The sequence below is a fragment of the Fringilla coelebs genome (genome assembly GCF_963513975.1).
Source record: "Fringilla coelebs genome assembly, chromosome: 3".
Classification (NCBI taxonomy): domain Eukaryota; kingdom Metazoa; phylum Chordata; class Aves; order Passeriformes; family Fringillidae; genus Fringilla; species Fringilla coelebs.
Window position 1 is genome coordinate 74460563 of NC_140030.1, and position 123091 is coordinate 74583653.

Here is a 123091-nt window from a genome sequence, read left to right on the forward strand (position 1 = left end):
TCAAAATATGTGTTCATGCAGTTCATTAAATTCTGGACACACTATATTTGATAGGGAGAATTTCCACACGGATCATCAAGTCACAGAATTGCCTGGGTTGGAAGGGACCTTGACATCTAGTTCCCAATTTACCTGCTCTGGGCAAGGACAACTTTCATTAGACCAGGCTGCTCAGAGCTCCATCCAATTTGGCCCTGAACAATTCCAGGGATAGGGCATGCACAACTTTTCTGGGCAACCTGTTCCAGTCCCTCACCAACCTCACAGCAAATAATTTTTTCTGTATAAATAATCTAAACCTGCTCAATAGAGCCATTCTTCAGATTACTGGGAATGCCTACACTCTGTGAGGGGAGGAGATCTGGAAAAGTTGCCCTCAAGTTGCCCACATTGTGCCAATGCCTCCTCCAGAGCCCCAAATATTTTTTTAGTATATTTTGAGAAGGAAAGTCTTTTGAAACATTCAGAAGTCACACCTCTTGAGTCTTACTCTTATTTCAGAGAACGCCTACGGTAAAAAATGCATTACCTGTAGTGGGAATTACAGCTCAGATTTGCAGTCATTGTCAGATAAAGTTTCTATAGATCAAGAATGTAACCACCTGTACTTGTTTCCCTGCCCCACTGCTGTGATCAAACATAAAGCTTGACCTCTGCTTCAGGAAGCTGTGATTGGATATGATGCTACAAACTCCTGGAGCTTGTCCCAGCCTCTTGGCAATCAGTGTTCCCACAGAAGGAGAGCTGGCAGAACAGGTAGCCTGTCCTTGCTGAAGTGCCCCATTCACACTCACAGTTCAGTCAATCATTATGGACAGAGACTGAGCATGGCTAGCTGAGCCTTGCACATCATCTGTCCTGCCACTGCCCTGGAGGGAGGGATGCTCAGCAGGGAAGGTGAGAGCAGGCAGCTGAAGCCAAGGCCAGCCTCAACAGGGGACATTGAGCACTGCCTTGTGCTCCAGGGAGTGATGAAGTTGGGCTCCCAAGGTCAGACCCAGCCCTGATATCACAGAGGGGACTGCTGGCTCTGTGATTGCAGCAGATTGTTTCTCCTGGCACAGCAGCGGGCTGGCCCTCCTGTCTAATATTTTCTGTTGTTTTTCTTAAGGTTTGCTACTGGAATAGGAAAGGTCACAATGTATTATCAGACACAGACAGGACATTATGAGTGTTTATATGTAAGCTAGAGAATGTATTCTGTGTTCATCTTGGGGAAATCCAAGACTGTGTCTATTCAATGTCTCCTTTTTGTACTTTTTTTTAATCTTGAAGTACATATACACATGGTTTGCTCCCAAAGGCTGACAAGCATTGGTCTCAGACTGCTTATAACTCTATCCTTTGTCAGCATTCCAACACCATCAGAGAATCCTTCATCCTAACCTCCTGCTGCTTATAATATTGTTGGAAATATATGGCTAGAAAGTCACCCTAGAGACATATATCATTGCCTAGCCAGGTTCAGTTTGTGTTTTAATACAGACAGGGCTTTAGATCTGCTTTTAAGGGTTGATTTCAAATTAGGACTTTAGTTCCCTAACTAACTATTTCAGTTTAAGTCTCTCCAAGGGATCCATCATTGTGAGAAAGCTGCTTAAAGTATTTAAAGATAAGATTTATTGTACCCAGGGCAGCTATGCTTTCCTTGTTCTCTGTCTGTACCGTGCCTGCCTGGCATTTTATTACACTTCTTTATTCCTTTTTATCTTCTTCCTTTACTCCATCTCCAGTAACTGAAATGGATATCAGGTACAAACAGCACAAACAGCAAAGGCAATGCAGAGTGGTTGGGATTTCTGGGATTTCTATCTCCTCTTGCCTGTCCACCAGCTCTTTCAACATGGAACGGTGTTCAGAGTGCTACTGAGAGGCGTGTTTGCTCCAGTGCTCCAGTGCTCCAGTGCTCCAGGACCCCAGCTGTGCTATGGTCATTGCCTAGGCTGGAGCACAGCTTCAGGAGACTCTCCCAGCTCCAGCCCTGCAGCATGGCCCATCTGCCCAAGGCTCATTCAAAGCTGGGAAGTTTGTTGTGAACAGGGCTGCTGGAGCCAGAGCTGGGCTGTCAGTCCCATGGATGAATGGGTTAAGTGACTCCAAATCTTCCTTTTCTTCATATTTGCTTCTTCTCTTTTTTCCTGAGATATTGCAGGTAGTACAGATACATTTGAGAGGTGATGTGATAAAAATACTAATAAGATAAACCCACTGAACAGTACTGTCCTGAGTGGAAAACAACTGGCCATTGTTTCAGCCTCCTCCTCTGCTTTCTTATCTTGTGTGAAAAATACCTGTGGTTCTCAGAGCACAAACATGAAGGATAGGTGAGGCCAGGTCTACAGCACAGACTTCTGCTTGGCTTGGATACATCTGCCAAAGGTGTGAAGAGCAGTGTTCCCTGACAGACACAACCGTGCTGGTCAAGAGCTCCTCCAGAGGTATGGCTATACCAACAAATCTGCACTCTCTCTGATTTTAACCACAGAGTTTCTGGCCAAATTTGGTGTGTATTAGTGATTTAAAGTACTGGTATTATGACTGGATTTACCAGGACTGCGTGGGTGACAGCCTCCCATGCAGTGCCACTCCCAGTGTAGTGCCACCAGACCATGAGGCTGTTGACTCCCGCACCAGGCCTGGGAATGGATTTGGGGGTGTAACCTGGAGCCCCTGCCATGACCATTGCCATGGCTTTTCAGTGTTTTCTTCACCATCTCTCAGGAGGGGCTGAGGGGGTGCTGCTTTCAGGGATGCTGAGCTGTAGCACTGCCAGTTTTACCTGTCCCAGCCAGATCTCATTTCAGCCTCCACAGCGCTCCCCACCCTGCCCCTGGCACAGCACCCTGTCTGTCAGTCAGTCCCTGAGAGTCCCTGCAGCAGCACTGGTCTCCAGCTCCCCTCAGTCCTGCCTGCCTGGCCATGGACCTCAGACATCCCTAGATGTAACAGCAGGGTTAAAGCTCAAAGCCAAGTTTCACACCTCATTTCACTCCTGTTGACAAGCACATTCAGATTCTGCTCTCATCTTCCTCTTACTCCCAACTGAGCATCTGCACCACCTCGAGTGCTGGATTCACAGCATGTGGTGCACCAGCCCTGGAACTTAACTGGCTCAGAAACTGTTCTGACTACAGCCTTATTATTTTTATGCTGTTTGGTGTCTGAAAAGTTATCACAATGTGGCTAACAGGAGCTTTCACATCTCTCAGATAGCAAGGAGCTGAGATAACCCCAACCCAAATAATTGTCCTTTTAACAAATATGTAAATTCATTGAGGCTCAGGATTTAGATTTAAATAGCCAGAGGATTGAAAATTGTGTGCTTCAATACACTGTGTAGGTCTGGGAAGGCTCCTCAGAAGCATCACAGATAATAAGTTCAATTCTAGGCAAAGGGAACCAAAGTTTCAGTATCACAAATCAGTCATCTTGTCTATTATTTGATCATCTCCACAGAAAATTGGAAAGTTCTTGGGATCTTTTTATTACATGTCGTTTTGTCTGCTTTGTTATGAAATTTCAGCTTCAGTTGTGCTACATCAACACTGGTGCAGAGCTTCAGCTGAGCTGCCCGCACAGAGAGCCTATGAGCACTGTCCCAGGCAAATTCTGAACCCAGCATGTATGGATTTGAACAGTTGGGTATCTCCAGACTGTGCCAGCCAGTTCCAGGGCAGAAAACAGCACTGAGCACCCCTAATTTGCAAGAAAAACTATAGCCCTTGAGTCTTCATTAGCCTGTCTGCCATCTGCCAGATTTTCCAGAGGCTGAGCAAGGCAGGATTTCACCCAGGGGGTATCCCACAGTTGTGCCAAAGGCTCTCACATTCACTTGGGATGCATCTGTTCTCTGCTGGCAGGATATCAGTGCCGAGAGCGCTGCTCCCGACCGCACGTAGCCCTGACCTCACCAAACAGGTACCAGGGCTGTGCACAGCAGGCAGCCTGCACTGGAGGCTTTTGTCTTGGGCTTTGAAGAACAAACAAAAGAAGGGGAACAGAAAACTGTGAAACTTCTCTGTTAAATAGCATCCATAGCTTAAGACTTATCTTTTGTTGCGAGGCAAGAAGGGGTTGACTTCTGTGTTGGATGCAAAGAGGGTTTGGGACAGGAGTGATGTTTACAGATATTTGCCATGTTCCCAGTGGTCAAACCACAGGTATTTCTTTAATTCTATAGAGCTTGCTTACAACTCCACTTAAGTATGTGAATACATAAATAATATGCAGACTGTGGCCCGGGCTCAGCCGAAGAGATATTCTCTCCAGCACAGCTAAAACCAGTCGTGACTCTCTTCAGCTCCACCGATAAAGTATGAATCACAGTGAAGCAGCACAAAATACCTACCTTGCTGGTTTTGAGGTTTGTGACTATAAAAAGAAAAGTTTTATTCCACCTCTGCAGAACCTAAACTTTATACAAAAATCTTTAAAAATCAACTGAGGGACACCAGCTTTTAAAACTCCATAATAATTTTAAAACATGACTTAATAAAGTTTTCAAGAATACTAAACACAAGGCGCAAAATAAATGTTTCATCTAAGGTGAAATCCTTGGTTTAAAGTGCTTCCATGTCTCCAGGCATCCTTCACCTCCAGGCCAGTAACAATTGCTCCACAAATCTTATCCTCCACGCATTTCCTTCCTGGACTACAGCAGAGCAGTATCCCTGGTTTGATTGTGTGGAGCAGGGCCAGCTGCAAGCTGACTGTCATCCTCTTGCACCTCACTTTTTGTATTCATTCAGCCCTCCAGTGTGGGATGTGGTGGAACACTCATTCTGTAGTACCATCCCTCTGTCATGAGAGACCCAGCCCCTGACTGAGCTTGAAAATGCCCAACACAGGACTGTGGTACTGGTCAGGCTCCTGGAAAGCCTTCCACCTTCCCTGTAACTTTCCTTCCATCCTCACAAAAGCCCAGGAAAGTGTCATGTACAAAACATCTGAAGGGCAGTCCTGTTGCTTTCTCAAGCAGTAGAAAGGAAAGCAGCTTTATCCATCCTCTAGGCATCAGCAGTTCTTTAGCCATCTAAAATAGTGGTGTTAATCTAGTTAGTTACCTGTGTTTCACCTACAGTCAGTGGAGACAACATTAAAAGCACCTCAAAAGGACAGTTCTTCCCATATTTGCTAGACATCTGTTTTAACAGGATCAGTTGCCCTCTGGAGAAGGTTTTTGTCTTCATTGGTTAAAAAGACAGACAAGTACTCAGACCAAGTGCTTAACTTTTCGAGGACAAAAGCCAAGCAGATCTTATCCCTGATCACATATTTTCCTACCTGAAGGGAGACACAAAGACTCCCTATAAAGAGGGATAGATTAAAACTCTGAGGTATAAAAAAAGCAAAAATCCAAAGATAAATCTGTTTGATGCCAGTGGTGGACCAATCAAATCACTAGCAGGCATAGCTAGGTTGTACCAGGTGGGAACTGAGCAAATCCAGGCCCTGTGATTGTATCACAAACCCTGGAAGGGAAGTCTGAGAGGTAGGTGATTACATCAGGATGGCTGGGATGATTTACAGCCAAGGTAACAAGAGCTTTTTCTCAATGTGTCATTTTTTATGGCAATCATAGACAAGTTCTTATATTAATAATTAAAATAAAATGGAAAAGAAATTCTGTGATGTAGGAAAGGCTTTTAAGCTGGCACAGAAAATTCATCACAAGCTGGTATGACAGCAATGAAATGGGAGAAGCAGCACAGAGATCACTGTAAGTCTTATTGCAAGAGCCCTCTGCTACATCAGCTGGGATTGCTGCAGCCACTACATTGTCAATATTCTGGCTTTGGTGATGATGGCCTCTCATGCACGGATGAGGATGTGTAAGAACAAATTTTGCTTTCTAGAGCTATGTTGAGGACAGGTCTGGTCAGATGTTCTTCCTGCAGGAGGGCAATCATCCTGTGCCAACAAACCCTACAGGTCTTGCACTCCTAGAGAGAAATTCTAGACTGCAGAATAAGGGCTTTGGCAATAGTCACCAAATCTACCTGGACATTTGCTAAGAGGACAGGTCAAGCTTGTTCCCTCAGGTGAGGAACTAACAGTCTGACAGAAGCCTGTGATGGATCCCCACTCTCCTTCTCCTCAGGGCCATGAGAACCCCTGGCAATCTCTTCACAAAAGCTGGTTACTGGAGAAGGGATGCCTGGAATTCCTGCAGCAGGGCCAAGGTGTTCTTTGCCTTTTCATCCCTTGCAGGAGATAAACATAAATGGGATATGACAGTAGAATAATTATGACAGTAGAATAATTTGCAGCCTTTGGTGTTTGAACCAATACAGCAAATTCACTGAAAATAAAAATTGGCAAGAGAAAGAGGGTCCATCTCTGGCAGGAGGAGATCTCTTTCCTGCTCTTTACTGTTTCCAAATACCACATAAGGTTTTTACTCTACAGTAGAAATTCTGGGGTAACTGTTTCAAAGTGCTACTTGGCCATTTTCCTGAGTATTCTCATATCATACAAGCAGGAGTAAATGCTTGTCTGTGCAAGGAGAGATGAATTTCAGCTACACCTTTGGTCTTCCCATGCCTTCCTTGCATGCTGCATTTCTTTTCCACTGTCTGGCCATTCCCTGGAAAAAATTCATTTCTTTATCTCTCAGTCTCACTTAAGGTGTGTTTCCCCATGCATGGTTGGATTTCAGCAGCGGGGGCTGTGGTGGGGACCCGTGTGCCAGTCCCAGCCATTTCTGAAACCAGTCTGTGCGACCACCACCCACCAGAGCTGCAGCCAGGCAGGCAGAGCATCCCCCAGCATCCCAGCTCAGACATATCTCAGGAAGATTAGCAGCCATTGCAAGCAGGAGATACACAGATAACGCTTTCAGGGAGACAAATGAAATCAGAGATAATTGTGGAGACATGGAGCTGGGGACACACTCTTGGAAGGAAGAGCTCTACGTTAAAGGGAGGCAACCCAGAGTGGGCAGGGACAACCCTTGGGACTGTGACAATGGGTGATCAACACTAGGGAAAGGACAGCTCTGAGGGACTGTGGCCAACAAGCAAAACTGTAAGAGGCAAGAAGGACAGAAAAAACAGTAAGAGTGACAGATGGCCAAAGGAATACCAGTAAGGAGTGTGGAAAGGCAGCAGACTAAACCTGCTGTGTATATAGCCCAGCCTCTGGGATTATTCAGTGTAACCCACATCAAAAACAGGGGCAGGTGAGACTAGGAAGTAGGAAAGGTGTTTTGCTGAATAGTGCCTGGGGAAGAAGAGTCAAGAAAGCTGCTTACCCAAATGTTTGCTTAATTGTTCGTGGTTTCTTTTTCTCAATACCCAAATCAGTGATTAGAAGCTTCTGTCCATTGGCAAAAAACTGAAGCAAGTAAAAATTCCCTGAGTTGAGCCTGTTTTGCCAGTAACATCACACACACAGCATTTTCTTCCTTTACCTCTTTCACCTTTAGCAAATAATCTTGCACACACTGCCCTGGTGACACCAGAGGACCAGTTTTTCCACAGATCCACCTTTTTTCTACCCTCTCTTGCATCTTACCACTTCATCCATATTTAGTCTTTGTTCCACCTGGCCTGATCAGCTCAGCCTTTTGAGAGCCTTCCAGCTAACAAAAGACAAAGTCACAGCGGGAGTCTGGTGAGCAAAGAGCACCTGGACATGCTCAACAAAAGAGGGCAGCTTCATCTCTGTGCCCATGTTGTGAACCCAGTCAGCTCCAACAAAGGACAGTTTGGGACTGAGGGCACTTTGTGGCTTCCTGTGTGATGAGTGACAAGCTGTTGGAGCCCATGATGCTTTCTCCTGAACTGAAGCGTTACATTCAAGTAATACAAACAGCATTAAATACAAATAGAAGGGAAATGGTTTGCAATACTCTGTTTGCCTGTGGCATCTCTTACATTTTTCACCAACAATTTCAGTATATTAGACTCCCGCTGACCTGAAGAGACTCCTGAACAATTTTGGTCCTTCTGCTCCAGAAATATTTGGTGGCTTTACCTGAAGGTGCTTGAACGTTCAAACATGCTCTTTATTTCCCATTTGAATTTACCTGCCTGCCTTTTCCTTGCTGCTCACCTACCACTCTGTTCAGAAACTGGAGAAAAAATTTCACGTGGCGTAAAATGCAGCATTGTCTCCTTTCTGTTTAGCCAGAGAAAAGCCCTACCCTGCACTGCTGTTATTCAGACAAGAAACAGAACAAGCAAGAAGCAGTGGATTGGAATAAAAGGCAAGCAATGGATTTCACTAATATGCAGAAGGCCAGCACAGGTATATATTAATTACATGCTGGTTGAGAAAGAGTCAGAAATCTGTTTGGGGTCCAGGCAGCATACAGCTTCGTATGTAGACCGTGAGTTTCACCCTTACAGCCCCTGCCCTTGGAAAGAGTGGCCTCTTCCTTGTGAAAGGCCACGGGTTCCCCCTGTCTGGTGAGGGTGGTGGGTGCCCAGCCCTGCTGGGATCTGCATGGAAAGGCAGGGAATGAGGAGCTGCTGAGTCCACTAGTGAGATCTGTTGAAAGATATGAGCAGCCCGAGGGTAAGGAGACGCTGGGAGAGACAAGAAAACTCCTAGGGAGTGGTCGAGCTAAACCAACAAAATTCTTTCCCATGCACATGCCTAATACTTAAAATAATAAAAACACCTTTTGGGGACTACTGAGCCATGGGAAAGCCAAACAAAATCTGTTTTGGATTTACTTTAGTCAGCAGCTCAGGAATATCAGAGACCCTGTTGCAGGAACTGGATATTTAAATACTACAAAATTCCAGAGAGTGCGATAAAGATGGACTTTTATTTGGCAAGAGGGGATGTGCTTGTGCAGTGTTCTCAGCAACAGTGCTTTTACCCTCACCAATGGAGCAGTGCTTATCCCAGAACTGGTGGGATTGCCTCCTTTACTCAGCCCTTCAGCCCAGTGCCGAATCCCTTAGCAATAACTTGGCCATAAAGCAAACAGCTCAGCTATGGCCCAGCCCAATCTCTCCATGCAGAGAAATGCTGTCACATTTACACACACAGCACAGCAGCTTCTAAATTTTGCATTAAATTTTATATTTTAAATTTTGATGGGCTTTCTCCAGGCTGTCCCTACTCCCTGCTGCCCTGCAGTCAAAGCTGGACACCAGAAATGCAACAGCTGCAGCAGCCAGCAGCTCCCACTCTAGGGTGGGCTGCATAGTTGGATCAGCTCTGAACAGCGGTAGCTGTTTTTGCAGCAGTGCATAGGCAAAAAGGCCATGGTGAGCAAAAGGGCTTTGAGCTGAAAACCCCAGTGTGGTCCCCCAGTCACTGGGGAAGATTGCTCATCAGAAGGGTACTCTGTGTAGAAAAGGTGCTCTTCAGTACATTTGCCTCTCCTTTGGCCTAGGATTAGATTTTGCCTGATGGTAACACCTGGGCAGATGTCTTCAGGCATTCCTTTTTCTCAATGCAAATATATGCTGGCTCTTTGAAAGACTCCACATTTTTGCTGATTGTGGCTTAGGTGGTGGTGTGGAGACATCCCTGTGGAGACATGGTGTGTGACTGGCAGATGGAGACTTAGGTCTCTGCCTGCACTTTGAGCAGGATAAATTCTTGAGGGTGAAGGTGATTGGGGGCAGACAATCTGGAGGACTGGCTCCCCTTCTGTGCTTTCCCCTTCCCTGCTCCTCTTTTTGCTACGGGGAGTGCTGTGAGCACTGCAAGTTGTGTCTGCCTTCACCCATGGGAACAGAATCAGACGCAGTGGGGAACACGATACGGGGACATCTGAAGCTGTTAACTCAAATTCAGTGCAGTGTGAATATTCCTGGGCTGCTTCCAGACTCCTTGCAGGACATCTGTGTACGGCTGCACACAGCCAGGCTTGGCCTCTCACTGCTCACAGATCTTTCTGTCACAGGGAAGGCAGCCTGCAAAGATGCGCAACCACTCAGCTGAGGATCAACTGGATGAAGAGATGTGTCAGAAGGCAGGGAACAATAGCAGTATTCAGTCATGACCAATGTGGCTTGAAAGCACTGCACTAGAGATTTAAGGGATTTGCTACAGATGTGTCCCCAGATTCTTTGGGGCCACAGGAAGGATCCAGGCCATAGCTTGATGGTGTTGTAAATACAGCTTTAGCACTTCGATTAGGTCAAAAATGCTGCATCCTCATGCCAAAAAAGTTCTTTTAAAAAAAGGGTGAAGTAGAAGTAAGCCTTGTATCTAGTATCCAGCCTACTTATTAAGTGTAACAGTTTTACAGACATGGCACAGCAATTTCTCTCCTCAGATGCTGTGTGAAAGCAAGATATAAAGAATCTCAGAAGAAGACTGCAGGGGGAGGAAATAGCTAAACTGACAGTGCATAACATCATGTTTACAAAGTAAACAAACTGGTAAGACAAAAGCAAGCCTTCTCTCAAATCTTTAGTTGAAAGAGCCTTGTGTACAGCATGCAGCTATTAGCACCAGCACAGCACAGATGAGACAGAGAGATTTGAAACTGATGTTCCTTTAAAGAGCTTGCCATGTGGTGCTGCAGCATTAGCTGTCTCTTAAAATCCTGGTTTAGGAACAGACACTATTTACTGGATTACCACCAAGCAAAGGCCTGTCACCAAATTTATTTCCAGTAGTCACATCAATGGGCACTGAGTTGCAGGATCTGAGAAACCACTGTCAGTAGTAGACTGAACCTGCATCTCCAACAGCCATCAACTGCAAACCAGCTACACAAACCCTGCCCATCACTTCTCCTGAAGGTGCTTTTTGAACCAGCCATGGAGGGGATTTGGAGTATTTCAGTGCAAAAGGATGAGAGCTACCTTGTACAACTACAGCTTGCCTTACACAAGGTATATTGCAAGTTTTTCTGTGTGTAGAAGAAAAAAACCCACAAGTAACTGCTGCACGTGGATGCCTTGAATAATTAGGGGTCCATGAACAGTGTAAAAAACTGGGCTTACTGATGCATGCTGCTAAGAGGACCTCTGCATCACTGTTCCTTCTGTTACCCCAATGTGCTACAGAGACAGAGGCTGGGCCTTGAATTACTTACTCAATGAAGTTACTGTTTGCCTTCTTAAACAAAGGTGAGTCAGGTCTGCCTTTGCTGAAGCCAGCTCTGCCCATAACTGGGGGCTAAGGTGAGAACTCCATGCAGTCCCATACTGATGCACTCTCACTTAGTGAATCTTGAAGTAGGAAATGGCCCTCAGTGCCACTTTGCCTTCCTTGGTCTCACTCTGTTTTATCCCCACAAAAGCCTTGTGGTGATATCCAGAGCTACTGCCTTGTGGTAAATATCCACTGCTTTGCTGCGGGTAGGGGCTCACAAGCCAAGCCTTGTGCTCTTATTGCAGGCGGTAATCTGCAGGAAAAATAAAAAGGAGGCTTGAGGAAGGCTGACCATGGTCAGTCAGTGTCCCAGCTGTCCCAGGTGTTAGCCTTCCATGGGAGGGCCTGGCCAAGCATGCCTGGGTGCCCTGGTCTAAAAGACTGTAGGAAATTACACCATAGGCATTCAACACTAAGGCCATTCTTCTCCCAAGACGTGGAAAATTCACTCCTGGATCAGAACCTATCCTTGGTTCATTTTATTGGCAAAACACCCTGGAAATGAACCTCCTAGCTCTCACACAAAGGTTCAGAGAGCTTTGGTTTCAGGCTGGGGGTGGGGGGGGGAGCGAAGGCGCTGGGGCGAGAGGTGGGGGGGATTATGCCTGGCTGTTGTTCTGTTGAAAGTCGGTTTGTTTCTGTCTCATAAAGTATGCAAGAATGTTCCCATGCTCTGCCCGGGCCAGCCCCCAGCAGCATGCTTTGCACATTAGCAGCTGATGCTGGAATGCGGCGTTCCCAGGGCAACTGGGAGCCCCCCATGGGGCACAGCCAGCCCCCACCATTGTGCAGCCCTGGCTGACGCGGCTTTGTTGGGTGAGGTAATGCCGTGTGTATGCAAACCGAGCCAGGGGCACAAATGGCACTTGGAAACTGTTCCATGACTTCAAAGGGCGGGCTGCCTGGCCCCCAGGAAGGCTGCCTCGCTCCAGCCTGCGCCTCCGCTGGTGAATTTCGCCTCCTCTCCCGCCCTGCTGGTGCTGTCAGTGACAGCGTCCTGGGCTGCATCACTTGCACAACCCTTCGTGGTATGGTTTAGTGGGCACAGCAGAATTTGGGCAAAGGCTGGCCTTGATGATCTTGGATGTCTTTTCTGCCTTTGATGATCCTATGATCCTATGAAAAGGAGGGTAACCAACAATTTGAGGGAGTGGTGTCTACTCCGCTCTGGTGAGAGCCTACCTGGAGTGCTGCATCCCCCTCTGAGGCTCCCAAACATAAGAAGGACATGGACCTGTTGGAGAGAGCCCAGAGAAGGACTGTCGTGGTTTAACCCCTCTCAGCAACCCAGCTGTACTAACCACTCTGAGGAAAATTAACTCTACCCCAGCTGAAACCAGCACATTGGGCCACTGAGTGGATGACAGGGCTGGAGCATCTCTCCTATGAAGACAGGATCAGAGAGCTGGAGTTGTTCAGCATGGAGAAGGGAAGGCTCTGGAGACACCTGATAGCAGCCTTCCAATACCAAAAGGGTACATGAATTCTGGAGAGGGACTTTTTACAAGGGCATATAGTGATAGGCCAAGGGGGAATGGCTTTAAACTGAAAGAAGATAGATAAGATCTAAGAAAGACCTTTTCTTTACAAAGCAGATGGTAAAACACTGGGACAGGTTGTCCAGAGAGGCGGCAGATGCCCCATCCCTGGAAACGTCCAAAGGCAGACTGGATGCAGTTCTGTGCAACCTGGTGTAGTTGAAGATGTCCTTGCTCATTGCAGGGTTGTTGGACTAAATGTGCTATAAACCTTTCCAGCCTGAAATACTTTCCAACCTCTACTCTATGACAGCCCTATGGGAAGTGTGGCAGGAGCTCTGCAGTGGACAGGACTCAGGTGTTGCTATCAGTTTGTCAGCCCCAACTTGCTCAGCCATGTCTCCCCACATGGACCTCTAGCGTGCAGTCAGAAGGCTTTTTTCAGAATAGTTTCATTTCTAGATGCTGGAGTCCCCTTCAGTAAGGGTGCTGCACAGTAAGAAAGAAGATCTGTCCTCTCAGATCCATATTCCAGCCATGGACACAGCTGAATTCTTACCCACTGCCTTCAATAATTCAACTAATTCCACTACTTGGTATCCTCAAGGGATACAGCTTCATATTGATTAGAGGCTTAGGCTCCAGCAAGCAGTGACTTGATTATATCTAATGCTGTGTAAATGTTAAGACATTATTCTTGTCCCCAAAACTTTGCTGTATTCTACAGGTAATGAATATTGAGAGAGGAATTGGAGGTTTGCCACCAGATACAAAAAGAGAGAGCAATGTTATTGTTACACTTAAAACTCTTTTATTAGACAGCTGTCTAAATGACATGCAGAAACAGAACACATCAGGCCATTAAAGGGACAAATCAATTCCTTTACACCACCTTGAGCTTAACAAAAATGTCAGCATTAGACCATGCACTTGCCAGATTGATTGAGAAACAACAGAATTCTGCCTGTTCCCTGAGCCTAGTTTCTGTTCTCAACAAGAAAGTGGAGGAGATATTTCAAAGGATATTTAAAAAAACTGCAAGTGGAAAATATGCAGCGATCAAAACAATCTTTATGGTATTCTTTGGTTGTGCAACAGCAAACCAATATGTAACTACAACTAGGACTGAGAAAACTACTGCCTGGGAACCAAAGGCATCCCAGTTCCACACCTATTTGCAGACTGCAGAGTGCTTTAACACTGACATCGTGTCCTAGTACATTTTGGCCCAGTTCAAATATGCACAGGGTGTCAGAACATGCACATATGCATCAGTGAATTAAGTGTCTAACGTTTTGGACCATGTGTCTTCCTATTTGTGTCTTTCACTACTTTGACTTTGTCAAATTCTAAGACATTTCTGTAGCACTTCTGAGAGGCAGGCAAGTCAAGTGCACCCATGACGTTTTTTACCCAGTGCAAAATCAGTAAGCAAAATGGCTAGCACTTTGGTCACTGACAAAACAGAGACAAGAAATCCTCTTGATTCCAGGAGGGTGAGGGCCAACATTGCTCCCTCAGCTTTCCAGCTCACCTGGCATGCATTGAGGTGATTTCATGATCACACCGTGCTTCTGATGGGAGTGAAAACTGAATTACAATGTTCTCTGTAATAAAGATAAAGCAAAATCAAATAAAACTACATTCCTGAAAGCCAAGAAATTAAAAATATACTCTTAGAGCAAACTTATAATGTGGAAATAAAGATTTCTATAAGGCATATAACTTTCCAATGTGTTCTTACCAAAACTGCAGCAGGAGGGCTTCTGCATCAGTTATCTGGCTCCCTAAAAATAAAGCTGAGTAGAGAAACTTCCTGACCTGCTCTAGTGGGACTCAATTCTGCTTCTCTTCAGCTTATACAAAGCTTCCATTACTTTCAGTGGGAACAGCTTAGCAGTTCTAGTAGAGTGAATGGATGCATTATAATGTCAGTAATAACAAATGTCATGCACATTCCATGATTAGCTAGAAAAATGATTCCAGGGTTAAATAGGCATGTCTTATTCAGATGCATGTCACTGAGCTGGGCCCATCACCTAGGTACTGGATGCCATCTCTATTTCTCCTTCTCCTATTGCTAAACATGCTAATCCTGGGCAGCAACCAAACATCACTATTGCAGGCTTGTCCAAAAACTATGCAGGGACAATTAGCCCCATTGAAAAAAGGTATCAAAGACCTCACAGTATCAATTATCTGTTTCTCAGTGCACATGCACACACAGAGGCATCCAAGGGATTTTAAACATAGCAAAAGACAGTTCAGTTCGCTGTGAATGGCAGTGACTTCCTGCATTAAAAACTCTGCATCTCCCCCTGTGATGCAATGCCTGTACCCTGAGATGAATGGCTTTGCTGCAGCTTTTTGTCCTGGATGGCTAGGAGAGAGAAACTCCCGGTCCCAAGGGATGCTGCAGCCGACCACCGTGCCCTGTTACAATCGCACTGGCAGCATCTGTGGATTGCAAAAAGCAGGTGGCAGCATCCTCATCAAAATGAACACAGGGATGAATCAAACACCTCAAAGTGGACAGCATGGAAACTGGGAAAGGAGAACTTAGAGGAATACCACTGTTTTAGCATCTTCTAGGGTGTAAGTAGTCTGCAGCAGTACGAGTTTGTACTTGCAGACTGCTTTAGTAGTATGAGCATCCACAGTGCTCCTGAAAAGAAGAAGAGACAGCCTATGTCTATCTCCTTTATGTTGTAAAGGTATGAAGCAGGAGGTGTGTTCAGTTGAGATGTTCCCAAATGTAACTCTGAGCATCCACAGAGCCTGAGGGGTCAGAAAGATGAAGTCAGGCAAGGGGGTGCAATAAGGATCCAGATGTTTGCAGAAAACTCTAAGTGTCTGATGTGGCTATAAGGTTGTGCAGCAGTTTCCATATAAAATGATATTATTAAAGGAGTATTTCTTCCTTAAAAAATGCTTTTAATGTATTTTGAAACTGTTTTTTATGACCACAATGAATATATTCTGTGGCCCGAGTTAGTTATTTTCTTGTTCAGTGTATATTTATTACAAGCACATGCTGTAATACAGTTCTGACAAAATGCCTGAACCACTAGAGTAAAACTGAGTGAATCAGCCTACTGAACAAAGTACTAAATCACTTCACGCTTTTCCTTTAAAAGAACTTGACAACAGAGAATGTGAAAAAATCTCACAACTGTGGGGAACTATTACAACTGTAATTTTTATTGAGGACTTGGAAGAGCAGCCACAGGTCCACCAAAGTCATGGAAGCTGAGCACTTGGGAGCAGCTTACTCTCTGCAAACCTGCTGAAGAGCCTCTGGGCCTAAAAGCTCACTCACTTTTTACAACTGTGTGAGCTCTTAATGCCACATAATAGCCTTTCTCTGGACCACCGAGGCTGCAATAGTCTCAACGCTGCAGCTCTTCAAACAGGTGCCTTTCACAGGATGATCCGAAATTGATGGCCATAAATAGGCACAGCCATTCTAAAAACTTAACTCTTAAGTCTGCTTGAAAATAACAAAACCAAATTTTCCTAATTTGCTTTAATAAAAATATTTACGTGCTCTGAAATCATTTACAGTCTACTACCAGCCCCGTAACAGCCCTGTGGAAAACCACTGTTATACCAGATAAGTACATTTTTACACTGAGTTACTTTTTAAGGGCAAATTAAATCACCCTGAAGAGGCTGTCCACAGCCTTTAGGAATCTGCAGTTGTTAATAATTAAACGACACACCATTTCCTAAAGGTGGTGCTGCAGCCAAAATGCAATTCATAGGTGGGCAGTAGAAACCAGGCAAAGTAACTGTTCTTCTAATAAAGAACGATTACTGCCTTCGGGCATAATGCTTTTGACAGGCTGGTCTAAACTCTTGTCGGGGTCACAAGGTTAATCTCACAGCAGCCACAGGCCCCCTCACTGCTGAGCGTGAACAATATGGTTAACATTTTTGGAATGGAGTTAAATTTCTTTGTCATTCCTAGCCCACACCTGACAGACACAGCCCTCTTCTCTGCTTTCATAACCTGCCATCTGGAAGATAACAAATTCTTATCTAGCCGGTTGATCTCTCTTTCAAACGCTATGAATGTTTCCCACCGCCGACCAAAAGGCCAGAAAACAGGGTTTACCCACCTGAAATAAACTCTGAGCTTTCCTGAGGCTAATTCCTTCAGATCCTGTGAAATACAGGAATGTGTGACACAGCAAAGAGCTCTTAATACCAGCAGCATTCCTCCAGCCCATCACCACAACCACCACAGCTCTCATTCCTGGGCTACTGACTAAACACAAATAAATTTTGACATTGTTTTTTGTCCACTATCTCATTGCATTTGGCTTCATTCACCAGTTTATCCCATGTAAGGCTAAGGGCAAGCTAATACAGGATGGATGATGTAACTTAGTTTACGTCCTAACAAAGAAGAGGTTGCACTTTGCTTGAGCTCCTGCAGTGACCGTACAATATTTGCCTTTAGTGAACAGCAAGTTAACAACCAGTTACTGACAATTTCAGTAAGGGAATATACCTGTCCTCATAAAGACTTGTGTCCCAGTCAGGGGGAATTCTGTGGATCAAGTCCTTGCAAACATCTGCAAGTGTTATTTACAGACACAAGTCTTACCCAAATATATACATGGCTCATCATATCTCCTTGCACTTGGGCAAGCTTCTAGTCCCCAGAATTAAGGTGTCACAGACAGTGTTTCATATCCCAACCTCTCTCATGCCACCTACAATTAACTAAGAAGATCCAAATTTTCCTTGCCGGCAGTGCAACCAAGTACTCAAGGTCCAGATAACTGTGGTCTTATTTACATGTCCAAATATATTCAGGTGATTGACATCAGGTGTCCATGCAGACCTGGAGAGCTGTTTATGCTACCCAAATTTAGGTGAGATGATCTGTACAGTACTAGAAGAGAAAGGGGCCCCCCACAGGCAGTCAGAGATAGGGATTTTTGTTTCTTTATCAGACTGGCTGATGTGCCCCATCCAGGGAAGAGGGGAAAAGAATGCACACTGGGAAAGGCAGGTACATACGAAGTCCCACAGCTCTTCCAGAGTTGAGAAGAGGCATGGTATGAAAAGTTGGAGAATGCCCTCTGCTAAGGATCTTCGCTGTTAGAAACATGGATAGACTATCTCCCAGCTGCAGCTACCCCAGCAATCCACTGCCATTCTTCTGATGCTTCACAGCAGATCTAGAAAGCAGGAAATTTTAATATTTAGTCCTTTTCTTTCTGTGAGTTAGGTGCTACTTGACATTTCAGTAAACCCTATTAAGTAGTGGGTTTCTGCTGGAAAGGTTGTTTGCCACTGCAGCAACTTCAGCTGCAGTTCCTGCCATCCCTCCTTGTGTCTTATTGGAGCAAGGCTTTCCAATTCAACACAGATGTAGAAAAATATTCTATCAATTTTTCTAGGGTAGGCCAAATGGCCTTCCCTCTGCAGCTGTACCATCACTAGAATGCACTCCAAAGAAGCAGCAGAAGAAGACAGAGAGAGGGAGAGGGAGAGGAGCAGAACATTGTTTTTGGCTGGACCAGTTTAGCTATAACCTGAAACCATAACATAAATTAGGTGCCTTAAAAACAGAGAGCAGAAATTTGCCCCTTCCCACCCAGGAGCTCAGACCACAAGGCAGGGAGGCAGTCAGCCATGAGCCTGCTCTGTTTGCTTCCTCAGCAGGTCACGACATCCCTGCTTTCAGGTTCTCTGTGGGCACACAGAAGAGCAATCCTTACCATGGGCATCCACCATGCATCAGTGCCAATGATGCTCCCTCCTTTGAAATGGAGGATAGGCCTGGATGCACACATATGGATATTTAGGGATGAAGTAAACCGATCGAGTTCAAATCCTTTTGGGAATGCTATTTTCTGTTTCAGAGAAGTGAGCTTGCAGGGGAGAGAGCAGCTAGAGAGCAAAAATGCTGTAGATATTGAAATGACCTTATGCCTGTCAGTCCAGGGACACTGGACTGGCTTTCTACACCTGACATGTGACTGAAAGCATGACAAAGGTATCTCTATTTATTTAAAAGTACTTACCCTACTTATTTTTACCCCTGCAGAGTCACAGTAAAGTAAAAGCCAAAAAAACCCTGATGAACGTAGATGGCCGTGTAACTGGCACGTGCATGGCGATTGGAAATTACCATCTTTTTCTAATTTCCTTATAATTCTTTTCAACACAAAAACTGAAGGAAAAAAAATGTATTTGTCACCTGAAAGAAAGAAAAAACCCTGAAAGAAATATGGGATAAGCATTATAAAGTGCTACATACCTTAACATGAAATTTCTCAGTGGCCTGAAAAGGAAGACACCACAGTGTAGGATGCCTGGTTGAAGTGCTTTGGCCTCTTCAGAAAAGGCCTCTTGCAGCAGCTTGCTCATGTCTACATGACCAAGAGCTGTGTGTGGGGCAGTGTCCAGAGCCCATTGCACCCCCTGAGAATGAGACCCACCCCAAAGGAGCTTCAGTGCCAGCAGGACTTCCCTCTGCTCGAGCTCAGCTTTACCACTGGAGATGGCAAGGGGTAACTCTAAAAGCTGCTTTTAACATTACTGAGATGAGTATTCCTTCTGTCATTTTAATGGAAGGAAGAGAAACAGCTATTTTTAAAAACCAGGACTCCTCTGTGGGATCATTTCCAAGAGGCTATGGACATCATCCCCATGGAAAAAAACAGTCATACAAACCCCCAAAACTCAGTCTTCAACCTTGAATTAAAAGATTTCAAGAATCATTAACAGTAACAGTATTTATGGGACATACAAAGAGAGTACTTCCTACCTTTTACAGATTTTGAACAATTTTACATTTTGGAAGTAACTTTAAGTGCACCAGGCTGACCTGTGTTTCTCATCTTTACTTGATGTATGATGACAAAAGGAGATAACCTTGGTATAGATAGCATGATTTATTCAGAACTGAAGTCAGTGAGACATGCTTACCGTCACTGCAGATTAGCAACCCCTGTGTGTACATTTTTTATTAGTTTTGCCTTTTCTCCACTTACCAGCTATCATCTCCAGCTTTTACTTTGTCTTTGCCTGCCTCAAAGTAATGTCCTTTCTAAAGGACAGAAACCAATCCCACCAGGAATTATATTTCACAGCCACATTCTTTATTTACAAGGGGGTTTCAGTGCTCCAGAGTTTTTATACTTATAAGATACCTAAGTTGTTTTTAAAACTTGATGAAATGTTTATAATGTGATGAAATAGCTTTCAATACAGAAATAATTAAATGAGATGAGTTCCAGCAGACATTTTAACACTTCCAGGCAGCCTCTAGAACTACTGAAGTTTGGTGAAATGCGATGATCATTTTTTGATATAAGTTTTCATATCAGCTCTGTTTATTTTCAGGAGAAGACATTTTTTTCTTCCTGAAGAATGACAGGTTGAAACACTCAATTCCAGGTAAATTTTGTTCTGGCAGTAGGAGAACCACCACCCCCTGCAGAGACAAGAAAAATACTGAAATAGGCAAGAGCTCTTATGAGAGGTAAGCAAGCCTCTGACCAGAGTGGTGCTGCTGTGAAGGGAAGAGGCAGAGCCCTATCTGTCAGAAAAAGGAGGGCTGTGTGGAGGCTGTGGAGCACCTTGAACCTGAGCCCCATTTTCAGAGGCAAGAGCAAATCCCAATTAACTCCACCCTTGAGCACCCACCCAACCACGCAGCAGGAATTTCTCAGGAATAAGGGGAGATCTAGATGCCTCTTTTTCTGCTATACTTAAAATATACTTATACTTTTTCTGCTATACACTCTCTGGGTGGAATAAATCCCATACCTGAGGCACTCTTCCTAACCTCACCTCCTGGATGGACAGTTATCACTCTTCCCAGTCATCTCTTGGCTTTGCACAGGAGCTGGGAATTCATTCAAACCCCTTACTCAGTGCCAGGTAATGTGATGAGGAAGAAAGCTGACAGGACCTACACATCAGTAATTTTATCCAGAACATGGTGGAGAGAAGAGTATTTATGGAATGTGTCTGCGCAGGAGAGTCACACTGTACAGCAGAAGATAACGCTTCATGAATTTCAACAGCATTTAAAGTCAAATACAGGCAATGACTTTTCTTTGTGTTTGGTTCTGTTTTGTCCCAAGTAACGCAAAAATTGGATTTTTTTGGCATTTTAGCTAAACTTACCATATTTGACTTCCATTTGCATTGAAAGTGTTGTAAATTCATTCCAAGATCTTAATTTGCTAGAACATAACTGACTTCTAATGACCATTTTTACAAGCCTTTGTTTACAGATTTCACTGGTTCTTTTCTGTCACATTATATCCTGCTCCTGCTGCCTAATTTCAAAGCTCTTGCTGCTTTGACACAGCATACCAGTGTTAATACATAACTGATGCATTTACTAAATGGGCAGGAGGGAAAAACAGATGAGCAAGAGCACGGTAAGCACTTGACTGTAATTATCTGTGAATAGGCTTAGGTTAGCAGTGATAATGGCAGAAATAGATTTTACACGTCAGGCTAAATTCATCCTGTGGGTAATTCAAATCATCTTAGTGCCATTACTTCATGGAAATTTTCAGCCTAAATGTGCCCCTTTTCTTTTCTCCTTTCATCCCCCATTTCTCATTAAAGAAGCAGGATGACACAGCACACAAGGGTATCCCTTCGCTTCCCTTAAACTTGCAGGACTGTGAGCTTATTTTTGGCTTTCTCTCCATTTTCCCCCCAGTATTTTCTTATCTAGGCACAAGATTTCCCAAGGTAGGGAAATCTGCAGCACTGCCTGGTAGCAGAAGGTAGAGGAAGGGCCGCCGGGGCATTTGCAAGCGGTGGCCTCTGTTCAGCCAATTGTTCCCTGCACGTAGGATTTCGGAGCTGGTGGAGCTGCTCCCAGGCACGTTTCCCTTCCCTTGTGCTCCAGCCCCCTCCCCATTCCCCCTCCAGAAACACCAGCTCTCCTTTGTGTGGCAGTGCAAGGTGCTCCCCAGGCAGGGGGCTGCAGGCAGGACCCCAGCAGCCAAGATTACATTTCTTCCACATCTCAGTTTGCTGGGGGGTGGGGATCAGAGGGAACATGCAGGATTTTCAAAAAAGAGGAAAGGCCGATGCTTTGGGCATGAAAAAATCTGTGGTTTTGTAGGAAACTTTCCTGGCCTTACTGCCTTTGCAGATGGATCTTTCCTGACTCTACTGCTTTTTTATTAATACTCTAACACTTTAAAATTGCAGACATTTCTATTATTAGATCTAGGGAAGAACAGATAACAACAGATCAAACAAAAAGAAAAATAAAACCTCCATTTAGTATTAGAAAAAAGCTTAACTGGAATATTCTTCCAATTACATCCAAAGTTAATTAGTTTATGTAAAAAAATCCACCCTTCCCTATCATCTACTAGTGTTATTCTCCCTTTTGGACCAAGAATATATAAGTCAGCTAGAAAGAAAAAGTTAAAAATAGGAAAGCAGTATTACAGACAGTAATTCTAATCAAAACAAAAAGCTAAACACGTAGCTGAAAGGAAGTAACATGAAATGAAAAGCCTTTGTGAAACTCATGTTCAGGGATGGCAGAAGTCAATTTACTCCTTTCCAAGGTATGCTTTGGCAGGATTGTTGTCTTTAGGGGTCGAGAGAGGAAAACTTGCAGAGGACAGACAGCCAGAAAGAATTCTTTATGAAGCAGTGAATGACACTGTGTGTGTATATGTTTGCCATGTCAAGGACATGAAATTATTTTAGCATTGTGATGGAGGCCTAGCAGAGACATGATAAGCACTGTGAAACCCTGAGCAGGGATTTAACAGCTCTGGCATGGTTTCAAAGTCGTCAGAAAGTAACCAAAACTTCACAGTTTGAGTTTCAGTGTATGGTGAAATCAGCAGACAACTCCTGTCCCCAAAAAGGAATTTGTACCAGCAGCTTATGCACTTTGTGTGTATTTAGCTGCAGACACGAACTTGCCAGAGCACCTGTACAGGCAAAGATACATCAAATGGGCTCTGTCAGAGAGAACGTGACAAACTCACATGGTGGCTGCGCCACCACCAGCGGGGATCTCAGGAGGCTGTGTAATGAACACAGGTTTGGGCTTGATTAGAGCTTGGGTTAGGAAATCTTGAAACCAAGGGCCCTGGGAATTTGGTCAGAGTCAGAATAAAACCATAAGCCTATAATGATGTTAAATGATTTTGTGTTACTGAAAGATTCTGTTTCTCTTTAGAATAAAATGCAGCTTGTGACCATTTGAGTAAATACAGTCCCACAGAGACTCTGCCAAGGGTAAGAGTTACAACCTCTGTGCTCTAGGGCCAAATTTGATTTATGAACCCCCTCTCCCTACCCAGATTACCCACCCGGTTTTCAAAGGTTGCTGACGGAGCAACATTATGCAGCTGTTCTCTTACTACCTGAACGTGTCTCTGTTGAAATGTCAAATGAAAAACTTATTGAAGAAGAACATCAGAATCCTCTGGGATGAAAGATGCAATACACAGTGACATATATGGCACCAGAGACAACAGGATATAAAGTAAAATCTCCCATGTCCTCCCCAGTCACATGGCACAGGAGCCAACCTTCAAGTGCCCACAAGCAGTTTATGGCTCCAGACCTGTACCTTGGCCTCACTTGCAGAGTAATGTGGTCAGTGATCAGCACAACAGCATTTGACTTTTATTTAATATAAACTGGTGTCTTATACCTCATCAATTATACCTATACCTTGTATACGGTGTTTGATATAATGACTAATTATTATCAATATATAACCAATACTGTACCAGCAGATATGCCACACTGCAACTTTATTTTTACTGTTTACATGCTATTTGAGATAAATTTGACACTTCATATGTTAAAAAAAAAAAAAAATCCCAACCCCAGAGCTCAGAATTACATCTGATTTTGCAACATGTTAATCATGAAAGCCATAGCATGATGAATAGTCCCACTGAAGCTATTGATCATTTTCTAGGAATAAGGCTAGAGCCAGCAAAATCAAGCTGTAACATGCACTGAGAACATCACCAAATAAGATTTTGCTTCAGCATGTATGCTAACAGAAAGCAGACTGTTAGAATTTCATGTGTAATACTATGATGACTGTATATGCAATGAAAAATACACAATTATTATTCCTGCAAGAGCTGCATTATGGCTGGAAAGTGTCTGTATGCAGCTGATTAAATCTGACTCTGAGAATGCAGTTCTGCAAATAGCCTTTCATGCAAGACATTCAAGTAATTTTTTTAGGGCTCCCTGACTGCCAGCTCGCTGCAGACACAGTTAGTTCAAACTTTTCTTTAGGATTCATTTCATGCCCTCCTTTCCGCTAATATCCCTGAGATCAGTCCTTTCTCTAATGAATAGCTGACCTATTCTTCTTTGATTTGCCATTGATTTCCTCCGCTTACCTCCCAATGCTTTGCCTGTTGATTAAACGCTAGACATAGGAATGCCTCAAATTTCTGACTTCTGAGTCATCCTCTCATGACTTGAACAGCTTGAAGCCAGCTTCAGCTCCCCGACATCATTAGTGAAAACTCCTTTTGTTTTTAAACTCTACAAGCAACCCATTTCTCTCCAAGCTGAGGTGCTGCTTGTGAACTAGACAATAAATAGTAGCAACAAAATTATCTCCTACGCGCACTGTGATAATTATCATAAGAAAAGGGATACTTTTTCTGAGACACAGAAGGCAAGCCACAGCTTTCCCTTTTGCACTAGAAGATCTCTTTGCCTACCTGCAATGCAGACAAGTCCCACGAGTAAAGACACCTGCTCATGTAAACTTTTATTTTTGCACAGGGTCTCTCTAACTCCAGCATGACTCTGCATGAAACATCAGCTTACAAAAACCACTCTTTTTTCTGAAAACACCAACTTCTAAGAACCAATCCACAAATCCCCCTCTCCAGCTTCCACTTTACAGAGCAAGCTGGATGAAACTGCTTATCAGCGCTGCAAGAAGGAGACCAGGAGTTGATGCTTTGAAAACTTGCAGTGGTATTTCCTTGGAACACAGATATCTTCAGACTCCAACACTTTGATGTCTCCTTCAAAAACAAACAGGCTGACACTATCTCAGTTTTCCTGCAGTCCTGATGTTTCTCAAAATGCAGCTTGTTTTCTCTAGGGTGCCACACAATCCTAGAAGACCAGCTATGTGCAATAATTACTATACTTCCAATTAAGGTAATGGTACCTGACATTCTGTACTAAATTCCATTTCGATCACAGCTACATCGGGAACACCACCTGCACACGACCCATGTGTGTGTTTTCTTACTCCCCTCCTCAGGTTCTGTGGGAAGGAAATAGCCCCTAAGGATTCTAGTGCAAATGATGAGGAGAGCAGTTTAAGGTGGTGTGCCACAGAGCACAGACAGCCCTGTCTCCCAGCCTAGACAGTGCTGGCCTCCTGTGATAGTTTTCACAGAAACTGGGGCCATGAGTTTGTAAGCTACTGTAACATTTTCTTTTTCAAATGATCAAAACACAGAAGAATGCAGCAACTGTTCAGAGCTGTTTGCTAGTATTTCAAGTTCTCCACAAGTTCTCTAGCTGTCAAAGCATAATAGAAAGTCCTACTGTGACTGGATGACTGTGCTGGCTCCACTGCAGGCTTCATGCATGGTACAGGGTAGGTTAAATAAGAACAGGTTCAACAACAGAGCCTACACTTGAGCACTAGATTCTATGCCCTTGCATTCAATCCTGCAAAATCATACTGAAAAATAAGTGAGGAAGAGTAGGTGATTTTACAAGATGCTGACTCCAGCACTGGTTGGACCACTCCATGAAACAATCTAATCCACCAACACAGCAGACTATCTTCCAGCAAAATGAAAAAAAAAAAAAAAAAAGCTGGGATTGTCTGTCCATTTAGTGAAATTGATCAGTTTAGCAATCTGAAGTGCTCCAGTGCTGGCTTAAGGAAAGTGCTACAACCATGAGCAAAGGGAGACAGAAAATGGCAAAGAATGGATAGTGTGACATGTTTCTATGGACAGAAGGAAGATGTCATGCCAAGTCAGCTGCCCATGAAAACATGCATTAGGCACCTCAGAATAGCATTAGAAACAGCTGGCATGCTGAGAGGGCAACTACATAGATCAGCCTTGGCTTAACAAAAGGACAAGCCATGAAAGATTTCACCTCAACCACTGGGAGTTGCCTCTATTCCGTTAGGACCCACAGCCCTGGAACCACTCCTGAAATGAGGTGCCTGTTCATTTGCACAGATAATGATTATGACACCAGTATTTTCTCTCAGAAGATTGTTGTGGGATGAGATGGTCCCTCTGCTCACAGAGCAGCCTCACTGTTACAGTCCAGCTGGAAAGAGGCAAAAGGAAGCTGTCCTCTTTATTATCTGGGCCAGCAAGACTGAGATTTTAGCCAGTCTCATGTCCAACCTCAAATGCAAGATTAAAACCTGGGGGTCAATACAGGTGACCTGGTGCCCTGTTCACATCACCCTGTCAGGTGGCCATGTCAAACCAGCAAGTCAGGCTCACTGTGAGGGTTCCTCCTGGGCAAATCTCTTTTTTTTTTTTTTTTTTTTTTTTTTTTTTTGCTATGAAGTTGTGCAACACTGTGCAAAAGCCAAAAGCCTTTCCACCTGCTCCCCTTACAGCCTGCTGCCAGCCCAGCTCCCATGCTGGCTGTATCCTCACGTGCAACTGGATATGTGGGGAAATTGAGCAACAACCTACTCGTAAGGGAGCAGCTCAACAGAACTTGAGATGATGTCGGCCTTCTTTCAGAAAATTACTATATTAAAAAGCAGATTATAACACAGAAGGGGCAGGGAAACAAGAAGGTTTATGCCATGCGTGCAGCATAGCACCTCCCTCTCGAGCACTGTTGCTCCCGGTGCCCGAAACTCCAGGCGCGGAGTTCCCAGATGCGATCCCGACTCTTACGCTGCACCTCTTTACTCTTTGAGCCATCTCCCCCTGCCAGCATCGCCCACTTAACCTGGCTGCGACACAGCCACCCGGACCGAGTTCCAGTGACTTGCTGTGGTCACCCTTAACTGCAATTTCCACTACGTAAACATCATTGCTGCCAGGACGGTGGACTGAGAACCCACCAAAACCAAAACTGCCTCGCAGCCCCGCCAACAACCCCTCATCACCGCACGGAGGGCGCCTGCCGCCGCAGCTTCCCCGGCACACACCGCCCGGCCCAGCCCGTCCCGTCCCGCCCCCGCGGCTTCCCCTCCCCGTGTGCCGCCCCGCCTGGCCCCGCCCCACCGCCGGTCCTCCCCGGGGCTCCGCCGCCTGCCCCGCTGTCTCGGTGGGCGCTGGATGCTGTACCGGAGAGACCGGAGGAGCTCCGCGGCGGGGGCTATCCCGCGGTGAGTCCGCGGGCTCCGCAGTCGGGACAGCGGCGAGGGGTGTCCCAGGACTCCCCCGGCAGCGGGGCGGAGGGGGGCGCGGTCCCGGTGACCTGCCGGGGGACAAAGGCGAGCGGGACGGGTCCCGGGTGGGAGCGGCGCCCGCGGGGAGCGGTGCCGGCGGAGGCGCCGGGCGCGGTGCGGCTGCGGGCGGCGCTGCGGGCGGGGAGACCGCGGGGCGCCCGGCTGCGCCCGCCGCCCAGGGCAGGGAATGGTGGGGGCCGGGGCGCCGGGACGGCGGTGCGCTGCCCGCCGAGCCGGGAGGGGCTCCGTGCTGCGGCCGTCGGTCCCACCGCGCGGCAGCGGCTGCGAAAGTCTATTTACAACTTTGTGTCTGGATGGGCGGTGCGAGCATCGGCCCGAGCGATCTCCGGCTGTGTCACGTTGTCAGGGGGTTTTCCCGTCGGAGCCGCCGCCGTGGGTGTCCCTGCGCGTTCTCGGGCGGAGGCAGCGGGAGCGAGCAGGCACGAGGTGGGGACAGGAGGGAGTGGGGCTCTGGAGGAGCCTGGTAATTTATCCGTCCCTCGGTGTCGTGGACCGGGCCCCTCCGGTGGGTCTCGCTGGCGCTGGATGATGGGGTGATGCTGGGGCGGGATCAGCCATACACCGGCTGCGCGACAGGAGACACCCGAGGCGGCTGGCCGTGTCCCAGAGAGATCCCGTGGGGCCGTACGATGGCACGAGTGTGGGACACGTCCCAGCCGGTGCTCGGCTGGCTGCCACCTGCCTCGCAGGTGCCGAGGGACACTGACAGGGACACGGCCCCGCGGGTTCCAGCCTGTGGGGCAGCACCTGGGCCGCCTCCTTCCGTGGGGCAGCCTCGGGGGCGAGGGGCTGGAGGCGTCTCGTGGGGCTGGTCTGGGTGATCCGACAGCCGTGAGGGACTTTGATGCACCCGTACGGGGCGCGACGGGACAGGAGGAGAGTGTCCCCGCAGGTGTGTGCTTGTGGGAGAAGGGGTGGGCGCCAGCAAGGCAAAAGTCTCCCTCCATACCTCGTTGTTTCTCCACCTCTTGGAATTGTTTTTTGATAACGATTTACAGGGAAAGGCTTTGGGTTTCCTGTGCTGAGAAGTCGTCGTTGTCTGCATTGAGGGATGTTTCTCCTGCTGTTCGGCAGTGACAGGCTCTCAGGGTAACTCCCCTGTGGCATTTAAAATGCACATCTGTGTTTTTCCATCACACCAGAAAACTAGCACACTGTCTGAACCTTGTCCCTTCTTCAGACTACTGCTGTGATGCCCGGGCCCTGACAGTAAATACTTCAAAAATGTTTTTAAAAACCCAAACCAACAAACCACAACTGTTTGAACATTGGTGACCCATTAATTTGTTTAGCGTTTTTAATTTTTATTTTATTCCTGGAAAATTTGGAATGACAACAGAATGCCTTGGCCTCACTGTTGTTTATTCCTCCTGTTTAATTGTACAATTAAACACTCTTAATCAAAGTGTTCTGGTTTCAGTACTGGTGGTGGTAGGAGACTGTGTAGTAGCATGTGTTTTGGCTTCAGATAAGGGTGTCAAATCAGAAAAAAATGGAATCTAAGAGGTGAGTGGGGGTTGTGTTTCTTGCAGAGATCACCTTGAGGAAGAAAAGAGGGGAGGACACAAAAAAGAGTAAGACAAAAATAAGTCTACACAATGCTGTTGAAGAACATGAGTTGTAGTAACTCCTTGCAGTGGTCTGCCAAAAAATCGAAAAATCTGTCTGTGCTTTTGGGGCAGTTTTTTTTTTTTTCCCCTTAGAATTTTTGTTGTTGTTAACTGGATTTTTTAATACGAACTTGATGAAATGGGATAAATACCAGTAACACCAAAACTGTTTGGAGTCTTTTTCTGATAGAAGGTTTAAGACCCAGGTGAGGGCCATACCATTTAGATTTTCTTAATGGGTGAATTTTTATGGGTTTTGGGGTTTTTTTTGTTTGTTATATTTTAGTTTGTTTTTTTAAAAAAATCAAAGCTGATAGTACTTTAAAGCTACAGCACTTTTCCCAACACTGCAGGTAAAAAACATATGAATCCAGTGATTAGCTCTCTATCAGTTGGCTTTTGTAGTAAAGTCGTTTCCCTACTGTTCCTCCAAAGTGAGACAATGTAAATGACTTGCATGCTTACTGTGCTCCAGGGTTACACTTCTTTTCTTGCAGAAGGTTCCCTGTTACTGCACTGCTGCTTGATTATCTTGCTGGTGTTAAGCAGTGGTACCTTAATTCGTGGTGTGTGGTTAGTAACTCTGCACAGACAAACGGTGGGCTTGGCCCAAACAAGATCCTCTGGCAAGGAAGAGCTGCTCCCTGGAGAATCACAGGAGAAGATAATTTGCTTCTTGTTTAACCATTCCTTATTTTTGCCTTTTCTTTTTTCCCCTTTATTTCCTCTTTTTGCACAATTCAGCATCACCTCAAAAATGCAGCACTCTGTAAGGGTGGGGTTTTGTTTTTGTTCTGTTTCTCTTTTTGTCTGTGTCTTCCCCATTGCTTTGCTAAAGCTGATGTCTGACAGTGCTGTGTGCAAGTCTCTTAAACTGCATCTAATCATAAAGTCCCTGCTGTTTGTGTTAATTTTATCAAGGTATTGGCAGATTGGCATTTTCACACTAGTAACAGATGCAAGCTGTGTTCCAGGTGGAGTTTTATGTATTCTTTTTGTCCACTTCATCCTCTCTGCTTTGAATATTTTCAAGACTAGCTGTACTGTTGAGGGGGGAAAAGTTAGAAGCAAACCGATGCAGAAACTGCCTGGTTGGTCTGGATATTTAGATAGTGATTCAAATGGAATGAGATCAGCAGTGGACTTTCCCCTTCCTCAGGGGAAGCAAGCCAATTTATTTTTTTACATGGTTATTACTAGTAGCGAAGCAATTCCTACTCAGAAGAATTTGTTACATTGTTAAAAAAAACCAAAAATGTGTCTCTCCTTATTTGTCCTGCAGCTTAAACTATTGCTTGTGAAAGTTTAATTTTGCTTTGCTCTTTATTTATTTATTTATTTATTTAATAAAGACTTTGTAGTCTGCTGCTTCTATAACTGTTACAAGATCTTGGTGAGAATAGCAATGAAGAAATTTTTGGACTGTTCTGCAAAAGACTTCTGGAGTCTTAGGGATATATTCCAAATCAGTCCAGCCTAGCTCAAGTGAAAAAATACTATCCCTGTAAAATAACTTGTGCAAAGACAGGCTTGTAGAAGAGTATCTCTCATCTGTTGTGCTTGAGGCAAGAGTATAATGGATCCCCTTGGGAGAAATCCTGTTTATAGCCTTGGTAGACTAAAAATGGAATATGTTTCCAGCTGGAGAATTAATTGATAGGCTTTTGGGTCAGGACGTGTCATGCATTTGCAATTTGCACAGTATAGGAAGGTTCTCTTCTGAGTTGCCAGTAGAGAATCCAGGTCTTGCTGCTGCTCTCCTGCTCTTCCTGACAGTTGCTGTGCCTGTGAAGGAAGCCTGGCTTTCCTTTATTGCAAAGAACTTGCTGCCTGCACTTTGCCTCTCCTGTTTCCCCTAGATAGAAAAGATGAATGGTCTTTACTAAAGAACTGCAATTTACAAGGCAGAATTGCCAAGCACTGGAGTGCTAAATTGAAGTATCTCTGTTCTTGTTCTTACACCGAGATTCTGGACCGGCATTGTCCTTACTGCACTCCCGGCTGTGCACTTGTATGCCCATAAATGAGATTTCCCTAAGGGTCCATCTCAAAAGGGACATGTTGGTGTGTTTGAGGGGTGACAAGGTTGCTGTTACTGAATGGCTATTCCAGCAATTCTCTTCTCTTAACTTTTGCAAGATCTCATGTGATGTGTGTTGGGAATCCCACTGAGAAAATGGAGCTTGGCATTTCTGACCAGGCTTCCTTTGCAGCTGCTCTGTGTGAGGTGTAATGGATACTGAGGCTGGCTCATGCCCAATGCCATATTTTGCTGGTTCTTTCTCATGCTTCTGCAGTTGTATGGGCCAACTGATACGTTAAATTGGCACTCACTCTTAAACTTTAATGTGTTTGATTTATGAAGTATGAGAAAGACTTATAAGTGATTGGTATTCAATAAACAACTCCATTAGTAGATTATGCAGCAGTAATGAAATTCATTGCAATAGAAACGGCGTGTCAGTAGTCAGATGCTATAGGCTACCAAAAAAAGCACTGTAGTACTACAGTACAAAAAAGGTACTGTATGTACTACAAAAGTAGTAGTACATACTACTAGTTTTACCAGTCAGTGAAAAGGAAGGATCAGTTGATTAGTTTATCTTCCCACAGGAAGATTGTTTTCCCAGGTAAAAAAGCGTGCTGGAAAGGAATTGCATGCTCTAGATGCAGACTTTACTGTTTGGGTTTTCTTTGAAATGTATACATTGCTAAGTTTTGCATGTAGTACTGATAAAATAATGTATTTTAAAAGGCTGCCTGTTTTTGTGTACAAAAATTCAAAGCCACTTTCCATCACTTAAAAGTGATGGAAAAACAGTCCCTGTGAGATCCTAATTTGTCCCTTTTTGCCTGAAGCCTTTAATACTCATTGTCTATATCTTTCAAAGAGCTCCTGAACTCAGTTTTGTTTCAGCTAAATATTAAGCTCACAAAGTGATTCCTGTTGTGCTGTCCTCAAAGGAAGCAAACTGCTGAGGAGCTTTCTTCTTCCCATGGGAGAGGTGGATGGAAGCGTGGCAGCTCCCCTGCGTGGTCCTGCCACTGCTGCCCTGCCCATGCGCTTCCATGCACTGCAGGAGCACCTCCTTTGGTGCTCTGTCCTTTGTTAAGCACTTTTTCCTCTCCTTCAGGACTAGTCAGTGCACCCAAAACCATGAGTCACTTTTATTTGGCTGCAAGAGAATGCCAGCATCCCTGGGCTAGGAGAGTTGTCCCTGTCTTTGAGTTTAAGGACTAGCGCAGCTTACAGAGGGTCACAGCAGCATGGTCCCAGGTTAGGAATGGGTGTCCACAGAATTTTGGGAGATCCCTTCTTCCTAAACACATTGTGTGGGGCTGCAGAGCAAAAGAGTTACAAGCACTAGAGCACGTTTCCTCTTCTGGGATTCACTTGTACTGCTTAATGTAGGGCAGGAAGACTTTATAGCAGAAAGGTGGGGAGCCTGAGCAGTCATGCCTAACTAAGAGCTGCATCTAATCCTGCAATGAAGACTAGTGAGAAAGCATTCTCCTTGCTATTGTTAAAGCTCAGTGTCACCAAGGAGTGCTGATTGTACAGGAAGAAAGCAAAAAGGATGTTGGCTGGTATCTAAGATTTCCCTGTCACATCTGCTTGGGTTCACAGCCCTGGAGCTTTTAGGGCATCTTGCATTGCACCTCTTGAAGAATCCTAAAGGAAAGGTGGGGGCCAGGCCCACACTTCTGACCTGTGAGCAGACTGTGGTCACACCTGGCAAGGTGCAGAAAGCCTGCTGAAGTCGATCTCCCAGTTCCATGGGCTGAAGCCAGTTGTCTCTGCTGTCAGTGTTGGACCTGTCTATCAGCCAAGCTGCACCAGTTCTGGAATCCAGTTCTTCAGAGCACCCAGGTGACTGGGATGTGTCTCGGTGTTCCTTGTTCAATGGCTTCAAATAGGGTTTTCCTACAAAGTAGTGTGCGGTGTTTGAAGACAGGTGTGTATTTTACCCAAAAAGCAATGTGTGAATACCAAATTTGGTACCTTACCTCCCTGTGGCATCTTTGTCCTTGGATGCGTTGTGCTAGTCCTGGAATGATGCTGAAGTAGACACATTTGAAAAGTCAATGTGCTTCTGGGAGTTTGCTGCAGGGTGTGACCTAGTTGTCCTGACTGCTGGTCACAGGTGGCACTTTTCACATCCATGACATAAAGCTATTTAACTTCAATCTTGTTTTCTGCCCTGACAAGCAACTTTGTTTCCGCTCCTTCCTGGTTGATGCTTTTTCTCAGAGAAATTTTCATCATTGCAGGGGTTAGTCAAAGGAGGTGGGTGGAGTTCTTAAAAATTGCTGAGAAAGGCTTATACATGCCATCATGGCATCTCTTACTTGCTCAGGCTCTTTGTTACTCTTTTGCAGATAGTACTGGTGCCCTACAGTGTGCATCTGAAGGGACAAAATACCTGGAAGGTGAGGGGGGTTTTCAGTTCTACGACTGTGTTTCATCATGAGTAGGAGGCAGCCCAAGTGTGGGTTGCTGCCAAAGGCAGATTTGTTTCCAGGCAGTTGTCTGTCTGTCTTGCTGCAGGACTGCCTTGATTAAAGCTGCTTAAGCTGTTTGTGAAACTGCAGCCTAAGAGTCTAGTGTTCTTAGAAGCCTAAGAGATCCCTGGATGGTGTCTGGAAAATATTAAGAATAGTCTTAATGTTTCTGAGCAATTTTTGAAGGGAGGCTGTAGGGCCACTGTGGTAAGGTTTCATCAGGAAGATGCTCGGTGCTCATTCTCTATCAGCTCTAGCAAAAGCAGATTATTTACTGTAATAAACCTTAAAAGCATGTTTCCAGGTGTTTGTGAGAGCAGCACAGAATTACCTGTGTTTTTTTCCTTGATAGATAAGAACGCTGTTCTGCTTTGCTGCTGAGTTGGTAAGTTATGGCTCATTCTTCTGTCCCCTTCATCCCCCTTGAGATGTGGTTGTAGCTGTACCTAGAGGCTGAAATGAGACTTAGCACCCAATTTTCTGTGGTGTTATGAACTAGTGTGTAAAATAAATGGTTCATTACAAGTAGCCACCTGCTGTCTGGATGAGACCTTCTCCCAGACAGGCTGGCAGTGGCATGGCCCCAAATTCAGTGGTGGCAGGACATCCTTGTGTCAGTGGGTGTATGGTGGGTGTGGTGTGAGGTGTTTCAGTGAGCCATCCCACTGGTCCCTGAAGCAAATGGCTCCTTCCTTCTCATTCAGCTCCTCTTCCTCCCATGGGGGGCTCTGCTGCTCTTTTCTGCCTTGCTGGGCCAAACCTCATCCATTCCTGCTTTGATCCAGCGAGTGCTGAGGTTCTGGCCCTGTGCTGGGAGGCAACTTGAGGGTCTGTGGAGAGAGGAGGGGAAGATTTAATTGAGTTTTTATGACCATGTTTGAGCTGCTTAGTGAGAGAAAGCTTGAAGTTAATGACAGGCATGTTTTCCAAAGATCCTCTGCATGTGTGTTTAGGTAAAATAAACACTGCTAAATAAGCTGTGCCACCACTCTGGGCACTAATAAGCCTCCTGTCTGATACTAGAAGAATACAAATAAATAGTGCCTTTGACTGTTTTAATTGATAGACTTGCAGGGCCTTTGACCAAGTAATTGCATCTCAAAATGCACTTCTTCAGGAGCTAAAACATGAATGTTAGTTAAAAAAAAAGAAACACAACAAAAACAAACAACCTATAGGGTGTCCCAGAGGCTGATGATTGACTTCAGCTTTTATTAATTCATCTGCAGTGCATTTGCTGGAGCTTTTATGGTTTAATTGAGGTTAAGAGGTTGGAATCTGGGGTAAACAAAGGAATGGCATATGGGCAGTCTGAAATTGTGTATGTCTAAGTAAGAGCATTCCTTCTGGTCACTTGTTTTCATTGGGCAGTTACTCCTGACTCACAACTTAAAAAAAAAAAAAAAAAGTAAAGGTGTAAACATGCATTGCTAGCAAGTTAATGATTCATTATGTTTTATCACATCCTAACATACCTCTAAAGAAGAGAAGGTTGAGCTGGGCTTGTGTTTGACCTCCCCCTTCAGATTAGGGATGTTTTTTCTTTAACCCCTTACCTGTCATGGGAGAGTCCACAAGCTCATTTGTTTTAAATCATAATAAGAAAAACATCTTCTCTTCTGCCTTTCTCACTTCCCTGTTCCAAGGGTCCACAGCTGTTCTCTTAAAAATTCAAATGGAAAAAGCAGGTGTGGGAAAAAACTCTCCAGAAGCTTTTTATTGTAGAGGCTACAGGGAAGTGGGAGTCAGTTTCTTCAGCTGTCCAAAGGAATCTGTGTGCATGTGTTTGTGTTTTATGGTAACTTTTCTCTCCTACTTTTAGTTCTGTTTTGAGCCCCATGAATGTCTTCACTAGCTGTGGCATTCCCTTGTGAGAGGGAACGTGTACTGGCCAGTGCAGCCGTTTGACAATTAAGATAAGTTCATACTTGAGGTCTTTATGCTGTTGATAAAGTTTATGGCATGAATTACATCAGCTGGCAATAATAGTGGTGACCTGTTGCCCTCAAGTCATTCTGTAGACATCTGTAATTTATATACAGCTGTTAATAGTGTGTAGTCTGAACCCTAAGAGAGCATGTGAGTATAATTATTTCAATGAGAGAAGATAAATCAGAATTTTCCTCTTAATATTTCAGTTAATAGCAGCTTTCACGTGTCCCATAAAGTCAAATTTCTTTTTCTCACTTGTTTAGAGCAATCTTTTAAAAACTCCTAGGTCTTGATAAACTAAATACTTGTTCTGAAAAAATACTTCAATAACTCCTTTGTCTGCATTTTTGTGTACTTCTGTCTTATAAGGATTGCTCTACATAGCTTGAATCAAAAATTGCTTTGTTAAGAAGCATTGTATGTGCTGGTTCTGGGAAGGCGGCGCGTGGAACAGCTTCTGTATTTGCAAGAGAACACTCCTGGACCTATCTTGTATTTGCTTTAAAAAATAATTTTTAAAAAATTGATGCTTGAGTACAGAGTTGAAAGGAGAGGGATAAATCCAAGCTGTACTCTACATTATTGTTTGCTTTTCCCATCTCCCACACAAGAATTTGATTCTGCCGTAATTTTCTCCTGAACCAGGACAAAAATGATTTTAAACACAAAACAATGCTTTTAAAACTTATTTGTAGTGCACAGGCACACAACTACACGCATATACGTGTATGTGTGTTAGTGTAACATGGCCTGCTTCCCTTCTCCCTGCGATCCCTCATCTTTTATGCGTTGTGGAGGGTGAAGGAAAAGCCCATGGTTCCCTTCACAGCCTGTCCCCTCCCGGTGGGCTGGGCTGTGGGTGGTGGGAGAGGGTGGCACTGCCAGAACCAGTGCATTGGGCTGCCCTTGCTGGGGTCTGCACCTGTCCTAGGGTGTGGGGGGGACTTTGGGGACAGGCATCAGCCAGCAGCACCTCTGTTGCTGTGCTGCAGGTGAGTGCTCAGGTGTTGCTGGTAGAAGGGAGTCAACCCCTTTGCTCGGGGCAGTTGGGGGTTGACTTACATCAAAACTTGTACGGGCATGGAATGGACCCCATGGCTGGTATCTTGCTGGTTTAGGTCTCTGCTGGCATTGATACCTAACCCACCCTCGAGGAGCCTCTCCCCTTCCTGATGGATTCATCAGGTGCCACAGGATACTTCCTGAGAGGAATGCTGAGAGCATTGGGTAGGAGAGGGCTGTACACAAAAGGGTACAAGTTGCTGAGGAAACTGTCTAACCTAGCTGTAAAGTCAAGATGATGTTGGCTACTCTGCACTTGGCTGCAAAGAAAGCTTCCATCTCTTATTTATGTTAATATCTGAACTTGAGCTGTAAGGTGCTTGTGCAGCCTGTGCTCAGTGCTTGAGAGGAGGGCAGTGCTTACCTCTCAGAAAGTTTTATACAGTGGCTCAGCCTTTTGAGTTTGTGTTCCACCTCCTCATCTGAGTTGAGGTGTAGAGGACTTCAGGAAGTGGTTTCCCAGGAAGTAGGGATGGAGTGAGGAGGAGGACAGCACAGATGAAGTCCTCTGCACTGACATGTGTCTGTTGACAGCCCATTGAACTCTCTGCTTTGGGAGTGAGCGAGGTGCCTGGCTGAAGGATGGGCGCTCCCCCATGTCACGAGTGTTTTCCGGCAGCGGCCCAGGGTGCCACCTGCCTTATCGCTTACACGAGTCTGGAAACCTTGAGCCTGGTTTGTTATTCTAGGGAGACCTCATTGCTTTATGGCACTCTCATGGGACTTTCAAGCTGTTTAAAAGGTTGACACTGCCTGGTTTGTGCTGTGATGCTGGTGGAAACATTGACTGGCCCTGGAAAATGAATGACTGTTGGGAGTGGTTTTGTTTTTAAACATCTCATCACATGCATGCTGTGAGCTGCTCCCAGTGCCCACAGAAGCACGGCACTGATACTCTCACCTTTTCAACAGGTACATGGGATGAAGGGAGCCTGACACCTGTCTGGAGAGGAGAGCCCAGCCCCTGTGGAGCTGCCCACCATGAGCAGGACACTGCTGGCAGGCAGGATGCAGCCAGAGATCCGGAGCGTCTGCGTCTTCCTGCCCACCCGTGAGCAGCTCAGCCTGGCCGTCGGGGTGAGTGGCCGGGAGGTCGCTGCATCGCGGCCACGGTTCAGTTTTGTTAGCTCCCATTGTTCTCCCAAAGGCCTGGTGCTGGTCTGCTGACCAAAAGGCTATTAGCCAGCTTAGGGTAATTGGTGCTCCATTTTCTAATTGGGCAGCTTCAATTCTTTCTCAGCGTTCATTAGAAGTCATGGCTGTGTTTGTAGGGTGGGGGTCTCCTCTGCTCTTTTTCTGTTGTTAGTTACATTTTATTATCTCTGAACGGTTTTCCTGCTTGTAATAATCCAACCATTTTTTAAAAATGGAAGCTGAAATACGTTGATTACTTAGCAAGTGTACCCAACATATGACTGTTTACTCTTCTAAAGAGTCCAGCTATCCCTGGTTTTGACAGCCTGCAGATCCCTTCAAAGAGTCTAAGGCAAACAGCCATTGAGGGTGAGTTTTTTCCCTCCTCTTGAGTACTCGTACACACAAAAAATCAAGGCAAGTCGCTTCATTTCTTTGATTGCTGCCTCAAATGTCTCAAAGTGCGTGAGTGACAGCAGGGCCAGCTCAGCTGGCGGCCCAGGGTGGCACGGTGTCTGCACAGCACGGTGCCTCTTTGTGCAGTGCCGGCTGCTCCTTGAACTTGTGAGAAACTGAGCTGACAAGAAGCACTTGGCCTTCAGAGGACCAGCGAGTTTCAAAGATAAGTGCTCTCTTGTGAGCGTGTGCGTGCACTCATGTGGGCTGGGGAGATTTGGCTTTGTTTTGGGTAGGTTGTTTTCCTCTGCTTCGGGATGAGGGAGGGGGAGAAGACAGTTGAGGTGAACTGTTATTTTAAGTACTTGATTGAAACTGTGGCTTTTGAAACTATGCGTGCTAATCTTCAAAATCCGTGTCGGAATTTTCCTACCTGCTGTGTCTAAGTGTGGCGTCCTTAACTGAAACAGCCTCAAGGGTTGGATGGAATAAAGCTTTAACAGAAAAATCTGGGATGCTCTGCTTCTAGGTTACTGGTTCAAACCCAGCCCATCCACTGCCCCAGAAGGCTTCTGCAATCTGCTGGCTTTTGTGCAAGGCAGAAAATGATGATTTAATTAAGTTCTTGGCAGCAGGTGTACAGGCCTGGGTAATGGTCTGTTGCAGCTGACCCTAAATCTCACCTTCTTATAGCTCTTATCAGGGAGGCTAAAGATGGGAGATAGCAGAGCTGCTGGCCATGGGGAGGGTACAGGAGGGCAGTGCATCAGCAGGGCTCACACTGTCACTGCTACTCGTTCTGCCTGTGTCTAAATGGAGCACACAGCTGTTCCTTCACCACTGGGTCATGCTCCGGTAAATCACAAAAACCTGCAGTTTATAGTAAAATAAATTTGGGGTGAGAAATACTCTTAAGATCGAGTCCAGCTATAAGCATGGTGCTGCCAAGTCCACCACTAAACCAGATTCCTAAGTGCTACATCTGCATGTCTTTTTTAATACCTCTAAAATATTTAATGAGCATAAGAAATAGTCTTTTGCATTGAGTGCTGACAGGAACAGAGGAAAAGTGCTGTGTCCCTTCCCGTTCCCCTGTCCTGTCCCAGCCTGCTGCCCCTCCAAAAAGCTGGCGTGCCTTGTGTGCATCACTATGTTGTCCTGCAGAGGAATCCTCCACAGCACCTCTCTGTATTCCTTTTAAAGACATTCGCCCTTGTCATTTCTGATACCCCTTTCTTTCGTGTCTGGGAAATTGGGAAAGTATGTACTTGGAGATGCCTCTGTGTGAAAGGGAATAGCTGCCTGGGCCAAAACATGAGACCTCAACACATGGTTGTGTCCTAATTGCATAGAGAGTGAAACATGACCTGTTACAGCTTGGCAAGTCACCAGAAACAGCTTTTCATTTGGCTTTAGACTTTACCACAACACTCATTCAAAACAGCAACAAAAATTAAGATTTCACAGCTGGAGAGGTCTTTCTTTCTTAAAGAAACATCAAGGCAATTTTCAAGTGATGTTGGTAGAACCCAAATGTAATTAGCACAACCACAGATGACACTTCATGCATTTATTAGAATAATAATGCCACTACTAAAGATTTCCAAAGCCTTTTAACCTCTTCAGTGTGGAATGCAAATACTAAACAAGCTTGCAGCTCATTGAGGTAGGTAGGAATGGTTATCTTTCCAGCAGAATAAATTATAGATCCTTCCCATGATAAGCACACTGTTTATGCAGGTAAGTCCTCCCTCTCCCCTCCCATATAAATTCCACCCTTCCAGATAAGAGTTTACCTATATGTGTTTTATGTGGTAACATACACATTGAAGCTTGCTCTTTAAAATGTATTTGTCTTACACCATTCAGAGATAGTGCTGTTGAAGAGGGAAGAGCAGGAGCCATTTTAAATTCTGTTCCCCCACAATCAAGTATCTCTGATTTAGCTTCGATGTCTGTCTTTCTGAATGTACAGAGAATCTGGGGGGATGGTGAGGAGCAAAACTGCCTTCTTGGGACCGACTGTGAACGTGAGGAGAAGCAGAGCTGTGAGGGGAACTAGGGCGTGCTGCAGCTCTCCAGCTGCTCTGAGGAGAGCAAGGCAAAGTGAGAGAAACTTTTGGAGTGGAGGAAGTCTGGTGAGGTCCTGTGAGTTGGTGAATGGCAAGCATAGGTCTGAAGTCTTTCAGTTGTTCTGTGAACAGGAGAGCCAATGTTTAAGAACATACATATCAAGAAAAATAGATAGAGGCAACTAATACACGTGAATATGTGTACTCAGAATGACCTTGGAGTAGCAGTTACCATCTGTAAACTTGCACTTGATTTCACTTTGGACTAAATTTCACGTGTAAAGAAGCCCTGAGCCCAACATGGGGCAAAGCTGAGTATCAATGGAAGGAATGAGTCATAACATTTCTGAGATCAGTCTTGGCAGAGGAACCATATGCATAGGGAGGAAAGTCCAAAGATGAAAAATGCCAAGGGAAGTATTGGTTGCTTTGAGCAGAGGGGAAGGTAGGAGGGAACAGCAGTTGCAAATGTAGTTGATATTGCATAGCCTTTAAGGCTGGGAGTAGAACTTGATAAAGAAGGGAAGTGCCAAGAGGAGAATGGACAAGGTAGTAGTAACATACCTGTTGTGCAAGAACTCTGCCTAAATCACTGTTTAGAGCTGTGTGCCACAAAACTGTCACTTGAAGTACTCAGTTCCCTAGAATTAAGTATCTTAAAACAGGTTTTTCTTCCCTTAGATGTGAAAGCTTGCTGCTTAGAAAATTCATCTAATTGTGTAGCATTTACAGAGTCCTGTGCTGCCAGTGACTCTTGTATGCCCATAAACATTCTGGCTGGAGGTAGGTCTTAGCAAATCCTTCCCAGGTAGGAGAACATGCTCAGAGCTTGCTTCTTTGGCAAAGGAGATTGTTCTGGGCCCAACTTTACCTTCCAAATGTGTGACCAGACACTGCATCTAGGTGTGAGACTGAAAGGGTGCAGTCTTACATGGAGACTCATAATTATAACACCCAGATGTGGTTTTGGGTCTTATCAGAACTGTGCACTACCTCCTCCCTGCTCAAAGCTTACATGTGTTTGCATTGGTGTAGTGCAGGCTTCAAAGCTCCTGATAAAGCCGTAGTGAGTGTCTGGCTACTGATGCCTTGTCAAGTAGAAGAAAATGAGTACTTAAATGACCTCCTGTTTCCCATTGTCCATGTCTAGTGACATGGTACAGCCTGGGGCACGGAGGCGAGTGCCTGCCAGTTTCTGGGGCGTGTGGCATACCTACACTAAAAGATGGTGATTGGTTTGTAGGAGAGTTAAACAGTCGACTTCTGCCCTGTCATCTCTGTTGCTCAGTAGGTAGCACTGCACTGTACCCCTGCAGGCAGCTGCTCCTGGCACTGCTAATCTGCATGGTCCAGCAGTGGGGTAATGAAATTCCAAGGTCTTGATCCATTTTGCAGCTGCAGCTGGCTGCACCATAGCCTGAGCTGAGGTTGTCTGTGTCAGTGCTGTTCTGTTCTTCCCATCTGCTCTTTCTCTGGATTCCTTCCCCTGTGCCTCTGTGGGCTGGGGGGTTTCTGTGTTTGCCTGTGCTTTGTCTGTCAGTACTCCTGGGATGGTGCAGTGGGACAGGGGGAAATGATGTCTATGGATGGGGAGATGTTTAGTGGGGGAATCTTCCTATCATAGTACACATCCAGGTCTGCACATGCAGTTAACCAGAACCATGCTCCTTCTGGGGCAGTCTGTGCATTACAGGAGGCAGGGATATTGGAAGGTCTCAGTGTGCAGGAAAACAGGCAAGGTCTTACAGGCTTTTGGCTGCAGCTGCCAAAGATAAAGATGTTAATGGCTGTGTGACTAGAAGTCAGCAGGAGACAGAACAAGCTCTTCTGTGTGGGGTACAGAAAAATCACATCTCTAAGCTATGAGCTACTCAGAGTCTTGTGTTTGTTTGGGTACTTTTGTTCCTGGCTCTCCTGAATGAAAACTTTTGGTTTGTGGTTTTTTTGGGGGTTTTTTTGGGTTTTTTGTGGTTTTTTTCTTTTCTCAAAAAAGAAATATTTGCAAGGGAGCAGTATTTTAATTTCTGTAAATATTAATGATTATTATTCTATGATAATAGCAATAATACTGAAAACAAAGAATGTTCTCTGCTGTGGTTGTGTTTGGGTATTTTACTTTGGTACCCAAAAATGTATTGGCCTGCAACTCTTCTTTAGAACTCTTCTTTAGAAGAGTTGCTCCATCCAGGTGCGTGAGCCATCTGTAATGTTGGATTGATTGTGTCTTTCAGGTCAAAGCCACTGGACAGGAGCTCTTTCAGCAAGTTTGTGATTTAGTGAAGATTAAAGAGCCTCACTTCTTTGGCCTCAGCATTGTTAAAAGTAAGCAAACTCTGTGCACGAGCAAGTGACTTGGCAAACATCCACAGACCCACTTGTGTATTTACAGTGTGTGCATATATACACAGTGGCTGTGCCTGCAGGGGGAATTTGATTGTAATAAGGTCACAAAGTATGTAGATTATGCAGAGCCTTCCCAGAGCTCTTTTGATCTTTGGTATGTGGGCAGACAAATTGAGTAAAGGGGGGGCTTTTGTTCTCCACCTTTGTTCTTGGATTCCTCCTCTTTGTGGGGCTTTCTTTCTCTCCTGTAGTGGGAGTTGCTAGTCAACATATTTGTTACTATATTCAAAACTATAGGTATTGAACAGGAGGTGGATTTTAAAAGGATTTTGGGGCTGAAAGTGCTACTTATCTTCTGAAATCACATGTGAAGAATGTGGCACTGGGGAGGAAACTCAAATGATTGTAAGGGACTGAATGAATGCGTAGGACACATTGAGTTTTGAAATATCACCTGGGAAATACAGAACTTCTAGTCCATGAGTTAAAGTCCAGTTGCTTGGTCCTGTGCCTTAGTTTTGGCTAGGAAATGGTGTTAAGATGATCCCTTAAAGAAGCAAATTGATATGAGATATCACATTTCTGGTATGCTGTAAGCATTGACATTCCTTCTCACACCCCAGCTCTTAGTAATTAGAAATGGATCTGTTGTCTTGTTTATCTTGCCTCCCCATATTTCCAAAAGCACAGAAAGACTTGTCTCTCCTCCAAAAACTCTTCTAAAGTGTGTTATTTACTACAGCGATTCTAGATATTTCATTGAAATAATAGTAGTCTTATAGAAGTCCTTCTAAGTAAGGTTTCTTTTGCCTCTTTATAAATATGTAGGATAAAAAAAGGTGTGTTTTCTAAGCTTGTCTCATTTCCTTTATGCTCTCATTCTGTAAGAACTGCTTTTTTTGAGTGTAGCATTCAAAGTGAGAGGAGCATAAGCTCTTTTTCTCCATAAGTCTCCAAAAGATTCCTTAAACCTAATATACCTGTGCACTAAACCAGCATAGTTTTTTTAATGTGAGGAGACCTGAATGCTCCTAGCTTTTTTCACAAATCATCTGTGTTTCTGAGTCCTCCCCTTTGTGACATTTTTTAACACCAGGTTTTGCCTATTCCAGTTGCAGGACATCTTGGCTATAACTGGAACCCTTGTCCTTTCCTGTAAGACAGCGCAATTTCATTCCTATTTTATTTGAATTCTTCTCATGTTTCTTTTACTTTTCCTCCCATTCACATGTTTTTTGTTTCATATTTTCTGTACTCTGCTTTTTCCTTCCTTCACACCTTTTCTGTGAAGCAGCTTCCTTCACCCTGTCAAGCAAAGGGCTTCTGGTCCCAAAGTAACCTGCAGTGGCAGCTACCTTTCAACCTGTTGGAAATCCATTGTAACCACCACATCCCAAAGAGCATAACAAAGCTCTTCTGACAAGAGTATATTGTCCACAGCTTTAAGTGGAAACAGTCTTCTCACTTCATGAAAGTATTCTTCCTTTTTATAGCAGCTAATTCTTCCTGAAAGCTCTTAAAAAGTCAAGGACAAAAGTTACAAGAGTCCAGTAGTCTGAATTAGCATCTCTTTTTCTTTGGTGGTTTGTTTTTTTGGTTTTTTTTTTGGTTTTTTGGGGTTTTTTTTGTCATGGGGGGTGGTTATTTGCTTTCCTGAAAGGAAAGACTTTGTCTGTTCCACAACTTGGTTTCTCTCCACCTTGTTTTGGTCAACAGACTGTTGATCGTCTCCCTTGTTGCCTGTGGAAGCTGAGGTGTTGCCTCTATAGCAAATGAGTGTGGCATTTGGAAGTAGCCTTTAAGGTATTGCCTGCTTCTCAGGGATTTTTGACTTTCCTTTTTTGAGATGAGAGCTTGTTGTGAAGTGCTCAGGTCAGGTGGTGGAGGGGCCTGGGTAAGTGCTGGATTCCCAGTGTTGCCTTGTGGGTGCTGAAGTCGACTGCCTTGGCTGAGTAGCAAGCCAGTGTACGGTCCCACTGAGGCTGTGAAGGGGGAGGCCTGGGCATGGTCCCTAGGAAAGGCTGAGCTAGGTGTCCAAAAAATGGAGAGGAGGGATCTACATTTTTCGACAAGGTAATCCTCTCCTTCATCATGCTTTCACCTCTGTGCTACAGCTTCAAGAAGACATTTTTTTTAAAAACAGCCACCCTGTTTTAGTAATGATATCTTTCTCGGTTTCTTATTGTGTATTTATTTTTGGCGGTCTGATACTGCCACGTGCAAAACAAGGTATTCTAATCCACCTGCATCCATTACTTTGCTGCTAATTTGTCAACAAAACCCTGACTGTCAGCAGTAGCAAGAGAATGAAAATTAAAGGATTTCTGTAGAACTGTAGCCAATCACACTGCATGGATTATCTGGATTAGGAGCCCATTTGACCTGCAGACGTTGCACAGATACACTAATGCTCAGTTGGTCTCATAGTAAGTATGTGTGGGGGGGGGAGAGGTTGGGGTCCTTAATCATAAACAGAAGTTTAACCCCTAAGTGTGGCAAAAAGGGAAACAGCACCGTAAAGCACCAGGCAGCTGCCAACCATGAATGCTGTAAAATCTAAATTGTAGATCTTGGAGCGTGTTTCCCAGCATTTGATACCTAAATATGTTGCCTTCTCTTCTGGCTGTTGTAGATGGTGAGGTCAAGCTTCAGGATTAAGGGTAACAGTTACATTGTCAGGATAGCATTTTTGATCCCTTCTGCTCTTGAACTGTTTTTTTTATTCTCAAGAGGAAAACTGCTTCAACCCAATATATCTGAGAAGAAAAAAAAACTTGTGTCTATAAGAAGTTGATCACTTTGAAAATCAAGTTCAGGAATGTGCATTAATGGGAGGTCCTACAAACCTTGGGACACGCTGCTCTTCTGGTTTTGTCATGGATCATCAGGCAGGCTATACCTTGTGTGCTCCTGCTGCTGAAATGCCTGGGTTTTAATTTTTTTTTTTTTTTTAAACTTGTAGTTTGCTCAGTGAAAGATCCTGCGACCCTGCCAGGTTCAATCTGGTTCCATAGGCTTCAGCAGCTGGGTCTTATATGGCAAATCCTCCTGTGGGGTCAACCTTATCTCGTGCCCTGCGGGAGGTTTCCCTCTTGTTATCGGAAAGTGTGCGCAGCGACACATTCAGTCTTCTAAAACAAAACTGAATGTCAGCAGACAAAGAACAGCCAGGCTTCCTTTGTTGTTATAACCCAGATCCCTTCGATCCTGAGTTTTGGGCCATGCCTTTCTAGGAACAAACCTTGCTTGACCTAAGCAGATGGAAGCCTTCAATTGGGAAGGAGCAAGACTGCAGCTCCTGTACCCTGCCACTGTCTCTGTGTCCTCTTACGAATTTGTCAGGCTGGCTTTCTTACAAAACCAAATTCGTTTGCTTCAGCTCCCCTGCCTCAAAAATAATACTCTGGTTTTTAAAGCTACGGCTGTTCACCTTGCCAGGCCCATGCTTCCCAGCACATGCTTACCAAGGAGCTCAGTGGTTAACTCTGCCAAAACCACTCTGCCTCCAGTTAACTCATCTGTATATCCTCCAGGACTGAATATGCCAACAGAACAGAATATGCTAACAAGTTGTCTTTATATTACATGAGTATGTCTTATAAGAAAGGGTCTCTTAGGAGACAAATAACAAAAGTTCTCTGAAATACCTTATGATGATTTCTACACACCAGTCCTTCCTCACTATCTATGCTTCTTGTCTGTCCTCTCTTAAATCTGCTTGAATAGTTGAATCTTCTTTAGGAATTTCTCCTGTATTCTAACCTAAGGTACAACTCTATTGCACTCACTTTGGTACCCCAGACGAGTTAAATGCAATATAAGAAAAACATGTGTGCAGAAATGTACCACCTACAGGGAGTTGCAGATGTCCAGAGAGTATAAAGTACTCCTTGAAGCACTCACATGGTCTCTTCCTGAGAAGGCAATTTTTTGCCTCTACCTGCTGTCAATTGTTTCTCCTTTGGTATCAGTACAACATCCAGCCAAGTCCTCTCCTGCCTGAGAATTGCAAAGGGTTTGTTTGCCCCAGATGAGCAGTGCTGGAAATGGTTCTGCAGCTCTTCTTGTGCAGAAGAATCCCCCGTGACGCTGCTGAAGTCTGGAGATCTTTGTCTGGGCATGCCTTGTTGCTAAATGTAAGATGCCAACGTAAGATTCTGGCAGTACCTATCTGTTACCAGGAATGACTGAACTTTTAGCTCAGTGTTCAGATCTCAATAGTTCCTAACACTACAAGATCTCAGGCTTCTTGATATTGTCTCCTTTCATACTACCCTCCATAGCCTTGTGTCCATCCCAGGTAAAGTGACCTCAGCCAGGACCTCCCTTGCTTTACTCCCAGCCTGTGTTGTGATTCTTCCCTTCACTTGGGATACATGTACTTTCCAGCTAAAGCTAAAAATACAAGGTTATCCTGAACCAAGTTCTTTTAGGCCCTTTAGTAAACTGATCAACCATGTTTCAGAAAGTGGGCAACATTTCTTTCTATTGGCTTGAAAGGTAACATCAGGAGCATTGAGAAGCTATGCAGAGGTGGTGGGAGCAGGTGCCATGTGGGTAGCGATTTTCCCAAATCACTAATGCTTGGAAGGGGGTGTGTGGCCAGCTCTTCTTCAATAATCAGACAAAAAAATCCATGCTGGTGTTCAGGTTATGTGAAGGCTACAGCATGGGTTGTGAGGTATATTTTAGTGTGGGGTTTTGTTGTTTTTTGGTTTTTTTAAGCTTCAGCTCTCCCTAACCCTGGCATCCCTCTGTCCTGCTCCTGCTCTCTTTCCTGTTGCACCTCAGGGGATGTAGTGGTATTGCCACAAAGTTTCTTGAAGCATCTGGGAAAAGTTAAGTGCAATAGCCATGGATAATTTTTTCCCTTCTCTTTTAGGCAGAAAATGCTTGCTATGTGGAAATTTGGCTTCACACTAATTCATATTTTATTTGAATCCTATTCTTCTGGACTGTCTAGTTGCATTACTAAAAATATACATGACTCAGCCAAATTTGTTAATGGGATCTTCCTGGCTGCCTGTGGGGCTAAGCACTGACTCTTGGTAGGACACCTTTGTGGAATTTGTTGGTGCTCCTAGCCCACAATGGGCTAGGAGGAGAACAGGTTTTTGGCATCACCATTACTTAGCTTTTATGCAGAGAACTTACTTTTCATAAAAAATTAGATGAGGAGGAACTGGTTAATGCAAAATAATGGCCTTTAGGTTAACAATGACTCGGAACTGATTTGACCCTGTATTACAGCCATAATTTTCCATTCCCATTTTTCCTGCAGTGTAAATAATGCCTATTGTAAGTCTGCATCACTCACTGGAACTGTGTCACTTTTTTCTAACTGGGGACCTGGCACATTATTTTTTTGCAACAATGTGTGTCCTATATTTTTTTGAAATACATAAAATGTGCTAAGCTAATTCTGCAGAGTAGAAGTGTTTTACATTTCTGGTGACTGCTTATTTTGAAATGTGACTTTGAGAGCATAAACTTTCAATCTCATTTATGAATTCTCAAAGGTGAAATCGGGACAAGTGTGTAAATTTCTTTACTGCAAAGGAGTTGCCTGTCCAGATGCATTTCTTGGGATTGCAGTGCAGTGCACTGGTGAGTTGTGCCTGGTCTGGCGTCTGTACATACGTACATAGATGAACCTTTCAAGAGAAGCTGATGCATTTGTAAGATCACTTACAGTGCTGAGATGAGATTCATGAACTCAGTGTCAGTAGCTGCAGGTGGATGAGAGTGTATTTTTATGTGTGCATGCTTCTCAGTCAGCTTCTTATTACCTTTCACTTGTCCTTCAGATGAGGCCAGTGAAGCAATGACAGTTTGTACCTGCTGAGTATCCAGCCCTGTGTGGATCCACAGATCAAATTTATTCTTCCCTGGAAAGGGGGCCATCTGTGCATTTCTATATTGTCCTTTACAGCACTGCTCAGAGGTGCTACAGTTTGGTGCCCTCATATCTGTTAGAGATGCTTATTTTCAAAGCCGACAGTTTAAGCATATGGCAAAAGATCTCTTAGGGTTTCATCACTAAACCAGTGTGAGAAAAAAACCCCCAAAGCTATCCACAAAGCAGTAGGGCTGTGGAGGGAAAGACATCTTTGTTTTTGTAGATGGAGGCTTGCATTGCAGGTTGGCATTCCAGCCATATTAACTTCATTAAGGCAGGAATGCAGCGCTGCATTCTTGCACGGGAGGGAGGATGCTGAGCTGGGCTGGGGAGGACCCCAAGAAGAGATGATACATTGGGGTGTCCTCCTGTAGCCTGGTTTATTCTTGTGGTTTATGTGTATCTCCCAGTAGGCCTGATAATAACCTGGAATCTTCAGGTGTGACATCTGTGCCCTGACAAAATCATCTCTAACCTAATTAACATGACAGATAAAGAGGGGCTCTGGGGTGTGGGTAGCAAATGGTTTTACTGTAGTATAACTGTTCTGTCACACTTTTCCGTTTCTGATGTACTATTCAGGGATGATGGCATGGTTTGGGGTACGTCACTGTGCTTGCTATTGCAATTTTCTCTCCTGGTTGAGGAATAATTAATGTTTCTTTAAATGCCTCTGGGCATGGGAACATTGTTGAAGTAGAAAGGAAAACTGACCCTTCAACTTGTTATAGCCGCTTAACAAGGTGCCAGCTGAAGACCCCAGTGCTGGCAGAGCTGATACAGGCTTTACCCATCACTGCTGTGCCATCAGGACCAGCCCCGTGCTGCGTGGGGAGCCTATAGTGGAGGGTTTGTCCTGCTGCAGGACTGCCAAAGCCCAGGGAGGGACTGGGTGGTGTGCTCATGTTATCCCACTCCTGTCGCTTGCTGTGCAATTGATTTCCTAAATGAGCTTTATTTACTTTTTAATAAAAGCTTTATGGGGTGATGCTTACCAGCTTGGCAGCTGATTAGGGACAGAAACAAGCCTAACGTGAACAAACCCTTCTCTCGCTCCCTGACTAGGACTTCTATCAGCCTCTTCCAGGCAGTGTTATCTGATCTTAATAGGGGCTGGGGCCAGTGTAGCTCCCAGCCACCCTATCTTAGACAGAAGAGAAGAGGCAAGTATATAAGAGGCAATCTCTGTGACAATTAAAACTCTTCCTCTCCTTGTCAAAACAGCAAAATGAACTTCCGTATCATCCTGTGTGCTACAGCACCTAAATTGCCCGCCACAGACACTTTCATAAATTCTATACAGCCACTTTGATGGTGCAGTTAAATACTGTTTTGTTTCTGTATGTGATATGTCAAGTAACGTGATAAACAGAAGTGTAGGTATATGAAAAGTACAGCTGCAAGCAGTATAAGGCAGGAAAAAGCATGGAGACAGAAACAGGACTTTTTTTGGGCATTGTCCTTTTTGTATCCAGTGTTACTGCTATTTTACAGGAGGTTTCCTAGTAGGGTGATGTGTGGGCCAGTTCTGGATAGCACCAGATGTGGTTTCTTTAACTTGAGGTGGGAGCTGAAGGAGATGGTGATAGGAGGTTGTTCTGCTTGCTTGTTTTTTGAAAGCTAGCAAAGAAAGTATTTGTTGTATCTGCCCCTGTAAGGATCTGGAATGCTTTGGAATGGCTGTGAGGTAGCTCAGAGCCCCCTTCAACGCTTGCTGTAACACTGGCCATGCCAGGCCTGCATCTGCCATAATACAGACATGAGTGCAGGCTCTCATTTGGAAGTCTGGGCTGGTCTTAAGGGGCAGCAGTTTGGTTTTGAAGGTTTCTTTTTTTCTTTTTTTCCCTCCCCTTTTTACTCCTGCTCCTTTCATGTTTAAGGAGCAAGCTCTTAATCTTGGCACTTGTGTCACCTGTCAAAACACTGTCCTAAGCAAGATCAAAGTGTAGAGGGACTGGTCAGGTGAATGTGCTCAGCTGGCATTGCTGCTGCAGCCTGAAACACCTGTCAGGTCTTGTCTTTTATTTTTTTTCTTAAGAGACTTGAAGACTCAGGAAAAAAATCTTTCATTGGGTGAGTTGTTTGTATTTGATAATTGGTAAGCAGTGTTATGAAACACCAGCTTTGAAAGCAGCACAAGCCTCTTTCAAGATGATGTGCCATTCAGGCTCTGTCTTGTTCACTCTCACTAGGGTGGAGAGCAAGTTCTGGTCCTTTAGTGTTTTGAGGCAGCCCAGGTTTCCCTTCCTTTCATTCATCTTTTCTCTATATGAAAGAAGCTGGGTGTGAGCAGGACGTACCAGACCTTCTGAGAAAGGTGTTTGTGTTTGGTCCTCTTGTTTCTCACCCTTTCAGAGGATCCCCTTCATATGCAGAAGATGAAATCTGTCAAGTACCCAGCTCTCTTTATTTACTTTTGCCATGTTGGACGATGGTGCTACGTGATGGCAGAATGCAAGCTTGGGTAGGGCTTACTTGTTTAATAATAATAAAAAAAACTGAATCTGGTAAGCTGGCAGTACAATTAGCTGGGTAAGATGATGTTTCTTTTTTTTGTAAATGGCTTCTTGATTATAAAGCAGGAATTCTGCATTTCTGGCTAAGATGTTGGGAAACCTTTAGCTCAGATCTCTTGAAGAGGTGAATGACCTTCCTTCCATGCTGTCTGGAGTAGCACATGTACTTAAGAGTACTTTTTTTTTTTCCCTGTCCTATTTCCTGGTCAGCAAATGTATTGCTTGGAAATAACTTGTAGAGTAACCTAAATGTTTAATGACTAAACATTTCCAATTATTTTATGTTGAATTCCTTTTTTCCTATCTTTCAGATAATGAATATGTTTTTATAGACCTGGAGCAGAAGCTTAGCAAATACTTTTCAAAGGAATGGAAGAAAGAGACCACCAAAGTAAGAGACATGTTAAACTTTGGAAGCTGCTGCTTTTTTATTGGACTGCACAGTGAAATGAAAACTCTTAAACTAAGGTCCATAAAGCATTTTTTGAAGATGGTCTGCAGAATACTTTTCAGTAGCAGGATGCAGTGACTTTTGCATAGTTGTACAATTAGTTAAACCAGCCCCTTATGCAGCTTTAGCTGAGCAATTGTAACCACATGGTTGCTGCTTGGCTGCTGCAGAAGTGGAGAAGGTCACTTGGTCAGTTTTCCATTTGAATTTAGTCTGGATCTTAGTCTGGAGACCTCATTTTTATCTTTAAGCAAAACAGCATAAAATAACCTTTTGTGACTTGAATCTGGTATGCGGGAAATGACTGGAGCTGTGACTCTTCCCAGAGTATGTGCAAAAGAATGGTGGAGGGAGAGGAAGGATATTTTGTTTGAGACAAGTCCTAGTTCTTTAAGGCTAGCTAGCCCTGATAAGGGGGGGGAAACGACATGAAATAAGGACAAGCTTATGTAATTGTTTAATATTGTTCATTCAGACATGATAATGCCTGTTTGTGTATGTCATTAATAGAGGAGACATAGTCTAGAACAAAGTATAGCATGCAATTGCTTTCAGATATCTTCATTGGGTCATTGTAAAAGTTGTAAATGACTTTTTTCCACCTTGCCTAAGCGTTTTCTTTTGCAGAGTAGGCACACTTGCCATTTCTGCTGCTTACAGAAGTTTGTAGATAACTAGTGAGGTCTGGGCATCTCTCTTATCCCCAAGCATGTGCTCTGCTTTTCCCAAACAAGTGAGAGTTACTTCAGAAACAGCCAGTCACATGGAGGGGCTGTCTGTCCAGCCAGTGAAAGCTTCCCAAAGCAGGTGTTTGTGGTCACCTCAGGATGAGGTATGCTTTGAGGTGTCTCTGTGATTGGATTCTTGCTACACTTTCCTGATAAGGAAAAGTGTTGAACCTCTGGTGTGATGTGAATCACAAAAGACTCAATGAGTTGCTATTGGCAGTACTACAGTCTGAGATGAGTTAGCCTACTGGACTGGGTTAGTTGACAAGGATTTAATTCCAATGAAGAGGTTTCAGGTGCAAAGCCCAGTCCAGCTGATAAAATAGGGTGGCTCTGAACAACTTCCAGAAATAAATGGAGATGTTTGCACGGTCAAGAAGCTGTCTGTGTCAGATGTGGAGGGCATGTACCTTGTCCCACTGAGATGGATCTGACCAGCAAAGCCTTGGAATTGCCTGTGGGAGCAAAGTTACCTGTGTGAACATGAAAGTGGCCAAGTAGGAAAGATGAGAGAATGAGCTAGTAAGATGTTCCTTTCTTCTTTTTCCCTTTTTTCTTTTTTTTTTCCCTCATGTTCAAACAAGTCTGTAAGTTGGAAAGATAGGCTGTAGCTAAAACAACAGGCCTCATGCTGGCTTTTTTCTAACAGCACTCCTCAGTGTGAAGCAGACACCACCAGTGCCTTTTGCTCTATGGCTGCAGGAACATGTGAATAACTAACCAGGAGCCCTGCCAAACAAAAGGCATGGAGCTGATAACAGGCTGGTGCTCCTGAGCCCCAGGCAGTGACTGCTGAAATGGCAGCGTGTGTGTCCGTGCTGGGTGATGCAGTGTGCTGCAGGGATGGATGGTGGCTCCCAGGAGCATCCTGGAAACGCCACGGCCGTGCCAGCATGGCACACTGCACTGCTGCCTTGCCTGGCACTGTGAGGGAGGCTGGGTTAAACTTGCTGTGTTCAGCACGAATGTGTTTGTGGTGCTGCCAGGTGCTGAGCTAGGTAATTCTGGGCCAGCCTGGGTGTCCCCAGGCTACACTGGGACTCTTACACCAGCTCATCCCGCCTATCCAAAAAATCTTCTGTTCTTCCTAGGAGATTTTGTCGTTCAACCTGTCTAAATGTTTTGTGATGCCTCATTGTCATGAGCCTCCAAGACAGTCAGATTCCCTCCTAAAACTTGCCAAGATCTAAGAGTAGAAAATGGAAAGCAGTATGGGGAGTGAATTTCAGAGGAGAGAACATTACCAGATAGGGTAACAGGAATTTTGGATGCTGATCATAATTTAAGTCATCTTCTGTCTTTGCTCTAGGGGACAGAGAAATTCAGCCCTCCATTTGTTGCATTCTTTAGAGTACAATACTACGTAGAAAATGGAAGAGTAATAGGGTAAGTTCTCTTCTGTGGTAATTACTGTGTTTTGAATTATTCAGTGTATTCTTGAAAGAAAAAGAATGTTTCTTTGTTAAGCTCATCTCTGTGAACTCGTTGAAATAAGCTTTAAAAATCTGCTTGATTTTTTTTAAGACCTTCACAGATGTCCTCACTCAGCTATGAATGTTTTCTGCCTGAATCATACTCCATATCCCTAGGAAAATTGTGACTGCTTTTCCATCTGTGTTGAACATGCAGGTTGAATGACGACATTATCAAAACACTCTTTTGCTTGTGTCTTTTGGTTGTATAAAAGGCACTGGGTGAATATACCAAAAATAGTTATTTATACTCCAAAGCACATGCTTTGGATCTGTTTTTTGTGTTTGAGCAGTGCTCTGTGCAGTCTACTCCTGGAAATAGACTTTCATACATGGACAAAAGAAATTACTTCATAAGTTAGAGTTTTTCATTTGTAGTCTATTCACATGGAATATGGGCTGCACTCAAAACAGCACCACCCTCGCCCATGGTACAGAACAAAGGATGAGGTAGTTAAAAATGAACAACTGACAGAGTTAATTTACATCAACGCTTCTGGTGTGGCTCTGTCCCTGGGGGAAGCCAAGAGCTGGGATCATTTAGGTAGATTAAAATCTTTACCAAATTTTTGGCATTCGTTCTTGTCTTGAGCAAAGCTTGTGGTTTTTCTATGTTTTCTCTCTCCATAGTCTTTCACTTCTGGATACAGGGGACTCTTTCTTATGGAGTCTGTCTGGCTGATAAGTGTTTTTTGTTTCATTTTGCCTTTTTTGTACAAAGAGAGATTACATACCATTCTGCCACTCCCGAGTTACGTATCGTCCACCATCACAGGCATATTTCTCTTGCACTAGTAGTTTAATTGGAGAGGTTTGTAGAGCCATGCAGAGATAGTTATCTGGCCCCTTCAAACTATACTTTCACACTTTTACAAGCAGACTGTGGTGTCCAGCACCTCACCTACATGCACATGTCAGCAGCCTGCTTCCCATGATCTCTGAGGGCAGGGGGTGTGTGTGTTATCAAGGCTATGCCATAGTAATTCCTTATCAGACAATCCCTGTTTAGCAGCTTGAGGAAGAAGACAAAAACAAGCCCAGGGCTCCCATGTCTTTTGATCTACCTTACAGGGAATTAGCTGTTAAGAACTATCATGAGCCCAAGGCAAGGTGAAACACAAAGCAGTGCCAAGTTTAGAGGGAAAAGGAGGACAGGTGTGCAAGAAACAGGACTGGGAGTCCAAGGGAGTTGACTCTCCTGGCTGCTACAAGCTTTCCAGGGAAACAGAAGTGCTTGATTACAGTCAGTCTCCAAAACAGGTGTGATATGATTTTTCTTTCATCTACCTTCTGCCCTAACTTCTTAGATCTCATGCTCCTCAAGGTAGAAGCTACCATTTCTTGTGTTTGTACAACACTTAGTGGGAGAAGACCTTGATCTTGGATTGGTGCTCCTTATACACACAGCTGTATCAGGGTGGCATTGGCACACATCAGATGTGTCAAAGTTTAATCCCTCTTCTCAGCAGGATGATGTTTTTGAGGGGCCTTATCTGAACTTTGTTCTTGAAGTAAATTTGCCTTTGTCTTGCAGCGATAAGGTGGCACGGCAGCTCTACTACTGCCATCTCAAAGAGCAAGTACTTATGTCTCATTGCAACCACAAAGAAGAAATCTACTTCTTGCTGGCTGCCTACAGCTTACAGGCAGACTTGGGCAACTACAGGGAGAAGGTCCATGCTGGCAAATATTTTGAACCTCAGGCTTATTTCCCACAATGGGTAAGTTTGGGGGGAACCTTTCTGTCAACAGATCTTGCATGCAGCAGGAGCTATGCCAAGGTGGTACCTAACTGCAGCCATGCAACTTCCCCATCTCTTGCTGCAATGATCAGGCAGACAGGAAGAGTATCACCCTGAAGGTCCCTCAGGAGATATCTCTTGTCTTTCCACTGGATGTAGGTGCACGTTCCTGGGCTCACTCATCAGTGGGATGGGTGATACATCCTTCCTTGGTGATGGCATGTGTTGGTGTCACATGAATAAGTCTGACAGTGCAGATGTCTTTGTTTAATTCTTCTATGGCTTAAAGGGTTGTGTGTTTCCAGTGGTAAATCAGCAAGATCTGCACAACCCAAGCTCTCCAGAAAACCTCAGGGCTGCAAAGCCAAGTCTATTTCCCATTGTTCTCCTCTCTGTAATGCTTGCATCAGGGATGGATAGATCCAAACCCTACAGGGTAATACTGCTGTACAGTGCCTCTGGGGCTTGCTTTGTCATTAATCTCTGCCTCAAGTGCACTAAGAGGAAAGAGAAAACGTTTGCATGTTTGTTTATAAGCATGTGCATGTGACTTGTGCCCTTCAGGACTTACAACCAAGAATTGATTTGTCAAATGAAGGCAAATTAGCTAAGACTTTGTTAGCTGGCTGCTTGTCCCAGGCAAGTTGCATCTCCCCTGTAAGATGGCATTGTCCTCTGCTTTGGGGAGAAGGTTCAGATCAGTGATGGGACTTGTCTTGAAGACCGATAGTCTCTTTTATGCACAAATTCTAGCCTGCCTGCCTTGCTGGGCAGCAGTGTGCCTTTCTCCCATCCCATGCCATTCCTTGTTACAGGGTACCTGTCAGGAGGTAGCTAACAAAGGGCTGGAAATGGTGGGTCTTGTGTGCTGTTTCTGAGACAGTTAGAGGGCTTATCACAGACTGTTGCTCACCTGCGCTGAGCCACAACCCCAAGCAAGTATGTGGGTGATTTATTACATCATTACAAACAGCAAAATCTGGCAGGCATGGGGACGCTTCTCTCCCTGCCCCTGGGGAGATAGTGAGCAATCTCCTCCTCCAACACAATCACTTCCTTCAACACGTGCTTCATATCATTTGGCCAGGGACTGCCCAAGTCTCGTGCCAGTGAGGAGAGGCACTGCTGCCCTGGGCTGACCCACCCAGCTTTGAACCGCGGAGCTGGCACATCTCTTTCTGCTGACACAGCTGATGGCATTAATATTGTCCTCCACCAAGGCCAGCCTTTCTTGTGGGAGGGCAACCAATCTGGCAGGGCATGCAGAGGTGTTAGCAAACAGAAAAGCAAGGGCTTTAATATTCAATGTACGTGGGAACTGGGTGGCGACGGGGTCTGGTTGGTTTGAGCCAGGACAGTTGTTTCTGGCAGAGTGTTCTCAGGAACCTGGTGCAATCTAGTTTTAAATGCCCCTGGTGGTGGGGGATGTTGGGAAGTGAATTCAGCCAATCATCCCTCTTACCTGTTGCTGCCACTCACGGCCTGAAAGGAACCAGTTAAGTATGGGAGAGGGCTGAGCTGCCCAGTAGCCTTGTATGGAGAGGGCATGTGGGCAAATATGGAAACTGGGCACTTGCAGGGCAGGAGCAAAAGGCCCAGGGCAGGTTTTTTCTACTGCTTAGTAAAGCCACGTGCCTGCCAACCACTCCTAATAGATAAAAAAATACCTTGAGATAGTGTTATCCACCCTTTGAGAATGGAAATGCTAAATAAGCCAAATGTGTAGTTTCTGGTCTTAAAAGGAAAACCTAGTATTTCTGCCTCTTCAGAGATGTTGCTGCTGATTGTGCTGGCATGCAGAGGAGTATTTGTTATCTGCCCATAAACATTTATGGATGCCAAGAGTTAGGAAAACTAATTCCAATACTTGAAAGTGAAACGAGCTGACATGACCTCTGTAGTCTTGGTCTGTTACAGTTTTGCCACAAGGATCTGTTTGGAGACCTCAGTGTCATCTGGGCTGCTTTAAATGCTTATCCTCCAGGGAGGCAGAGGCAAATACAGACCAACATCTTGAGGGAATATATGAACCTCCTCCACCTCCAGCCACTGCTTTGCTGTTGATCACAGCTGCCTCTCTTGGGGATTGCTGAAGAGTTGCTGACCTGTTTGTTTTCTTTGCGGTTTAGATAATTGCAAAGAGGGGGAGCGACTACATCTTGAAACATGCCCCAGAGATGCACCGAGAACAGCAAGGGCTGAGCGCTAAGGAAGCGGTGCTGAAGTTCATTAAGGAGTCCTGCCTGCTGGAAGATGTGCCTGTCCACTTCTACAGGCTGCAGAAGGTTAAACAATGAGCTTCTTATTTTGAACTTCTCTCCCATCATTAATTGAGTGCACCATGGCATTTTTCTCTTTCTCTTTGTTTGAGGGACGGTTGCCTCTGATTCAGAGAGGCCAAACAAATCTAAAATGCTCAGCCAAATGAGGGCTGTTCCACAAACAAATCCATCGCCAATATACAGATGTAGCTGGAATTTAGTTTTGTTCCTCAGCCAACAAACTGGCTGCAGGAATGGCAAAACTTCATATTTGTTCCTGCCTGTCAGTAGAATTGCACAAGAGAAATCAATGAAGCCTCTTTTTTCCTTGTTGTAGTTCATTGAAATTATGACAAGAGGTCCGCCAGCTTTCACACAAATGTCGTGTAACAACTGAAGGTGACACTGAGTCATTCCAACTTTCATATCCCATTCCTTCTCCAACCCTGCCAGAGTGTTAGGTGTTTTTTCAGCTGTATGCTTTTCTTGGCAGTTTTGGATTCCTACATTGTTGCTTGTTAGACTCCTTCCTCAAACCTGCTTAAACATAAGGTGCTTCATTTTCACATGCTGAGTGTTTAGATCTAGAAATGGGACTAATGAGAAGTTTTCTCTTCCACTTAGGTGAGTGAAACCTGCCTATGCAATTAGGAATGGCTTGGACTTTTTTTCCAAATGGAGATATACTCCTCTGTCAAACTCTTAATTAAACTTTTCAGGTTTTGGTGCTCAGTGGTAATTATGTCTGGGAAGTAGACATGTCCTCTGAACATATCTAACAGCTCTAGTTACTGAAGAAACATGCATTTTTTAGAGAAAATAAGTTTTGATCAGTAGTCCAGGCTTAGTTGCTTGCAAACACAAGATGCTCACTACCTCTCTTCTGTTCTCTGTTTTGATTCTTAGTGCTGTTAGTGATGCAGTCATGAGAGAGTTAGTTACACTTGAATGCCACAAGAAATCCAGCTGGCAGGACGTGATACATTTTATATCCAAAAGCATCAAGGCTGTGAAATTGGTTGCTCTTAATATTTAAATTCCTAGTTGACTTGAAATTTAGGCACCATGTACTCTTCCATGTGTAGTTTGATCCTTAATAGAGTCTTATTCCTGCTGTGTGACACAGTTATCTCATTTTGTGGTGAGAGATGCTCCTCCTAGGTGATGCTTGGGTCACAGATCGCCTGAGCAAGAGCAGAGGAGTTGGTGAACGTGTTGGTGGGCTGGTTGCCCAGAGATTTCAAAAGCACTCACTCTTAACACCCTCCTCATGGCTTCTACTGAGGTTGGGAGCTAAAGAAAACACAACACACCCCCTATCTCTCATACAGACCAATACTGATTTACAAAGCTCTTTGTCCTTAGGAGGCAGAAAATATTTCTTAATATTTCTTACTTTGAGCTGAAGACAGAGATGGTACTAGGGACAAAGGGTGGCGTAATGTGATGGCATAAGGCTTGTATCTTGCAAGCCAGATGAGGAGAGACATATGTAAAGATAAGTTGTGACATAAAGTTTGAGCTTTGTGAGCCCATACATTTTTACCTCCACATTTTCTTTCTCCTTTTCCTCCTGACAAAAAAATGCATGTGTTACCCTCCCTAAGTCTGTTGTGTTAGAAGAGGCTGAAAGAATTAGCTTATGATATTTTTGGTCTTCAAGCAAAAGAATATGAATAGAGATCAAGTATGTCATACCAAGATGCAGCAGGAGTTAAAAGACAGTATTTCAACGCAGGTCATAAAACTCATACAAAACCACCTACTGCCAACACCAAGATTGAATGTTAGAATGAAAGTCCCAATAACTGGGCATTGATTAGCTCCCCCCCAGCCAATAGCTACCTAAGATCTAGCAAATCCCTGGACGGGAACAGCAGTGCTGTGGCAAGGAGAGGGGAATGAGTTCCCCTTCTGTTTCGGGCTCTCTGTCACCTGGAGAGTAAGAGTGGTGCATATTCATGGGAACAGCAGAGACAGCACATGGTTACAAGAAAAGTTACAAGGTACCACTGAGAACAGCAATTGTCCATATTCTCAAATCACTAAAGCTACAGGATTCCCTGTCCAGGGCAGCTAGGACATATGCTGGTGAAATGCCTGAGCCTCCCAGCATGAGGGGATTTTAGGTGTAGGTATTTCAGGGGTCAACAAGGCAAGGTGCACTCTACAAACATAATAAAAACCAAATGAGCTGATGGCATCTGTGTGATGAGGAGTCCTGCTACCTCTCCTGCAGTAGGTGCCAGAACAAGAGCGTGGTCTTTGTAGATTAACCTTTGACTCTTCTGTTCTTTTAGGATAAGAAGGAGGATCGACCGACAGTTATCCTGGGCCTGACCCTGAGAGGAATGCACATCTATCAGGTAACAGACTGCTGTGAAAGCCTTCTGGTGTAGCATTAACTCTGCACAGTTCCCTGTCCTCCCCCCTCACCGTGGCTCCTCTGCCTCCCCTGCAAACCCCAGGCTCCACATATCTCAAATTCTTGGTTGTTTGCAAATTCTTTGCACATTGCTGATTCCACCCTGTACCTGCCAGTCCCTGTGTCACTCTGAGTTTGATGTATTGCAGGAGGTGAATCACGTTCGCCAGCTCCTCTACGACTTTCCCTGGTCACACATCGGGAAGCTGGCCTTCCTGGTGAGTATGATGGAATGGAGGCCATCTGCCAGTGGCTGCCAGCCTGGGATGTGGCAAAGCTGTCAGCCTGCCTGTGCTGCTGCGTCACGTCCTGTCGCTCGCACGCACGAGACTACAGCTATCTCTGGTAGCTGTGTGGCTGAAAATGTGCTCCTGCTCATTTCTTTGGCATCTTTCCTCTTTGTGCAGGGGAAAAAATTTGAAATCCAGCCAGATGGTTTGCCTTCTGCACGGAAACTGGTTTACTACACGGGTTGCCCCTTCAGGTCACGCCATTTGCTGCAGCTACTCAGCAACAGCCACCGGCTCTTTCTGAATATTCAGCCAGTTTTGAAGCAGATCCAAAAACTGGAGGAGGCTGAAGGTATGTTAGGGAACACCCAAGCAAGTTTAGTAAGAGGAAGAGTACAGTGTCTTAGCCTCTTCTGTTGTTTCATGGTGCCTACTCTCATCTAATTAATGGTGTTTCTGCCCTATTGGAGAGCCAGTGATAGAAGCAGAGGTGTTAGGTACGTTTCAAGTCTATTCCTAAGAAGTAATTGTGGCTCCCACATTGTTGACTGTGATCAGAAAGCATGTTTATGTGATTGCAGTAGAGGGATATCTCCTCTCAAGTGCTTTCTGTCTTTCCCTTCAGTGGGGTTACAGCAGTGGCCTTGAGCAATGTGGGTGCAACCAGTGCCAGTCGCCTGTAGAAAGGCTCACTGATCAAGTGCCTGTGGGCAAAAGCCCTCGGTTGTTTTGTGTCTGTTAGTGTCACATGGATTTCTCAAACACCCTCAGCACATACATGCCATGGGAGAAATAATAAATAATTACTAAATACCAGCCACAGGAATCTTGTTCTTAGCTGACTTCATGTAGTGATGGTATTTCAAGAACCAATCAGCGCATCTGATTTTAAAGATTGAGTACCAAATTTCACTAAGTAATTAACTTTCTTTGTTTGCTTTTGTTTTGCTTTGGTGTTATTGACCTTCACTCTGAAACCTACTGTTTTCTGTATCATAACTGCCTCTACCTGCTTGTTCTAATTTAGGAGATGCTGGGTTTACTGCGAGTATGAGTAATTCTTTTACAACCACCTGAGCATCCATCTGTTGAGCAAACAAAATACAAAGCTATCCCTGTATTTGTTCAATAGCTGCAGCAGTTGTTTCTTAATTGTTGGTTGATGGCAACAGAACTTCCTGAATATATTCTGTTACCCTTCCTTAAAGTTCTCGCTGTTTCTCCCTCAGAGAAGAAGCGCTACCGGGAGTCCTATATCAGTGACACTCTAGACATGGACCTGGACCCGTGTGACAAGAACTCCCGTGGCAGCGGGAGCAGTGGGGGCAGCCGCAGGGATAACCGCCTCTCGCGCCAGTCCACGGGGAGTCACGGCAGCTCCCACACCTCGGGCATCGAGGCTGACTCCAGGCACCGCGTGTCTGTGGAAATGTCGGTGGATGAGCCCTTCACCATTGACCGCGTGCATAGGAAAGAGAAATCCTGCAGCTCAACCATCAGCTACGGTAGCTCTGGCATTGACAGTGGCAGCAAAGGGCGGGCTGAAGATGACCCTCAGGATGATGGTAAAGAATTTGGACATGTGGAGCAACTTCTAAGCCAACTTTTGTCTTCTCCTGCAGGAGGGCAGGGAGTAAGAGACTGTACAGCAGCTTGGAGCACAAGTGTAATGCTAACCATTCTCCTGCTGCTCTCTTCCTCCTAGAGCTTGAGCTGGCAGTAGATGAGCCAGAGGAGATGCCTGTAGATGAGCCTTTAGAGGGAGACCAGTTAGAGGAGGCCACTGTGGGAGAATCTGTTGAATCCCTGCCTCTAGATGCTGCTAGCTGCCAAGGTGAGATGGCTTTCTGCTGCTGCTCAATGCTCTTCTTTAAGGCTCTAGCAACAGGCACAATCTGAGGGATCTACAAAAACTCTTATCTCCTTCTAAACAGCTGCCAGTGCTATTTACTGCCCTACTGCAACAGGATTTGCAGGCCCACCTACAGTTTACAGGCCAGCATTCTTATTGTATGTACAGTGCTGATCTCCTCTGTGCTCCTCAAAGTCTCCCTTCTCTAAATGTGCCAAGCTTATATTCAGTTCATGACAAAAAGATAATTTAGGTAAACCTTTTGTAGGGAAGGAATATGCTTTAATGTCTTGTATGCCACAAAACAGCCAAGGGGCTCAACCACAGAATAATGGGATGGTCATAGGAATTCTTAGGTAAAGTTTTGTGGCTTGTGATACAGGGAATGCTAGGCAACAGGGTTATGCAGGAGCTGTCTGGCCTTAAAATATACAACCTTTATAGGAAAGCAAGAAGGGTAAAAAATGGGACAAATTGGCAAGAAACTGTTTCCTTGAAAGTTTTCAAATATTGATCTTTTGGGTCAAAAATGAGTATTTGGGAACAAAACTCCTGGAGCATTAAGGGTGCTTAATGATGTATATTTGTCTTAAGAGGACACTTTGTCACTGTTTGAATGTGGCCTGTGAGAACAGCTTCCCTTTTCTATTGCCCGCAGAACCTCAAACTTGCAATGCTTTTCACTTCCTGCTTTTCCTTTGCAGCTATAAATCAGGAATCTCTGTCTGTGGTGCAAGTCACACTAATCAAAATGAGAGGCCAAAGTGTGGAATCCCTTCACCAGGTAAGGGAGAGTTTGCTCAGCAGGAGGGTCTGTGTGTGGGCATTGAACCGAGGTCTAGTGTAATGGAGACAGCTGTAAATCAGGACACATGGATTAGTTTGGATTTGACTGATTTTTACATGGTGTAATCAAAACCAGCTGCTGCTGGTCAGCTACTGCTCTCAGGAATAGGATGAGAGCAGCATTTGGGGTCAGAATAGTATAGAAAGGTTTGGAGCAATCAACAGGGAGATCATACAAGCCAGTTATTATCTACCTTAGTCTTCTGGATGAGACATGGAAGATCAACCACTTCAAAATTTTCAGTGCAATACAGAGCAAAGACCATCTATGCAGTTTGGATGTGAGTTGCAAACTTGATCATCTTGAAGCCAGAAGTAGCTTACATCAGAGCAAAACCAGATGCTCAAGCCCTAGTTGTTATATCATTTGTGTGATTATAGTCTGTGTGTACTGAAGTCTTTGTTGTCAAGGTTTTCTTTTCACCAAACACTTGAGAAAGGGAAACTATATATGGTAAAGTACGTCACAGAAGAAGATATATTTGGAAGAAGCTTATTAAAATGTCTTTTTAAGACTTCTTTTCAAAGTATAGCTGTAGCCACTGGGGTAAAAATGTCGTTTTTGAAAAAAACCCAACCAAACAAAAAAACCACAAAAAAAGCACCTCTACCCTTTCTTCCCTCTCAATGCAAAATTACCTTATCTGCTGAGAGAGTTCTAAAACTCTTGACAAGGATTTAAATCACTTCTTAGGACTTTGTTTTTAATTTTCCATGTTTCTTTTTGGACCCAATAAAAAATTATAAGAAATTTTCATTTATCAGCAAAATAGTCCATAAAGTGCTTAGGAGACTTAAACAGAATCTTGATTATTTTTTTCCAAAGCTAAAGACCATACAGTACAAATCATAATGAATTTATTCCTCTATTTGAGTAGAAAACCTAAGAGCTCATGGCTGGAAGTGGGCATCTTGCTTAAAGCTGTAATGTTTTTAAAGTTATTGCTGTTACCATGCTTACACTGTTAAATGAGACATCTGTTTTATACAGGACTGTCAGGACTGTCTATATGATTGTAAAGACCTGGCTGCCACTTTAGTGCATCACATTCTTGGTGGCTCTTTAGAAAACTATCAAAATATTCCTTACAAGGCCATGTAACTAAATGCTGCAGGGCTTCCTTAGCATTGACCAGACAGTGCAACATATTCCTGTTTCTGGGAGTACAGCTGAGCCAGAAAATTATTTCCTCAGGGTAGTTTTTTAATTCCCCTCCCAAGGCAGTGAGTGAAATTATACTGGGAGTAAGTTTTCTGTGGTGCAAACAGAAGTGTCTTGGTTTCAAAATTATATTTTTGAAATTAGCCTTAATATTAACATTTAACAGGTGATTATTTAAGAGGCAGAAGAAGAAAAAAGTACAAGTGTTGAAGCTGCAAATACTCTCAAATGGTCAGTAATTTCTTCACAGAGGCTTGTGTAGCAAGATGGTGCCTCTGGGAATTACTGCTGATTTGTTCCTGCTCTTTATGGAACAGCATTATGGAGATGAAACTGTTTGTGGCAATTGCTGGACACTGTAACCCATTAGTTTGCATGGCTGCCTTCTGAACCTTCCTTTCAGCTCATTAGACTTAATGTGTTTGAGCAGTTGGGGTAGTTTTTTGTTAAGTGCACTTCGTCCATTTGAGGACAACTGCTTGGGTCTGCCAAGAAGTGTGAAGTCATTCAGGTGTCAGTATCTGTCAAGTGTTTCATCCATTGTACTGGACACTTGAGGACACAGGGCAGACAGATCGGGATCCAGCTCAACATGGCATGGAAGCTTAATGCACTTGTAATTTCTGAATTGTTCACAGCTCCTTCTTTAGGCCAACATCTTTCAGAAGGCTGGTGGGGCTCTTTTGAAAGTGGGGAAGAACAATTTTGAGGAACTTTTAGCATAGCCAACATCCTTAGGCTGTGTGTGAGCTCATTGTTTTTATTCATATGTGTCTTGCTGAACTGGCAGGTCAGATCACCCAAAAGCCGGAGCTGCATGGAGCAGCACAGCCAGAGTTTGGATGACATCCGCTTGTACAAGCACCGGCGCCCGTCACTGAGTGCCACGCTGTCTTCAGACACGTCCCACAGCTACACCTTCGGCTGCAGCCTCGAGGATAAGCTGTCTGTCTATGGCTGCGTGTATTCCACAGCGGACTGCAAAACCAAGTCTGCCCTTTATGGGAAGCGATCCATGAACTGCCTGTCCTTGGATCTTCTGGGAGAGAACCAGCTCCCAGAGGAGTTTGTGGTGTAATGAGATTGGAGCTCTTCCATACCAGGAAACAGCTCATCATGGCAATATATACCTCATTAACACCTGTGATGTCACTCTGGTTCTTGCAGGAGATGGTGAGCGGCTTTGTTATTCAGCTCTGTATCAGTAAGTGGCATCACTTCTGCAGACCTGGCTACAGGGCAAATCAACTGGAGTGTAGCACTTAACACTGGCATTGGTAGTGTCTGTCTGAGCAGAAAGTGGAAGTGGCCTGCACCCTTGGAAGGGACACAACCAACATTAAAACCAAAAAACAATGGACCAAAACTGACGCTGAGCTAGTAAAGCAAACTTTGTCTAAATGGATTAATCAGAAATTTAATGTCTGTCATGTTCCTGCCTTTCTCTTGTGGTCCATGTCTCTTAATTTTAGTGTACAGATAGTTTGTCTTCAGTTTGCGCTGCTGCAACATTGCCAACAGCTGTCAGGCCAGGATATACTCTTAGCATATTTGGAGGGCTGTGTATGGAAGTGTCTGGCCTGTTTCAGTTGTAATGAACACAAGTTGCTTATTCACTCCACTGGGAGCAAGACCTGCTCTGCCAGGAGTTTCTTCTTCTTTTGTTGTTGTTATTCTGTTGTAAGCATCCAGCCAAATACAATGTGTGGTCTTTTTTTTTTTTTTTTCCTTTATTGCAGCAAATGGAACTGACTGTCAGCTGTCTACTACTGCTGTGATGCAGATTGGCATTATATCCTTGGGGAGATAGGGAGGAGATAAAGCAAATTACTTGGCTGCTTCTGAGAGTAGAGAGGGCAGGAGCATTAACTGACGGGCTTTTGAAGAGAGGAGTGTGACTGGAGAATTTGTCCAGGCATGATCACCCCTTACTTTGATTCATACTTAAATGCTATTCTTTTATTTGTTTTTAATAAATCTGTTCCTTAGATTTTTTTTCCCTCTGCTTAGGAGGCAAGTAAGGACTGGAGAAAGTAACTTTTCAAGGACAGACAGAGTGACTGTGTCCTACTTAGTCATGGATAGGTCATGCAAATATGTGTGTGGCACTGCAGGGCTGATGACGGTGCAGGTGTAGGGTGTTTATGTGCCAGACCAAGGGTACTTGTTTTGTGACCTTGAGAGTGGTGGATCTGGCTGTGCTGGCTCTCACTAGGGAAATAATCATAATTATGCTGTTTGATTCAAGCATTTGGTGTGGAAAACATCCTACTACCTTGTTACATGCAAATAAATACGTGTTTGGTTTCCTCCCCTCATCAATTCCCAGCATTGGGAAGCTTGTACTTGAAGGCCCAGCTTCGTGCCCAGCTTTTGACAGGCATCTTGGTGTGTTCTGACAAACTCTAGAAGGAAAGGAATACTGTTCTGCTGGTTGGAGAAGTGTGTGTTGTGCAGTGTTGGTCATCAAAAGCTGAAGATAGCCTAATTTGGGAAAGGAAGGAAGCCAGACTATGACAAGGAAGGTTTGAGCTGCTGCTTTGATGGTGGGTATGCAAGCTCAGTAGTTGTCTGGTAAATTGCATTCCCATAAGTCATTAGAGTAGCAAATCCTTGAAGTCCATCATCTTGCTACTTCTGTGTGAATGCCATGTAGACACAGGCCATGCAAGTGCATCTGCATTCACTGAAGTGGGGCCAGCTGCTCTACATCCTCTGAGATGAGTCCAGCACCAAACCCAAGCTGCATGCACTGTAGCCACGACTGAATTGACTGTGCCCTCTTTGATCACACTGTTCTTTCTTGTTGTAATGAACAATTAGGAGCTGTGTGTTCACTGTAGCCTCTTTTCCTTTCTTCCAAACAAAGCCAAAATGCCTTTGCAAAGTACTTGAGGTATGTTTACTGCATCCAAAATAAATTCTTCTAAGTGGATCTAAATGGGTAAAGGAAATCTGGTTGGCTGCTCTTGAACAGTCCAATCAAGCCTCCCTCTGTCAGTCATTCTCTGTTACCTGGGTCCTGTTTGGCCATAAGCCACAGGAGGTAGGCATGGCCAGGATCCAGGAGGCCAGTGGCTTGCAGCAGTGCAGGAGCCTTGCTCTTACAGCCGCCACAGAGCTGGAGGGATGGCTCTTGCTGCAGCAGTGCCTGTCCATGAAAAATGTGAGGGGGAGGTCTGGAGTGAGGGCCCTACTAACCTGTTGCTCTCCCACCCATGTAGATGTACAGCTACTTGTGGTTCTGGGAATGGTTGTTAACAGGAAAAAAAGGTCAAAATTCAGTGGGTATAGTTGTTTGGAAAAGGGTCATAAAATGCATGTGCACCATGTGCACACTTCTCTCAAAGACAATCACATCCTTATCTGCTTCAGCCTAACCACATCACAGAAGTGTTTATTGCCACCAGGCAGCTCAGTGTTCTGGTTTTGCAGTTAGCAGGCATCCAAAGGATTTGCTGAAGTGCTGTAATCCTGCTGCTGCCGGTTACAAAATGCACCAATACCTGAAAACACCTGTAACTGACTCGTATGAGCATCCACTGCCTTGTACATTCCTGAGGAGTTCTGTATTTATTCATGGCTTGTAGGGAAGGCAGACTCTACAGGTCTGACCGTCTTCTCCCTGTGGTCTGTGCGGCTCCCTCCAGTACTGTAAGTGACGTGTGCATATGAAGGGGAGACCAGACACTTTGTGTATAGACTGAGAATGAATCAATATCTTACGAGCACTGTGAATATCTATTATGCAACTTTTGTGTTCATATAAAAAAAATGACCTGTTTCTGCTAGTAATACATTTATTTTTTGTTTGGATTTAGAAGATCTCTTATTTTTGGGTTTGATAGTTTGGTAGACGTTAGTGTGTAAGCATTTATCAGCTGATGTTAGAAACTAGCTGCCAATATTTGTACATATTTGTAAAATACTCGTGTTATAATCACTCTATTTTAATGGTAAAAGTTTCTCCTTTCCATGAAAGGATTTTCTTGTTTAAAATAAAACATAAATAATTATATATACACCTGCAATAAAGTATGTATAGAAAAAAGGTGTGTAGCTATTTTTGTGTCCAAGGAGGACTCTGTCTTCCATTTGAAATGGGTTGTAGAAATTAATTTGCTGCCAGACTAATCCCTATGAGCTCAGCTTGTGATGACAAACCCAGAGGTACTGCAGTCACTGCAACAACTCCTGTTCCTCCTTGCTATTCTCAGTAGCACAATGCCAGAGGGCCCTTGTCAGGTATTAGGAACACAGCTGAGCAGGTTGGAGTCAGCAGGACACTCAATCTGAATCTGACTGAAGAGACAAGTTAAGCTGCTCCTGGTGGTTAGTCAAATGTGTGAACTCCCAAGGAGGTAGAGAGATCCTGTCAGTGTCCTTGAGGGGCTGCATCCAAGGATGGCTGCCAGCCCACAGGATGCAAAGTGCTGCTGGAGAGCGCTCTACCAAAGTCACCTAACCTGCTGGCCTGGAGTCTGGCATGGATAAAGGAAAGGTTTTTTTCCTTGGATCATAAATCTATGAAGGAGTGCTGCAGAGCTATCTAGATGTCTTCCTGAAGAAGCTTGCTCACTGGGAGCATCTTATAAATGGTTGGGGTTTTTTTTTTTCCTTTTCTCTGGAAAAAGAATTACCTTTTATATACTTTGGTATGGTAGTATTGCCTCTATTCTTAAGATTTCCTTTCTTGTACTTCATATTTTTGTCCAGTACCTGCTATGTTTCCAGTACACAAATTTTCAAGGACTTTAAAAACTTATCCAAGTTTCCACTTATCCTTTGGCTTGGGGATGCTGGGAAAGGGTGATTTGATTACACATGGAGCTTTGTATGGAGATAAAACTAAGTAACAGATTGACATTAGGTCACCCAGATTTGAAGGACTTGGTCACTTCTCTTTGTTTTGTTGTTTGGCAAGTAATAGCACTTTCTTGCCCTCTGGGGTGGACTGTTGCTGACACCAATGAGTCTCTCTCAGAAGATGGGGCTTCTCATAGTACCGGCAAATCCTGTGTGGGTTCAGTCAAGTGCTGCAGTGTGGGATGGGGATAATGTGGTTACTTCACTGGATCTGTTTTGACGTATGCCACCTGTGGGAGCTGCATGGAGGTAAGGCCTGAAAGTGTGTGCTAAAGCTGATGGGTAAAACAACCCAGGTGTTTTGGGTGAGGTGAGAGCAGTTCTTCAATGGATTTCTTGGCAGCAAATTCTGAGACACTGGAGACTGATACCGTATTTTAAAAGTCTGAACATTTTTGAGCAAGAGCTGGTCCTAAAGCCTCTCACTGGAAAGCTGTAGCTCCTTGTTCCCCAGCAATGTGCTTCCTCTGTCTGGGTCGGGTGGCTCCTAGTTCCTTTGCCCAGGCTTCTCATGGCAGCTGTGTTTGCTCATCCCTACCCTCGTCTGCTCTGCCTCTGCTTCGGAGCCACTGCTATGACACCTCCCCTTTCTTGGAGCCTATTCCCGGGCTCGTGGCGTCCAGGGCCTGGCTCCGGCCTTTAAGTCTCTCCTGGACGCCCACCAGTTGTGGCGTGGAGAGGAGGAAGGGACCCATCGTGTCGCCTGGCGGATCTGCCCGGCCCGTGGCGGCAGTGGCACGCCATGGGGCACCAAGGGCCAGCGCGGCTGCCGGCGGGCAGGGCCGGGCCGGGCCGGGGTGTGCGGCAGGGCCGGGGTGTGCGGCAGGGCCGGGGTGTGCGGGGCAGGGCCGGGGTGTGCGGCAGGGCCGGGCCGGGCCGCGCGGGGGCGCCCGAAGAACGCGGCGGCCTCGGGGCCGGGCTGCTGGCCGGGGCCGGGGCCGGGGCCGGGGCCGGGGCTGGGCCGGGGCTCCGGGCAGACCGGGGCCCGCAGCTGGCCGGGCAAGTGGTGCCGATTCACCTCGGGCAGCTTCTGTCAGCATTCTGCGGGTCCAGGCTGACCGTCTGCCCCGGGACGGGGCGGCCCGCGGTGATCGGTACTTGAGTGAGCAGAGCCCAAAGCCAGCGGTGGCCGTCGGGTCCTCACTGAATGCCGCACAAAAAGCCTATGGAGCGGTTCCAGGTCTCGGGGGTCCAGCTCCTGCAAGGAGGGATGTGCACCCAAACTGCACTGGGGAGAAAGCTGATGCCCTTTAGCCTCTGGTCACCCTTGGCCCGGCATAATTTAGCAGTGAAACGCTGGTACAAGTTCAGAACCTTCCCTCCCTCTGACAAGTTGGTTTAAGAAAGGCAGATGGGTTTAATGGGATGAGAAGTCCCAGGGGCCCAGGAGCTGCACCCTGAGATGCTGTAGCTGGGACAGCATGGAGGTGTGTGTGTGCTGAGCCAGCTCTGCACCTTCTGTGTCGCACACAGGCCATGGTGGGAGACAGGACGGGTGTGAGGGAGCCCCAAACACCACCCAGTGAAGCGGCTTTTCTTTCCAACTTGGGCCGAGCTTCCTTTCTGCAGAACCTCTGCACTGTCAGAGCAGCACCACTGGGTATTTCCCTATGGTGCACCCAGGAAATCAGATGTACTGAATTTTTAATTCCATACTGAATTTTTAATGACCTCTGAGTGCCATTGCAATCACTTGCCCACCCTCCAACTCCAGTTCCATAGCCCCCTTGGGTAGCTGAGTATTAGGTTTGGGCTGCTGTCTGATCACAGCTGGGCCCTTCTGCCCTTGCCTTCAGCCCATTTGGAGCAGGGGTAGCTGGCACGGTGGCTGAGCCCACAGCTTGGGGAGACATGCACAGGTGCCTCTTGCAAAACACCCTCCTGGCATGGCACACTGAGTAGCCCTGGCTGGTGCAGGGCTTCAGCAGGAGTGGAGCACAGGAGAGGGTAAGTCTGGTGTCAGCAAGAATGCCTTTGATCAGCAGGTATGGGCTGGAGGGAGCAAGGAGATGATGGAGAAATGTACAGAAAGGGTCTTATTTCACTTCTCTCATCCAAACCAGGTCCCTGAATCATGCTTCTGCATAAGGCCTACAGCTTGTAAGAAGGAAAACAAGGAATGCCTTGCAGCATACTTGGCTGAAGAGAAAATTTGGCAATAGGAGTGCTTAAGGGGCCCATGCCAAAAGGGCAATAGAGAGCCTTGAGTACAGGTATGTTTTGGAGCATCTAGATCCAAGCCCACACTTACACAATGCCTTGAGACTGGAAGTAGGGACAGCTCCTCTGGCGCAGCTGTGCCCCCAGCCTGTCCCAGCCCAGTCTGGCTGGCAGCACTGGCATTCAGCTATAGCCACATCCTGCAGTGGGATGAGCAGTGGGGTTTGCTGTGGGAGCAGCTGGGTACAACTTTGCTTAACATATGCTCTGCAAATAACAGAGAGGGTACCAACCATTGCTTTCCAATCTGCTTCAGCACAAACCCATTTGAGCTCCAAAATTTTCAGCATTACTACTGAAAAACATAGGGCAGCTTAAGCAAACTTAGGGAGAGCTCCACAGCTATAATGTCAACTTTAACCTGTTTTCAGGATACACAGAAACAGATAGGAGCCCTTACAGACTTCTTTTTCCCAAGGTCACAGCTGGGACAACCCAGTATCTTTAAGGTTGACAAACTTTAAAGACTCCTCAAAGCTGCTGCCTCAGACTCCTACTGCCACCACTCTGGCCCTGCTTCATCAAGGCTGTCCTTAGCTCAGAGCTGCCTCTCAAACTCCAAGCAGGTACCCACAAAGGTCCAAGTACAATTTCTTCCCATTTCAGGATGAATGGTTAAAACAGAGATCCCCACAACGCATGGTGACAGCAGGGACAGTGAAGTGGTGACATCCCAGGTGTGTATGAGCATAAAGTGGTTTCTGGCATTTTTAAGCCACTCTCCTACACCTGACAGCAGGGACCACAGAGTGCTCCTAGTGGCTCAGGCGTTTAACTTGCTGCAGCTGGTAGCAGGTCCAGGAGGAGGGTGCTCCAGAGGAAGGCAATCAAGGCATAGGAAATCAGCTGTCTTTCTGAGGCAAAGAGCCAAGTAAGAGAAGGCTCAGCAGAAGCTCTGGGAGAAGTGACCAGAAGGTTCCAGTGTTGTGGTCCTGTGGATGAGCTGCGCAGGAGAGAAGTAAGGAGAGACTTGCTGCGGTAATGGGGTAGGGCTTGTTTGCTTCCTAGCCTTTTCCAAATGTTGTTCACTCTAAGAGCCATATTAGTTGCTGGGATGTGTCCTGCAAACTGTTTCTACCTTCCTCCTATTTGGTGTTTCCTAATGGTGAAACTGCTGACTCTTCCCTGGGATGTGCTGGTGTAAGGAATAACTTGCAAGGACTACAGGCAGTAATGGCATGGGTGAGGGCAGCAGTAAAGTTGGCAGGACCTTGCTCACTGCATCATTAGGCCAGGGCCTATTTTACTCCTGATTGCCCTTATTTTATCATGTATGTGGCTCTTGTGTTGCCTGGAGCTTGGGGCTCTCATGGGAGAGCAGCTCTGCAGTCCTGATCTTTTGAGCTGCAGAGGACCTTGGCCTCAAACATGTCAATTGTCCAGCAGTGTCCTCTCCCAAGGCAGATGTACTGTGATTGCTGAGTCCAAACTGGGAGCAGCCTTGTCTGGATGGGGGCCACAAATGCCTGGCAGCGTGAGCAGCTGGGTGAAGGGGACAGCAGGATGTAGCAGTGGGACACCTGCAGGGACTGACCTTGTAGCAGTGCCACTTGGTGAGAGTGGGTAGGAGACACAGGGGCCCTTCTTTAGGGGGCTCTCAGACCTGCTCTGTCAAAAACACGTGTCTAAGCTGAGACTCTGGCCAGGACCTGGCAAAATCTCAGCAATGAGGATGGGACCTCAGGTGTGTGGTGCTAAGTGCCAATGAAATCTGATCTGCCAGGGTTGTTTTCAGGACTTCAGTGAGTCAACATTTGTATGAGTCAGTGTCACGGCATCTCCGCTATCTCTTGCCTGCCATTACTTTATCAGAGCTCCCTCAGGTCTCTGTGGCATTTTCCATGTTTCCCTTTTACTCCTTTTGGGAAATAGATGGTATCCAAAAGTCCCTGGCCTTTTTTGAGGCTGGATACTTTTACCTTCTTGTGTCTGTGGTAAGATTGCCTTGCCTTCAAGCTTCCCATCACCACACCATCCTGTAACTGTAATACTGTGTGTGGCCCAGAGCACACCTGGCTGCAGGACTCCTGTGTGCTGTCCATGCCTCGCCTTGTAGTGTGTAACTTTTTCTGGCTCCCCCAAAGCATTTGGGGACATTGGGATCCTCTGTGCTTGGCTGGTATCTCCAAAAGAATGTCCTGGGCAAAGGCAGTTGTTCCTGCCTTGTGCAGCACCAGACTTGCCTGCAAACAGGCAGAGGCATCCTCAGTGGCACTGCCCCTTCCCTGGCTCAGCAGGGATGTTCTGCAGAGGGACCACCTCACCATGCCATGGCAGTGCAGCGCTCACTTCAGGAGAGACACAGCAGGGGTACTCACCTCCAGTAAGAGGAGGTGGATGGAGAAATATGAGTGGAGAGAGCAGCTGCTCTGTTGGCCTGAATATGGCTTGGGATAACCTTTAGTTAGTTACTTCTAAGCTCATACAAGGTCCACGACCAGAGCAGGTGCAGTCCTGGTGATGTGAGGATCAGGAGCAGTACCTGTATGCTCAGCTTCCCCAGGTGTTGCATTTCCCTGCTGTGGAACTTGGGAAGATTTCTTTACCAGGATCCTTCCTGGGACTGTGCAGGTCGCTTGCTTATTGTCCTCTGCTCCATGTCCCCATGCAACTGCACATTTTAACATTTTTGTTATTCACCAATTCTTCTGCCCTTTGTCTGTATGCCATAGGAGCTGAGCTCATGACATGCGGCTGGGACTGCAAAGGTTGTGACATTTTGGTGTTTGTGGGACAAAGGTCCTAAGAAGAGTTTAATACAGGCCTACTTGTGCTGGAAAACTGTAGGCCTATTGCTTGCATCCCACCCCTTAAAGTGGCTGTTGTCAGTTTCTTACAGCCAGGTGATGCCCACATCAATGTGTCCATCAGAAGTCCTCTCTCCTTGTTCACGTGGGCTAACAAAAGAGCTGATGCTGCTGAACATGTAGGTACAGCTTCTTGTGTTCAGGCATCACAGTCACATCTTGCCCCTCGCTGTTGCAAGTGTTATGCCAAATTTAGCAGGTAAACCAGATTCTGGTAAGGAAGCAGATATCAGCCTTTCTTCTAGATGGAGACTGGGCACATCTCTCCATAAAACAGCATCAGTGGGGGCTGTCCAGAGGTACAATGCCCTTTATGCCCTTGTCTTCACTGGAGACAGCCCAGGCAGAGGCTGTTGCATTGCCTGGCACCTTCCCAACACCTGGGTTGTTGTCCCTCTGGGCTGAGACCTGTGCCATCTCCATGAGGTGTCCCTGTTTGGATACTGCAATATTGAAATGCCTCTTGTGAACTTTGTCCTGTCTCTTTTGGGAAGCGCTTTCCACAAGTCAGACACCGTGAAATAACTTGTCAGATCTGAGTGCCTAAGCTTGGTTGCATTAGCAACCAGCTGAACATTGGCATGGTAAATACCTGCTAACCATTTTCCATGGATTCAGCCTTGGCAGCAGAGCCCATCAGCGCAGCATGGGTTCCTCACCTACCTCCTTTCTAGGTAGCACATGGATGAGTGCATGCATCCACCCACACCGAGCGACCTGCCTTGGGGAGGGTGTGGGGCATGGGTCAGGAGAAGAGAGCTGCAGACACCCAGATCTCAAATTCAAACAAAACTTATCGGGGCATGTGTAAGGCACATTGTGACAGGAACATTGGTGCTGCTTGGCCAAAAGGCCAGAATTATTGGAGACCCAGGACTAAAGCCTAAAGAAGCAGTGCTCACTAGTGTATCAGTTGCCCTGCAAAGTGCTCCCCTTTCTGAATTGAGTTGTGTGTTTTTCCTGAAGCTTGTATAATTTAAAACAACAGCTCAGAGGCAGTAGTGGGCAGAGTCTCTGTGTATGTGTGCATGCTCAGAAGTAGGTGGAGGAGGCTCATGCTACAAAAAACCCAGACATCTGAAGTGAGGGAGGAGCTATCATCTTCTGTCTCTTGGAACTTCAAAGCTTCTGGTGTGGCTTCCAAAACTTTTTATAGTAGTGGGGTGGGGCTTTTTTGTTGGTGGTGCCTTTGGTTTATTTGTTTTGTCTTGTTTTATGTAGAAGAGGGACATAAGTAATTAGTAAAGTCCAGAGGAAAATGAAAAGGAAGAGCACTCCTGGTGCTGCTTTTAAGTGAACTGCTGGGCACTGACTCATCCCAGGCAGGATAGTAATTTCATGTAACAGAAAGAGTAAGAGGGGATACGTGATGGAGTAGATACTTGCAAAAATGAAGTAAGGGGAGCTGAGGCTGAGAGAAGAAGGGGGTGATAATTTGACTTAACTGAGATTTCCCAGGGAAATGAGCAGAGGTGCAACTTTAGGCCTGAAAGTCTGTGGATAAGATGTGCTAATCTCATGAGATATGTGCATGAATTCAAGAAGGCTCAAGTTTAATTTTAGATTTTTTTTTAAATAAACAAAATAAAAAGGTGAAGATACATTGCAAGATAAAACCTGATTTGATAAAAGTGGGTGTACAAGAGGGTAAAAATAGTTGTAGGCAATATTTCCTCTCTCCTATCCTTCAATTAGATCCCCCTGTTCCCTTTGTTATATGATATGTGGCATTTTGATCTGGCTGGGGCTATGGTTAATGTCCTTGTTTAAATGCCAAGTTGGTTTTGTGAAAGGCTGTGGAACCTTTGGCATCCCTGCACTCTGGGCCTGTTTGCTCCTCCATGCTCAGATGCTGCTGCTTCTTCTGGCTGGAAGGGACTTGCAAGCCCACCAGCTTGCGACTGTTTCTTCTTAGCAAGAGCCAAGAGCCTTTTCCAGTAACCGCTTCATTTTGCTTGTTCCTCACATTTTGCAAGGGTTTGGGAAAGTGCTTCATAAAATGGAATCAGCAATTTAATAACAAATTTTTGTGTACCTTCCAATGCTGATTATGGTTTTTCTAGCCTGGCTAAAAGCAGGCTTTCTTTGTGGTGTGGCTGCTGCCAAAACATGAAGCCACACATGGTAATTAAATGTATAATTTTCAAACGTCAGCATAGGTCAAGGTTTTGTTTAAGAATGGGCTAAAGACACTGTCTTGTTTGATTACCGGTTTGTTTTAACCCCGTGATGATATGCAGTTCTCTTAAGCAATGGTGGATCACAGTGCTTTCTTGAGCTCTGCTGATAAGAGTGTTCCCAGGTGATGAGAAAGATTAAGGCCTTGTCTGGCGGGGATGCAGAGTGCTGTGAACTGCAGTGTCGGTTTAGCACTCTAAGCTAAATATGGTGAACTGCTCTGCACAAAGATGTATCTTGCAGGTGCCAAGTAAAACATCTTCAGAGAGAACTGGTGGAGACCTGCTCCTTTGCCATGTGATCTGATCTGCCTCATTTCATGCAACCTTGCCCTGTTCTGAGTGCTGCAAGGGAGCTGGGGGCAGATTTGCAAAGGCTGAAAGGTACGTGAACCAGCACTACAGAGCTGGGCAGGCAGAGCAGGGTTCAAAACTGTAAAACATAAGTGAAAACCCTCCACGGCAGTTGTGTGTTCTTCAAGTTTAAGTCCTTGAGCAATCAGTTTCCCTGGCTATGGTAAACTGAGAGCTGGTGCTCTAAACCATTGCCTGGAATCCATTGATAGACTAGGGAGGCAGAGTTATTGCTGAAAGTGTATCTTTCCTGTAAATCCCTTTCCTTTGGCTGCCAAGCCAACCACCAGCCTCAGCTGATAAATTCAGTCTGTAATGATAAATCCACAAAGAAAAGTGGGCACTAAACTGTACTTTTGGGCCAAATTTTGGACTTTTACTTTGAAGGTCATTGTGTGATTCTAGATAAGTCTAGATTTCTGCTAACTTTGTGTAGGTTTATGTGTATCCATATCTCTGTATATTACCTTAGACAAGCACTTGCTGCTATTAGGCCATCGGGATTGGTCTAGTCGAGTTCCATTTTCCTTGCTCCATCTCCAGATCGGCTAAATGACCTTCAAGCCAGAGCATTCTCACGTACTGGGAGAGACAGGAGCTCAAAGATTTGTCTTTTAACTGGATCCAAAGTTTCTGCTTTCTGGGAGGATGCTTGGCCTATGAGTTAGGAGTGTGGAAGCTGCTTCCACTTGTAAGTAAGGTGCTCTGGGGTACATCTGCATGACTGTGGGACCCTGGGCCTCCCAGGCAGGTGATGTGCTGGTCAGGCTTCACACTGTTGGCTACTTGGCCACCTGGACACTAAACCAGGATGCTGAATACCAAAAGTATTCATGAGAGCAAACTCTCTTGTGTTTGGTGTGGTTTCTGCAGTGAGCAGGCTCTTTGAGGAAGAGGTGGAGGTTTCTGGATACTGTTGCTGAAATTATTTGCTCAGCTCCTCTACAGGGAGCTGCATAAATTCAAGAGGAGCTCCTGAAGGCCAGTCCCATGGGTGGCTGGGGTCTGTGGTGCCTTGCAGCATCATGTGGATGTGTGTCTGTTTCCTAGGGCCAGCCAGGGCACAGTGCAAGGTGTGACCTAGGCGAGCACCAACTGAAATGTCACAAGAGAAAGTCGGGGCCCAGGGAAGGCGAATGAGAGCCCAGCAGTAGAAGGTTAACATGTTGACTGCCATCAAGGCATGGGGATCATGGATAGGAAACAGCACCCCTCTATACTAAGCAGCATTCTGGGACAGTGACCCAGGGACTTGTCTGAAGCAGGAGTGAGAGTGCTCCAGCTTCAGTGCCCCAAGACACCAGCTGAATGCTGCATTATGCACTCATGGACTTCACTGAAAGGATCTTCTCCCGATTTCTGTTGTTTTTACTCTCACTTGGTTGTGCCTCTGTCCTTGCAGAGAGCAAAGCTGTTCTAGCATATAGACTACATGGGCATTCTTAAGAACAACCACCTTTTCCCTGGTGCTTATGCCCTTCTATCTCAATATTTCAGAATTCTTTCAAACATCACTTTTCTTTCTTTCTCCCAGTGTTGGTATGTGTGTTTCAGCTTGACAATGCCAAGATAGTGAGGACTGGTTTATCAGGATAGGCTTTAGTCAATGAGGAAAACCTTGAGGTCAGCTCTGTGAATATCTATCACATCTGCTTTTCTGAAACAGACGTAATTTCAAGGCACAAAAGACCTAAACACTGAAAAATGACAGCAAAGACGTACAGGGACTTGCACATGCTGTTTTGCTTGCTACCCAAGACATGAGTTACATGTCTGAATATCCTCCTTTGGCAGGCCTGAGTGACTCTTGGGACAGAAGGCAATTCAGCTTAGACATGTGAGTAAAGCCATTTCACCCTTACAACTTTTACCCTTCTTCCCTTCTGACACTGGGATTGAGCAATCACATCTCTATAACTCAGGAAATTCCAAACCTGAAAGTTGTTAGAACAAAATGTTAACCCTGCTGCCCTGCATATCCTGTACACTCCGTTGTGCAGGTCAAACAGTGAGCGATATGCTATTCTGACAAGGAAAACAGGAGTAGGGAATGCTGCATACTCTTCGTTTGGCAGAATTAATGTTAATGTAGAAACTTAACCTTTTTGCTCATATTTGAGGGGTTTATTTCTCTGCTTCAATAATAAGTACTGCTGCTTTTCTCCTACAACAAAGATCATAAATAAATCCAAAGTTTTGAGGGGCAGTTTTTCAGAAAAAGAAAAGAAAGAACAGCTCGTGGAAAGTTGCGCTTCTGTGTAACACTTAAAAATGTCAAATCCTTAAAATACTTGAACTTACTTTTAGCTACTGGTGGAATCAGCCCTTGTTACTTAATCTCTCTGTGAGCTGTAATCCAGGCTGCTTTAGTAACCCAGCTGTCCAGAGACTAAGGTGAGCTTGAAGCTACTTCTGCATTTTGTTTACCAAGCTGACATTCCTTGCTCTGACACTATCTCAACTGAGATTGTTTTACTGACCACTCAGCTTCCTAAATTCCTGTGGCCCCATTGGTTTTCTAACCCTCTGTTACTGCTGGAATCAGGTAGAGTTAAGGCTTTTTTTACCCTCATGGCATTATTTAGGAAAGCAAGTGTTACTACAGCTCTTTGGTTCAATACTTATGTCCTGAGCACCAGAGCACTGCAAGCAACACAGCAGCTGTTATATATTCAAGGGTGAAATTCCAATAATAGTATGCTACATAATCTCTGGATAAATATTTGTGCTTGTGAAGGTTAAGTGACTTGGAGTACTATAAACTCCAGCTTTTGGGGCAGGCCACTGCAATTTAAGCCTTCTTGCAGTGACCTAACAATGACCTCTCTCCCAGTGTAGGGGCAGAGTAATTGCTGGTGGAAAAAAAATTAAGAGTGGCTCTTGAGGCCTCTACTGAACAGTAATTTAGTGCACAGAACACATCAGATGTTGCTTGATCCCAATTGTTCACCTTGCACCTACTTCTCACCTCTAACATTGCTTAAATTTCTTGAAACTTCACCCAGTGTCCCTTCATTCACAAACCCTGCATGATGTTGTCTCACCATTGGTGTAAAAGGGTGAAAGCCTCTTGCGGGTGACAAACAGCATATCACAAGCTGGTGTTTGGTGTTTTATTTGTGTGGTTATTCTTTTTTAATCTGAAGGCACAGCATCAAGGCTGTGATGTGTTTAACTTGCTTCAGAAATGCAAGTGAAACAATAGGCCAGATTACTACAGCAGTTGTACAAGTAGAAGTTGACTCCCATTAGGATCTGTAGTTCAGGGCCTCTCAGCATTCATGAAGCAAAAACACCCCCCCCAAACAGGCAAAGCTGTGGGTTTAATGAACTCAGCAGAGCTGGGACTCATTCCAACTATTTAACTAAAGTGTGTTTTCAAAAAGTTGTGTAATCCCGCATTTGCTTTCTAAACTACATTCCAGAGGGATAACAGATATAGCCTTACTTATTTTTCTCCATCTCAGTAATGCCATTATTTCCTACCTAAATCAGAGAACAAAACTCCTTTCAGTACAGCTGATGGGTTCCTTTACACTCCTACCTGTTGCTAGTGCATTAGGAATGACCCCATCCATGCCAGATTGCAGAGCAGTCAAAAAAGGATGTGTCTCATTTTAATCCAAGCTGGGAGGACATATTTCACTTGCTGCTGTGAAGCATTGGAGTGATATTTAGACTCCTGACTTCTACTGAGAAGACAGAATGCACCCTTGGCCTGTCAGAAGCAAACCATCCTAAATCAGGGTCCTGTTGACTTAGGGCAAGTAGAATTAAAGAAACACATCACCAAAGCCATGTCCTAAAGCCCAGTTTATTTCTCTACCATTCCACCATGGTGGGTAGCTGTTGTCAATACTTGCTATTATCTTTGGAGCAAGAACATCATTAGCAGGTTTATTGGTTACTAATGCCATGTTGAGGATTGTTTATTTTATCTGGCAGTTGATATCTAAAAGAATGGCTTAAGGACAACAATATACATTTCAGTCTGAGGAACTCATTAATGATACTTTAATCCACAGGAGTCTTAGGTTTTATTTTCCTTTACTCGGCACTGGGAAATTTTTTTCTTGACTTGTCCTCTCTGAACTTGCCGAGCACGAGTTCCAAATCCCAGAGACTGCATTGATTCTGTTAAGTACTTTTGGCCAGGAGAGATGCACAGCATCACCAACAGTTTAGCATCACCTCCTAAAAGCAGGGGAAAGACAAAAGATATTTACCTCATTATTTTCTGTAAGTTATACATTGTTACCATACTGATACACAACAGTGAGCACAGGTTACCATTGCTTTCATGAAGCAGAAGACTACTGGTGAAAAGGGCTGTTGAAACAGACAGCTCCTTCATGGGGAGTCTAGCAATATGATATTGTCCCCCAAGTGTTTCACAATTTGTAAATAATCATCATGCACGTTATGGCTCTGGACACTTAAATTTAAGTTCTGTCAAATATTTGTAAATTTGGGGTAATGGCAAAATGGCTTGTATGACAATAAAACAAAACAGACTTGAAGTTTATAGACAATGATTAAACAAAGGAGGAAATGGCCATTTTCAACACTTCACCAAAGTCATACAATAGAAATAGTTAAAATCAGGCTGAGTGCCTGTGCAACACTTCTCTTTTTGGCTTTCCCTTCTCACAGTAGAGACTCCAGTAGTAAGTGAAAATCTAAGCTTAAGCAAAAAAATAATAGTAACCTAGCGACTCTGAAGAGCTGTTACCTCATTCACTGTCAATGCCTTGAACTGGAGATTAAAAGCATAAGGGCTAATATTTTCTGGCTGAAGAAAAACGGACTAATGTTCTACACATATGGACACAAATCTGACATTACTGCAGGAATAACACTTGCTTTAAAACTGCTTCTGCATTGATGAGGAGCTGAAGAAGAGGAAGCGACCCCAATACAAAAGGAAATTGTAGCACAGTGCCATGTCTTCTTCCTTTGTCTTGCTGCTACAGGGCACAATGTTAAGGAATGTGCAAGCAGGTGATTATACCCTGCAGTAATAAAGATTGAAGTTTAACTTATAAACTGTACCTGACACGAAACACTGGTGAAACACAATTTTTACCCTTTACATGATCCTATTGAGATGTTGTTCTTCAACTGAGCTTTGGAAAGAGCACGGTTCAGCCTGATTCAAGAGTTCAGAGCTGTCACTGTGTACTCACACTCTCCCGACCGAGAGTCTTTGAAATAGAGGGCACATTCAAGCAAGGAGTATAAGACCATCTTCTAGTTTTACACAGCAAAGGAGAGGAAAAACCAGGAGAAGAAATCTATATTGTTGAACAAGAGTCAGAATAATGCCTCACCTACTGAGTCCTGAAGCAGGTGTGTAAGTTTGCTGTTCCGATATGGGACGTGAGCTCGCTGCTCTGCTATTGCTCCCAGAACATCAGCCAGGGCGGACAGGCTGCGGTTGATGAAGGAAGTCTCTCTCAGTGCTGCCCCTGTCACTCCAGACATACCTGGTACAGTGTACAAAAAGGCACTGATAACACAAAGCAAATCTGCTTCAAAACTGTAATGTGGAGGAAAGGTTAAAGACAATTCAATGTCTAGAGATGGTCCAAAGCATCTCATGTTAAAGCTGATCTCTGCAGCTGTACAATGCAGTTTTTGCTCCATATGTATTAAGAACAAGGAACCAAGAGAGTAGGAACACCTTCAGATCAGACAAGACAACACTGCTTTTGAAAACACAAGTCCACAATGGCCCCAAGAGAAGCCTGTTTTGTTCCACCATTTTTTATAATAGTTAGCTGCTCTATCTGTATCCCTTTGGAAAAAGGGACAAGATTCTGATGGCACAAGCTGCAGAGAGAAAACTGTACAACAGCCACAAGTGTTTGGTTCACCAAAGCCTATGGAATGGTGTTTTATGGCATGACTTGCTGTAAGGAAATGGATGAAGGAAAATGGTGCCCTTCTACCACCCACCCAGCATGGTTGTATGTAGCTATGCTGCCCCTGAGCAACAGAGTAAAGCTTTGGTCTATGCAACACGTTGCACCAATTCAAAGAGGTACTGCAAGCTCAACTCTTCGATCAGTCTGGATGAGGATGCAATTGAGAGTAATTAATTCCTGCTGTCCTTACCTTTGCCATTTGGGGAAGAGAAATTTGCTATTAGTGTTTAGCATCATATTATTCAAATTCAAGCTTTCTTGAGGTACAGATACACCCTCAGTCACTTCTTACCCAGAGCACATGATCCATGTCAGGCAGAGCTGATGACAGTGGGATCAGATGAGGCCAACAGCTTCCTCTACTACCTATCTCCCCTCCTATCTCTAGACAGGTACAGGGAGTGGCTAGAGCTCTTGTTTTCCCCTTAGGCCAGCATTTTCTAGCAAAGGGGAGTTCAAGAGGGAAATGTGAAAAAGTATTGCAATAGCAAAAACCCCAGGAGTCTGGACAGGGAGGGCTGCAGAACTGTGACTGTGGGAGAGGATGAGGTTGGAGTGGCAGAGTTGTAAGAGACAGAGCAAAACAGTTTGGAAGACCCTGCCAAAGGGTGGATAACAATCCAAGATAGGATGAATCTCCAGGTAACTTTACTGGGGTCACTACATATATATACAGCCATCCCCAGGCTTCCTGTATATCAAGGACAAGTGGACTCCTAGGATAAGAATTATCCCCCTAAAGAAGAAAAATGCAAATAGGGGAGGGGGTACATATTTAAAGTACTGATTATCTGCATTTGGTTAGATGAACTTTGATAAAGCATTTAGCTGAGTTTTCAAAGTGAAACACAGTTTGCTAAAAAGGGACAAATTGGCTTGTAAATGCTGCAAATTAGCCAGGCCAGCTGTAGAGCCAACAGGGCTGGGTGCTGACATGTGTGAGAAGCCTGGGGTACTGCTGCTCACTTAGATTTGCCCACATTTTAAAACAATTACAAGTTAACACTGCCCTCGCTCTCAGCAGAGTATATCCACTAGCACATCTGATGGCAGAGGTCAGTCTGCCACTAACTAACTCATCTAACACTGATGTGAGCACAGCTCTTCCGGCTTCACTGGAGGATCTGGCCTGCTGAGCCCCAAACCGAGGAAATGTTTGTCCTGGTTTAACTGAGAGAACAAACACACACCCTGTTGCTCAATTACATGTTTTCAGCATTTAGAGCAAATGAAAAAATAATGTATTATATTAGGTTTCTCTGTAGAACAAAAGTTTAACAGTGAGCAACAGCAAGAATTCTTGGCAGTAAAGTAAAAGACTCTTTCATAATACTGGTTCACTTTTCAAAACATTATTTCTGGAATGATACATTTGGCTGCATGGTTTTTCTTGGTAAGAATACTTGTCCTTTAGGAAATAATCAAGTTTTTGAAATTATTGTGTGCATAAAGGAGGTAGGAAGAAAATGCTTTGAAGAAACAATGAAAACAATATTATCTTTTCAACACTAATTTCCTCCAAGACTTTTTCCACAATAAAGCAGAAAAATCCACACATGGTGATATCAATTATTACAGATATTTGTAATATTTAAATAATTTATGCCCTTTAAACATTTCTGTACCAAAGACATGCTAATTTTCAGAAGAGAAAAACAGGCCTAATAAAAGCAGTCTGAACAAATAGTGTATCTATGATAGGGGTAACCATCCTGGGCTTATTTCAAGCTTAAACAGTCATACTTCGAGTTAAACTATACCAGTGTAAAACCAGATCAATCAGCCCTCAAAATTTTGTTTATGCCAAGATCTGTGGGTTCAAACCACCCCTGTGTGAGCAGCATGTATCCCTCCATAAAGGACTAAGGCATTTATTGTAATCTAGTTCCATGAGGATCCATGCCCATGAACACACACGTTCACTTACCGACACACTCACTCCCAGCCAGGTCCACCAGCTGCAGTCGTGTTTTGACTTGCTTCATTTTCTCAGTTCCTTCAAGCTGCACTGGTGAAGAGGCTCTGGAAGAAGAGGTGGATTTATTGTCTCTCATTTTTTGTGGAAAGGTGAAGGAACCCTCTTTATTTAGTCTCTGACTGGTTTGTTCATCTTCCCATAAAGTACCTGGTTAATGGAAAAAACAGAAGAGAGCTTCTCACTGACACTGAAAATTGAGATGGGGAAAAAATGGGGCATCAATAGGGGGATGTACAGTATCTGCTGCTTCAGGCTATTCTAACAGAAGCAATGTACAAGCCAGAATCCATGGCACAGGCGGGCTGAATGACTTTTTCTATCTTATTTAAAGTTTTACCCATCAAACCAATCCTACCAACTCGTAACAAGCTTTGGGCTTTGGTGTAGATTTTGTTGTATCCAATATCCCCATTGTTGACACATCTGTGTGGAAAACAAGAAATGGAAGTCCAGTAAGGACTTTAAAGAGGCTTTTTTAAAAGTTTTAGACTAATTGCAACCAAAGTGCAATTTCGGATGCTTGGGAGCAGTAGGTTCTGAAAACAGATTCTATGTATTTGAAACTGGTGCTCTGGCAAAAAAAAAAAAATCCTTATTCTGCCTCTTCTATTTTGTCCTTTGCTGCTGCTCCCCCTAGACTTCCTTCAGCCCTTATATCCCACTGCATGATCGCCACACAATGAGCTATTAGCCTCAATAGCGTTATTCCCACTTGATCAGGTTGGTTACCTACTAGTATCATGCCTCAGCAGAAGCATCTGGCTTTCTCTATTTGCTGGGAAGGAAGACAAATACTGTTTGGGAAAGCTGCTTTCACATTAGCTTAGCAGGAATATGTGCAAAATGGATTTCCCAAAGTAGTTGTTTTTGGGTTTTTTCTCTCTTAGTGTTTCGGTTTTCATCTATCTCTTTCTCTCTCTGAAAGAACAAAAGAATAAAAGGCACATATTCTGCTACAGGTCATAGAGACAACAGACCTCCTTGGGTGGTTAAGAGTTCTAGTTGGAATAGTAGAAAGTTTCCAACTGCAAAACTTGACTAAAGAGCAGACTGACTTGCCTTACAGAGCTCTGTACTTCTCCAAGTAGGCTGCTGCTAAACCCTGAGCCAGCTCTTCACAGTGTAGGCAGAGCAGCTGTGTTGGCTTACACAGAATAAATGGCTTCAGACCATACAGTGTCAAACTAAGTGTTCCCACTCTTCAGTTTCAGACAATGAAATTAAGAAACAGCTCTCCTCAAACAACAGATAATACTGACCAAAATGCTAAATACCTTGAAAAGTGCTGGCTTGTCAACCCTAGCTTTAGGTGCAGAACTCATCACAGACTTTACAGCTTTTTCTTTATTGACTAAGGTATCTGCCATTGAGATATTTGACAATGGCACCTGGCTTTTAAATCAGGAGCCTTTCCTTTTAAACAAGCCAGGCTGTGCTGTCACACACTGCTGCAGTGAGGTCCCAGCTGCAGTGCTGCTCTGTTTCCTTACAGCGCACATCTTCACCCACATGCTGTGAGTCAAAAGCCAGAGTCTGCATTCAACCACAACTAGACGTTTCTGCAGAGCTTTGCTGCCAGGCAACATGGCACAGTGGGGTGGCAGCAATTAGAAGTGGCAAAGGGAATTCTAGACCAGACAAGATGGCTGCTATGCTAATGGTGCAAGCACTGAGTTTAAAAAAGTACCATCAGTCTAATTGACCAGAATCTGGAGCTGACTAGAGTTAACATTGGGAATGCTGGAGCTGCAACTTATAAATTAACTGTGTCTTTAGGCAAGGCCCATAGGTAAGAGAGGGCACTGTTTGTTCTGCTTTTCTGTTGGTTTAATTTCTGATAGCAGTGTAAGGGAAAAAATGTTAAATATTTCCCACTTTCTAAAATCATATTGTTGTTGCAGAGTATGAAGGAGATGGACCACAGCACTGAAAGCAGAGACCCTAATTATAACATGAGCAAAAGAAAACAAAGTTACCCCCAAGAGCCCCAAAAGAAAGTTGTTCCTCTACCAATAAACTTGGTGTGTAGTGGAAAGCAGAAATTTCAATGTTGCCATAATAAATAGGATAAGTATTTTGTTATTTCATAGTGGCCTATTATTAACAGTTCAAAAGATTCTGAGTTTAAAGGACACTTTTGCAAGGCAGAGAGTAAATAAATTTAATTCTTTCTCAACCAAAAGCATATGATGATCCCTAAAATTTATGGTTAGCTCAACCACAAACTTTGTATGACATGTAATTATTCATTCTAAGTGATTTAACTACTTTATTTGAGTATGTACTTTATCAGGATCTTTACTGTCTTACACCTTATGACTTTCTGATAACACTTATTCATTAGTTGCCTCATGCAATAAAACTTTAACAATTCTGGAAGTCAAGGCATGTCAAGAGAAGTGCTAAGATTTTATGAAAGTTTGAGTAGCATTCAAACATGAAAATGGTCTGTTATTTAGGAAGGAAAGTAGAAGTTAGAAGAATGGAAAAGAACTGAGGGAATGTATCAAACATTGGAAAAAGGAAGAAAAAGCAATACGAAAACCTCCCAGTCCACAGACTGTTTTTCTAAAAGCAACTGGCTCCAGATGTATTTTAGTAACATCCTACTTACCAAAGTTATCTCCAAAGACAACTGTGGTTATGGTCAATGTCACTACCAGATGAGAACGAGAGGAATGAGCATGCACCAGTGTTGGGTGCGTGACTCTCAGCTGTAGGCCTTTGTTGACCAGATGTAAAAATTCAGATGCATTTTCAACAGTCCTAAGAAGTAAAGAAACAGAAAGGATATTTAACTGACTCACAGGAAAAAAAATCACACAAGAAAGCTGACAACTTGAATGAGAACCTCAGCATTTCCATTTCCCTGCTCTTCTCCTTATACTACTCTCAGTTTTGAGCTGCACAAACAGACTTTTTCAGGCAAAGGGAATAAGGGATAAAGATGAAAATTCAAGCTAAAAGCTGTGATGCAGTCCTGAAAGTACAGAAGAGGCCTGCCAGCCTTGCAGGTCCAGAGGTACTATAGCTCGGCTCTTGAAGCCACAGACATTTCTCTATCTCCATAGTTTGGAAGAAAAGACACAGGTTTAGACATTGCTGGAATCTCTGGTCTTACAGAAGTAGATTTCTCCAATTTATGCTGAGGTAGCTCATTTTCTTAGGTACAGAATTAGGTAAAACCCTGCAAAATTTCTCTCATATTTCACACTTGGAATTAAATCCAGAATACCTGGGAAAAAGTCCAGTTCTACTGTTCAATGAGCATAATGTCAGAATAAATAGATGCTAATTTCTATAGACCATTTATCTCATACTATCTATTTTCTTTTCCTGTTAAAGGAAGTACTGTAAATATGATCAACCCAAGGGCAAGGACCTAGCACACACAGTGAAATAAACACAGAAAATCAAATAAACTGGTTAGGTAAAGAAAAAATCCAGTATGATTCTCCCTATGTTTGCAATGTTTAAAACAAATGAGATAAGACTGTCTATCCTTTTCTTTCACTGTGTTGCCTTCTTCAATAATCACTGAAGATAGAACATCTAAACAGTTGCTTTTAGGTGGGGGTATAAATTATGACTGTGTATCATAGCCTGGTCACTGAATGCTCTGTAACAGCACAACCATTAATAACTCTTATGACAGGCCACAGGCTTGGTTCCACAATGCTGAAGTCAGAATCAGCTAGCATGTGATAAAAGGCAAGGTCTTTATGACTTAGATTTGGCCGATTTCAGTAAAAGTCACATCATTATTTTATGCTAAGAGCCATACTTGAAGAGTTTAGAAACAGAAGAACAAAAGAAAACAAGCTATACTCAACTAAAACAATTTCCTCAAAAAACAAAGCAAGGGCATCTGAAGCACAGAAAAGCATTTGGCCACACCATATCTATAGACACTTAGGAAAAGCAGCCAGCTAAGTGCAGTTCCCTGTGTGTCCAGGCCTGTATGAGGTAAACAATCACTACAGACTTCCCCTATCAATCCTAAGCAACACATGCCAGCCTCCACGGTGACACCTCTACCTCTGGGCACCCACCGGGGATGCCTCCTGCTTGTTTGACCTGGTACCAGCAGAGAACCAGTGGCTCCAGTTCCTACAGTCAGAGCCTTACACTGGAGTGACCTGACTATTGCCTCACATCCAAGGAGGCACTCATCCTGCCTTCCCAAGCCTTGAACTACACCTTCCAGTGGATAGTCAGGCAGGACTGGAAGGCCCGAGGGGGAAGCAGCCTTAGCTAGGATGCAGCACCAGGCTGTTGGATTCTGCAAGCTGCTGCTGTGAGCTGGCAAAGGGTCAGCGCTCCAACCTGCTGCCCCATCCCTGCATTTGCCAAGGAAGACAGGGCTCGGGGTGTGCTGTCAGTGCTGGTCACCTATGGCTGGGAGGCTGCAGCTGGCTTTGAAGGCAAGCAACACCCCCAGCCCAGTGTGGCGAGCTTGGCACAGTAGCTCCTCCGCAGGACTGACAGAAATAATATTTTAGTATAATCTCTACGACTTCATCGTGCTTTATGTGCCGCACGTTCCAGGACCAGATTCTACAAAGAGAAGCCCTGTTGCGGTTACGTTAAAAATTTGATGCTGAAAGTTCTCCAAAGTCAACCAAGCTATAAAAGAAGAAAGAGACTGAGGCTTTCATGATTCAGTAAGATGAACATGTTAGTAGGAAAGAGACTACTGTACTTTAGTGGATATATGGAGAAGCCAATGAGACCCAGCAGGCCAATATATTCTAGATGAAATATTATCATAAATGAGGATGTGTTTTTATTCAAAGCATCAGCTGTTTACTTTAGATTTCAGGCAGCTGGGTGGCCTCATTCAATGATTCCTTTACTTTGTCTGGGATTGTTTTTTCTTATTAACCTTTCTATGTAATTATTAATATAACCTGTTTATAAATTGGACTTTTTTCACTGCTTGCATTGTAATTGAGATACAAGTCCATGTTTTTATTTATGTTTGCATTAGAATTTAGTATTAACTGATTGAGATAAGTGGCTTTTAAGAGTTTTAGTTCCAGGCGCCAGGTTCCTTTGCCATAAATTAAAATTTACAGAAATAAACCGAGCAGCCATTTTATTAACTAGAGGGACTAATGAAACCTTATTGCAGCTTCACTTTTTTTTTTTTTTTTTTTTTTGCCTCTATGGCACAAGTCCCACTGCTTCTCACCTCTCCCTTTCCCAAAACCTATGAAAAAAGGTGGGTCACCCACCAACTATGCAAAGTTCCCTTGGGAAGTGGAACAGGCATTTTTCAGGAAAAAAAATTATGCCAGACCAGCATCTTGGTTACTGAAATACCTTAATTAAAAAGTACTTGGAGGTTTTGATGAAAAAGGGAAAGTTCAACTCCCAGCATGCCCACACTACATGTACCTGTCTTCACTTTAAGTCATATGGTTCCTTTCCTGTCTAGTCAAAGGAAAAAGATTAGCTCCTCCAAGAAAGATTCAGCACACACAGATTAAGTTCTGCTCCCAGCCTCTTCTGGAGTCTTTCATTCCTTTGACAGCAGAGCCTTAACTAGATACTAAAAGTTGGAGTAGAGTCACAGTTGGGAAATGCAAGAATAGAGACATAGAGAAACCCACTAGTCAGCATAATACAGACAGAAAGGGCAAAAGGATTCATCACTTAAAGCTCCAGTCACTTTTCATTCATTCCATGTTCTTATGGAGCATGCAGAGTGCAATCAAGCTTGCAGAATTTCTATGGAAATTGTATTTAACCTCAAGACCAAAGAGCAGGCAAACCCCAGATACAAATGTTAATCCTGCTGAGAATATCGCAGCACTTATTTCACAGAAAGAAAGGAGAGTCATAGCTCTTACAGTGAAGAAAACTACTTGACAATTTCTCTGGGCTCCTACTTTTCTATGAGCAATTAAATTGGTAGAAAGTACAAATCAATAAATGTGTATCACTAGGTAGAATAAAAGTACATTTGCACAATCCTCCAGTACATTCTTGTATTTTTATCAAGGTTTGCTGGGAGTAGCATTAAATCCACATAAACAAACTACTGGTCTCCTTATGTGACTAAGTCCCACAGGACAAAATTATCTCCCCTGATGGTGCATTTTATTTAATTGGCATGGTATGCATTTCATATCTGACTGCTAATTCCCCTTGAAAAAGTAGAGATTAGACCGTGACAAGAATTACTGTAGAGAAGCAAAGAAAAACATGTTTCCTCAGAAACATAGAAAACACTAATGCTGTTCTAAACATTTCAATAGAGCAAGATGTTTCTTTTCACAAGCATTATTTACTCAAGGAACAGGATATTTCTTTATGTGACATCTTGATAAAGGAGCACATGCTCCTTTCTTGAATCTGTTCTCATGCTGGGTGCTCACAGAGAAATGTCCAGTTTAATTCCACTGGGTACCATCACCTCTCTGGTGCCACTAGTACTGCTTATCCAAATTTTTTTTCTAACTAATGTTGATACTACTAGAATAAGGCCCAAAGAAAGGCCACAAAAATGGTGAAAGGCCTAGAGAGGAAGCCACATAAGATGACCTCGTCTATTCAGCCTGGAGAAGAGAGGACTGAAGTGAGACCTCATTGCAGTTACAACTTCCTTGTGAGCGGAAGCAGAGGGGCAGGAATCAACCTCTTCTCCCTGGTGACCTGAGGGAACAGCCAGAAGTTGTGTCGGGGAGGTTTACATTGGATATTAGGAAAAGGTTTTTCACCCAGAGGGTGGCTAGGTACAAGAATAGGATTAATGGGGCTGTCCTGTACAGGGCCAGGAGTTGGACTCAATGACCTTGTGGGCCCCTTCTCACTCAGGACATTCTATAATAAATGATACAGCCATGACTAAAATGAGGCATTTGAAACAGGTTCTCTCTTGTTAATTGATGAAATTTTATGAACATATGATTTTTAACATCTAATTACCCAAGGTAAGTTTTTTATATATAACAAGAAAGCACTGTACATTTGCTTTGTATGCCACACTTAGATAATGCCAAGAATCATTCCCATGAGTACTACAACAAATCTTTGTAATGCTTAGTAAGTAAAAGAAGACATTAAAGTAAGTATAGCTGTAGCCTTAATTACACTAGCTCTCCCTACACTGACAAGTTGTGTAAATAAGGATAAAACCTGGCATACAGCAATGCTGGGGAGGGACATCTTAAAAGTGAATGGTGAGAAGCTTTGCTGCTTAGCTTTTAGTTTGAAGAACCTTGATTTTCAAGACCTACCAGTTCAAATGCCAACATAACAATTCCAGCTTTAACACCTCCAGTTATGAAAACAGAACATTAAGTAATAGTAAGATGGGTATTTGTATTAAAAGATGACTTAAAATCTTATTCTAATTTTTTGAAACTCCAATGCATAAAGGGAAAGCTAACACCCTACAGCTGCTTAACCATTTGCAACTGGTACGTAAATTTCTATTATAATCTGTAAATTTTATAATTCAATGAGACTGAATGGAAAGTGCTTTGTGACTAGATGACCCCTTCTTTTTCTACAGCTGACAAGATGCCATAGATCCAGCTACAACAACATATGCAGCAATCTTCAGGCGTTCTGAGTGGAAGGCACTTAGCACAGGAGTATAACTCAAAGTAACTGTACACTTATTTCTGGAAGTATTTTGACATTTGCAGCCAACTGCAGTCTAATAGACTGAGCTAACAGAAACAGAACTGTTCTTTTGCATATGGTAAGGACTCATTGTTTAGAAGCAATCTGGTGCCTATAATGCAATTTTGCGACAGCTCTACACAGCGTTAACACCAGATAGTGTTGGGATGGTAGGAGCAAGCCGTGTACTCACTCGTGCGTCAGCAATGGCACATCACTCTTCCCTTCTCTGGTTGTGACAACATCACGCTTGACACCAAACACTTTTCCACAACTGTCTTTGGCCAGAAGATCAAAAATTTCATTATTATACACTTCTACAACAGAAACCTCAACCCAGTAACTTCCTGGTGGCTTTTCTGAAAGAAGCCTGGCAAATAAAAAAAGAGAAAAAAATTTGAAGAAAAAAGTCCAAAAATGTTGAAGTCAAACCCCAAATGAACAATCTGTAAATAGAGACCTATTCTTTAATTGTAATATAATTATAGTCTGATAAAAGGATTTACTCAGTATCTGCAGCCTTGGAATTGCCTCATCCATATGCTAATGTTAACTTGAAGAATCAGAATATATAGTTTATTTATACTTAAGGAAGTAAAATAGAATTTAATTTTCCAAACAGCTGTGCCAGCTTGTTTTTTCCACTAGCCTCCCACCTCAGGATTTTTTTTAATACTATTTCTCTACTGGGCAGATATTGCACTCAGAATATAAAATCTGGCAGAGTGAAAGCAATGAACAGAGATGGGAAAATATATCTGGAAGAAGTTATCTGTTCACAGCCTGAGAAAATCCATAAATTAGGGATTCTCTATTCAGGAGAATATTTACAGTTAGACAGTTATTCTCATACAAAATTGGTTCTTTGATTTAGCTTATACCCTTGTCCAAAACAAACAAGCTTAGCTGGAAAAACTTCTAATGGTTCTTCTACTATAACATAGCAGCATATCAGTTCAATCCTCTATAAGGTTCAACTGAAAAAAATCTAAGAACCCTTAAAACAAGAACAGATTGTAGTTAAAAATTCTACTATCCTTCCTTGGGACTGGGTTCTAATCTGAATCCTCTTCATCTATTCCAGTTGTCAATTTTCACAGAACTTTTCAGAACTTAATTATCTTTTGGATTCCCACAACTATGGTTGAAATATTTCCAAATGTTTAATCAGAATCTGAAAGCCAGATGGACAGATAACACACAGTAAACTGCATAACCTTATTGTCTTTGAAAATTGGATTAAGCAGGAGAGAGACTAGAAATCTATATGAAACCTCAAGTATCAAGTGGTGGTCAGAGAAGCTATAAATAATAACCTTTTGAAGCTGAAATCTGTAATAATAAATACACTACAAACATTATTTAATCCTTTCTATAAAATTTAAAGTGACTGCCACTGACAGCAAGCCTTTACTTAGTTTTTACCTGAATACTTCTTGGGTAGCTCGGGGAATAATTCCAAGTTCTGATTCCTCTTCTATGGTGAATGCTAAGTAGTTCCCCTCTAACTGTGGTCCCAACATTGTGTATGTCTTCCCACTTCCAGTTTGCCCATAAGCCATGATACACACATTGTACCTGAAAAATAGAAATACCGTAATTTATTTTACCATTACCAAATGTGCCTGTTAGGTGGCAAGTCAAATTCCAAACAATATGGGAACACAAACTTGCACAAGAAAATAAAAATGCTGCCCCTGATTTCTTTCTGCAGATCTCAAAATCTGACAGTAATTACTGCTCATAACATCACCTAAACAGATTTTATTTTTTAAGTAGAGTTGAAAAGATGCTTTTAAGTAGAAGTTTAAAGGATCCTTAGCTTGGAATGATTGGTGCTGTTAGACATCCTTGCCTACCCAGCTTTCAGCTTTTGCACTACTGAGCTGCTTTTTGATCAGCTCCTGAACCACAGCAGTTTACAGTACAGCATTTTAAAGTAAACCATTTCTGGGTCTGATTTGTGTGTTGCAGCGCTGTGCTGCAAACCACTGCACTTGTAGCCTAACAGCTGGGAACTCTTCATCTCTCATAGCCTTTTTCAGGCAGGCTCATCAGTCATTGCCCTCAGAGAAGGCAGCCCTAAGAATAGGAGGCATAAATTTTAAACCAAGAGCACCAGTTGAGAATGAGCAGGTACACAGTGACTGTTCTGGAACAAAGGTGGCAGGAACTGCTCTGATAAGGACAAGTAGGAAATGAAAATGTACAATATCACTGCAGAGGAACAGGCATCTATGAAGCATCATCTTCTGAAGCAGACAAGTAAATATGTGTAATGAACAGAACTCCGAAAATGCCTCTTGGCTGCACTGAAAATGATAGAGAAAGAACTGTTCACAGCTGTGAGCACCGTTGTGGATGTCTGTGCAACAGGGATCTGAACTGAAATGTATGAATCCAATCTAGAAAGTGTGTTACAAACACAATCAGATCAAAGTCAACATCTTAAGCAAAATAAGTGGGTGGATACAGATGCAGCCAGCCACAGTACTGCTTTGTATGGAGGACAAATGTGCTGTGCAGCTGAAGTTTTGCCCCTCCTTGGCTGTGCCTGCTCTGCTGCCCCTGCCAGCAACTCGATGTTGACCACAGTACTGTGGAAGCCAAAGCCTTGGAAGACGTGCATTTATGCTGATAGGACTGCTCTCTCCCTGGACTATCTTGTTTGTTCAGAGGTACAACATTAGCAGAACCTTCACACACAAGAAGTGCTTCACAGTTTGCAGAAACATCTGCTATACTAGAGTTGCAAGAATGGGCTTGCTCCTTTTCTGCCAGGGAATAAAATTTCACTGTCTAAGCTACCTCCTCGTTGGGCAGACCTTAAACAGCTGCTTTTGATTATCTGATGCTTTTCCTCATATCAAAAATGTAGTTTCAAGCACATGCCAGCATATTTGAATGAACACCCCTCATCTAATTGTTTTAAATGTATGGTTTCAAGTCAGGGAATACTTACGTGCATATTAAACATGCCTAGAAGCAATTATTTCAGGAGGATTATTTTGAAAGCTTTCACTTGTTGGAAAGAAATGTGGGCTGATAAGCCACACAGAAAATACCTGGGTACCCTTTCTGGGAATGTGAAGTCAAAGTTGCAGTCAATGAATCTATAGTAAGGTCCCTCCAGATTTTAGCATGCACTGCAGAGTGTAAAATAGGAATCTAATCATAGATTTGATGAAATAAAGGAGATGATATAACTGTAATTGAAAACAAAGAGCACTACAGTAAAATTAAATGTGATAGCAATTAGGGCTGTAAATCTGAAATGAGGGATTTCTTGAAATATTCACTGCTGACATAACTCAGTAAAAAAGCTCACACTAATTTTGGTAGTTTTTAGCTAGACTAACCATAAGTAATTTTCTCAGTTCCACCCCTCATACACACTGCCTGGCCAGCCTGTAACTTATGGAGACTTTTAGCCCTATTTCAAAATTAAATAGATCTTTGGAACCAAAAAAGGAGACAGATGTTTTTCCTTACAAAAAAACAGAATTAGTCTTCTTAGAAGTCTCTCCTAAAGAACTTTCCTATAGTCCAGTTGTTTAAATTTTCCTTAATGGCTGCTAGTTATAAAACAGTAAGCATCATGGATAAAACAGTTCTGACAAAATACAGATAATATGATTAGAAGTTAAGTGGGCAGAGGATTGTAACATTGAAGACAGAGGTGCAAGTCAGGTATCAATCAGTGGTAACTTCTCTGCCAAAGCCAAAACAGTGTTTCAGTCAGCCCAAATGAGCTAAAACTGGCCAAAGCAGTATCATATCTAAGCAGGTAAAGGAGATAATGAATTATTGGGGGATTCAACAACAGGACAAGCAGCAGATTACTTTATATTGATCTATATAGTAGTTATTTATTATAGTTTACTTCATTGAAGTTCTAGCTTCAATTTGAAAGCATAAAGCTTTCAAATAGAAAAATATGTGCCCTGATATTTTTCCTTCTCCACTTTATTATATATAACTGTTATAGACTTCTTTAGAAAAGTTCTTATTGTTAAGCTAAAATACCAATAGTTTTGTAGCACTTCTCTCCTGAAAAGAGCGAGGGTGTTCACTCTAGCAAAGTTACCCCTAGGAGAGAACACTGTTAAAGGAAATGAAAGGAGAAGAAATTCATTCTTTAAAATAAACAAACAAGTTGGATTCTTCAGTGCTGTAAAGAAAAGAAGTTACCTTACTCCCCTGTTTGCCCTGTATGGCTCATAGTAAACTTTGAAGCCTGCTATACTTTGTCTGGTTTACATATGGAACAATCTTTTCTTCCTGTATATTTGTACTGAAAAATGAAAAAATCCATTAAGAAAGAAAAACATAGAAAAAAATAAGGAAAAGGAGGGAACACTCCCTTCTACTCAAGCTAAAAGTTGTTACAGACCACTTTGGAACTCAGACTAAAACAATCAGGAGCAGCAAAGAGGTTCAAGGTTCAGACTAAGTATGTCTGTTTCCCATTTACAGTGGGAAGGCTGCTGTGCTCATATGCACAGACTCGCCTTTCCTGAGAATCTGCTTCTGTTTAAACAGCACTTCTGGAAGAACAAGACAGGTCTTTTGTTTTCACTAACAGAACATTTCCTAACTGAATACAAAAATCTTTGCTTTTAGGACAGGATTCTCCCCATGTAAAAATTAGTAAATGGGAAGTACAGCAGATCAAGGTACAGATCAGATATGTCTGAAGACCCTTAAGGGACCTGTTCAAGGCAAAAATATGATCATTGCAAAAGGAAAAGTAGGGACAGAAAGCAGTAGTTTTAAGACTTCTTTAAACTGCTGCAACAAAGTGGTCCCTAGGTTGGTGGGCTAAAGAAACTGAGGTTACTCATCACTGGTAAACAAGAATAATGCAATCTATGACTTCCCTCAGCCAGGGAGCCCTTGGAGGCCTCTCTGTGGCATATGGAATTCCCAATATTCACAGTATCTTTAGATACTACTTCTAGGATGCTTTTACCAAAAGGAACTTTGGAAACTTCCGTGTGCAGGTGCTGGGAACAAGGATTCCCACTGTTCAACTATGCCACTGTGAATGGAAAGGGACTGTCTTTTCCTCTCCAGGGAGTGAAAGGTCCATGACAGCCCTACCACATAATTAAGTGGTATTGGAACAGGGATGAAAAAGGAGCAGAGAGAAAGTTATGTCTAAAATTCAGCTTAAACCTCAAGGATTATGACAATATGCATATCAAAGCCTCTTTGCAAGAGTAGCTTAAGTTGGCTCAGTAGTTATAAAAAGTTATAAAAAAAAAAATCACACTTTATGAGCTTCAGTAGCTAGAAGTAATTCCGTGTATGTGTTAGTGCTTGTTACTGATCAGTTTTGTATTCAAACCAGAATTCTGTTTTACCTCAGTGCCTGAAGGAGCAGTAGAATGACTGACAATGCTCAGTTCTGGTTCAACCAGGAATCGATTGCACCACCTCCTATGGCCTGTGCTGGACGCAAAGCCAGAACAGAGTGGCCCTGGCAGGCCTTTCACATTGCACACAACGTTCACAGTGAGCACACTGTTAGAAAAGATGTATCATACAATGTCTGCAGCTGGAAAAGTTATAAAATATAATCTAAAGAACACAAAGAAAAAATACAACATCATCCATTAGAAGCATCAGTTTGACAGAAGCAGATCAGAGGAAAAAACTGGGATTTGTTTTATTTTTACAAATTTGTCTGCTCTGCTAAATTTTGTAAATCATAGTTTCACTGTTTATACAGAGAAACACCGTTCACTTGCTGCTGAGTAGAAAGAAAACAGGAAAATGGAACAGCAAAGCCATAAAACTTGCGTAGATCACCATTATTAAGTATTTCTTTAATTGATAGATTTCAGTAGATTATTGTGCTTTAGCTTTCTTATGGCAACCTTTTAACTTACCCATCCAGGAGAGATGTTAGCAAAGGGGCCACATCTGCAAATACTGCATCTTGAGACTCCAAATCATTGTAAACTCTGAGGAACAAAGTGCAATGATTAACCAAAGAAAAATATAAATGTTGTCACAAGAGCACAGACCACAGAAAATGTAGGCTAGTGACATATAATCTGGGACCTGCTGACATTTCTGTGACACAGAACTGAAAATTTGAACTCCAAAGTCCTCACTCACATTTTGGGAGCAGCTGTTGTCTGTTTTGGGGAGAACAACACATAGGTGTACCCTTGTGGATTGAGCTCATCCTAAACCTTCTGCCTGCCCCTCTGGCACACAGAGGTTTTTTTTAGTCTGTACAGGATCCCTGTAACTTTTTCACACCTACTAGAATGTTAAATAGCCCTGTTGCCTGGGATTCCTATGTATCAGTTTATGGAAGACAGTAGCCAGGTTGTATTGCCCTTTAGATGTGGGTAAAGTTCAAGGGCAGGGGGAAGAAGAGGTACAGAGACTGCAAACTTGCTGAGGATTTGTCTCAGAAGACTCAGAGGCACAGCAGAAATGAGAATGCTCCTGAAGGTAATGTTTAAAGATGCACTATCTTTGTGGGCAATATCAGCCTAAGGTATTTCCATCCCCAGCCTGATGAACTACCTACTCTGAAATCAACACTTCTCACTCAAGGGAAGACTTTCTTTTACATAACGAGGTGCAGACCTTTTTAAACAGAATAGAAGATTGCATGAGTTATTCTACCTCTTAAAAAAGAGCAATGACATTTCAATATGTGGGCCAATACAATCATGTCTGAAACAACTCCGTGTGTTTTTTGAATGCAAGGAGGAAAAAAAACCCCAACAGTTGTCTTCAAAGAAATCTTTCCTCCAACCCTTTCAGGTTTGTACAACATAAAATCAAGACCTGAAAATAGGAAATCATCAGAGAGGAAATTCTGATCATAAAACATGGATATCCTAGCTCATACATTTCTTCTGCAGCACACCAAAAATGTATCCTCCCCAAGATTACAGCCTGCAGCACCCATTGTTTATACAAGATGAACAGAATCTAAAACATGAATGTCTTTACCCACAGTTAAATATTTGAGGTATGAATGTTTATCTTTTGAAAAAGTTTCCTTTTCTGGTATCCTTCTGTGGCGATTTTTTTTTGTCTAACTCTGTTTTCCACTAGGTGATATATGCTCTTTGTAGCTCACAATAAAATGGCTAATTAGAAACAGGAATTTTGGTAGCAGCAAATGCTACAAAGTGTGGTCACTCCTCTGTGTATACAGTACACCAGTACACTTCAGTTAACAGTATCCCACAAATGGTACAGGATACTACAGGATTAACTGAATAAAGACACAATGTACTCTTCCGCATTTACTCAAGCCTCTTTGTATATCTGACCATGATCTGTATGGTACAGTCTATAGACTGCACAAATAGAGTTTTTGTATTCATGCTCTCCATAAATAAGTTCATACAGAGGGATCACTGACAAACAGATACAGAATTGGAGCCAATGCACTGAACTCAGCATTTTTCCTGACAACAGCCAGAGGAAGGAGAAGGAACAATATGGTGGTCAGCGACACAATAATTCATCTCTGTGCTTCATCCTAATCCTTAAAAGTTGTATATTGGCCTCAAAACTGAAATATGAGTTGAATCTCTGTTTCAAAAAAAAAGTTTCTTTCTGCATCTTGCTAAATTTTTGGCCCAGAGCAACATCCTGTGGCAACGTGTTCCACAGACTAATTGTAAGCTGCATGAAAATGTACTCTCTTTAATCAGGAAAAGAGCACTTGTCTGGCTTGATAGACAAATACTGCTTGTATTGCCATTCCACTGATGTGCCATCATAGTGCACTGAGAAACCAACAAATATGCAGGGATGTAGCACAGTTCAGACTGGGAGGACACAGGCACTGAATACTCTGTCCCTGCTTTTGAATACTCTGTCCCTGCTTTACATGCACATGGGCATATGCTTCAGTAAACTTTGCACATCCAATCTGCAAGGTCAATATAAAAGAGCAAAAGCACTTCCAAACACTTTCTCTTCTTCATCCATCATCAGCAATTGATGAAATATTAATAAGTACCAAGTTCTCCATCTTAACCAACTAGGTCTCTAACTCAGTATGTGTTGAAATATCTTTTCTTTGCACATCAGAACATCTCAGAGCTACTATGTAAATTTTAAAAAAGAAAAAATGCTAAGAAAGGCATTTTAAAAATTAAAACATTCATAGTTGATGACTTCTGTTGCCTAAGAAAGCAAACACATTGTTACTGGCCACAACCCAGGCTAGAATCAATCAGTCTTAGTTCATTTGCACAGCAAAGTAGAATCACAGAATCAATTAGCTTGGAAAAGACCTCCGATCTCAAGTCCAACCTTTGACTGAACGCCACCTTGTCAACCAACCCAGTAGGTGCCACATCCAGTTGTTTCTTGAACACTTCCAGGGATGGTGACTCCACCACCTCCCTGGGCAGCCTGTTCCAGAGCTGAAGCACCCTTTCTGTGCAGAAAATCTTCTTGACATCCAACCTGAGCATAGGCTGGACACACACCTAAGCCTTAGTGCAGCCTGAGGCCATTTCTTCCAAGTACAGCCACAGCTGGGGTCAGTATAGCTATGGCAGGGTGAGGCTCTGGTAGCTGATCCGAGGAAAGGCACGTGATTCCACCTTACAGTAACTACTCAAATATTTACTCGACTTCCTAAAGGGGTTTTACTGCCACTGCTTAGTTGCTGTGGTTCAAATGCTATCCATACTGAAATAAAGTGGTTTAAAGTAGTCTTGAACTAGTTTATGCTACACTGTAACCACAGTCTTGGCTGAAGCATGGAACCCACTTCATTAGCTATCTGAAACCATGAAAGATGCTTCAAATCCAAAGAATCTCTTTCTAAAACCCCATGTATTTTTACCCGAATGATAGATTTGTCCCTGTGCACTGATTAATGTGAATTTCACATTGAAAATTCTGAGCTTCCTTTTTATTTTGCTAACTGATTTGCCAATAAAATTATAAAAGCATAACATGTTGAAAGCTGGAATTTTCTTCCTGAGCTGAAATCAAATATTTTGACATTTATTAGTTCCATAAAACATTGCTAAAAAAATAAACATTCTAGAGTTCATAAGAAACATATGCTTTTCTGTTTATAAAAAAATAGCTGTACTGGGACACTAAAAAAACATTCCTGGAGAACTGCATTCTTTGGGGGATTTACATTTTTTTAACCCTTTTCCTGATTACCAGGATCTACACCACATTTCCAGAATCACAGCACCTCTGGAGTAGTGTGTCAATACCATTAACTGTGCTGCTCTATAGAGCTGAATTCCAGCATTATTCTTTGTTTACTTCAACTGGTATGGCTGGGCTAGGTAAGAGTGAAAGGAATTACTTTGAGTAGCTTAGCAACATGTGAGGGGGCCATGTACCCTAAGAGAGCTCGTATGCCTTGAATCAAAGAAGTCCTATAACCTGTGGGATCAGTAAAGCTTCCCCAAGATCTGCATTATCTCAGCATTTTTCAAGTGTTTGGTGGCCTGCATGACAGCAGTCCCCATTCTCTGTGAGTAGAAAACTGCAGCACTTTACAACAACACCTTGAGGAAAGGGTAAATTACTAACAATGTTTAGCAAACCTACAGGAATTTCGGCTGAACAACCTCAGACATTAAGTTTAAACCAGGACAGATAATTCATGCTGGGTACATCTGAGTTTAAATCAAGTTTTGCCTTCAAGCAAGGAAGCATGAAATTGTCCTCCTGTATTCTGTTTCTAGAGGGTTTTGCATCATGGTTCAGGGCAGACAGCCTTCTGAGTCATTGCAACATACAGATTCAAAGTTTGCATTAGAAAGAGGCATTGGGGTAAAATTTTGCATTTTGCCATTTACAGAGTTCTCATTGTATTATTTAACTCTTCATTCCTGTTTTCAGAGGTCCAAGTCAGCACTGTTTTGACAGAACAGAAGGTACCCTTCAGCCTGAATTCCAGCAGTTTTCTGTCTCACTGATAGAGACTGGCAGTGACTCCAGTGTCCCATTAAAGCCCTTACCCCAAATGGTGCATTCAAAATCCGATTCATCTGGGTGGCTTTTTGAACATCTAATATAGAAGGTAGTCCCATTGTAGCCTTTCCCTTGGGGAGCACTGATTCCCATGCCACTGCTCTGCCTTCCTGCCTCAGGTCAGGCTGTTTGAACATCAACTCGTAAAAGTGCTCAGCCCAGTTTCTGCCAAAGTCATGCTCTATGTCTAATCCTGGAATCTTGCAATCCACCTCAATTCATAGAACCATTGAATTGTCTGGGTTTTAAGGAACCTTTAAAGGTCACCTAGTCCAATCCCCCTGCAATAAGCAGGGACATCAACTAAATCAGGTTGCTCAGAGTTCCCTATCACCTGACATTAGATGTTTCCAGGAATCTGATATCTAGTCCCTCTGAAACCTATTCCAGCATTTCACTGCATTCGTTGTGAAAATATTCTTCCTTATAGTCTCAATCGACCCTCTTTTAGTTCAAAACCATTACTCTCCCATTCCTATTGCAACAGGCCCGATGAAAAAGTTTGGCCCCATTTCCTTATGAGCTCCCTCTAAGTATGGGAAAGCAAACAAGGCTTCCTTGCCTTTACAACATTCTGCTACATTGCAACATGTTGCAAGGATCAGGACAGCTACTCGCATTGTGAAAAGAGTCAAGTAAGTATCTATAAAGGTTTCAAACTCAGCCCTATCCGTAGTCTTTACTGAGAGGGAAGACTGTTATCCATTCTGTGAAATGCATTATTCTGTCCTGGGAGGAACATAATTATCACACTAAAAAAACCCCAAGAATATTCCTCCTCCCTGCCCTACTCAAAAATCCCAACCAAAAAGAGCATTATCCTCTAGCTAATGTCCACTAAAAATATTAGTCTTCACTACACAAATCTTCCAGCACTTCAGATTACCAGATTGCTACACAGGACTACCCACCTCTCAAATTGAAAAGTCTTGTTTACTGAGGCATGACCAGGACGGCTACACTTGACAAGGACAGTTTCCTAAGAGGAAAGAATAAATTGTCTATAGTTAATATCACAGGCACACACACCAAACCAAATATCCATCAATAGTAATGTATCAGGTGACAGCTTTAAGGACCGGGAAGTCCAGGCAGCAGTCACCAATTCATGAGGCTTTAGAGCATGCATAATGCAGTGAACTTGCAAAACCATAAGAAAGGCTCTCAAAACCCATTCAGGTTATTAAATTACAACCAAAACAAAACAGGCATTTAAGTTCAAGAGAAAGATGCAAACCCTTACCTGAACTTTTTACTGGACCTAGAAAGTCACAGGCAAGTAAATGCAAGCTCCCTAGCTGCCACTACAGGCACAAAAAAATTGCAAAAAAGAGTTCTTTTTTTTATTGTTGGGCAAATTTTCACAGTGCCTTTTCAGATTGATTTTATAGATAGCTCTGTCTAGAACTAAGCAAAAGATGCACATTTTATTAAGCAACATGGTAGTCCACAACTAAGAGAAAGAGCTGCACTTCAACAAGCTGTAGAATTCCACGAGTTTTTAGTGGAATTCACTTTCCAGATGAGTTCTACAGTAACTTTGTAAGTCTGACAAATATGTATGCAGCCCTTTAAACTATTACCAGAGTACAATCACAGCAGTCTGATGTGGCTTAGCTAGCAAATTGTGTGCTCTTTGCACCTCATGGAAAATATTGCTTAATTGCTGAGAAAAGCAAAGAAAAAAAGATGGGGAGGCTTACAACAAATTGGGTGGAAGCTCTCTGGCACACTAAATACTTCATCCAATTCAAAGATATTTTCTAGCTTACTAACCTGTGGTTACATTACTGCATATGATGGGAGTGCTGAAATTCCTAATGTGCTTCAGACAAGTGGGTTGGAGTGCTGAACTAGTACCCTCAAATAAGTATTGCCACAGACTGAAGTTATAAAGAGCTGAGCAAATAATCGCATAACAGTGTGCAAAAGGCTAATAAACATCAAATTTATTCCTTTGAGTTGATGAGTATTTCTACCTCTTTGGAGAAAAGTATAATTATCAAACTAATGATGACAAAACACTTACTGTACAGAATGAGCTATGTATTGGCAAATTTAGCTGAATACAGATGTCAGTACAACACTGCTACTAAATGGCCTGACACAAAAATTCTAATAGGATCAGTAACCAACAGGCTCCAGGGGAAGGAAAAAGGAAAAAAACTGAAAAATATATAGAATGACAGAATAAATTTCTGATTCAGATATCTAGTATACTTACAGACAAGCTTTCTTTAAGGTGAGAAATAAGAGAAAAAACCTCTATTTGCATAACATAGAAACAAAATAGTTGACTGTTAACAGGCAGAAATTTCATATGAGCATTTGTAATGACCATGTCCAGTCAGGCTTTGAATATCTCTAAAGATGGAGATCCAAACCCTCTCTGGACAACTTGTGCCAGTGTTTGACTACCCTCACAGCTTCTTCTCACATTTAGGCTGAATTTCCTATATTTCTCATTCCCCCTTGGGCTGTCACTACTAGAAACTGTCTGTGCATTCAGTACCTCCTCATCTGCTCATTTTCTCAGGTATTGACAATACCAGCACTGTTCAGTGTCCTAATCTGTGTGGAGTGGTTCAACCTGATGTGTGGTGTGTACTCACTCTCCACAGTTATTGCACAATAAGCTTTGTTGTGAGTAAAAAAAGAGTTATCCATTTTTAAAAAAAAAGGTTGCAGAGTTACAAGTTGAGCTGGGAGCTGGTTGCTGGAAGAGGAGAGTTCTTTGTTAGCTTCATGTTGTAATCACCTGTTAAGAGTAGATTGTTAACTCCCTATTGTTGAGAATTCCCATTTTTGTCAGTACCACCCTTGCCTGCTGCCAGGAGGATGGCATTCCTCCCGGGACAGTGAAAGGAGGGGACATTGGAGTTGACATGCAAATAACCTCGGACCCAGAATGGAACGAGAGAAGCCCCCCACCAAACCCAGGAAAAAGACCCCTAAAACAACGAGCCAACACAGAATTAAGAGATCAAAGTGATGTCTAAACGTAAGGAACAAAGTCCAGAGCCTGCAGAGACACTAAGACCCTTTTTGCCCCTTAGCCTCCAGCCAAGGAAGACCTCGGCTGGAGCCAGGACCCTGAAGGGCAAACTGAAGAAGTGAACAAGGGGTATCCCCAGTGCTCTAGTGGGGACGGAACCCTCAGCTCTGCCGACTAGTAGACAAGGCTGTACTTTCCTCCTCCTCCCAGCGGCGTGAGCGCGGACCCGCCGGTTCTCTCCCCCCTGAGCTGATCACTCTTAATAAAGGCATTAAAAAGGAGAAAGATCTCCTGCCCTATTTATTTCAAGCTTCAGAAGAAAGGCTCAGACAGTTAATGTCATGTTGAGGAGTTGAGCTCCTCAGGAGCAGCAAAAAGAAAATTTCAAAAATCTTCAAGTAACTCAAAAACTGAACTTCAATACTCTTCTGTTACACTTAGTAAAATCTTAAGCCTGTTCTAGACTTAGAATCATGTGTCTCTAGACAAGATGAACAATATGTTAGAAAAGACCACGCGTCTTAAGAATGATATGAATTTCTAAACAAGCAAACAAAAAAACCCCACTCAGACACTAAACAGAAGTCATGTAGTCTCTGTGGATCTGGTTCTCAAATGTGGCTCTGCTTTCTAACACAATCATAGCAAATAACTGCCTGGTTATGCTACACACAAAGTATTTTCAGGAAAAAATTCTGGAGAGACAGTCATGATTTAAAAAGCAAAACTAATAAACTCAGCGTCTCTACCACATGCAGACTTCCTTCACCCTGATCTAAAATTTCCTTTAAATCATTATCTGGGAAATGGTTAACTTGTTTCCAGAAATACAATCTTTCACTGTGTTGCAACTAAAAGCTCAATACAAGACAAGCCCCATATTTTAATCTGAAAATTGCACATTTATCCTAGCCACTAGCATAACATCTTAGTTGTTAACAGCAAAGTAAAAAGGCAACAAACATTATTTTCTTTTACTTTTGTAAGATTAGTCTAAATCGACTGCTTTTTTAAGGATTCTTGCAACACATTTTTTTCTTAAAGAAAGATAAATTCATATTAAGAAACTAATAAAGACTTCAGGTCTGGCAAGTATTTTACCTAAATAAACGTCCAGGCAAACCAATAAAACATTTGAAGTCTATGTTGTGCTTTCCAAAACCAGGAAGTTAGCATTTTGCAAATTTCATTTCTCAATCCCGTGCTTGTATTTATACTCCTTAAATATTTCATAAGATTATCATATTGAAGGTCACTCTTTCATACAAAATAAAACTCATAAATTGGCATAAGTAAGCTAACACTGCCTTGCCTGTAAACACATCAATACTGTAATACATTGTATATCTATATGAAATAATCCAAAACCTAAATATTCCTAAATATGCCTAATTCCATCCTTATGCAATAAAATTTAACAAGTCAGAAATGGCTGCAGTATTTTATAGTACAATAAATGTGTCAGGATATCCAGAATACTATGTCTACCATTACAGGTCCCTGTTTTTTATCTCCTGATATATTTACTTTCTTCAGCTCTTTATGAGCTCCATTAGTTACCTAATTGCACACATATAGATATAGATACAGATATATATATATATAATTATCCATATTATACAAGTGAGATCTGCCTAATGAAACTATAATTTGGGAGATTTAAATGCATACCATATAGTAGGTCACTTCAGCAATATTTTAAGCACTACACTATAAAAGAGCATTTGGCTCATCGCCATGTGAGTAACAGAGAGCAGCCAACTAAGAACTATGGCAGCTATGAAAATTAAAACCTAAGTTAATACTTTGACCTTAGCTCACGCTACTGTGCCTTTTAAAATTTTATATCTTGGTAATAGCCTCAGTTAATGCTGGAATGTCATTTGAATTTGCAACCTTAATGACCATTCTTCTTCCAATGGATCTAAGCCAGGATACTTCAACATGCTTGACTGCAGCACTACATGGGCTGCTGTGGTTCACGAGGTATCAGATTTCTGTCCTATTGCATCAGCTGTGTTGCAATAGACAAATTTGAAAAAAGCCTGATGTAATTTTGGAAATAGCTACAGCACATACAGGTAGCTCAAAGGGACTGACAGCAGGAAATCAGCAGCAGCTTGACTGTTGCAAACATTCAACCTCCAGTTAAAGGATGGCTGCCCCAGAAGAAGCTCCAAGCTATTACCACTACAGAGAGTCAGGATGAAAATAGCACAAACCACCTGCTATTGCACCCATGGGTAATCAAATCTCAGTAGCACCTGGCCTTGTTGTTTTGGTTTTTTTAAACTCATGATTCTCATGTCACTTTTGTTTCTTCTTCTAGAATCTATGAATGTGTTGTTGAATTCCACTATCAAATACTCACATCATCAGCTGCATATGCCACTTTTTCTGAAAAATTTCTTTGCCTGTAAAGGAAGAAAAAAGCATCAATAGGGGAAGAAGAGGTACCTTTCAAACCATAAGTGTTCCACATCCCTGAGAAAAAACAATGTTTAAAGTGTCTGTGAACTACACACTGTCTGAAGAGTACCTTTCAGAATTGACACTGTTATAGTACCCTATGTACATACTAACATCACAGCTAATTTTGAGTACTGAACAAATTAAAGGGCAATCAAGCAAAATAATCTGCTTTAGAAAACACTTTTAGAACAAACCAAATTAAGATGAATGCACATGCAAGCCATTCTATTATTTTGTGATTGTTGCATGAGCTTGTAACAAGAGGCTTTCACTTTAGAAAATTAAAGTGAAAACCATCCTCTTTTCAGGTATTTGTCCTTGATCTTGAATCCATGATTAGTTCAAACACTGACTGGGATTACTAAGGTGTATATATCTATTTATGTGTGCAAGTTTTTGGAGAATCAGTCCATTATTTTACAGATACATTTTATTTAAATTACTTTTTGATACATTAAGAAATTTACCCTTGACAATTGTATGTTTGGCCCAGTCCATCCTGTTTTATACTGCAAGTCAGCACCTGATTGCACTATTTCATACTGCAACAAAAAAAAGTGAGTGGGTTCATTCCCAGGTGTACAAAGGACAGGTTAATGCAAGTTTCAACTTCAGGCTTCTTGAAATATCTTGTCTGTTATTTTTGATATTGTTTTAATTAAAACAATTTTTTTTTTAAGATTTGCCAAAAAAATAATACACTTTAAAACACTGAATGTACTCTTTTAGAATTACCAGGCAGTAAAAGTAAAAGAAAGCCCCAAATCAGCTATTTACTGATAAAGCAAAAGATAATGTTATTGGTTTCTAGCCACCCACCTAGCTTTCCCCTTCTTTCTTTCTTTCCTTCTTTGTATACACTTCAATCCCTACTTTCTTTGGTGTTAGTCATCTATGGAGAATTCAGCCTGTTAAGCAGATACTTGCATCTAATCCTTCTTTTCCTTTTGGATCTTGGAATGTTTTGACACATCAGTTACAGTAAACATTTTATAAATTAGGGATGCAGAGCCAAATTAGACTGAAATAGAATTACCAACGTTTGTGGTGACAGCCAGTGTGTTCTATAGCATTACAAAACAATTGTAACACTGTGTGTGTCTCTACCCACGTCTTTTGGCAGCTCTCACATTACTGCATCCCAGAATTTGTATGGGATAGTGAATACACTCTAAACTGATTGCAGCTGTGTTACTTCTGCCAAGCCAAGGATAATCCTGGCTTGGCAGAACAACTATGGCTTTCTATTGAGATGGACATACTTTTAGACAGGGAGATGAGATTGGCTAGAGCCAATTTAGCAGGAGAAAGAAAACAGCAATTAGTTTTTATGATACCATCATTGTCTCCCCACACACATAAAACCAGAAAAATCAAGGACACCGTTGTTCTCATACAAACATAACTACTGTTTTCTCTGTATTTGAATTATGAGTCAGATAGGCTCTGACACAATCAGAACAGTTTACCTGTCTTGTGAGTGTCCAGCAGCATCATCAAAAGGTAGCAATGGTCGAATCCTGCAGTGGACTCTGATATTTCCTCTCAGTTCCTGGGACAAGAATATTGAGCTGTATTTAACACAAGTTACTGGAGACGATAAATACACTGAAATTTGTCAAACAGACATGAACATGTTTAAGAAAGCCAGTGTTTACCACATCAGAGCCCTAGACTCTGTGGGGAAAAAATAGAATCAATATAATTTGTCTTAGTAAGGTAGAACAAAGTACTTGAAGAAGTATGAGCTCTTCAGAGCTCATACACTGGAATTGTATAGCTCTCTCTAGGTCATATGGACAAAAAAAAACCCCAAAAAACCAAAAAAAAACCCAAAAAAACCTCTGAGCCATTTTTCCCTCCCCTTCCTTTTTCTCCTTCCTCCTTACATGAGCTTTTTCAGATGCCTGCATTAACTCAACAGACATTACACACTCCATTTCTCTTCCACCAGTCCTGAGGAAGATGTGGATTATAAAATATGTTGTATATTTTCCTCTCCACTGCATTCCTACATGATTAAAAAGCCAGTAGCTCACTTTTCACCGTAGGCCATTTTAGACCTGTTTATCTCTTTCATTTTGTTAGTGATCAGTTCTTCTCATTTTGTATGACTGAACACAGCTTGGCTGTGAGGACCATTGACCACAGGTATTAACACCCCATTGCTCTGGGAAATATCTTTTCAGTAAACTGCAACACAAAGCAAAATTTAGAAGGTAAGTACTTTTTAACAAAGAGATTCATTGTCCCAGGTAGAAAAACTATAAAAAATTTTGTGTGAAGGCTTGTGTTCCTGAAAATCAGGTCCTGATTCAGGAAACCCAAACCTAGTAATTTGTGGGGAGGAAGAATAAATTTGAAGTACAAATTGGAAAAATTTAGTCCCAAATGAACATCACTAATGGCTGAGCAGGATACAGCTTGAAATATTTGGAAATATAAAATATGACTACTTTGCAATATCAAGTTAATAATTTTAAGAATTTCAAAACAATTTCAGAAGCTGCAAATTTAGAGAAGAGGATAAAGAAACCCAACTTTTGTCCACTATTCAAAATGGATGATACTCCTTAGGGAAATAGGTCATGAGAGCATTTGGAAGATCGTGTGTAAAAAGAAAGGAGTGGGGTTTATTATAAGACAAATGTGCCTCAGCAAATAAACACATCACATATAGACAGCAGGGGCAAGTGATATATCCATGTGAAGTATATTCTTTGCTTATACTGGTGAGGAAATTATGGGAATAATTTCAACAAAATAAGCCAATGTTCTGTTATTAAACATACTTACAATTAAGCTGTTATGTAGAGCCTTCCTCTTCTGCTTTTCTTTCTCATATCTCTCTGTCACCTCTTGCAGAGACTGCTCAAGATCAAAAGCCTTTATCTGAAACACTAGAAGAAAGCAGTTTCAGAGATATAAACTCCATGACTTTACAAAAGGAATTGTCCAGTAGCACCTCATAAAATATAAGCACAAACCTTCTCAACTTCTACCAAATTTCAATTAGGAGGCTTAGTTTCTGATTTACTAGACACCTATGAAAAATCCCATTGGAGTTCCTGCTATGTGAAGCTACAAATTATTACCACAACTATACATGTGAAGTCTTGAAAAGCAATCAATAATGTAAGATATTTAAAGGCATCTCAAATCTGTCAGTTTAGTCAGAGTGATGTTACCTGCCAGAGAAGCCTGAAACCTACATTTGAAGCAGCCTGCTGCTAGATGGGGTTGCCACTCGCAAGGCTCATACCACATCTCCACTTATTAGACTCACATGGACTAACTTTACAAGAAGTTAACCTGTCATTTACCCTCAGCCTCACTTACCCTCAGGACTACTAATACTTTACAACAGTTGTAAGGTTCCCCTTTAAGATAGGTCCATCACTCCATGAGGAATTCATAGGAAAGATGGATCATTTGAACCCTAGGGAGCCTCTTTCACCAAACTGGGAAGACTTGGATAGGTCACTATAAAAGACTTCTAACTTCACAGATGGTTTTATTTCAGCCCAATTACATTAACACTGAACAGGCCTAAAACAAACATACAGCCCAGAAGACACATTATGCAACTGTAAGCTTGTGTAAAAATCAAGCTTTTGGGAACCCCAGTGGGAAATCAATATCCCCAGCAATTAGTGAGTAGTTTGGAGATGTAGAGTATCAAGCAGTCAAAACCAGGGTCTGAGAGCTGAATTAGCAGGATGGCCAACCAGCCTCAGTATGTGCTACCTTGCAGAGCAAGGAACAGACACGGTATCTCAGCATGGTCACACATACAATTTATTCTCTCTGGTATAGACTAAAAATCAGATAATTTCAAGGGACATTTGTGTACACTACAGATTTCTCAGATCTCTTTTTCCTAATACCCATGCTGTTCACCTCTAGCTCACAGTGTCCCTCCACAAGTGCATGCATGCAGGGGAAGCATGATGTTAATAGCTGGGGAATCAATGTCTAAGAGTTTCACTATGAAAATCCTTCTTTTGCATCCAGTATGTGGAGTAACACTAGCATGCTTTGGTTTGGAGAATCCCATGCAAATATGTTACCATAAGTTTTCAAAAGGGCTACTTACAGTCATTGACCCCTAATTTTTTATAGCATGATTTTTAAAAAACAAAGTTAGATTCCACTGATTATTTAAGTAACATTCCATTTATTATTTAAGTGACTTCCACAATAAGTATTTTCATTTACATATTTGTGTACACACAATTTGAGTTCCCTAAGTCTCTGAAACAAGCAGTAAGGTAAAGCAATAGATGCTGAGGGTACTCTTCCATTATTCCAGTCCTGAAAGAACAAAAGTTTCCTGATGCATAAATTATTTCTGAGCTTCTATTGTTTTTTCTGAAAGTAGAGTTATGCAGTTACAAATATAAACATCCATCTAACATTTTCCTAGTTTTCTGCTTGGCATCACATGTAAGCTATACAGTTGTTACATTTTCATCCCTAACGTAGGGGTAGACATTGGGTATATCTGTTTTAATAACAGACTCTTCATTAGAGAAGAGTCTCTGAATGAATGCAGCCATTACAGACATCCCTTTCTCCCATCCTATTAATTGATATGGACATTTTCTGCGAGTTGGGAATGCCAGCAATTTTTCTGTTTAAATGTTACTGATCACAGTAACATCAGTCCAACAGTTGTGATGTCTTGCAAGCATATTCAGCACTGCAACCTTTAGAGTCCCCTTCCTTCAACTGACAGTCCCAGAGCTTCTTATTCCCTTCCCTTCAGTGCTGCACCGGACGTTCTGCTGTGCTCACACAACTATTTCCTCAGTCACACAAATGTCTAAAAGCAATCCTTCCTTCTGAGCAAATTCTGTCCTGGCTCAGCTCCCTGATCTGTTCTGTGTATGGTTTCACAAAGAGTTACACAAACATAACAGAAAGGTCCATAACAGGGACATGAAAAACAGGAGCAGCATAACCTAGCACAGCCACAGCACATCTGAGATATGGATGTGTAGCAGTTCCCATAGTTCCTGGGGTTTTTAATGTTTCTTGCCAGTCTAGAATCCATTTTTAAAAAGAAGATCAATCTAATCATGTCTCCTAGGACTGTAGCTATGATGCAACAGACTTAATACCAAAATTTCTTTTGAATTCAGTTGTATTTTATGTTCCACACTGTAACATTATTTTTTCCATGGTCTTTTGTAATAGCTCCATGGGTAATGGTTTAAAACTAGAAGAGGGTCAACTTACATCAGCTATAAGAAAGGCGGTTTTTACAGTGTGGGTGGTGAAACACTGAATAAGTTGTGCAAAGAGGTGGTGGATTCCCCATCCCTGGAAACATCCAAGATCAGGTCAGATGGGCCTCTGAGAACCTGATCTAGTTGAGGAAGTCACTACTTACTGCAAGGGGAATGAAAATAGCTGACCTTTCCAGATCTCTTCCAAACCATTCCATGGACTATTCTTTGGGCTGCTACAATATTTCTGTTACTGGATCCAAGGTCCTGCTCCTACTTCCCTACTCCACTAAGGGAAATGCTCTCAAAAGGCAGCTGAGCTGGTGAAAATCACCTGTGGACTTGAGGATAAAAGATGATGGTAGTTCACATTCCACCAATACAAGTCACTAGCACAGTGCAGAGCTCAGCTTTCTCCAACAAAAGCAAAGAACATAGGTGGTAGCACATGGACAAAATAGGAAATCTCCTTTTTTAATCTTCTCCATGCAGAGAGAAAGTGTCCCAGAATTGCAAAGCATATCTAAGTCACTAGGCTTGTGACTCTTTCTGATAGTATCTGCATGGTGAAGCAATCTAAAATCTAATCTCAAATTTTCATGAATTCCTATCTTTCCAAAAATCTGCTGCATTACTGCATCTGTCTCAGTAGTATCACATGCAGTTGGGTGGCCAATATTTTTTTAACAAAAATGATATCAGCTTTATCCCTGAGGGAAACAGACCTATAACAGAATAATGGGCACCTCTCTCTCTTATGAACTGCTACTGCTTAAATTCAGTAGGAAAGGTGGCATAGCCTGGTTTTCAGATTGTGAATAAATATTTCTAAGCAAAGGACTACTCAGTTATTATAAGAAAGTTTTACAGTTTGTTGCATGTCAACTACAACCTTGAAATTTACCTACTCAAATGCTTCTTCTGTAATTTTCTCCCTTGTTGTCAATCTCTATTTTAAGATTAAACTGGTAATATATACTGTCTCCAGAATATATACTTAGGGCTTTCTGTCTACAAAAGATTACATGTAATTTAAGGATGGTAATTCCAATGCTCATATTTAACCTTAACAATAGAATCTCCATCTAAAACACTTGACAGACAACTGAAAACTAAACAAATTAAAACAAAAGTCATCCACCAAAGTGGATACAAATTTTGTTATAGTTAGGGAAGTTCCTCCTGCTTATGACTTCAAAGAAAATTGAGAACAGTAAACACAATTTTGCCAGGCCTCCGAAGGAACACTTATTATTTATTTACACTACAATAGCTCAGTGCCAAACTCAATCTCATATCTGCTCATTTAGCCCCCTGTTTCAATAGGGGAAAAGTTCACTTTTAGATAAAGGTAATTTTCAATTTTGGGATTTTTTCCTTGAAGGAGCATTTTCTCTACAAGAAAAATACAGTAATCAAATAAATTTTATTTATAACTTAGTACTTAACCTACAGGAATAAGTTTTGTAAACACCCAGCACCAAGAGTGCTGTTCGTTGCTATTGACATAAGGAGTCCCATCAGAACTAAACCAGTCCCAAAATGCAATAATTCAAGGAAAGAAAACATACCTTTTAAATAGTGACAGATGGCTTTCAGAGCATCACAAAGGGCCTTTGATTGTAAACTTGTGCATCTGTTGTAGTTCATGAGGCTGCTACATCAAATAATTTAAGCATTGCATGTGTCATGTGATTCTCAGGCCTGGTAGGAGCTTCACCAGAATCAAGGGTATTGGAAGCAGGCGCAGAGATCCACATTATGGGATCCAGGTGTAGGACCAACGCACTTAATCCTCAGGGATGAGGGCAGAGTATACCAGTGCACTGGCTCTCTTTCCTATGTATACATGAACAAGGAAGTGCCTGAATTCCAAAACAGCAATCCATGTGCTGTTAGTATCTACAGTCCAGCAGATGCAACTGGTTTTTGAATTTGAAGTAATTTCTTTTTTGATAAATACACAGAAATATTAAAAATCAAGCCTATCCTAATTTCAGGCAGTATTTTCAGAAATCTCTGAAATAAGCTGGTACAGTCAAAAGCAGACAAATTTCAGCTTTATAAAGCAATGCATTCTTTATTTGGCTCTTCTAAAACAGCCAAGATAACAAGCCTGAGAACTTCAGTTTTAAAAGGTTACAGCTGAGCCAACTCAGCAGCAGTCTACTAGCAGCTGTAATCTACACAAAAGACAAATTCAAATGATCAGTCATAACCTGTGCAGACTTACTTGTACTTCTTCTAATGCTTCAGAACTCCTTGATGATTTAATGTCAAACAAGAAACAAATGCTACAATTTCAGTGACACATTTCTCAAAAATCAAACTCAACCTTTTAACATTAGTAACATTGAACAATTACATTGTTGAAGTTACATGTTTGAAATCTAAGTGCAATGAGCCTTACTTTGCATTGCTTCATTCTGCAGCTGTATCCCCTGGACTGCTGCCAGAACTCGGTAAAGACAAGTCTTGCTTTGACGTTGAAAGTCTTTTGAAAGCTCAAGAGCAAATGAATGAAGGCTCTTCAGGTCTTGCTTAAGCCTCTTCTCAGCAAGAAGAAAAATATGTTATAAAGACACAGAACCACCAGTTACAAAGAATCAATATAACAACCCAAATTATTATGGTGAGACAGCACAGGCAAGAATAACTCTCTACTTGATGGAAGGAAGCCTTCAAGAAAATATCTTTCAGTATGTTTAGAGAAGGATCCTGCAAAACATTTAGCAATGTAATTTCCTTAAAGTGTCAGCAAGAGATTATGGATCCTTATAATTTTATCATACCTATTTTGACTGTAACACAGCTTCAGGTATAACCAAGTCTCCTTGTTATTTCATCAAACAAAAATAAGTGTGTGAGAGCATGTGTGGGCCCTGTCCACTTTTAAGCCATACCCAGAATTAGCAATGAAAAATTGTGATCTATTGTGATCCTTACTTTAATTTTCCACACTTTGATCAGAGGGTATTTGCTAAGATTCACTTGAGGCATTTCTTGTACAGGCTAGTTCTATGTCTTCCTATGAGACCAATTGTATTTTGAGAAAAAAACCCGGAAACCGATGTTGTCAGAAAAGTATTTGTATTATGTATGTAATTCAGTGTAATATACATTATGAGGCTTTTAAATGTTTGTAAGATCAGCCTATATTCACTTACAAGTCCTCCTAAATAAAAACAAATTGACCTAATTTTGGGATTAGTAAAGTTCTTGACATCCAAATCCTGAAATGGACATGTAAAACCATCTCTAAGGTGAACTTAACAATACTTTATGTCACAGAAACAGTGTGATATTTCATTGTCAGCCTGTGTTACATGTTCTGTGACAAAGTGTTACATATTCTGTGACTTTTTTTTTTTCCTAAGGCATTGACCTTGAATTAATTAATTAGTTTCAATGATAAAAAGGCAATCTAAACTAAAGGGACAAAATCATTGCATTTCTCACTCTCAAAAGCCATAAAATGTAAATGGAAGGAGTATCTTTTTGTTATTGTGGGTATAGGATGACTGTTCATCTAGACTTCTATTTAGAGAGCTTTGCTCCCTCCTAGTCTTCATTGACATCTGACAGTTCACTACCTCAATCCACTGGTATTGCATGATAAGCAGTTCTGCCATTCTACCTAATCAAAAATATAAAATACTACTACAAAATTTACAAAGCAGAACTACTATAATTAGTATAAAACAGTATAGTTCCATTGGAAGAGACCTACGACAATCATCTAGTCCAACAAATGCTCCAGTTAAGCTGCATCCTTCTGTCTGTTAAAAATCAGATTTTTTTTCTGAGATACTTTTTGGTCATTTCGGTGCTGCCCTGAGAAAAGCTGATATTTGGTAGTGTGCCTAAAAGGAACTCGCTACTCTGTGGAGTAACTTCACAAATAAGTACTTCAACAACTTCAACAAAGGCAAGTATTATGGTACTGGCACTAGGAGAACAGTTTCAGTCTCTGTGATGCAAAATTAAAACCTGAGTGAGCATACAGCAAACTTCTTGTGAGATCTGCCAGAGAACTCTTAGTAATCACTGGAGCTCTAAAATGCCTTCTTCAAAGGATTTGCCTACCTGGCTAAAGTATATCACAATTACTTTCTTTTCTAGGGATGTCTGTATGATGGGAAATTGTAAAGTTTTGACTACAAAATTATCTGTCTCAGGTATTAATAGCACTCTATATGTAAGATCCTGGAGCTCAGGACCATCTACTTTTACCAGCCTCTCAGGTGACTTCGCAGTCTAGTACAGCAAAATCACTATGAAATCATTGTTACACCTCGCTGTAAGCCCTGTTCTGAATACAATGAAGCCACAGATCAGGGTCATATCACACCATTTTCTGGGGTTTACTATATTTGATAATCGTGTAAATGTTTAGGGCATTGATTATGTCTATGTTATCACTAATTGCCTTTACCTTTATTGCTCCATGCAGCTGGGCTACAACAGAACTCCTCTGAAATTTCATCTGCTGTCCATGAGCAGCATAGAGCTGCAATACTTCATTAGTGCTTCTTCCAGCCAACCCTTGGTACTATTTAAAAAAGAAACCACAAATAATCACTTAAAACACTCATGTTTCCTATTGCATTCTGTCCCCTTTATCTCTGTAAATATTGGTAATTCAACTATATGATAACATAGCATGTCGCTAATTCTTAATTTCTTTGCTTTTACCTTTTTCTGAATTATGTAAAGAATCACCTCGTGGTAACAGGCTAACATCACAAAATTCTACTTTCTTGGATCATAAACCTGAGCACTAGATTACTAAAATGTTTCTGCAGCACCTAAACCCTCTCACTCAGGGAAAAGGGCTGGTTACACAGCTGGATTAAGTGTCTCTGGAATCTAGATTTAATGCAGAAAGCACAGTGGAAGGACATGAAACAGAACAAAGACAAACATACACGTGTTAACTGCTGAAATCCTGAATACAAAACCCCCAGCTTTGTGCCCCTGACAACACCAACTCCACTACAATCAGTAGGGTTGCAATGGTGCCAAGCTGGGCCAACAAAGCCCTGCTCTGGGTCTTCAGAGATCACAGCAACAAAAGCAATTTTTAAAGTTTGTGGAGAAGAATCCCGTCTAACAGTCTAAAATTACCTATTATGCAACAGCAATTTTTATGGCCAACTTGAGAATTTTTAGAGATGTTGAAATCAAAAGGAAAATAGAAATAATGCAACTTTAAACATTTACAGGCATGAATGCAAGAAGAGTCATCTCAGTAGAGACTTCTTGTGAAATTCTGCAATATGGAAGAATCTGTATAACACGAAAAAATGCATTTTTGTAATTTTCTGAGAGTCCTGGTACTTAAAATGAACTGCAACTTCAGCTATTTTCCCCTGCCACCTGTCACATCTATCATTCATTAACCAGTATTGCCTCTTTATTTTTGAAATGCACTTGTCTCTTGCACAGACTTATTTCCTACTTTATTCACACCATATATTCTGTGACTGTGATGCCCTGTTATTTAAATTAGCAAAGCACTGAAGAGACAAAAGACATGAAAGAGCTAAACCTACTCATACAATGGATTTGATTCAATTCCAATCATCTGATAACAACATTTATCAGATGATAAAAAGCAAACATTTAATTGCAGTTTAACTACAGACAAAAACAGTACAACATCCTGGAGCTGTTAGGATAAAGACAGACTGTATTTTCAAAAAAAGAAGTACTTCACTTATCAAAACCAATATTTTCATGTGGCTTTTTCACCTTCACAAAGCATGAATCTTCTATTTCCACATGCAAGTGGAAGGCCTGTAGAACAATGCACCACCTTAGCACTATTAGAAAAAGTTCTTACAAGAAATAGCAGGAAGAGGTTTGTTTTTTTTAATTGTGACAGGCTTTAGGGTCCCAGATATTGAGATTGATTCTATACAGTGTTTAGAAAAGTTAAGCATATGTATACAAACAGTTGCAGTACTCAAGCCTTGTTGTTAAGTAAGCTTAGGGTAGCTAAAACCTCCTTTTAGCACCTAATCTGCACCATCTGCACAGATTCCCCTTGACCCTCCACATTTCTCAACACTAAGATAAAAGCAGAAAGTTCGATGCTACTGTCATTGCATCACTTCGTCTATCAAGTCCATCTTTACTGCAAACGTTGCCTTGATTTTGGGATTTCTCCACTAAGATAGTTTTAACATTCACCAGAGTTGTTCATAGGCCAGCACTTGCAAACTTGTGCTTGAGCATAGAAGCAAAAAATGGACTAAAACATTTTTATAGTCAGGTTTATTATAAGCAGAAGTGAAACAGAGCTATTCAATAGTGCTCTCCAAAGTGAAATCTCAGGTTTGCAATCAGATCCATTCTGGCTGACTTGGCTTTACATAAAGAAGGCTGCAGGGTTAGGACCTCAAATTCTGCTAATAAAGGCAAGGGCTATGCAGGTACATAAACAGACTTCCAAATAGGAAAAAGCAGGGCAAAAGGAGATCTACCTAGAAATCTGCCTGCCTATGTGCAGTAACAACCCCTCCAGTATGCTGCTGGGATAACAGTACACCAGGCTGCAGAACACAGAAGTGCTGAAGTTCATCACCGTCTCAAGGATGTAAGGGAAGGTCTGTAGCAGGAGATAACATTTTAATAAGACTGATGCAACCTATAGACCAACATCTACACCGCAAATCCTAATTTATGGTAATCCTCATAAGTTTGTCTCCAAAGCTTCCCAACTCACTCCAGACAAAATGAATCCAATTAGCTTTTACAAGTTAAGAATGAGACCTCTGTTAACCCTTGTCCCTGTGACTGGACTTGTTACAGCTCAATCACTCAGGCAGCTCCACTGGCAGACCTGAAGGATCAGGGATACACAGTCAAGGGCAGTAGCTTTTCTCACCAGCATAGCTGGTATAATATTAGGACATATGGTGGAATCTTGCACAACCTTAAATAATACTAATTTCAATTAGTATTGTCTTTAATAGATGGTCTTCAATTAAGATAAAACTATTTCATAGATGTCAGTTCAGCTTGTATTTTCAGATTGCTGGGGCACATTAACCAAGAAGAGGCAAACTTTTGAAGTGTATTTAACTGCCTGAATCAGTGCAAGAACCTTAGTGCAAGGTTAATTGCAAAGGATTTCATTTGACATTGTTTCTGACTGATGGTGGTAACACTGTGACACTCCTTGTGTGTCTGTAGGTGCCCATTTCTTCCAGCACATTTTTCAATAAAATAAAGCAGTGCTCTATTTCAAAAACAAGGCTTCATTCTCTGATACACAGACAACTCCTTCCTACATCTGATATACCTTACTGACTAGAATAATTAATTTCTTGTGCTTGTGAGGATGAAAAATAATCAGCTGAAATACTTAAGGCTTTCAATGAATATTGTAAAGAAGAACAAAGACAATAAAAACATTTCCTCAGAATAAATTTGTGTTCGTCTGTATACCTAGCAAAACTAATTTCAGATATACCACCTGTTTCCAGTTAGACTTTGAAAAATGTTAAACCCACTTTTATCCATGGGTGTTAGCAAACCCACAAGGAGGTCAAATGGCTTCCCTGAGGTCACCCAACCAGTTAATGTTTCAGCCCAGATTAGAAACTCTTGGCCAACAGTTTCCATCACCACTAATAATCACAGCTGGCTCTGCTCTAGCAGCCTAGATCTATATTCAAAATTCTTTAAATCCTGAAATCTCCCCCTTGGAAGGCCCCAAACATTATCACAGGCTGCTCCTTATTTCAGTGAGGATCTAGGAATAACCTATACTTATATCCTTCTATCCTATAGAAGGATATAAGGCAATGAGGGCATCCAGTTACTGCTGTATGCTATGTGACAAGGCACACATGCAACAATACCAGAACTAAAAACACAGCAGGGCATCCCTGGTAAGTCTACTCCTAATGAAATGTCTCTCCTGCATTCTGTGAACAGTTCCTTTCAAAGCATCATCCCAATTGTGTCTAAAAAGCATTCCTGAAAAATCTGCCATTGTCTTTTAGACAAACATATTCCCTGTAAGGAGAAATATTCCATATTTAATGCTTCCAGAGTCATTCCCTCAGTTCAGCTTTCTAGATTTAAAACAACAGCAAATATTTAAATTCAAGCTAACTTCCAGTTACTTATCAACCTATCATTATGCTACCATTCATGATTTTGAAAAGAAAGAGATGCTGAGCCTTAACGCTTCATAGATTTTCTCAACTGGTAGAGAGGGCAAAATCTGAAAACAGGAAGGAAGATTTCAGTGTCTTTTTTTTCTATTTCCACATGAATTCTTTCTGAAAAAAAATAAACAGTCACCTCTGCAAGTTTTAGATGAAGAACAGCATTTTCAGTTTCCAGGACAACTATTCTTTCTTCTTTGGTCTAAGGAAGAAAACCCACCCAAATACACAAAAATGAAAATTAAAAAAATATGCATCTGATTAATATAATTTCATTATGATAGCCTTCATTACCATTTTCCACTGTTTCTCAAACTTCTGAGATCAATGGACTACCTACCTCCATCTCCTAATCACAACAATATTTGTATATGAGCGAGCAAAAATTAGGATAAACTCTTAATATTCCTTTATCTCCATCTTTTCTGTTACGTTGCTCGCTTGTGTCGGAACGCATAGGTACACCATTTAAAGCCCTTTTGCTTTGCGAAACCACCCCCTCCTGGCATTTTCCAGAACCGTGGTCCTTAGCAAAGCACTATTTTATTTATTTATACATAAACACGCAAGTTTCCATTCCCAAGGCAGCACTATTAGAGGTCTTCAGCGGCGTGGCGGCCAGACGCTCCCTCAGGACTGGGGCGCCTCCCCAGAGCGCCGAGCGCCCGCCCTGCCGGCGGTGTGGTGCGAGGGAAGGAGAGCTGCTCACCGCTCTCACACTCCGCTCCTACCCCAGCCCCGGCTGGAGCAGGCTCCTCCGACACAAGGGAGTCTGACAGGCAGCCCCGCACCGCGGCATTCAGGGCGCCCGCCCAGGCAGGAGCCAGCTCTGGCAGCGCGCTCCCGGCCCTTCCTCCCGCCCGCCGGCCGAGGCGCGGCCCCGCAGCACGTGCCCGCCCGCAGGCCCCGCCCCGGCCCCGCCCCTCGCCCCCTCACGCGCAACCGCTGCTCCAGCTGCCGCAGGCGCTGCGCCCACACGGAGCTCGGGTCGAGCCCGCGGCGCGGCCGCATCATCCTGCCCGGTCCCGCGCCGAGGCGGAGCGAGAACTCCCCCGGCTCCGGCTCAGGATCCCTCGGGGATTTAACCCGGGACGCGTCTGGGGCGGTAGCGCGGCTGCCATGGCGACGGGCACGCCCCTTCCCCGCCCAGCTCCCTGCGCTGCGATTGGCTGAGCGAGAGCCAAAGCCTGCTGGCCACGCCCCGTCTCTGAGTGGCAGGGCATTCAACCAATCCGCGAGCAAGAAGCGAGAACGGGGCGGAGCCACGGCTGGCGCCTGTGACCGAGAGCGCCCCCAGCCGGGAGGCTGAGCAGGGACCGGGGGTGCTGTCCATGGGAGTGGGGGTCCGTCCGCCTGCAGCGTCCCGCGGGACAAGCGACCTCACAGGTCTATACCCGTTATCCAGAGGGCTGGGAGATCCCTTCGCCTGCAGCGTCCCGAGGGACAAGCGGCCTCACAGGTCTATACCCGTTATCCATGAGGTGGGGGATCCGTCTGCCTGCAGCGTCTCGATCTCAGAGACCATGGCCAAGGATTAGGGCAGGGAGTGCAGGAATGGAAGGAAAGCCTGGAGCACCCGGGGCCGGTGTGAGGCTGCCCCGTTGCTGGGCTCAGGGGCACAAGGCTCACATCAGCGCAAAGGGCGAGGAGGAGAAGGACAGTGTTGAGGGCTCTGATATTGGCTACACGACTTCCCCCCTAAGCAGTTGGCAATGAGTGCTTTGGCCTAAGGCTGTAAGGCCGCAAAGAAGATTAAGGGATAGGAACATCTGTTACACGGAATGTGCTGGGGGAAGTGCAGCTCGGAGGAAGGGAAGGCTGAGGGGGATCCAGACAGTATGTGCAAATACCTGATGGGAGAGTATGAGCACCACAGACTGTGCTCTGTAGTGCCCAGGGGCCAGGACAAGAGGCAGGAATCTAAGGATAGTGTGAGGATAGTCAAACACTGGCACAGGCTGCCCAGAGAGATGGTGGAGTCTCCATCCTTGGAGCTACTCAAAGCCCGATTAGACCCAGTCCTGGCAAGCAGCTGTAGCTGACCTTGCTTTGACTTGGAGCTGGGTGATGCCCCACAGGGGCTGCTCAGTAACTGCAAACACAGCCGGCATTAGGGCTGGTCTTAGGAAAAGCACAAAGCCTGTGGGTTCAGGTCGTGTGGGACTCCTGAGGAGCTGCTCTAGAGCAGGAGCTATTCATCCAGGGTCTGGCTGGGGGCCTCACACCGAGGTTTCCAAGGTGAAAATGTGACATGCATTAGCAATATTACTTGGTACTCTACTGTATTGCACTGAAAGATTTACATGGTCTTGAAAGCACTCATTATACTATTTGGCTATAAAATATGTAAGTATACCAGATACAGACATGTCAGCTTCTTGGAAGTGGGAAATAGCACTATTTTTGCTCTATAGTTGTTTGGGTTTCTTTTTTTTAAAACCAAAACCAACATGATAATTACAGAGGAATCCAGTTCTGCAAAATAGCAGTCTCAAGTTACTCTACTGAACATGGTAAATGTGCTCTCATGTGGACAGTAGAAAATCCAAAGACACAGAGCAGTGAATCCCTCCATGTTTGGCACAAAAAGGATAGTGTTTCTTTGCTAAGGAACCCAGATACAGCCCAGCTATCACAG

At 43.1% G+C, this 123091-nt stretch overlaps 2 protein-coding genes across 2 annotated transcripts; one reads left to right on the top strand and one right to left on the bottom strand.

Annotated features, from left to right (window-relative positions):
• The first annotated feature begins 26834 nt into the window (after positions 1-26834).
• On the top strand, positions 26835-67542 carry FRMD1 (FERM domain containing 1). The gene is made up of 14 exons (XM_084202714.1): positions 26835-26889; positions 36993-37157; positions 41914-42004; positions 50752-50831; positions 52929-53005; positions 54626-54812; positions 56963-57118; positions 59395-59460; positions 59669-59737; positions 59927-60101; positions 60979-61314; positions 61455-61583; positions 62306-62385; positions 64400-67542. The coding sequence occupies exons 2-14, from the start codon at positions 37062-37064 to the stop codon at positions 64685-64687; spliced, it is 1830 nt and encodes a 609-aa protein (XP_084058840.1). The 5' UTR covers positions 26835-26889; positions 36993-37061; the 3' UTR covers positions 64688-67542.
• A 12528-nt stretch (positions 67543-80070) lies between these two features.
• Positions 80071-121464, bottom strand: KIF25 (kinesin family member 25; the record flags this gene model as incomplete). The annotated part of the gene is given in 16 exon segments (XM_084202097.1): positions 80071-80102; positions 80105-80227; positions 81364-81519; positions 83888-84085; positions 86553-86704; positions 91767-91943; positions 92999-93151; positions 97468-97542; positions 102484-102551; positions 106939-106981; positions 108509-108591; positions 109836-109939; positions 114681-114819; positions 116706-116822; positions 120590-120655; positions 121390-121464. Coding segments are annotated over 16 exon segments (1761 nt in total).
• Between the last annotated feature and the right edge of the window lie 1627 nt (positions 121465-123091).

What these genes read in the sequence shown, in the direction of transcription:
- FRMD1 (XM_084202714.1), top strand. Translation starts at nt 37,062, where the DNA reads ATGAGCAGGACACTGCTGGCAGGCAGGATGCAGCCAGAGATCCGGAGC. An exon ending in TGGCCTCAGCATTGTTAAAA is followed by an intron (nt 42,005 to 50,751) that starts GTAAGCAAACTC and finishes CCTATCTTTCAG; the next exon opens with ATAATGAATATGTTTTTATA. An exon ending in GAAAATGGAAGAGTAATAGG is followed by an intron (nt 53,006 to 54,625) that starts GTAAGTTCTCTT and finishes TTTGTCTTGCAG; the next exon opens with CGATAAGGTGGCACGGCAGC.